This window comes from Balaenoptera borealis (assembly GCF_965194805.1).
Source record: "Balaenoptera borealis genome assembly, chromosome: 19".
NCBI classification, from domain to species: Eukaryota; Metazoa; Chordata; class Mammalia; order Artiodactyla; family Balaenopteridae; genus Balaenoptera; species Balaenoptera borealis.
This window is the reverse complement of record NC_138878.1, coordinates 57788437-57923753: the sequence shown is the minus strand read 5'-3', so window position 1 is coordinate 57923753 and position 135317 is coordinate 57788437. Positions and strand designations below refer to the sequence as shown.

The 135317-nt window shown below is 52.4% G+C and overlaps 8 protein-coding genes and 1 pseudogene across 18 annotated transcripts; 7 read left to right on the top strand and 2 right to left on the bottom strand.

Annotated features, from left to right (window-relative positions):
* The first annotated feature begins 4926 nt into the window (after positions 1-4926).
* LOC309617675 (cell adhesion molecule CEACAM1-like) lies at positions 4927-14562 on the top strand (annotated as a pseudogene). Its single transcript has 6 exons — positions 4927-4933; positions 5857-6136; positions 8514-8643; positions 9368-9420; positions 10109-10140; positions 11145-14562. The product of its transcript is annotated as a cell adhesion molecule CEACAM1-like (transcript).
* A 13505-nt stretch (positions 14563-28067) lies between these two features.
* Positions 28068-36214, top strand: CXCL17 (C-X-C motif chemokine ligand 17). The gene is made up of 4 exons (XM_082368776.1): positions 28068-28376; positions 31940-32020; positions 32656-32757; positions 35806-36214. The coding sequence occupies exons 1-4, from the start codon at positions 28298-28300 to the stop codon at positions 35901-35903; spliced, it is 360 nt and encodes a 119-aa protein (XP_082224902.1). The 5' UTR covers positions 28068-28297; the 3' UTR covers positions 35904-36214.
* Positions 36215-44183: 7969 nt separating this feature from the next.
* Positions 44184-56309, top strand: LOC309617105 (cell adhesion molecule CEACAM1-like). Its single transcript, XM_082368777.1, is given in 5 exon segments — positions 44184-45634; positions 47566-47844; positions 51199-51477; positions 52454-52543; positions 52546-56309. Coding segments are annotated over 5 exon segments (1119 nt in total). The 5' UTR covers positions 44184-45330; the 3' UTR covers positions 52713-56309.
* A 121-nt stretch (positions 56310-56430) lies between these two features.
* LYPD4 (LY6/PLAUR domain containing 4) lies at positions 56431-66286 on the bottom strand. 2 transcript variants are annotated; one of them, XM_082368770.1, is made up of 4 exons: positions 63037-66286; positions 62694-62837; positions 61903-62229; positions 56431-61645 (listed from the first exon to the last, which is right to left on the bottom strand). In XM_082368770.1, exons 1-4 carry the CDS (start codon positions 63101-63103, stop codon positions 61443-61445), a joined length of 741 nt encoding a protein of 246 aa, XP_082224896.1. In that variant the 5' UTR covers positions 63104-66286; the 3' UTR covers positions 56431-61442. The 2 variants fall into 2 exon arrangements, with proteins under 2 accessions (XP_082224896.1, XP_082224897.1); XM_082368771.1 differs by lacking the exon at positions 62694-62837 and having other exon boundaries at positions 61903-62254; positions 63023-66286.
* A 578-nt stretch (positions 66287-66864) lies between these two features.
* DMRTC2 (DMRT like family C2) lies at positions 66865-72146 on the top strand. The gene is made up of 9 exons (XM_082368769.1): positions 66865-66908; positions 67943-68170; positions 68258-68415; positions 68675-68751; positions 69015-69198; positions 69347-69473; positions 70266-70326; positions 70483-70657; positions 71591-72146. Exons 2-9 carry the CDS (start codon positions 67947-67949, stop codon positions 71635-71637), a joined length of 1053 nt encoding a protein of 350 aa, XP_082224895.1. The 5' UTR covers positions 66865-66908; positions 67943-67946; the 3' UTR covers positions 71638-72146.
* Positions 72147-75524: 3378 nt separating this feature from the next.
* RPS19 (ribosomal protein S19) lies at positions 75525-83288 on the top strand. Of its 3 annotated transcripts, none has more exons than XM_082368773.1 (7): positions 75939-76035; positions 76503-76573; positions 76847-76947; positions 81602-81785; positions 81882-82008; positions 82320-82374; positions 83218-83288. In XM_082368773.1, exons 2-7 carry the CDS (start codon positions 76503-76505, stop codon positions 83262-83264), a joined length of 585 nt encoding a protein of 194 aa, XP_082224899.1. In that variant the 5' UTR covers positions 75939-76035; the 3' UTR covers positions 83265-83288. The 3 variants fall into 3 exon arrangements, with proteins under 3 accessions (XP_082224901.1, XP_082224899.1, XP_082224900.1); XM_082368774.1 differs by lacking the exon at positions 75939-76035 and adding an exon at positions 76310-76334; XM_082368775.1 differs by lacking the exon at positions 81882-82008 and having other exon boundaries at positions 75525-76035.
* An 89-nt stretch (positions 83289-83377) lies between these two features.
* On the top strand, positions 83378-90577 carry CD79A (CD79a molecule). The gene is made up of 5 exons (XM_082368772.1): positions 83378-87312; positions 88672-88965; positions 89235-89353; positions 89911-89979; positions 90124-90577. Exons 1-5 carry the CDS (start codon positions 87237-87239, stop codon positions 90235-90237), a joined length of 672 nt encoding a protein of 223 aa, XP_082224898.1. The 5' UTR covers positions 83378-87236; the 3' UTR covers positions 90238-90577.
* Positions 90578-91126: 549 nt separating this feature from the next.
* On the top strand, positions 91127-110783 carry ARHGEF1 (Rho guanine nucleotide exchange factor 1). Of its 3 annotated transcripts, none has more exons than XM_082368751.1 (30): positions 91127-91836; positions 96381-96424; positions 96522-96605; positions 97114-97227; positions 99157-99255; positions 99563-99605; positions 99813-100059; positions 100515-100544; positions 100824-100923; positions 101073-101169; positions 101245-101280; positions 101517-101654; positions 102399-102504; positions 103790-103957; positions 104229-104374; positions 105850-105996; positions 106315-106397; positions 106629-106754; positions 106859-106973; positions 107094-107194; positions 107336-107413; positions 107628-107703; positions 107787-107954; positions 108451-108538; positions 108679-108765; positions 109132-109199; positions 109290-109376; positions 109790-109953; positions 110032-110134; positions 110454-110783. In XM_082368751.1, exons 1-29 carry the CDS (start codon positions 91524-91526, stop codon positions 110113-110115), a joined length of 3237 nt encoding a protein of 1078 aa, XP_082224877.1. In that variant the 5' UTR covers positions 91127-91523; the 3' UTR covers positions 110116-110134; positions 110454-110783. The 3 variants fall into 3 exon arrangements, with proteins under 3 accessions (XP_082224877.1, XP_082224878.1, XP_082224879.1); XM_082368752.1 differs by lacking the exon at positions 110454-110783 and adding an exon at positions 110310-110447; XM_082368753.1 differs by lacking the exon at positions 103790-103957 and having other exon boundaries at positions 91129-91836.
* Positions 110784-111100: 317 nt separating this feature from the next.
* ERFL (ETS repressor factor like) lies at positions 111101-129589 on the bottom strand. 5 transcript variants are annotated; one of them, XM_082368766.1, is made up of 7 exons: positions 129140-129157; positions 116418-116497; positions 116198-116305; positions 113287-113521; positions 112682-112877; positions 112457-112574; positions 111101-112005 (listed from the first exon to the last, which is right to left on the bottom strand). In XM_082368766.1, the coding sequence occupies exons 3-7, from the start codon at positions 116244-116246 to the stop codon at positions 111557-111559; spliced, it is 1047 nt and encodes a 348-aa protein (XP_082224892.1). In that variant the 5' UTR covers positions 116247-116305; positions 116418-116497; positions 129140-129157; the 3' UTR covers positions 111101-111556. The 5 variants fall into 5 exon arrangements, with proteins under 5 accessions (XP_082224892.1, XP_082224894.1, XP_082224891.1 ...); XM_082368768.1 differs by having other exon boundaries at positions 116198-116301; positions 129140-129152; XM_082368765.1 differs by lacking the exon at positions 116198-116305 and having other exon boundaries at positions 129140-129589.
* Positions 129590-135317: the final 5728 nt, after the last annotated feature.

Genomic DNA, 135317 nt, shown 5'->3' with positions numbered 1-135317 from the left:
TCACATGGCTGCAAGAGAGCCAACTAGCTCTTCCTTCTTCATGAAAGGGCACTGCGGTGGTTAATGTTCAACTTGACAGGTCTAAGGGATGCCCAGATAGCTGGTAAAACATTATTTCTGGGTGTTTCTGTGAGGGTGTTTCCAGAAGAGAATAGCATTTGAATTGGTGTACTGAGTGAAGATGGCCCTCGCCAAAGTGAGTGGGCTTCTTCCAATCCACTGAGGGCCTGAATAGAACAAGAAGGTAGAAGAAGGAAGAATTTGCTCTCTGCTTGAGCTGAGACACACGTCTTCTCCTGCCCTGGGACATCAGCCCTCCTTGTTTCAGGCCTTCGAACCCGGACTAGGACTTATACCATTGGCTCCCCTGGTTCTCAGGCCTGAGGTTTGAACTGGTACTGCCAGCTATCCTGGGCCTCCATGTACAGACAGCAGATCCTGGGACTTCTTAGCCTCTATAATTGCATGAACCAATTCTTCATAATAAATCTGTTTCTATGTATTCATATATACCCTACTGCTTCTGTTTCTCTGGAGAACCTTGACTAATACAGGCACTAATCCCATCATTAGAGTTCCACCCTCATGACCTAATGACCTCCCAAAGACCCCAGCTCCAAACACCTTCATACTAGGATTAGTGTTTCCAGTGCACCAGGTACCCAGACTCCACTGGGGCCCAGTAATAAGCCTAGAGCCCCTTTCCAAATGTCTGATTGCAATCTTCAGAAGAAGGCATAGATTTTCTTCAAAACATGGAGTTCTGCACCGTGATTATCCTATTGGACCTTGTAAGATGCTCCATATTGTAATATACTGGGTTTGAAACATAAACACTGTTACTGCCATTATTTTCTAAATACAATCACCCAAGAGTTATTTAGAAGAACTTTTTTATATTTCCAACTGGGAGATTTTGGTGGAAGGAAGCTAGGGTTAATTTCTAGTATAATTCTTTTGTGGTTTAAATGGTTTGTTCTTTTTTATAATTTATGGCTACTCCCTATATGGCCTATTGCTTACTATCCCTACTGTTTGATATTAAAATGTATCTGCATTTATCAACACATGATTTTACTTCTTCAGAACCAGTTGAGGATTAGCCAAGTCTGATGTCCTCTTACAGGAAGTTAAGGGTTTTGCCCAACTGTACTTGTGAAACAAGGTTACAAGCTTTTAAAAATCAATTTCCGATAAATTAATTTGCAAACTGGGTTCCGGCTTCTCCGTTCTTTGGCAATTGAATAAAGTTTGTTCTGTTCCAGTCCTCCCACCCCCCCCAAAAAAATCAATTGCAAGTCACTGATTCATTGCAAAAAAAATCAGCTGTGGGCTAAAAAAAAGTATCGGAATTTAGATTTTGCGTATTTATTTGTAGAGCCTTGAACTAGCTAATGCTCGTTTGATTTCTAAATTATTCATGTTGGGTCTAAAGTCAATTTCAGTCAAAGAACCAACTTTTAAAGCTGTTTACATTCTTCTAGTTTGAATTACAAAGATAGAGGGGAGAGAAAGGGGGGTTAAGAAAAAGAGAGAGGAGAAAGAGGAAGAGGGAGAGAGAGAAATGAAGAATAGAAGGAAAGAAAATTGGCTATAGAATGGAGAAGGAGAAAAAAAAAAGTAGAGACAGAATGAAGTTCAGATCTAAAGATCAGCCTGTCTCTTCTGGATATTGACCCCTAATCTGATCCCAGAACCAGACTGATTCTTAACTCTGACCCTATACAATCCCACATTCTGAACCTAAACATCTCATATCAGTTCCCGACCCTGAACAAGCTAAGCCCTAACCCTGACCCTAAACCCTGATTCTGTTATTTGCACTGCAGACTTGAACTTTAAAGAATCTAAAATAGTCATTCCCCAAGTGGACATTCACATCCAGAGATGGTGTTTCATGGGCTTACAGTGGGTTAGGCAGCTTGTGCCCTTTCAGCCTTCAACTTCTCCCTCTGCATCGGTTTTGTCACCCATCCCTCAGAGCCTCTAAAGACACTTACTGAAACAAAATCACTTCCTTGGTCTTCCATTCCTTTCACTGCCTCTTCCCTTCTCAGTCAAGCATCTTCAACTATCTGGACCTATTTTCTTTGCTTCTATTTTTTCACCTCCCACTCACTCCTCCATGCTCTCTTTCCATCTCCTCTTTCTCTAAAACTGCTTTTACTGGGCTTCCCTGCTGGCGTAGTGGTTAAGAATCCATCTACCAATGCAGGGGACATGGGTTCGAGCCCTGGTCTGGGAAGATTTCACATGCCGCGGAGCAACTAAGCCTGTGCACCACAACTACTGAAGCCTGCGCACCTAGAGCCCGTGCTCCGCAACAAGAGCAGCCACTAAAATGAGAAGCCCGCGCACCGCAACAAAGAGTAGCCCCCGCTCGCCGCAACTAGAGAAAAGCCCGCTCGCAGCAACGAAGACCCAATGCAGCCAAAAATAAATAAAATAAATTTATTAAAAATAAATTAACTTTTAAAAATAAAATAAATAAAATGAAATTGCTTTTACCAAGGTTGAGGTAGGAAATAGATGGGCCTCTGGGCCGTACAGCTGGTGTCTGTCAAGTGGAGTAAAATTGAAGCTTTGTTCTCACCCAGACACTCCAAGGACAAAGCTAGTGGCAGGAGCTGAGCTCTGCTGAAGTAAAGAGATAAGATGACCACTCCTGAGGTCAAGGAAAACTTCCCTGTCTGCACATGTGCAGGGAGTCAAAAAGGGAGGGGGCGCCACCCCATAATAAGTGTGGACATACCCCCACAGGCCTCTGCGGTGGGATCCATCTTAGCAAAAAGTTGTGCACTCATCTTGGGGAGGGTCCTAGAACAGGTCAGATGTGGAAAAAGAAGTTAGATAATTGGCCAAAGGTAAACAAAGACCTGGAAGGACTGTCATATATAAATGATTCAAATCACCTCTTCACTGCACTCCTCATTCAGGACACCCACACTCCTCTCTGTGTGTGTATTTCTGCCTAGTTGCTGCTTCTTCTTTCTTTCTTTTTTTTTTTTTTTATATTTATTTATTTGGCTGTGCCGGGTCTTAGTTGAGGCACATGGGATCTTCGTTGCGGCATGCGGGATCTTTAGTTGCGGCATGCGGGATCTAGTTCCCTGACCAGGGATCGAACCTGGGCCCCCTACATTGGGAGCACGAAGTCTTAACCACTGGACCACCAGGGAAGTCCTTCTGCCTAGCTTCTGACTTACTGCACTCCTCCTTATTAGAGAGGATGCCCATACCCTTTCTCTCTGGGTGTGTATTTCTGCCTAGCTTCTGTCTTAAATAAACAAACTGCTTCTCTGTGTGCTCTCCCACATGTTATGCTGTGTCTCTAATAATAAACTTTGTACCTGTTTTTACAGTTTTTGCTTCCTTGAAACATTCTTGCTTTCAATGGGGGTACAGCCAGGGGAACTTTGTCTCTAGCCTCTAGCCCCTGGTGGTCTAGCTGCTGGGATTCCTGGTTTTCATTCAGGCTACCCAGGTTCAATTCCTGGGCATGGAACTAAGATCTCTCTTCAGGACCGCTCACTGCTGTCTCTCTGAGATCAAGGTCACCAATATCCTCTTTTATTGCTAAACCTGCAAGGTGCTCCTCAGGCTAGTTTTGCAGCCTTTGACATGATACACTACTTTGTTCCTGGAATAACCCCTGAGGGTAAATACAAGTCGAAAAAGAAAGAGAAATTAATTTTTCCTAGTGCAAAAAGGAAAAGAGATTCCCCTTTCTTTCAGAGCATTTTCTTTAGAAAATGTGTCATTGTAAATTCTTTCTCTGTCCCTTTGAGATGTATGTAAATCTTTTAAAAATCTAAATAAGATTCTTGCCAGCTTTCCAACCCAGGGAGTATCTTTCCCAAGGACCTGGGAGTTATAGCTTTGAAAATGTGATCAACAGGGAAGATGGCACCTCTGTCTCCCAGATTCTGGGGGAGGGTAAGAGCCCAGTTGAGGTGGACACCGCACTCCAGGTTGCAAAACTACCTCCAGTCGTGAAGATGTAAGAAGTTTATTTTTCCTTTGGATAAAGCTAATTAACTAATACAGATGATCACCCCCAGCTACCAGATGAATTTAGGATATGTGACAAATGGTGCTGTCAAGTCCTCTTACTTGAGGACTAGTTACTGTTTATCTTAAGAACATGTATGTAGGGGGTTGTATCTGTCTGGCTATATAAGGGAGTGAGCTTTCTTTCGGTCTTTGCAATTTCTTAGCAAACTGCCTGTAGTGTACATCACATTCTGGTTTAATGCTATAATAAAACTTTTTCTTTTTTCTCTTCTACCTGTGTGGAGAGGTTTTCTGGGTTGAGACGAGCCTTTGTTTTTCTTTTCTTTTTTTTTTTTCTCTTTCAAATTGAATATATTTGACATATAACACTGTTTAAATTTAAGGTGTACAATATTTTAATTTGATACATTTATATATTGCTATATGATTGCCATTGTAGCAATATTTCACACCTATATCCCATTACATAATTATCTTTTCTTTTTAGTGGTTGGAATAATTAAGTTCTAGTCTTTTAGCAAGTTCGATGATTATAATAAAATGTTGTTGTCTATATTCATGTTAGAGCTCTATGGCTTATTTACTACTTGTTTCAAGTTTGCACCCTTAAACAACATCTCTCCTATCCCCCGCAAGCCCATCTCCTTGTTACCGACCAAGGTTCCTGGCCTCCTTAATCAATAGAAATTGATCAGAGGCCAGCCAAGAAATTCAGGCAAGGCCTTATTGGGGTCCCTGCTGCAGCAGGGGGGAATGAGAACAAGTAACAGGTTTCCTTGCTGGCTCGCTCGCTGAGGGGGCTGCGAGCTGGCTCCTCACATGGGGGGAGGGTAAGGGTATGTCCAGCGGTGGGGCTGGAGGGACGGCTTAGGTGGTTTGCCCACCCCTCAGGTGGTGGTGTGTGCAGGGGGCATGCGCAGTAACCCGATTTTGCTCCCGACCCCCTGCTTTTGCTCTCAGCTCTTCAGAAGTGGCAGTAGGGCTTTTTGGTCTCTTTGTATCTTGTTGTCCAGATTTTGCCCCAACTGTGCATGCATGCAGTTATTTTTTTTAGTCCCTTATAGTTTCTTTGTATTTTGTTGCTCAAGGAGACGTTTGTCCAGGTGCAAGCATTGCAGCACTGCAGCATAGGGTCCCACGTCCCAGCCTGTCTCATCCTGGTAACCACCATTTTTACTCTCTGTTTTTATGACTTTGGCTTTTTAAGATTCCACATATAAATGATATCATACAGTACTTGTCTTTCTTGGTCTGACTTATCTCCCTTAGCATCAGGCGCTCAAGGTCCATCCATGTTGTCATAAATACCTGTAGCAGGATGTCCTTTCTCGTGATGGAATAATATTCCATTGTGTGTGTGTGTGTGTGTGTGTGTGTATATATATATATATATATATATATATATATAGACTCACCGTCTTTATGCTTTCATCTGTTGATGGGCTTTTAGTTTGTTTCCATATCTTGGCTATTGTGAATAATGCTGCAATAAACATGGGAATGCATATATCTCTTTGAAATCCTGTTTTCATTTCCCTTGGGTCTATACCCCAGAAGTGGAATTGCTGGATTTCATTTTAGTTACATTCTCGAAACACCCCCGACCTTCTGAATTTCTAAGACATCACCTTGCTGGCCAATCCTCAGAGAGGAGGTGCAGCCCTCTCCTTACAGATCATCAATGAAGAGAGACCCACGACCTTGTTCACAGTGTCAAGGCCATCCTCTGGGTCACCTTTACAGAGCTCACTGGCCCCGGGGGTGGCTGAGACCTCTGAGGAAGGAGCGTGGCCCCAGGCCCCTGACCTATTCTCAGTCAGTCACCCCTCTGTCTCTCCACAGACCCAGTGGCACAGCCCTCCATCGAAGCCAGCAACACCACAGTCACAGAACATGAGAATACCGTGGTCCTGACCTGCCACACAAATGACACTGGGATCTCCATATGCTGGTTCTTCAATGGCCAGAGGCTACTGCTCACAGAGAGGATGAAGCTGTCCCCAGACAACAGCACCCTCACCATCAACCCCGTCAGGAGGGAGGATGCCGGGGATTATCAGTGTGAGGTCTCCAACCCGGGCAATTCCAGCAGAAGTGACCCCCCTCAGGCTGGATGTGAAATGTAAGTGACCACTCGCCCCATGCTACATCTTCCCGGGAGAATTACTCTACAAACGGTGTGCAAAATGGATAGAGGTCACAGGGGGCAGAATAGCAGTTAAGAGACCATTATAGTAAACAGATGGCAAAATCTTAATAGCGCCATCTCTGGAAAAAATACAATTAGTTTCTAATCCTGGGTCTGGCATTTACTCTGTGACCTTGTACAATATTTTTTTTTTTCTGGCGCACTTTCTTTATATGGTAAAAATAAGAAGTATGTAAGATTTACCATTTAAATAATTTTTAAGTTTATAGCTCAGTGGCATTAAGTACATTCATATTGGTTTGCAATCATTACCCATATATATCCACTACATTTTGGTTAGTATTGTCATCTGAAAATATTATCTTCCAGTCCGTGAACACAGAATGTCTTTCCATTTGTTTATGTCTTCTTTAATTTCTCTTACTATGTTTTCTCCTTTTTGAAAAATTGTTTTTCAGTTTTTCTGTGTGCAAGTCTGTCACTTACCTGGTTAAGTTAATTCCTAAATGTTTTATTCTGATTGATGCTGTTATAAATGGAATTTTTAAAATTTCCTTTTCATACTGTTCACTTTTCATGTATAGAAAATACAACTGTATTTATGTGCTGGTTTAGTATCCGGCAGCTTTGCCAAATTTGCTTATTAGTCCTAACAGTTTTTTGTGACATTTTTAGGGTTTTCTATATAAGGTCACATCATCTGCAAACAATTAATTTTGCTTCTTCATTTACAATTTCGATGTCTTTTATTTCTTCTTCTTTTTTTTTTTTTTTGCCTACTTGGTCTATTACTTTCAATACTATTTTGAATAGAAGTGGCAAAAGCAGGCATCCTTATCTTGTTCTTGATCTTAGCAGAAAAACTTTCAGGCTTTCACATTTAGAATGATGTTAGATACGGGTTTTAATATATGGCCTCAATTATGTGGAGGTAGTTTCCTTCTATTCTGAGTTAGAGTGTGATGAAAGGATTTTGAATTTTGTCTAATGCTTAAACTGATTTAATCTCCTTCTTAGTTACAGGTTGATCATATTTTCTATGTCTCTGTGATTCCACCTTGGTAGCTTTTGAGTTTCTAGGAATTTGTCTATTTCATCGAAGTTATGCAACTTGTTGGCATATAATTATTCATAATACTCTTGTAATTCTTATTATTTCTTGAGAATTGGTAGTTACGTTCCCACTTTCATTTCTGATTTTAGTAATCTGAATCTTCCCTTTTTTTCTTGATCGTTCTAGTTAAAGGTTTGTCAATTTTGTTAATCCTTTTTGAAGAACCAATTTTTGTTTTTATTGATTTTCTCTATTATCTTTCCATTCACTGTTTATCTCCACTCTGATTGTTATTATTTCCTTCCTTCTGCTAGCTCTCGGTTTGGTTTGTTCTTCTTTTGCTAGTTCCTTAAGTTGTAAAGTTCGGTTGCTGATTTGAGATCTTTTTTTTTCAATGTAAGCATTAACAATTATAAACTTCTTGCACAAGATTATTAACTACTCTGAGCCTCAGATTCCTCAACTGAAAATTGCAGTAAAAGCACCTGCTTCATGGCATTATTTCAAAGATTTAATGTACTATTAAATTAAACTCTTGGTAAAATGCCACACACAGAGGAAAACGTTCCATAACTGTTAGATGCTATTACTACTACTATTACCATTAGGCTCTATAAAATCAGGTACTCCTACTGTCAAGGACTACCTGACTCTAGATCCACCTGTTAGCTATATGACAATGGGCACGTTTTTTCACCACTGGAAGCCTCAAGTTTTTCACCTATGAAATGGAAATAATGTCGATCTGGCAGGGTTACATGAATCAAACGAGATATATGTAAAGTATATAGCCCACGCGCCTAGAGCCCATGCTCTGCAACAAGAGAAGCCACCGCAATGAGAAGCCTGTGCACCGCAACGAAGAGTAGCCCCCGCTCACTGCAGCTAGAGAAAGCCAGCATGCAGCAATGAAGACCCAGCACAGCCAAAAATAAAATAAATAAAATAAATAAATTTATTTTTAAAAATGGATAACCAACAGGGACCTACTGTAAAGCACAGGGAACTCTGCTCAATGTCATGTGGCAGGCTGGTTGGGAGGGGAGTTTGGGGGGAGAATGAATACATGTATATGTATGGCTGAGCCCCTTTGCTGTTCACCTGAAACTATCACAAATTTTTAATTGGCTATACTCCAATATAAAATAAAAAGTTAAAAAAAAATGAAAATTTATTCCTTGAAGGAACACGTAGAGACTACTTCATGTTGACAGTTGTTTCGCAGAGCACCTCCCACCTTGTCCCACCTCCCATAATGTCACCTTCATTCATTCTTCTCTGTTCTTTCCATGACAGATGATTCAACACAAGGAAGTTCTTCTGGCTTCTCAGGTGGTGCTATTGCCGGCATCGTGATTGCAGTCCTGGCTGGGGTAGCTCTGATAGCACCCCTGGTGTATTTCCTGTATGTGAGATAGACTGAAGGGTATGATGCCTTTCCTCTTGTTCTGCTTTCTCTGAGGCTAATCGTCATGCTTGGCAGAGAGAAGGAGACTTCATCTCTGTCTCTGGCCTGGATCTGCTCCTCATGCTTCCTAAAGCCCTGCTTCTTGGCACTAATTCTTAGGGGTCTCTTCTTCCCTGGTCTTCATGCTTTATGCTTCATGTCTCTTGGACATGGTTATTCCCAACCCCATCTGGTTTAGAGGGAACAGAGCCCATTATGTTCCTCTGTCCCCAGTCAGGGAAGCCAAGGTCCAAGAAGGAAAACTAATGAGGAAATGAAAGGAGAAGCAGGAGGAAGGGAGTCCTGTGCTCTGTCGACAACAGTAGCAGGAGGAGAGAGGGACAGGACAGGAAGAGAACCTAAGAAAAGCAGAAACAACCAAAGGCCTCCTGGGCAATAAATAAAGTGAGAAAAAAACAGCATCTACCTACAAAAGGGGAAAGGTGTCAGGGTAGAAATAAGCTCAGAAGCAGTTGGCATGAATGGCCCTAAATGTGAACAGCCAGTAAGCAGGAGAGGAGTAAACACTAGAAGGGATGATAGGTAGATTGAAGAAGGAGGTCCTCAGAGGAAAGAGGACCAACCAAGGTATAAATGAACATTGAGGAGCCCCAAGGAATCATGCTGACAGTGTCCTTCCTAATTCAAGCAGCAAAGACCCTGTGCCTGGGAATAGCAGTCACAGTGTCTGATATTTATTTAGGGCAAGTGACCAGCAAGACCTCTCGGAGCACAAATCCTCAGACCACAACCAGAGTAAGTAAACCTGCTCACCTCGTGAGAGCTCGTATGTTCTACTATATACCCTGCCCTAGCAGGGAATCCCGGATTTCCAAGTGAATCCCTACCTTCTGAATTATTAGAGGGGATCTCAGTTTCCCAGTCTTACAACTGGCATAGGTCCTCACACCCTTCCTGCTGCAAAAGATTCCCCTGAGACACAGCTGGGGGAGAGACACTCACCCCTCCTAGGCCAGGCAAGTCAGGCAGGCCATGAGATGGACATGTTTCCAGAAGCCTTTTCCTCATCCTACCTCCTTCCCCCTCCTGCCTCTATTATGGATGCGGGCATCTCCTTTGGTGAGGCTTTCCCTGCCTTTGGTGCTCTGGGTACTGTGGGCCTCAATGCCCCTCCTTGCCGCTGGAGCCTGCGGCTGAGACACACACCTGGGCAAAACTCGGGCCTTGTGAACTGGAAGAAATCTTCAGAAGTGCACTGAGGCCTCTCCCCACCCCTCCTTGGTCTAATGCCCTGGGGTCTGGACCACAGACTGAGGGAAGTGAATTCCTTAAGTCTTAATCATGGGCCACCTCCCCACCCCACCCTCTCACCACCTGCCACCTCCTTCAGCTAGAAGCACAACAGCTTAGGAACGCCACATTCTGAGGCCATAAGTCAGCTCTGCATTTTCATGGGTTGGTAACTCTTCTTTTGCTTCCCCAGGTCAGGGCTACTCTGACAATTCACCCAACAAGCCAGTTTCATTGGCTCTTTTTCTCATGAAAATATCTCTGTGTAGAATGGGTTATTCTTGAAGACACAAATGGGAGATCAAGTTTGGATCAAAGTTCCTCACTGCAACAACAAACAAAGAAGTATTGGTTAATCACTCCCATGGGTCTAATTCATGCAAGAATGTTGGCTTTAGAATTTTTCCCATCCTGTATTTCAATCCTGGCTGTGACCTTGAGCAAGTAACTTAACCTAGTTGATCCTCAGCTTTGTCCTCTGTAAAATGGGCATGCTGCCTACTTCAAAGGGAAGGTCAAGGAATTAAATGACAGAAATGTAAAGCCCTCATCACAATGCCCAGCTCAAGGAAGGCACTAGATCATTCTCCTTGCTCTGCCTCCAATCTGATCCTGCCCTTACTGTCAAAGGATCATTTCCATTCTAATGGGTCTGAGGCCTTAGTTCCTTTACTGTCTATTAATAAATTTTACTGAATATTCTCATATTAACCTTCAATAGAATATACACACATACTGAAAAGTGCTTAAATCATATTTGAACAATCTGAACAACCCATGTAAGCAGCACCCAAATTGATAAGTAAAACATGTCATTCCCCCCCCCCCAAAAAAGACCTCCAGTTACTTCCCTTCAAAGAGTAACCACTATCCTCACTTCCAATGCGATTATGCTCTTACATAAAGGAAAAACACAGTATGTCCTTACATGTGTCTGGCTTCTTTTCATTCAAAATTGTTTTGTAAGATTCATCCATCTCATTGTACGCCCTTGTGCTTAATTTATTCTCATTGCTGTATCATCGTATTTCATTGTAGCATTCCATAATCTATCGCTCCTAATGATCATTCAACAGGATGTTAGTAAACAGAGAAAATGGGTAATAAAAGCCCTTCTCTGAAGCTAAAAGTTTCAAAGTGGTGAAAGCATGTGGTGCTGAATCACACTGGACAAGGTGAGGGCCTGGCCTACGACACTGATTTAATTGACTGCTGTTCATTCCTTTCAGATCGACGAAGGTGCATATTCTGCCCTGAACTTCAATGCCCAGGAATCAAAGAAACCAACTTCAGCCTCCCATCCCCAACAGCCACAGAAGTGGTTTATTGAGAAGTTAAAAAAAAAAAAAAGAAGAAGTAATAATGCAAAAAAAGAAGTAGTGTTCCCTGCATTACTGACTTATTCCAAGTTTCTCATCCCATCGCTAGGAGATTCTTTCACCGTTAGGGAAAATGGGAAGTGTGTCTTCCCCCCGCACCTCCCTAATGAGGCACATCCTGGCTGCCGGGTCACAGCCCCTTCCTTCAGTGTCAGTAGATGAAAAGGTACATCCAGGAGGAGGTCTGGAGGAAACCCAAACTTCCTTGTCATTGAACTTTGGCAAAGCAGACCTTGGGAGAGAGTTGCCGGAACGTCCACCCCTCCCATTTGCTGACCTAGACCAGTTTTATCTATATATTTATCTTATATAAATTTATTTATTTATTTGTTTTTTATTTTTGACTGCGTTGGGTCTTCGTTGCTGCGCGCGGGCTTTCTCTAGTTGTGGCGAGCGGGGGCTACTCTTCTCGTTGTGGTGCGCGGGCTTCTCATTGCGGTGGCTTCTCTTGTTGTGGAGCATGGGCTCTAGGCACGCGGGCTTCAGTAGTTGTGGCTCATGGGCTCTAGAGCGCAGGCTCAGTAGTTGTGGCGCACGGGCTTAGTTGCTCTGCGTCATGTGGGATCTTCCCAGACCAGGGTTCGAACCCATGTCCCCTGCACTGGCAGGCGGATTCTTAAACACTACGCCACCAGGGAAGCCCTAGACCAGTTTTAAACTTGCGTATTCACAGCACACTCATTCCTTCCCACCTCAGTCCTGTCCTATTGGAGTCTAACTTGAATTTGCCATAACCTTGAGAGTTATGTCCTTATGCACTGAAATGCATGTGCCAGAAAAGAAGAGAAAGAAACAGGAAAAGGAAAAGCTTCTCCTAGCTCTTCAAAGTCCAGTATAAATCCACGGGAAAATACATATATAACCAATTTAGGACTGCAAATTCTACACCTTTGTCTACTGTCAGGATTGTCTACCTGGAGGATCAGGGACTAAACACCTTGCTGCTTACCTAGAATACCACCTAGGCCCTTTGGAAAACTCTTCTTCAGAGAACCTACCAGAAGAAACTAAAAAACTACTTGTCTAGGTCCATAAGTAATTCCTGATAAAAAATGCAAAAAATGCAGGTACGTTTAAATAACTTTATGGGCTTTACTCCAGGAAGTGCCCACAGAGGAAGGGGTTATTGCTTTAGGGGGCAGTTGGCTCTTAACACATACAATCTGCTGGGACTTGGGAAAGGAATCAGAAAGCTACCCTTCAGAGATGATCTAAATAATTGCTAAAGAATGCACAGTTTGTGGTACTGAGTTTTTCCCCTTCCTTCTGAGACATTCTGCAATTTAAATTGTTGTAACTCCTTTCTATGTGAAAGGGGTTGTTTACTTAATTTGCTGTGCAAGCCAATCAGACTGCCTTAGGTGAAAGAAGCTACCAAAACCCCTCAAGTCCCTCTGGCCAGGAGCTCCTCAAGCCTTTTATGTCAGGGGCTCCACATAGAAAATAAGAAGAAGCAGTTTTCTACATTCATGGCCAGAAAGGGATCTCAGTTTCTAGGCATCTCAGACCAACCATCAGCACCATTCTATTCCGTGCTTCTGCCTGTGCACGTTCCATCTGCCCCACTCACCTTCTCAGGAAACCTTGGCCTCTGCTAAGGTGTGTTTGGTTCTTGAGAAGCAGGAGCACCTGAAGGGGACACGACCACCCACGCAGTTGGCATCGTTTACAACCTAGAACGCTGCACTGGTGCGGATGCTCCTTAGGACACAAGGGGAGGATTGTAACTCAGCTCTCGGCTCCGTGAAAGCCTCTGAAACTTGTTTTCTCCCATGGGGTCTCTGAGACCCAACGTGTCAGCATAAAAAGGAAGGGCAGGAGAAGGAGAGGCACGTCTACTTCCCACCCAGCCTCCTTCTGCATGGATGGAACCTCCTTGAGGCTGTTGAGAGAAAGGCTTCATTCCATATTCATTACTTGATCTAACGCTGTGTGGAACTGGCCCCCTCAAAGAGGGTTGGTTGGGAGTTCTCTGTACTCAGGAACCTCTTTCAGGGTTTTTTAACCCTGACACAGACTGTATATACCTCCTCTCATCCACGCTATTCTGTGTAATTTAATTTTGCCTGGCTAAGGCTGCTTCTGAATTATTTGTAAAATTTGCTCTATATTTATAATAAAATTTATATATCAGGCATCAACATGCTGCCTCACAGTTGGTACTATTTTCTACAATGTTTTCTTTACAGGCAGAAGAAACAGAAATTGCTTAACAGGGAGTCAGCGTGAGCCTGTTTCTAAGTCCACATGGTATCTGATCTAGTGATCAGAGAATTCGCTAAATTCATTTGCACACCTGCTAACAAAGTGAGTCCATCTAGAGCAACAAGCCACAGCTCCAACCTGCCTGGAAGAAACTGCCTGTCTTCCTCTGGGACAGAAGATGATTTCGTGAGTAGATCTCCTGGCCTCTTTTCTAGGGACAAATCACACTTCCCACGCAGATGGCTCCTGTGAATCAGATGCAGCGATACAGCTTTCACTCCAACAGTCTCCACGGCCTCAGGGGTATAGAAATCTCTCTAGCACCCTCCCTCCTCCTTGTACCCTGTTCCTTTCTTTCTGCCCCTCAGAGGGTCAGAGCTCTTCTAACCTGGATAACCTTCATTCCTTAATTAGCCTGTTATCATTTCCTGCACTTCCAAGCAATTGAAACGTGTGCTGTCTTTCTCCTTCCTCATGCCATGGTTTCTCCTGGCCCTCTGCAGTGCTCGCTCCCTTCCCAAGACCCCTGGAAGTGGCAGATTATCAGCACCCATCTCTCGGCCAATTCAAAGGTACTTTCACTGTCCTCACACTGTTCACTTTTACAGCATCTGAGACCACACACAACTTCTTCCTTCTGGACACTCTCCTCCTACCAGCCCCCCCGTGCATTGCACCCCGACGGCAGATTTCCTACTCAGACCTGCTTGTCTCGCTCCACACCACCCTCCTTCCACAGCTTCCATGACCTCTCTGCAGGTGGCTTCTTCATCTACATCTCTAGCCGGTTCTGCTTCCCAGAACTCATGACACTCACATCCAAATACCTTCTGAAATTGCTCCCCATCTGAACTGGCTTTCCCCCACAGGTCACTCATTTTTCTCAGTGACGCCACTGCTTCCTCAGCCCTTGCTCTTTCGTTTTCTAGATTCAATACCTCGTCGAAGCCTGTTGATTCCTTGTTTAATATCTCTCAGTTGTGTCATTCTCTCCACTCCCATACACCTAAATGACCCAGGCCCTCAACACCTCTGCTGGAAGTGCTGCTTCCAGCACTGAAGTTAGCGGAGTTAGCATCGCCCCACAGCTGGGGCGCCTGCCGGCCACTGGTGGGGAACTCTGACCCCCAAGGAGACGGGAGGAACCCCAGAGTGAACCGGTAGGATGTAGGGGGACCGAGGGGGGAGGAGAAGTGAAGGCCAGACAAGATCAGCACCCCTGAGGCCGGGGAGATCAGGAGAGGCAGGTGGGAGGGACTCTCCGGGAAGAGCGGGAGAGGAGCGGAAGGCGTTTGCCCCGCCCACTTGGGCCCTGGGGAGCCTGCTGAGTTCGCAGGCGGATCCCCTGCCCTCCAAACCCCTCTCCAGGCCACGTGGGTCCTCGGGGGCATAGGAGGGAGATGGGGGACATCAGGAGAGGCAGGCAGGAGGGGCCCTCTGGGAGGAGCAGGAGACGAGCAGAGGGCGATTGCCCCGCCCACTCAAGCCCAGGAAGCCTGCTGGGTTCCCAGGTGAGGTCCCCCACCCTCTGATACCAGGGGTGGGGGGCACGCCTGGGCCCCTTCTGTTCTGTTGAGACTAAGCCCCACCCCCCCACAGCCCCCAGGGCCTTTTCCAGCCCTAAGGGTCCTAAGCATAGGCCCCGTCCACTGCCCAAACCTCACCCTTGCCTAGGTCCCGCCCTCCACAGCCAAGGCCTTTTCCCCCTTTGTTTTTTTTTTTCTTTTCCCTCCTCCTCATTTTTACTACTGTGGTACTGTTGCACCTTCTGGTTGTTGATTCATCTATATTTCTATATTTTTATTTTTATATTCTTTCTAACATATCTGTTATTTTCCTAGTCTAATTTTATTTTGTACTTTGCTATTGTTCTCTCTTTTTTTTTTTTTGCCAACCCCCCCCCCCCCACCGCTGCTTGCAGGATCTTGGTTCACAAGCTGGGTCTCCCCAAGAGTGGGAAGTGCTGTTAGAACATTAACTAACTACCCAGGAGCAGAAGGAAATGGGGCTCTCTGAAGGGCCTCTCCCTACATATTCTCCCCAAGTTACCTCTGAGAGTTGGACAATTCAAGGCTATGTCCCAGCCCTAGGATGTGATAGTTATTTTCTGTTATAAAGGTGGGGGAGGGATCACAAAGCAGAAGTGGGACACTGGAAAGGACAGACTAAAAAGAGCTGCTTAAGCATGCTTTGTTTAAAGGTCAAGGTCTTGTGAATCATGCCAAACTCCCTTCCCTGCGTGGGCTCTCTATGAGGATGAGCCTTGCCCCATACTTGGAGCCCCCTTGAACCCAGAACTCTTCTTGCTTGGGGACCAGAGCAACAAAGGAAAAAGGGAACTGGGAACAGGATGACAAATAAATACAAGCAGAGTGGCAGGACCCCTGAAATACTCAGTGAGATTATAAGGAAGTGAAACTAGTTTTCTTGTAGGGCTCAGACAGGTTTCGAGAGCAACTCTACTATTAAGTGACCAAAATATTTTCAGTAATGACAGAACTTTTGGAATAAATGCATAGGCACTAAGGACAACTACTTTTAAAGTGCCCATATTTATCTGGATATGATATACTTATAAAAGGAATCCTATAACTCCTTTGAGTCTCATAACTTTATTGTTTTAACTTACATAGAACTGTGGAACAGTTTGATATGACCAGAAGTTTGAAGAAAGAGGGAAAAGCAGGAATAAAATAGGAGTATATACGGTGGCAGAGATGTGTGAAGAAGAAAAAAGAAGATCAAAGAAAAGAGTAATACAAACAGAACAATAAATTCCTATCATACTACAGAGAAGAAAGTAGAGTGTTAATTATGGTTAAGATCAGCAAACAGGCCCACTCCCCCAACTGAAGCTCTCTCACTTCCATTTAAACCCAAGAAGGGCTTTGTTACCCTACATTGGAGTGTTAGACTTTGTGCATTTGTTGGCTAGTTCACATTAGACAGAGAAATTTGATTAATATCAATTCTTCAAAGAACCAACTAAAAACTTGCCTATCACTAAATTAACAAAGAGCAAGAGTTATTTAAAGTGCTTCATGGGTTTGTGAGCTTATTCTCTAAGGCAACTTCTCTTCTTAAGAATCCTAAGGCCTCCATATGAACCAGCAATTCCACTCCCAGGTTTATATGCAAGAGAAATGAAAACACATGTCCACATTAGAACTTGTACACAAGCTTGGAGGGAGATCAAGATAGGAGAGTAGAAGGACACAGAGCTCCCCTCCCTGTATGACACATCAGAAATATATCTACCTAGTAAGACTGGTGGAAAGACACAACGAAGGTTGTGAGAAAGATGCACACAGAATCTGGTAGGCGGAGAAGAGAAGTGATCAGGTCAGGACCTGAGTCCCTGGGAAGGGACACACGAAAAGGAGGAGGATTGCAAGGGCTGAGAGATCCTCCCTGGGGAGTGAGAGGTTCAAACCACATACTGGGCGCCACAGGCCTGGGGTCCAAAACTGGGAGGCAGAGTTTCAAAACCAGTGGGACTAACAGTGGGGCTGTTTGAAACCTATACTTGGTTGGTGAAGAACGCACACACGCTTACTTACTCCCGAAACAAGAAGGAGGAAGCGGATTGAAACTGCCCAGGACTCTGGCTGGTTTCCAGGGACTGCCCCGGCACGTGACCCAGCCCCAGCCGGTACCCGACCCAGCTCCTCCTGCTCCAGCACGGCTCCCCTCTGGGGCCAAGGTGCCAACGCTGGGAAGGGGAAGGAGACTACACACTTAGGCAATGAAGCCAACTTGGACCGACCCTCAGGGCTTCTGCTCCAGCAACTTGTGACTCACCCCCGGCCCCAATAGGGGGTGCTGTCCACTGAGCAGAGGAGAAGCCCCAGCTCACACCTGGCTCTGGCTCTAGCCCCTCCATCTCCTACCAAGCTGATAGCTGTCAGCACCCCCTGGGGGAAGATGAGACACATGCTCACATCAGATTCAGCTCTCCCACCAGCTACTGGGCACACTCATAATGTATAGGGATGCTCCATACAAGGACACAAGTTCAAGACCAGAATAGGTAACGGTTTCACCTAATTTCATACAGACAGAGAAAGTTAAGCAAAATGAGAAGACAGAAGAATTTATCTCATTTGAAAGAACAAGAGAAAACCCCTGAATACACAACTAATGAAACAGAAATAAATAATTTACCAAATGAAGAGTTCAAAGCATTGGTAACAGGAATGATAAACAAATTACAGAAAAGAATAGATGAACACAGTGAGAGTTTTAACAAGGAATTAGAAAATATATATTAAAAAAGAACAACTGAAGGATACAATAACTGAAATGAAAAACACACTATGTGGAACTTACATCAGACTAGGTGATACCGAAGAATGCATAAGTGATGTAGAAGATAGAATAATGGAAATTGCCCAATCAGAATAGCAAAAAGAAAAAAAATTTTTTTAATGAGAGTAGCTTAAGGTATCTCTAGAACAACATCAAGCATACCAACATTCACATTATAGAGGTCCCAGAAGGAGAAGTGAGAGAAAGTTGTCCAAAAAGCATTTGGTGAAATTATGGCTGAAAACTTCCCAAACCTGAAAAAGGAAACAGATATCCAGGTACAAAAAGCACAGAAGGTCCCAAACAAGACGAACCCAAAGAGACCCACACCAAGATGTATCATAATGAAAATGACAAAAGTTAGAGAGAATTCTAAAGACAGAAAGAGAAAAACAAAGAATCTCATATAAGAGAACCATCATAAGGCTATCAGCTGATTTTTCTGCAGAAACCGTGCGGGCCAGAAGGGAGTGGCAAGATTTATTGATATTTAGACTGCTGAAAGGGGAAAACCTACAACTTAGGATACTTTATCCAGCAAGATTATCATTTTGAATTGAAGGAGATAAAAAAACCTTCTCAGAGAAGCAAAAACTAAGAGTTCATCAATACTGAACTTACCCTAAAAGAAATGTTAAACGCTCTTCTGTAAGTGGAAAAGAAAAATCTACAACAAGAAGTAAGACTCTATAGGAAAGAAAAAGATCCCACTGATAAATGCTGTCTGTCAACCACTTAAGCTAGTATGAAGAAAAAAGGACAAAATATTGTAAAATCAACTATAACTACAACAGTGAAGGGATAAATATGAAGACTTTCTCATGGTAACAAAGGAAATTGGTCGCTTAGCTGACTCAGAACCAGCTCTCCTCACCCCCAGCCCAGGGCCCTGCCCCACCTCTGGATGTCCCCAAGGACCCAGTGTGTGAACATCCCCAAAACTGAACTCTATAAACTCTCAGTTGTCCTCACTCAAGGCAGGCAGTGTAACTGGATCAGCCCTCCAAACGTGTAGTGGATGGTTCATATTTCCTCCTGTTTATCTGCACTGCCCGGCTCAGGGCCCTAAGGGAGACTAACCCTCCATTTCAGAAAAGATGGGGAGCACGCAGACCTCTGTGTGGGTGACAGGATTTCCACTTCACATGCCAGGCTTCAACTCCACTATCCCCAACCCTCAGCATGTGCCCGCTCCTCGTGGGGTGAAGCAGCTGAACCTCATGGAAAGCACCACCTCCACATCGAGGGCGGCCGGGCCTGAGAGGAACCACCGTGCAACTGCTCCTGTCCCAGCACTCGTCCCCCCAGCACCAAACCACACAGATGGCGCCCCGCCCTCCCCCAGTCTGGTCCCACACAGGTGATAAGCCACCCAGGACAGGAAGAGAAGTGACACCCACCCCTGGGGGGGAGTGGGTGGGGAGGGGCTATAAGCAAGGAGAGAAGCAAATGAAGGGTGAAAGGAAAATGGGAATAAAAGCCACTGTCTCCAAATGCCTCCTCTAGCATAAACATCAGCACGATTTCACGCATTCTCAGAACGGAATGTACCCCTCCAACGGCCCAGAGAAAGAAAGAAAGCAGAGACTACAGTGTCGACCTCACAGAGGGACGAGACCCAAACTGCAGGTGGCTGGAGAAGGCAGGATTCCATTGCCTTCCAGAACCAGACATCCAGCCCCAACTCAGTTAGTCTCAAATATCAGTGTTTGAGGTTCTGCTTTTCGTTGCTGCAAGGTGAGGCCTATACATCTGAATTTATAACAAACATCCCAGGTAACTCTGATGCAGATGGTCTGAGGACCACCCCATGAGAAGTCCCGCCTCATCACTGCCCCACAGGACTGCTGAGTGGTTAGAGCACAAGTAGTAAGTCCCCCAGGCCTCTGACTTCCTCCTCAGCCCCAATTCCTGGCCCTGACTTCTTAGACCCGTAGTAGGGGCCTGGGACCTGGGGCCGAACCACAGCACCCAACACTGAGCTGTGTGGGTAGAGGGAGCAGAAAAGGTGAAAGTATTCAACTCACAGGGGACGTGACACCTGTGTACGCATCACTTGGGCAAGGAATGGATTAGTGAAGGGTTGCTATGCAGGACTCATGGCTCAGGGAGTCTTACTAAGGAGTCTACTTCCTCAGTGCTGTCCTGCTGAGAGCAAAGGTGGGTGTGGGAGGCATCAGAGCTTTCTGCCAATGTTTCTAACCCATTCTCTACCTGCCCCCACCCCACTGGGTTACATTCCTCTATCCATAGGTCACTTATTTCTGAGTTGGCTTCCAGGGGAAAAAAATCTCAGTTGAATTGCTTGAAGACTCACGCACTCAATTCAGTTCAAGTGTGTCTGTCATCTTAGTGCTGACCAGACACAAATATCTTTTACAGGCTCTGGAGGAAATTTTGACAAGAGCCTGTCACCACACACCACCTCTGTGAGGACAACTGAGCTACGAACAAGAGGAGGAAGGCGCCTCCTGTGTGCTGGGACCTTTATGTTTATACCTCATCTAAGGCTCACAACGACCCTTTAAAGTAGGTACTAATATTATCCCCATTTGGCAATGAGAAACCAAAACTCCAAGAAGATCAGTTAACTTGTCCCCGAACTTCCCTGGTGGTCCAGTGGCTAAGAGTCCATGCTCCCAATGCAGGGGCCCCGCGTTCGATCCCTGGTCAGGGAACTAGATCCCACATGCTGCAACTAAATATCCCGTGTGGTGCAACAAAGATCCCGTGTGCCTCAACTAAGACCCGGAGCAGCCAAATAAATAAATATTTAAAAACAAAAAACAAAAACTTGGCCCTTATCCAAGAACTGGTAAAAGGTAGAACTAGGATTCAGACTCACACATTTCTAAATCTAAAGCTCATATTTTCACTCCACACAGTCCTACCTACCAGAATTCAAGGAGAGGAAAGATGACTGCTTCTAACAGAAATACTCATAAAAGACTTCAATGAAGGGACAGGATCTGAAATGGGCCTTAGGATGAAAAATAATTCAGGAGGCTGAGCAGGAATGGAAGGGTATTATAGGAAGAAGGAAAAGAATTAGAATAAATGCAGACATGGGAATGTAAAATGTGGGTTCGGGTCTTACTGCATAGACCAAAGAAGCAGATGGGGAACATGCTATGGGGGCTTTCAGTGGCAACCTAGGAATTTAAACTTCATCCTACAGAAGACAGGAGTCACTGGAAAACTTTGAAAAGGTCAGATAAATGACAAAATAGCATTTTCAGGAACATTGCTCTGAAAGTGGTTCTCAACTCTGGCGTCTCAGTAATTAGCTGGAAGCTTTCTTTTCTTTTCTTTTCTTATATTTCATTTTAACTTAAGACACCACCGAAAAACTACCAGAGCTCATCAATCAACTCGGTAAAGTTTCAGGATACAAAATTAATATACAGAAATCTGTTGCATTTTATATACTAACAATGAGCTATCAGAAAGAGAAATTAGGGAAACCATCCAATTTACAGTCTCATCAAAAGGAATAAAATACCTAGGAATAAATCTACCTAAGGAGGTAAAAGACGTACTCAGAAAACTGTAAGACACTGATGAAAGAAACTGAAGAGGACACAAACAGATGGAAAGACATACCGTGTTCATAGACTGGAAGAATTAATATTGTCAAAATGACCATACCACCCAAGGCAATCTTCAGATTCAGTGCAATCCCTATCAAAATACTAAGAACATTTTTCACAGAACTGGAACAAATAATTTTAAAATGTGCATAGAAACACAAAAGACCCCAAGTAGCCAAAACAATCTTCAGAAAGAACAGACCTGGAGCTATCACAGTCCTTAACTTTGGACTATACTACAAAGTATACTACAAAGTAATCAGAACAGTGTGGTATGGCACAAAAACAGACACATAGATCAATGGAACAGAATAGAGAGCGCAGAAATAAACCAACGAACACACTTATGGTCAATTGATCTATGACAAAGGAAGCAAGAATATACAATGGAGAAAAGACAGCCTCTTCAATAAGTGGTGCGAGGAAAACTGGACAGCTACATGTGAAACAATGAAATTGGAACATTCTCTCACACCATATACAAAAATAAACTCAAAATGAGTTACAGACCTAAATGTAAGACTGGAAACCAAAACACTCCTAGAAGAAAATGGAGGCAGAACACTCTTTAACTTAAATCATAGCAATATTTTTTTTGGATTTGTCTTCTAAGGCAAAGGAAACAAAAGAAAAAAGAAAAAAACAAATGGAACCTAACTAAACTTAAAAGCTTTTGCACAGCAAAGGAAACCATCAACAAAAAAGGAAAAGACAACATACTGAATGGAAGAAAATATTTACAAATTATATGACTGATAAGGGATTAATATCCAACATATATAAACAGCTCATACAACTCAACATGAAAAAAACAAACAACCCAATCAAAAAATCAGCAGAAGGGCTTCCCTGGTGGCGCAGTGGTTGAGAATCTGCCTGCCAATGCAGGGGACACAGGTTCAAGCCCTGGTCTGGGAAGATCCCACATGCTGCGGAGCAACTGGGCCTGTGAGCCACAACTACTGAGCCTGCGCGTCTGGAGCTTGTGCTCCACAACAAGAGAGGCCGCGATAGTGAGAGGCCCGCGCACCATGATGAAGAGTGTCCCCCGCTTGCCACAACTACAGAAAGCCCTCGCACAGAAACGAAGACCCAACACAGCCATAAATAAACAAAAATAAAATGACTAATACTCTTTAAAAAAAAAAGAAATCAGCAGAAGACCTGAATAGACATTTTTCCAAAGAAGACATGTACATCACTAATCATCAGAGAAATGTAAATCAAAACCACGAGATATCACTTCACACCTGTCAGAATGGCTATCATCAAAAAGACCACAAATAAATGTTGGTGAGGATATAGAGAAAAGACAACCCTTGTATACTGTTGCTGGACATGTAAATTGGAGCAGCCTATGGAAAACAGTATGGAGTTTTCCCAAAAAAACTAAAAATAGAACTACCATCTGATCCAGCAATTCCACTCCTGGCTATAGATCTGAAGAAAATGAAAACACTAATTCAAAAAGATAGAGGCACCCCAATGTTCATAGCAGCATTATTTATGATAGCCAAGATAAGGAAGCACCCTAAGTTTCCATCAACAGCTGAATAAATAAAGAAGATGTGGTTTATATATACAATGAAATATTACTCAGACATACAAAAGAATGAAATTTTGCCATTTGCAGCAACATGGATGGACGTGGAGGGAATTATGCTTTTAGTGAAATAAGTCAGACAGAGAAAGACAAATACTATATGTTATCACTTATATGTGGAATCTAAAAAAATAAAACAAACCAATGAGTATAACAAGAAAGAAACAGACTCCCAGATATAAGAACAAACTAGTGGTTACCAGTGGGAAGAAGGAAAGAGGAGGAGAAAGATAGGATTAGGAGATTTAGAGTTACAAACTACTATGTATGAAATATATAAGCTACAGAATTACATGGCACAGCACACAGAATATAGCCAATATTTCATAACTATAAATAGACTATAATCTATAAAAATATCGAATCACTAAGTTGTACACCTGAATCTAATTTAATATTATAAATTAACTACACCTCAGTAAGACAGAGAGAAAGAAAGAAAAAGAAAGAACGAAAGAAAGAAAGGAAGAAAGGAAGGGAAGGAAAGAAAGAGAGAAGAAAAGAAAGAGAGAGAGATGGAAAGAGAAAGAGAGGGAGACTTCCCTGGCAATCCAGTTAAGACTGAACACTTCCACTGCAAGGCGCTTGGGTTTGATCCCTGGTCAATCTCTGGTCGGGGAGCTAAGATCCCACATTCCGCATGGCATGGGCAAAAATAAATAAATAAAATAGAAATTTTAAAAAGAGAGAGAAAAAAAAAAAAGGAAAAAAGGGGGAAGGAAGGAAGAAGACAGTGCACTTAAAAAACAGATTAAATGGCTGCCTTCCTGGGATGCCAGTGCCAGTACTCCTTTGATAGTAAGACTCCCTTTGCAGGCGCCAAAGCCATACTGACTCACTGTGTAACTGTTCATCTGTTTTTTTTTTGTTGTTTTTTTTGTTTTTTTTAAAGGAATTCCTTTATTTTTATTTTATTTAGTTATTTATTTATTTATTTTTGGCTGTGTTGGGTCCTCATTTCTGTGCAAGGGCTTTCTCCAGTTGCGGCAAGCGGGGGCCACTCTTCATCGCGGTGCGCGGGCCTCTCGTTGCGGAGCACAGGCTCCAGACGCGCAGGCTCAGTAGTTGTGGCGCACGGGCCTAGTTGCTCCGCGGCATGTGGGATTCTCCCAGACCAGGGCTCGAACCCGTGTCCCCTGCATCGGCAGGCAGATTCTCAACCACTGAGCCACCAGGGAAGCCCTGTTCATCTGTTTTTATTTGAAACCTTGAAGGAATGAACCCCTAACATATTTGATGGTCTTTCTTCTGACAAGATATAAAACTGTGCTGAAGGGAACGCTGCTCAATAATATTATGTAACAACCTAAATGGGAAAAGAATTTGAAAAAGAATGGATACATCTGTATGTATAACTGAATCACTTTGCTGTACACCTGAAACTAACACAACATTGTTAATCAACTATACCCCAATATGAAATAAAATTTTTAAAAAGAAAGAAAAAAGTAATTATTGATAGGGAAAAAAAAACAAAAAAAGCTGTGCTGAAAACCATGATTCTCCACAGCAGCTCCTCAGAGCTATCCAGACACTGTCTCCCAGGCTACAATCCTCACTTTGGCGCAAATAAAACTCTTTTCTATTCTTATTATAGATTGGTTATTGATTATTTCCATAAACAGGAGTAACCAAAGTGACACCTCGAGCAAAGACCAAAGGGGATGGTGGTGAAAATGGGAGTTCTGGTTCCCAAGCTACAGAGATGCCACCACAACAGTAAAGGGGGGCCACATGATATAGTAGAGCAAGAACTGGATTGAGTGAGAAACTTGGGCTGAGATGTAGAAAGCTAAGTGCTGAAGTCATGGCTACGTCAGGCAGGGCACCTTCTCTCTCTGGACTTCTACCTCTCTTCATCCATAAATCGGGGGAAGGAAGAATTAATCTAAGTGACCTCTAAGGCTTTGCTATTCAAAGTGGGGACCAATAACCAGCAGGAACGGCATCATCCAAAAGCTTATTAGAAACGCAGACTCTCAGGCTCCACCAGAAAAATCAGATTTGTATTGAACAAGATACTCAGGTGATCTGTAAGCACATTAAAGTTTGGGTCACTTCCCTAAAGTGTCTGCCACTTCTACAATGCAATGGTTTCAGACTCACCTCAACTCTGTCACTTAGCAGGGGGAAAAAAAAAAAAATTTACCTAGTCACTTCACTTGCGCCCTTTTCCTAATCCTAACCAGAGCTCTCAGACTTGCCCATATCTCAGTAGCGTTTTCAGAAACACGGATGGGGCAGCGCTGCCACCTTGTGGTCATGATGAGTAAATGCACTTGATCTTACCGTTCTCTCCTGGAAAGGAGGCGGGAGGGTTGGCAGAGGGGGTGACGTCTAAGTCACAGATTAGAGAAGAGAATCACAACCACCCACAATGACTGGAAGTAACTGTCAGATAGACCTGGGCCTACATCATAGAGTAATGTCACATTTCAAATGGCAGATTTTATATACCTAATAAAATGTGGTATGAGTGGGAATCCTGGGTTCCAGGCCAAGCTCTACCCTTGGAAACTTCAAGGAAAACAAATCACTGTGACAGTTATTTTCAGACATCCAGCCCCCACCTGAACTCCATCAGTAAACTTGTAATTTTCCAAGGAAACTTACTTTGCTCTGACAGTTCTCTCTCATCCTGAGCAAAAGCGTGTCTGATGCAGACTCGCCAAGCCTGCGGCTACTCTGTGTAGGCACAGAAATAAGCCTCATACGTTTTCACACAACAGACCTTCACATTCTTGTGAACAACCACCATACGCCCTTCCATCTTCCCTCAGCCATTTCGAAAAGGACATATTCGGAAGTTCCCTGTACTCTCCTGCCACCTTCTGAAGGGCAAGTGAAGTGGGTCAACCAGAGCGGAAACTCCGAATCCTGGGCGTGTCCCAAGCACAGCAGCAGAGCCACAGGACGACCCACATCCCCATTCTGAGCACTTCACCTGTATTTAGAAAGCCAAGTTCCACATCAGCTCATGTGAGGAGATGGGTTCTCGACTTGTGCTGCTACCCAGTCATCCCATGGCTGTGTAGGTGTACACTTTTTGTTGTTTTATTTTTGAGAAATATCCAGTAGAGCCTGCGATGCACTATGTGCTGGAGACACAAGGATGAATCAGACCTGGTCCCTCACTGAGGGCCAGGTACGGAGGGAACCCAGTCCAAAGCCGGAGCATTGCGGTCACGTGAGAAACACTTTGATAGAGGCGAACACAGACTTGGGGGCCTACCTCGTCAACCCCCTGTGAAGATTGTCCACTCTGGGTTTTCTGGGCTCCCGTTTTCCTCATTTCAAGCTCAAAGTGAAAAAGAAAGAGAACGCAAGTGTCCCCGATTTTTGCAGTCAGGGTTCAACCAGACATTTCCCTCTGGATAATCCAAGATGTTGGTGGGCTCCCACTTCATCCTGACGTCCTCTCTCTCCTGTTAGAGCTCACCACACTGGCACCTGCGGCAGCCAGGCGAACAGACATTCCAGCAAGTCAGGAAACTTGAGTTTTTCTTCCCGGGCTTTGAGGCTAACTGGCTGTGATCTTGAACAAATCACGTAACTTCCCTGAGCTTTCATTTCCGCTTCCATAAAATGGAGCACCTGGACTGACTCTCCACGGGTCTATGTGTGTAGTGAGAGCCCCTCAGAGACAGCGTCACACCTCCTTCAACTCAGGAGCCACTACCTGCAAATACCGGGCAGACATTACGGACTCAAATGCTCACTGGATGTGTGTATGAATAAATGACTCTTCTTAGAGCAACAGGAAGCATGGAATCAATCAACAAGCATTTGTGAATGTCTACTACGTATACTGTAGAGTGGGGAAACCAAATAACAGTGGGAAAATGGTTATTTCTCCCACTTTCCCCTTACCTCCTTCCTGGAGGGGGAACTTTGTAAGTCACAAAGACTGTGCTGACACAACTAAAGTTCTCAGGATGAGCTCTAATTAGTTGTCAATATTAACAAGAGAAGAGTCTGACTCTTTTCCAGGGAGGAGCCACATCAGTGGTTTACATCAGACCAAGCGCAGACCGAGCCTCCAACTCGAGGACAATCTCCACTGCCTAGCACGGTGCCCGCCGCCTGCAGACGCTTTATAAAGTTTGTAGTAGCAAAGTCTACAGTCAACTCTCCGACATGTCCATAGGCAGAAATAATCTGAAATTGAGAGGGTAAGAATGAGCAGAATCCACGCCTGGCCTCTTCCCTCCTCTTGGCTGGAACAAAAGTCACACCACCTTTACTCACTCCTGCCTGGAGGAGCCAGGGAGGACTTCCTTGTTAACCTTCCCCTCAGCCCCACAAATATCACCCAGCACTTAAGTCCAGCCTCCCCCCATCTTTGAACCCATTTCCTGAAGCCTCTGGAATGAGTCACGCTCAGTAAGTGCTGATGTTGTGTACTCTCGATGTTTGCTCCAAGTAGTATCACCTCCTTTCGCTTTGGGCTGTTTCCAAACAAGGTCTGAAACAAGAGCCCCGGCAGCCTGGGCAAACACCTTCCCCGCTGTGGCTCCTGTTTCTCAAACCCTCTTGGACCTGAAGCCTTGAGGGTCTTCCACCAACCCAGTTCCCTCTCCTTTAGGCGGGAGCCACGAGGCCACAGCCACCTGCCTGACCAACAACAAGGAGGCCTGCTTTGACCCAGTGCCCCAGGCCAGGGTTCGGGGCAAGAGAGAAGAGCCTCTCCTCCTCGATCCTCTCTGTTTCCCTCCTTATGTGGCTACAGAATTGGAGGAAATTGTAAACAGTGGGGACACAGCAACTTCCCAAACAACAACACTGCTATTGCTGATCCAAGGACGGGAGTGGGGAGGACAGAGGGGAAACACGCCGTGTGATTCTCTCTTTGCCAGCCCTTAGCACTCTCTTTCCTGACAGATACTAAGCTAGAAAATGTCACTCACATGTATAAGGAAATTCAAACAAGGAAAAAGACTTGGGGAAGAAATCATAGCACACTGGGGGGTAGGGAGGCGGGAGGGAGGAGGGGAGGGGCTGAGAACTGCTGCCAAGTTATCAGTCACCCTCTCATGTTCCGAAGAATATGCTTCACTCCTTCTCTTTGGCCAGTTTTACCTTCCATATTCCCATAAATCACATGGCCCAGTAACCTAATGAGACCAACGTCACTTGGCCGTTCTCGCCCTCTAATGGGAACACTGGCCTGGGAGTAAAGCGCAGACCCCCAAGCCACATACCACGCACGGCCTGAGCCACTCCAAGAACTCGGGACCCTCTCCCTGGGAACCTTCCACACACTCTTCAAGCAACTCACAGCAGCACCAACATTTGAAATGAAAGTTCTAATCTCTTCCCTCCTTCTGTTGCTGCCACTAATGCTGGTGTCCACAGTCCACAGCAGCTCAAATCCAGGTAAAAAAAATTTTTTTTTCTATGAAAGATAAAGAGGGGGGAGAAACATGGCAAAACAGAAAAGAACATGACCACACAGGCAGTAAAATGTAGCCCCTTTAGGTTACAGGGATTAGGGGCAAGTTAGCCTGTCTCAGTGCCCGTTTCTTCATTTACAAAAAGGAAAGAATTGTACATAAATCCAAAGAGTGTTGTGAAAGTTAAAGAGGTCCGTGTGCATGCAAGTGTCTGCAACTGTAGCTGGTGGGGGAGAAAAAAATAATGGCCCAACAAAGATTTGCTGCCTCACCTCCCCCCAATCCCTGTTCTAGAGAGTAATGAATGTCCCCAGGGCCAGGCTTGGAGGCAGTGGTGGGAGGGTGTTGAAGGCAACTGTACATCCACAGACAATAAGTCATCCTCGATTGTATTCTTTACAGTGCACCAGACGTGCCCCAACTATTTTTAATGCTATTTCACGGTATGGTGATAAACTAGAAAAATCACACCACCAGGTAGCACCCATGTTTGAAACTGTAGCCACACCAAGCCCTGTTTGAACAACTCACCTTTGGGAAGCAGACCCTGGGTTAGGGGCTCCGAATGGGCTCCACTTTTCACTACAGCTGAAGTGGGCTCGCCCTTAGCAGAACAGCTATGCAGAAGAGACCTCACCCCGACCTATGTCTCCACTCGAGGGGAACATCTCCCCAAGGGCTACTTTGAGGTGAAATAGCTTTGTTTATACTGAGCATCAACTCTGTCCTAAAATAAGGAGTTCTCCCGACTCCACCCCAATTTTCAACGTTCCCTCCCTTATAGAGAGAGCTCTCTGGAAGCTGCTGGGCCCCCCAGCCCTGGGGCCTAGACCACCATTCTGGAAGGGAAGGCTTTTCCACCGCTATGACAGACACCAAGGCTAGAGTCCTGAGCCTGGATTCCAAGCTCCAGCCACAGCTGCCTTTCCAGTCCAGCCCTCCTCGCACTAAGTGCTCTGTGCTCCGCTCAACTAGACCTCGGGCTGCTCCCGAGCTGGTCTTGTGCTTTCCCACCAGCTCAACTTTGCTCACAAAACCCACCCCAAGCCACCTCCTCCCACAGCCTCCCTTGATTCGTCCCAGGACCATATGTGAGCCCTCCCTCCTGTGAACAAGCTTAAGCCTAACTCGACTCTCTACCCTTTTCATGTTCTACCTTAAGTTGAAGTGTTGGTGTGCCTCTCCCACCTCCACCCCTGCCCTTCTACACTGTAACCTCCCCTCTGGCACAATCTGGTGTATTGTTTCCACGTCCCTCATGCTATCCCGCACGGTGCTCAGTAAATATTTGCCAAGTGAAAGAATCAATCCTCAGGTTTCTGAGTTCAAAATGTTGCCCTTAGGAGACTCGACACCCGCGTTTCATAGCAGCCCCACTGACATTAGGGCTGGATAACTCCTTGTTGTAAGGAGGGGGAGCTGCTCTGTGCTTTGTAACCTGTTTAACAACATCCGCGTGGCCTCCACCTGCTAGAAGCCAAGAGCAGCCTCTCCCCTACCACCCTCCCCCGCCCAGTTAGTACAGCCCAAAATATCTCCAGACATTGCCAAATGTCCCCTGGAGGGGGACCCACTGCCCAGTGGAGCCAGTGCTCTCTACCAATAATTCTCAAACATGGCGACACGTTTAGACTCACCTGGACCTTGACACTCAGACTTGAATTGAGGGGAATGGTGATCTAAATCCTGGCTCCATCACTTACTTTGAAACTCTGGACAAGATGCTTAACATTTTTCAGCCTCAGTTTTATCTTCTTAAAATGAATAAAATACCACTTAGCGCGTACAACTGTTGTGAAGAGTAAACTATGGATAATGTGAACCTAATAAGGGTTCAGTAAATGGACTGGTTATCACTTCATTAAAAAATTATATGCAAGAAACACACCAAAATTCCAACAGCTGATAAGGGTAAAGATTTCTTCATTTTTACTGTACAAATTTTCTCTAATATAGTTATATTGCATTAAAAACGAAAAAGAAAAACTTCTCAATGAAGGGGTTCCACTAATAATCTCCAAGTTTCCTTCTGGCTCTAATATTCTGTGGCTTTTCTCTGGAACCAGAAGTAGAGGTCAGGTGACAGTGATATAGTAGAAAAGTTTAGACAGCTGGGGTTATGCCCGTTGAAATTACTTTAACACCACTCAAAAGAGCACATGAAAACACTTGGAAACCAGCACTTGGAGAAATGATGCAACACCCTTCATCTGTGTGGCAGAAAGGGCAGAAAGAGTCTGGGAAATAGGAGAGCGGGATTGAACCGGATGCTGCTCTAAGGGCCCTCTCCGGACAACTTGTCCATCCTTTTATCAAACAAACATTTACCACGTGTCTACCATGTGTCAGGAGCCATGTAGCTGAATGACTACTGAGCCATTGGTTCAGACTCTAGTGAGGAAGAAAAATTTTTAGTTTGCTAGGACCGCCATAACAAAATACCACCGACTGGGAGGCTTAAACAACAGCAACTTATTTTCTCACAATTCTGAAGGCTAGAAAGTTCAAGATAAAGTGTCAGCAACTTTGGTTTCTTCTGAGGCCTCTCTCCTTGGCTTACAGATGGCCATCTCCTTACTGTTTCCTCACCTGGTCACTCCTCTGTGCATGTCCATGCCTGGTGTCTCTTTGTGTGCCCAAATCTCTTCTCCTTATAAGGACTCCAGTCAGATTGGATTAGAGCCCAACCATCAGGGCCTCATTTTAACTTAATCATCTCTTTAAAGGCCCTATCCTCAAATACAGTCATTCTGAGTTATTAAGGGTTAGGGCTTCAATGAATTTTAGGGGGACACAATTCAGTCCACAACACATTTCAAACAACAAACTATAACTGTGCAAGGGTAGAGCTGTATTCAAATGTGACGGGGAACCATGGGAAACCGTAATTAATTCTGGCAGGAAATATGAGCAACCCCTGTACAGAGGAAGCATCATCTGGACCCAGTTCTAGCTCAAGAATCTCTATAAAACATCATACTTGATTGTCATAAAAATATTTTAGGTATCACAAAATGCAAATAAGATAGCATCAGGTGATAAGACAGACTTGAATAGAGGCCAAAAGAGGAATGGATTTGTTCCAGAGGAACAAAGGTAAATACCATCCTCTTATAGTTGAACTGGGATTATGGATTCAAATACAACCAAACATGGAGGTCAGGTGAAGTTCCTGACTGGTTTATGGAATAATCTACTCCTTGCTCTCATTGCTTAGGTCACGAGGATTGTAATGTGTGTAGGGAGGGATCTTAATGGGGGGAGGTTGTAAGGTGTTGATTAACCCCTACCTATGGTCCTCTCTTCCATCCAGAAGCCACCTTTCTCCACCTACCTCCAGCTAAGCTTTTCTCTAGGCCAGATTTTAAACCTCAGTTCCTTATCCATTTAAAATACTCCTCTCTTGAAGCACCCTAGATCCCTGAGTAAAAAGGAAGATCAATGGAGCTGCGCTGACCTCGGTAGCACAATGATGGGGGGGGGAGACCAATTCTCTTGGCCCCTTCCCTTTCCAGTGACTGGAAGTGACCAGTTTCCTTCCTACAGGGATTGCCAGAGGCCATAGGGACCAACACCAGGCTTCTGGGAGGTGGCTCCAGGACGGAGGCCAAGAATGTGAGTGCAAAGGTCAGTAATCCAGTATCGACAACAGGGGTGCACCATCAGATCCCAACTTGCTCCCTTGAGTCCCTCTGCACCGGAGCAGATGTTATCTGAGCTGACCTCACCCTCTCCCCTCTCCACAAGCCCACCACATGCAGCACCAACACTTATTTTCTTCCTGAGTTTCATGTAAGAGCCAGACTCCTCCAAGGTCCAGGGGGGAGCTGGCTGAATCTCTGCCTCCTCTCCCTTACCCTTTTTTTCCCCAACAACCCAGGGCTGCCTTCCAAGACCTTCCTGGATGCCATTCTCAACCTTATTTTACTCACAGGTAGACTGAAATCAGAGAGGCAAAACGGCTTGCTTGAGGTAAAGCAACCACTAAAAAGTAGACACCTAGGTCTTATTCCTCATTTTTCAGTCTCCCGAATGATACCCTGATGCCTCCTCCAAACTTGCCACCAAATCCTTGCCCATACAGGTCAGGCAAACAACTTAGAGACCCTAGTGCTCATATAACTGGATATCTCCACTGTTCTGTGTTGACCCTTTCCCACACCCACTGCAGTATGAAAACGAATCGAGAGGCAAGGAAGATGGCAAGTAAAGCCCTGCCTCAAACATATTAACCCTTCTAAGCAGCAACTCCCTTATTTCAGATTGGTTCCTGAGAGCCCCTAAAAGAAAACTCATGACAGTGCCTGGGCTGCCAAAGAAGCCGTGTCCCTGTGATCATTTCAAGGGCAGGATGAAGAAAACCAGTAAGTTCCAAAAGAATGACCTTCCTTAAACCAGAGCCACTCTGTGGAATCAACTAGGGATGAAGCAGGTTGAGAAGAGACAAGAGAAATGAAATGAAGACCAGGATAAGCACACTTCTCAGCCCTTTCTACTCAGTGTCAACTTGTGGGGGAATAGGAAGAGAAAGAAAAGCAAAACGCAATTCTCCTAATACTAGAGAGGCTTAACCAAATTCCTTAATGATAGAATGCCATTGTTTATCAAAGTGGAGGCAGATGGGGCTGCTGGGGACCTGGTCATTGATCTCTTGACGATGACACGGGTATTGGTGTCAAACAAAATGTGATTCCTCCCTAGTCTAGGTATAATTAAATGTCATATAAAAAGAATATTGGCAAGAGTTAAACTGATTGATGTTATGATATTATCAAGAATGGGATGAATCTAGATCCTTATCACTGTTGACGGAGGTAAAATACAATTTGGTAGTACCTATCAAAAACTTAAATGTGTGTATGTTTTAACCAGTAATCTCACTTCAAGAAATCTCTAGTATAGAATACTAGCATGGATATTCAAAGATATATGTATAAGAATATCAATTATAGCAGTATTGTAGTGACAAATGAACATATTAAATGCTCATCATTAACAGACTTACAGTGTGATCATTTTACAATGTATACAAATATCAAATCATGGTGTTGTACACCTGAAACTAATATAATGTTAGATGTCAATTATACCTCAATAAAAAATTCATCAAGAGCAAATTGGGCAATTCTGCACTTGTCAAAAATAATTAGGTAGGTCATTATATGTTGATTGGAAAGATGTCCACAATATATTAAGTGAATAAAAGGTGCAGAGACCCCCTATTTCAAGCCCATCACAAAAATAAATTTCAGTGAATTAAAGGTCTAAATTTGAAAGACAAACTTACAAGGGAATATTGGAGACTATATTCATGACCTTGGGGTAGGAAAGGATTTCTTTTTTTTTTTTTTTTTTTTTAAAGATTGATTGATTGATTGATTGCTATGTTGGGTCTTCGTTTTCTGTGCTAGGGCTTTCTCTAGTTGTGGCAAGCGGGGGCCACTCCTCATCGCAGTGCGCGGGCCTCTCACTATTGTGGCCTCTCTTGTTGCGGAGCACAGGCTCCAGACGCGCAGGCTCAGTAGTTGTGGCTCAGGGGCCCAGTTGCTCCGCGGCATGTGGGATCTTCCCAGACCAGGGCTCGAACCCGTGTCCCCTGCATTAGCAGGCAGATTCTCAACCACTGCGCCACCAGGGAAGCCCAGGAAAGGATTTCTTAAACAAGTAACAAAACTTATAAGTCATAAAGGAAAAGATTAATAAATTTGACTTTATTGAAATTAAGAAATTTTGGTCATCAAAAGAAGAAAATGACAAGAAGAAGAAGAGTAGGGGTATGTCTGCAAATATTAATATCGATAAAGGATTAATATTCAGGCTGATAAGGAATTCCTATAGATCTATGAAAGGGAGGCAGGAAACACAACAAATAGGCAAAAGAGTTGAGTAGGCCCTTCAGAGACAAGAAATCCAAATAGCTAATAAACATGTGACGTGGCACTCAACCTTACTAGTAATTGGGAAAATATGAATTAAAACCAAACAGAGGGACTTCCCTGGTGGCGCAGTGATTAAGAATCTGCCTGCCAACGCAGGGGACATGGGTTTGAGCCCTGGTCCGGGAAGATCCCACATGCCGCGGAGCAACTAAGCCCGTGTGCCACAACTACTGAGCCTGTGCTCTAGAGCCCGTGAGCCATGGCTACTGAGCCCATGTGCCACAACTACTGAAGCCCACGCGCCTAGAGCCCGTGCTCCACAACAAGAGAAGCCACCACAATGAGAAGCCCGCGCACTGCAACGAAGACCAATGCAGCCAAAAATAAATAAATAAATTTATTTTTAAAAAACCAGATCACTCCACATCATAAGATTGGCAACAATTTTTTTTGGAATTTTTGAATTTTATTTTATTTATTTTTTTATACAGCAGGTTCTTATTAGTTATCCACTTGATACATATTAGTGTATATATGTCAATCCCGAGGATTGGCAACAATTTTAACGTCTGATAATGCCATGTATTGTCAGAGAGTAGAACAGAGAAACTATCATTTCCTGCTAAAGGGAGTGTAAATTGGTAAATCACTTTGAGAAAGTGCTGGTATAGTTATCTACTAAAGTTTAAGCTCTGTGACCAAGCAACTCCACTCTTAGCAATTCCATTCTCAAAAGGAATGCTTGCTTATGTACAGCGGAAGAAATGAACAAGGGTTTCATAGCAGCGTTGTTTATAACTATCCCAAACTGAAAATTTGTCAGTGAATAAATCAGTAGTAGTATATTTGAATATTATATATCTGTGAGAATGAACAATAATAAAGCAACATAATGTTGAGTAAAAGAGAAAAAAATAAGAGAGAATAGTTATAGCATGATTTGATATACATAAAGTTTAAAATAAGGCAAAATTAAACTAAATTATATGGGAATGTATAGGTAGGTGGTAAAGCCATAAAGAAAAAAAAATAATGCTTACTGCAAAAGTGGGGATTACCACTGTGAGGGGGAGAGGGAGGAGAGTGAACAGATGAGGAGGAGGGTTGCTGGTAGTATTCTAGTTCCAGGCCTGGGTAGTAGTTTCATGAATATTTCTTTGTAACTACTTATTGAACTGCACATTTAAGTCTTAAGGACTTCCATAGATGTGCCATAATAAAAGATTTGTTAAAGGAACATAGCAAAAACAATATGTATAGGATAAGCTCATTTTGTTTTTTAAAGTGAACTATTATGTTTATATACAAAAACATATGGAAAACTATGTAGCAAACTAGTAACAACAGTTAGCTCTACAGAATGAGGAGTAGTGGCTGGGATCGGGGCATCCTTTAACTTTTTACTGGATATACTTTTTCATTTTAATTTTTTCCAGGGGATGAGTCTTACTTTTAACATTTTAAAAGCTCTCATAAAAAATAAATTATAAAAATGTTTTTAACAGTAGTCTCTCCCTTTTCTTTTCACCCTAGGACACCAAAGACACCGCAAGAAGCCAACCAAGCCCTCCAGAGCCTGCCAGCAATTTCTCAGACGATGTCAGCTGGCAAGCTTTGCTCTGCCCTTATAGGAGCTCTGAGAGCCCACCGTCCCGATAAAGCATTCTGTCAACAAGGCAGTGAGCGCACCTAGAAGATGCTATTCTCCCACCTCAAGCTCCCCATCCCTGTTCCCACTCCCTAAATCATCCCAAAAAGCATGTTTCCCAAGATTATTGCCCCCTCTAGTGGCTTCTTTCCTTGTCAGTCTTTTCCTGGGGCCTCCCCTTACCCAGGTTTAAACTTACTTACAGGGAATTTCTGGTTGCCTAGCTGGTCCCACTGGATCTTAAATATAACCAAGCAAGTAGTAAACAAAAGTCAATAAATATATTTAAATGTAGTAGGTTAAAATAATTTTCAAATGGGGTCTGGAAACTCACATTCAATCCAGACAACCCACTTTACCCTGTTCATTCCAAACTCAATCCAGATTATACACACACCTGTATCCAACACCACCTTCAATCTCGCTCCGGTTTCCAACTTTTTATTCTTTTACTCATTCAACAAACCTTTCTGAGGTAAGAGCTAGGTGGGGCAAAGAAAGAAGTTAGATTAATGAATCAGACATTGTCTTACTAAAGATAATATAGGTTAAAAAAAAAACAAACCTGGCACCATTTCCTAGCACATAAAATGCCTTCAGTATTTATGATTATCATCATCACCATCATTAATGGTCATCTGACTCTGTAAGTTTCCAATCTACTACAGAAGACATACGTGCAGAGGCATAGTTGAAGGCTAGAGAGATGGTGTGGAAGATTTCACATGCCACTCAAAACAGCTTCAAGCTGTAAAAATGAGAAGATGTCTTTCTTTTTTTAACATGGGAGTAAAATGATCAGAACGATAATAGAAGGAAATTAAAGAGGAAACCATTTGAGAGAATGAATACAGAGGAAATGATTACAACAGGGTAGATCCTGCTTCCCTCTCTGACCCTTTCCTCAAACATCAGAAGGAGAGAACAGAAAAGGAACACTCCTCCAGAATCTGGCTTCTGTCATCCAGATGAAACAGAGGACTAAGCTGGGGTGCTGGCCTTATGAGAAGAAACATTTTAGCTGAGTGGTGAGTGGGGCCTCCTCTGGTAGGAGAGTGCTGGGCTCTCAGCCTCCCTCAGCTCCCAATCCCTCCTCCCACAGCAGGAGGCACATAAGCCCTGCATTTGGCACAGGAGTGGGGAGGCAGCTGTGGTCAGCCCACGTGCCAACTGCCTTAGGAAGAGCAGGGATGCCAGGATGAGGGCGTGGAACCCAAATGGAGGTGTCATCATGAGTAACCACTGAGGGATCTGTGACAAAGGAGGCCTGTGAGAGCCCAGAGGAATGAAGCCTGGGAGATCAATACCTCCCTTGAGAAAAAAACAACAGTGGAGCCAGGTTCTAAGTCAGTATTTAGGCCCGTCTGAGAATCAAAACCACACCAGACACCTATCACACAGCCAGAGCCTGGACCAGAAAAACACCCACAGCCCAGGCAGCATCTAAGGATCAGCAGGGACCCGATACACAGCAGGAGCCCACTTCACAGCAGAGGCCCTCACGCAGCAGGAGCCTCCTGAAGCTGAATCCCAGCAGGAACCTCCAGCACAGCAAAAATCTGCTTTGCAGCAGGAATTTCTTGCCCCACAGGAGCCTGCACCACAGCAGTCACCTCCCATCCAAAGGGTGCCCTTCAGGAAACAGGGGGAAGCTGCCTCACAGCACAGACCTGGGCCGGGAGAAGATTCTAGAACTCAACAGGAGCCAGAATTGAGAGAGGAACCTGTACCCCAGCCAGGACCGGGCCCGGTAGAGTCACCTCTAGCTCCACAAGAAGCTGGATCAACACCTCTGGCCCAGCCTAGACCCAGACCCACAAAAGGACCACCAGCCCAGACTCAACCTGCATCCCAAGAGAGACAGCGATAGTCAGACCCCGAGCCCAGCACGCAGCTCCAGCCCAGGGAGCCAAATCCCAACAAGGATCGTTGGGCCAGTGGAGATTTCTATCAAAACCAAACCAACCGTCATACAGAGACCCACTGCAGAGCAGAAGACATTTCTTGAATGGGTAGTAGATTCTGGTGCAGATTTGGATTTAGGGTTTACGTTAGAGACCAATTTGCCAGCTAAGAGGGGTGGAACAGTGGCCCAGGGAACGAAGCTGGTCTCCAAGGGGAAACCTGGTTATGAAGTGATGTCAGGATTTGGTGGGACGTCATTACCCAGTAAGAAAACCAGCAGCCAGAACCCCAGACACTACCGGAACCCAGGTAAGTTGAGCTTGGAGGAAGGCGGCCTCCCAGGGATGGTCATTCATTTGGTCAGGAAGAACTTAGACCTGCCAGAATGTCAGGTGAGCTCAGGTGACCCCGCAACAGTCCCGGCAGACACAGATCAACAGCCCCATTTGACGGAGGAGGAAGCTGAGCCCTAGAGAAGAGAGGGATCCTGCAGGAGCCTGGGCAGTTAGGGGCTGGCCAAGCCAGGATCCCCAGCTAGCCTCTGACTCCTTCCCCTGCTCCAGGCTGCCTCCCCGCGGGGATCTGGGGGAACTCGAACAGAAACTAAAAAAGGCCCTGGGCGAGGGCCCCGTACTCATCCCTTGGGCCCCCAACTCCGAGCACCGCTCTGGGGCGGGCACCAAGTGGGCCACCGCGGCACCCTGCTGAACGTGGACCCTTACCCTCGCCGAGTGTCCACGCAGGCCAGGCCGAAAACCGGGCAGGAGCGACCCTTGAGCTCTCTGGGTTGTCCAGTGGGCAGGAAGACACTCGTCCCCAGGGAGTCCCAGGCCCGCCGGGCCCATGGCCTCGTGGGTTGTGATCTCAGGAAGGGGGCGCCTGGGAGAGGCGCTGGGGCTCCGCCCAAGTCCCAGGCAAGGTCGGCGCTGACGGGAGGGAGAGCTGGGGGAGCGGTGCGGGCGGGTCGTGGGCACAAGACTCCTCTGGCGGCAGCATCCCCGCCCCTCCTCCGAAGCCGGCCATGGTGCCCCCGGGGAGCAGGCTCGGGCCCTGAGCTCCTTCTCTGCGCTCAGAAGCCCTGCCCTGCACAAGGGGGGCCCGCAAGTTCTCTCCGGGGAACGTGGGGAGACTCGGTGAAACAGCCAGAGGGGGGGAAACAAGGCGGCCCCAATCCGGAAGCTGAGGGCGCTGTGAGGACGGTTAGTCCGAAGGCTGGTAATGGGGGTCTCAGCCCAGAGGCCTGTGTCCCCCGGAAGGGCTGGGCCGCCTCTCTCAGGACTGAGGAGAAGAGGGTCATCGGTGTCTCTCAGTGCCACGGCTGCTCGTGTGATTTGGGACGGCGGGGAGGAGGGACGGGATGGTGCTTCTGGTGCTAAAGATAAACAGCGGTTTCCCTGGGCCTCCCGAACCCAGTCTCAAGGTACGCCTTCACCACAGCGCCGCCACAGACAAAGCCGCCTCTCCGGGACAGTCGGAAGGAGTTGATTTGTGCGCATGCGCGAGCCTAGAGCCTCCTCCTCCGTTTCCCGCCTTTTCCCAGACTGGAGCCACGCCCTCTAATGCCTCTCTCTCCTGCGAGGCGATGCGCAGCTCGGGGCCAGTGCGCAGGCGTTGATCACTCTTAGGTTCACCATCCACTCCCTTCCATTCTCGCCAGAAAGGAGAGGGCAGAGAAAAGAACCCTGAGAAAGAGAATAGGAGAACTAGAGGACAGAAGGCGGAGGAAAGGGCGGGGCTTCCTCCTCCAATGGCTCACAGACAGAGCTTTGCCTCAGGCACTGTCGCCCCGCCCCGATTTCCAATTGCCTGAGGACCTGGCGGGCCCCTCGCCCCTAGAAGGAGGCTCAGCAGCAGCCGTGTCTCCTGCTCCAGCGGTGGGTGGGATGCGTTCTAGATGATTCCTACGCGGGAAGTGAAGTGGGGAAACGACGCTGACAGCCAACACGTGAAAAGACCCAGGCTTCCCCGCTGGAGAGACCCCCGCGGGACTCCCTGCTAGTTCGGCCAGAAAGACGCTTTCGCCGCCTCCAGGGCTGCATTTGTTGTTGGTCCGTGGTCTCTTCAATGCGCGTGAGGGGGCGGGGCCAGGCCTCATTCCTTAGCCATGGGGGGCGGGGCCCCACAATGGAGTGAAGCCCGGATTGCTCTTGGGGAGCGACCCAGAGAGGAGCAAGTCCGCGACTGGGTGGTGTTGGGGGCCCGATAGCAAGGATTGGCCCTAGGGGCCGCGACTGGCGGCTGGATTCGGCCCTGGCCTCTGGAATTAGCCCCAGAATCGGGGACCACATAGGATTGATGGGGTAAGCTAGGGGGACGGGACCGCCTTGGCCCGCGGGGCCCCGACCGCGAAAAGGGCCCAAGAGGGGGTGATGTGAGAGCGAAATACCACACCCAGCAGAGAGACTATCGGACATCCCAGTACCATCTTGGGAGGAGAGTCCACAATGTGAGTGTCCCGGACCAGGATTCCTCTTCCGGCTCCGGACTCGCTGTGTGACCGTGGGCAACTCCTGCCCTCGGTGTTTCTAACGTGGGAAATGGTTCAAGCGCGATTTTCAGGTGTGAGCCACCTTTTTTTTTTTTGGCCACACTGGGGCATGAGGGAATCTTAGTTCCCTGACCAAGGATCGAACCTGTTCCCCCTGCAGTGGAAGCGCAGAGTCTTAACCACGGGGATGCGTTAAGAAGTCCCAGGTCTCTGACACTCTTGCCACGGTAATGAGGAAGAGGTTTAGAAGCTGTTGTCCAAAAAGGAAGTTTAAGGGTGAGTCAGGGAAAGGAAGGAGGAAGGGGTGCCCTATAGTGGGGAATGCCTGGAGGAGGGGTGCAGTACAGCTTCAGACAGCCCTGTCCCACCATCCTTCATTCAGTCCACTCATCCATTCGTTGTCAGTCCGCCTGCCTCAGCCTGGCTGCCCTAGGACCTAAATTCCTGACTCCTACTCCTAGGACTAAGGGGCCCTGGGTTGGCTTTGGACAGCCTAACCTTCACTTGGGAGAAGGAAGTGCTGTCACCTGGGTTCCCTAGGGGGTCACATTATTTACAGGTCTCAGCGGGCTGCAGAAACACTGACAGACCAACAGAGATGCTGCAAGCCTCGGGCAGAGGCACACATGAAGTCCTTGCTGGATTAGGAGTATGTGTCTGTCCAAGTGAGGACCTATGGGAATTTCCTGAGCAGGAAAGAACTGACATAGCCCCCGGGCCCAGAGACCCCCAGACTCATCATCCTCCCTGCCATAGACATCATCCTTAGCCAAGGATAGAACTGGAGTTGGCTCCAGACGCACACAGGAAAGCTCAGACAGGCTCAGAGCTCAGACTGGGGCCCAAGGCCATTCCCTGTCACACGGCAAGACACAGCCTCACAAACAGGACAGCGTGCCCAGAGGCAATACAGACCATGGTAACAATGGGCCTTGGAGACCTGGTTCCTCAGGCTATGAGGAGTGGTACACCAGACAACAGGCTCCCTCCTTCCCTGCCTCAACTTTTTGAGCTATAAAATGGGCATAATGATAGGAGTGCCTATCACTGGGCTCTTGTGATGTTTGGGTGAGTGTAGTAATGTATTTGGTGCTGTCACACAACAAGCCTTCAGGAGGGGTGGAGATTATCCTTACTGTTACCCCCAGCTAGACAGCGAGTTCCCTGAAAGCAGGGCTGTGTCTGCCTTGTTTACCCCACAATTGCAGAGCCTGGTATGCCAGGCACATAGGCACTCAAATATTCATTTAATTAATAAGTGAAGGAATGCATGAACTGTCACACGGGGATAATAATAATCATGCTGCCCTTAGGGTTGTTGTGAGGAGTTAGAATCCTCTTGGGTAGGGCCCCCTGCACAGGGCTGAACCAGTCCTACTCACAAACCCATGAGCCTACCTACTCACAAAGCTCATTCCCCCAAGCTCCTAGATTCCCTGGTCATTTCCCGAGGCCCTGCCCTGGTGCAGGCCTCTGTTGAGTGAATCAGACCCCAGCCCTGCCCCAAGGGCATCCAAGCTGGCTGGAGCACTCCTACTCAACGGTTGGATCTTGCCAGTACCAGATGACACGAGTGTCATTATGATCACCCCATTTCCCAGATGATGACACTGAGGCTCTGAGGGAGTGAGGGCACCTGGGTTTCCTTACCTGGCCAGTGAGGGCAGGGCGATGGCCACCCCCAGGGCTCTTGAGGGCAGGGAGTGTGTGAGCTCAAAACTGCTGTGTGCCCCAACCTTGATTCTGGACCCAAAAGGCTCCAGTTGCACATTTTTGTTCAGCAGACATTTAACAGACCCTTACCTGTGCCAGGCCTGGGCCCTCTATGGTGAGGACAGACTCACATCTGGGCTGGGGACACAGACATTAATAAATGATCCCACAAAACAGATATATTTGATTATCTGAGTTTTCTCATCTGCCAAACTGTGATGAATACAAGAGGGAAAATCCTGAGAGACATAAGAGGGAGGCTTCCCAAGCAGGTGACGTTGGACTCAAAGATGAGCAAGTGTTGACTGCTGGGCAAGAGGGGCACAGAGGGTGGAAAGGACAGCACGGGCAGAACCTCGAGGCCCAAAAAAGTGGCAATTCACAGCGCGGAAGGAGCTCAGCAAGGGAGGGGAGGAGGAGAGGGGCTAAGCGCCCAGAAGACCCAGATGGTACGTGGGTTGGGAGGCCGTGCCCAAGATTTGGGGCTTTATCCTGAGAACAAGGGTGGAGGTGTTGAAGGGTTGGGAGTGTGTGACTAGATTTAAGTTTTAGAAAAATCCTCTGGCTGCTATGTGGAAAAGACATGGAGGGGGCAAAAACAGAGACACAGAAAGAGTTGTTACAGTCATCTAGAGAAAGGGGCAGTGGAGGTGGGAGAAGGGCCAGGTTCCAGAGCTTTCTAGGGGAGGATGGAGAACAGGACTTCATGATGGCTTGGATGGGACTGGGAGGTGGCCATGATGATGCCCTGGGTTCCAGTTGGAGCAAATGGGAAGAGATTGGTACCATACACACACACACACACACACACACACACACACACACAAGATCTGCATCTTACAAAGACACACAGAGAGAGAAGACATGCACCTACAGCCACCCAATCTCCCAGCACCACCGTTCTCTCTTCCCAGGACACACAGAAAACCTTTCCTTTCACACCTGGGAACTGCAGCTCCTTCTGACACCCGGTCCTGGGTCTCTGTCCCTAGAAACAGACATCAGGCTGGTGACACTCATAGGTGGAGGTCAGGTCCCCTCACCAGTCGTCACTCAGCTTACCCCTTTCTCACCTCCAGAGTCATCTGTGACCTTCCTGCTGGGAGTAAATCCACCCTTCCCAGATATTGAGAACACTGGGAAGGCCCAGGGCACCCAGCTGGGTTTCTGTGTCACAGAGTGAAATTATCGCCTGGGTTTAGAGACCCCTGGGTCTCTGTGTGGTGCTGACAGACCCCAGACCAGAACACAGCAGAGGCCAACACTGGGGTGGATGGGGAGCGGTGGCCTCACCGGCTTTGCAGGGTCTCAGCCAGGCTGGGCAAGCATGTGACCTGGGCAGCTGCTGAGGCAGCATTTCTGAGGTGTCACCTGCGCAGTCACAGTCTTCATGAAGTTCCACAGGTGATTCCGATGCACAGCGTGGGTGACAACCCTGTGACAAGGGTTCCTGATGCACCCCCCCCTCCACCCCAGGCTCCTGCTCTGAAGGAAAAAGCCAGAAGGAGATGAGAGGGCTGGGGGAGGCTGAGTGTGCATCCTGACCCAGAGCAGTGGGGAGCCCTGGACCCAGACACCCCAAGGTTGTGCTTGTCCAAACAAGGGTGTGTGTGTGTGTGTGTGTGTGTGTGTGTGTGTGTGTGTAGGTGGAGAATCACTGCTAAAGAGGGCAGAGGACTCAGCAGTGTTCAGGGACTAGAAATACAGACAGAAGGGGAAGGGGGAGGAGGGCACTAGGAAGGCAGGAATGAGAGGGGAGGGAGAGGGGGGGTTCTGGGCAGAGACCCCGCCCCCAGCCCATGTGACCCAGCGAAGTGCTCCTGCCCCAGGAGGAGGCCCAGCACAGAGGGAGGAAGGACAGCAGAGCTCACACATCAGATAGCAGTGCTTGTGAGCGGTTCGGGAGCTGAAGCTCTTCTCACAGAGAGAGGGACACAGCAGACAGCAGACACCATGAAGCCCCCCTCAGCCCATGCCCGCAGAGGGTGCATCCCCTGGGACGGGCTCCTGCTGGCAGGTGAGAGGGGACAGTTTTCAGGGTGTGGGCAGAGGTGGGAGAACAGAGACTGGCTGAGGTCTCTGGGGGAGACAGGGCTCTGAGAGGGGACAGAGGGCTTCTGTTTGGACCTGAGGCGAGAGGACATGGGAGCAGGGGAGGGTGGGGGGAGGGACTGAGCAACAGGAAAATCTCAATGAACTGGAATTGGTGAGGGGCAGGAAAACCTCAATTACTGTACATTTTCCAAATTATTCATCACTAAGCAGTAATTTTTCAAAACTGTTGACAATAACAATTTATGTCAGGGTGTCAATCCAGAAAAGAACGCAACCAGGAAGCTAAACACTGTCCTTACCCACCACCCTTAGAAACTGACAAATAAACACCAGGTGGTGGAGGCCCTGGGAACACTCATTCCTTCCTCACCAGGTATTTGGAGCCTGGTCCAGGCCCTGGGTCACAACCAGGATCAGACAAGTCCCTGCCGTCCCAGAGCTCACGCTCTATGGGGAGGAAGACAGACGAGCAAAGAGATCTAGAATGTGCTGCCAGGTGCTGACAAGTGTCATGAAGGAAACGGAGCAGGGAAAGGTCAGAAAGTGAAGATGGAGGGTCTTTAGAGCAGGTGTCAGGGAGGGCAGCTCCCAACAGGCCCCTGAGTGTGAGCAAGCGTGTGAGGGCAGTGAGGGAGTGAGCCAGGCAGACATCTGGGGAAACAGAGGAAATAACAAGCTCAGAGGGGCTGAAGTAATGGGGGTCATGCTGCTGACACTGAACCAGTAGCAAACACACAGACACACAGACACACAGACACACAGACACACACACACACACACACACGCACTACAAAAACACACACCAAGGCTGAGGGATGAAGAGACCTGCTCAGGACCAGGGCCCCAACACATAGGTCCAAATATTGATTTATTTCTCTCTCGTCCCTCCTAGTCTCACTCTTAACTTTCTGGAACCTACCCACTACTGCCCACCTCACTTTTGTTCTTGTTTTTGTTTTTGTTTTTGGCTGCGTTGGGTCTTTGTTGCTGCGCGCAGGCTTTCTCTAGTTGTGGCGAGCGGGGGCTGCTCTTTGTTGCGGTGCGCGGGCTTCTCATTGCAGTGGCTTCTCTTGTTGCATAGCACGGGCTTTAGGCGCCCAGGCTTCAGTAGTTGTGGCACACGGGCTTAGTTGCTCCGTGGCATGTGGGATCTTCCCGGACCAGGGCTCGAACCCATGTCCCCTGCATTGGCAGGCGGATTCTTAACCACTGCGCCACCAGGGAAGCCCCCACCTCACTTTTTGAATCAATGCCCTTCAATGCTGCAGAAGGGACAGATGTTCTTTTACTTGTCCACAATGTGACAGGGGATCTTCTAGGCTATGCCTGGTACAGAGGAGAAAGGGTAGAGAATAACCAACTAATTGCATCATGTAGAGTGTACACTCAAGTAAATACACCAGGGCCTGCACACAGAGGTCGAGAGACAATATACCCCAATGGATCCTTGCTGATCCAGAATGTCACCCAGAACGACACAGGCTACTACACCCTGCTGGCCACAAGGAATGATTTACAGACTGAAAGACTAGCTGGACAACTCCGCGTATACCATGAGTGATTCCTCTCTGACCTCTGGGTGTTGGGTGGGGTGAATTCTATTCACACGCAGAGGACTGACAGGCCTGGACTGTGTCTCCATCCCCCTCTGTATTACATCCCAGGTTGGGGTTTGAATATTTAGTGCAGGACACACACACAGTGGAGATAAATTTTAAAGGATCAGAATTCCTTTCCCAGAATCCGGATGCTGCAGACATTCTGTGCAGAAAGAAGGACCAGTCTGATCGGAGTAACTCAGCAGAGGGAGATCAGTCTCAGTCCAACCCCCTGGGCCCCTTCTGGGCCCATGACGCCGAGGAAGACCCTGTAGGACTCAGTAGGAGCCTGGCCTGAGTGCCCTCAGGAATCCTCACTGAGAAGCTCAGCCCCGGCGAGCCCCTGCCCAGACGCTGTCCAGGGCTCCTGCCTCCAGTGACCCTGGGGAGCCTTGCCAGGTCTCCAGGCTCCTGAGCTGGTCACTCAGCCCCAAGAGTCACATCTGGGCAGGGGCAGAGCCTGGTCCTGCACCTGAGACTCAGCGTGGAGAACACAAATGTACAAGGTCCCCAGGCCATCAGCCACCTGCCCTGGGGGACTCAGCATACCCACGTGAGGAACAGAGGAGAGAAGACGCTCCTGGCAGCTCCTTGACCACCGGGGCACAGCCCAAGGAGCCCTCTCCTCTGAATGCAAATAATAGTAGATGCAGTTTATTTAGTCATCTCCTCTATGACCAGCTTTAGGTCAGTTAATTATGAATGATTTAAGGTTAAATCATAGGGAACCTGGCAAGTAGAGACCATTTACTATTTATTTTATTTTATTGAGGGGAAACTCAGGCACAGTGAGATACAGTCACTGAATCAGGGTCACACAGACCCGAGTGGCAGATGAGTCACAAGAGATATGTCTGCAGCTCCATCCTCTCCTCTACCCTGGGGGTCTTATTAGGTATCTGGGGACCCTGACACCAGACATTCTTCAGATCCTTTCTTCTCCGGCGTCCCCAGCTCAGAGGGAGAGGTTCTGGTCTGGGGAGTGAGGTCAAATGGAGAAGTAATCCGTGTTTGCTATTGCACTCAGTTACCTGAGGCAGCAATCCGAATCAGTGCCGGCAATGTCCAGGCCTCCCCCTCACCTCGCCACACTGAACGTGAAATCATTAATTTGTTTCCTGACGTGTTGGTGTCACTCCCACTGGAAGATAAAGGAAAGCACTTTGCCTTCTCAGTCCCCACTCTACACCTGCAGCCAGCACAGCGCCCATGTGCAACACGCTCAGCTGCTTTTGTGAAAGAGGGAAGGAGTGAATGGTGTGGGTGTCTCTCCCCTGGAGGGAGAGGGAAAGCATGTGGCCAGACCCCCTCGGATCCTGCACCCAGGATGCAGTCTCTGAAGAGATTATGGGTCATTCGTTCATTCACTCACCATTCCCTCCTTCCTGCCTGTCTGCTCAATCTTTTCTCTCTTTATTCGTTGGACTCTGCTCTACCATTTATGGGGTCACTGTCTCATGTCAGTCTTTATCAAACACCTGGACAGAACTGCCCCACCTCCGGGCCCTGCAGTTCATCAGTGATGAACTGATCTTTGGGCTTTCTCCTGGTCTCCCCGTGTGTCTTTCTGCTCAAACCCCCAGTTCCCAGGCCAGGCTAGTCAATGAAGAACCAAGACAGGCACCAGGTAGTCTCTGAATCCCACCCTGTTCTTTCACAGCTAAATGACCCCAGAGGAAGTCTGTGCTTCTCCCGGACATAGAGCAGGTAGCCTCACATTCTCTGAGCTCCGATCCCCATGCATTTGTCTTGTGATACACAGACCTGCCTTATTCTTTAAAGACTCTCAGGTTGGCTGAGAGGTGAGAAATGCCAACTCTGACTGAAGATGCCGTTGGAGGAATCAAGGTATAAAAGGGGCAATGTTCTCTCTGTTGTCTTCACAGCGGTGTTACCCAAACCCGTCATCACCAGCAACAACTCCAACCCCAAGGAGCTGGAGGACACTGTAGTGTTAACATGTGGCCTTGAGACTCCGAACACCTCCCACGTGTGGTGGATCAACAATCAGAGCCTCCCCAACAGCACCAGGCTGGAACTGTCTGAGGACAACAGGACTCTCACTTTATTCCATGTCACAAGGAATGACACAGGACCCTATATGTGTGAAACTCGGAACCCAGTGAGTGTCAGCCGCAGTGACCCATTCACCCTGAATGTTTTCTGTGGGTAACTTCGATTCCTATGTGGCCTGAGCTGCCCTCCCAAATCCATGCTGTTAGAGACCAGGCTACATCCATCCCTCTCAGGACCAAGTACACGGACCCTGACCCCTGGACACCCAGGCTGGCCATGACTTCCTGTCCTGGGCAAATCCAGGCAGGCCCAGCCTTGAGCCAGGACTAAGAGGGGATGGGCTGCCCTGTTTTGAGGGGCTCAGGGTCACCACAGCGTGACAGGAGAAGCAGATTAATATCTCAGACTCAGGATGAGTAAACATGAGGGGTTATGTTTGGAACTTTTAAAGACAAGGTTATGACCCAGCTCAGAGGGAACTGTGGCCCTAATACAGACCAAGAATTTCCCTTCCCTCTGACTGCACCATGTGTGGCTTTATGCTCTTTGCTCCAGATGGCCTGGACACCCTCACCATTTCCCCCTATTACCATCCAGAGGCAAACCTCAGCCTCTCCTGCCACACGACCTCTAACCCAGCCACTCAGTGTTCTTGGCTTATCAATGGGAGGCCCCAACAATCACACAGAAGCTTTATCCCCAACATCATTGCAAATGATAGTGGATCCTATAACTGCCTTGTCCATAACTTGGTCACTGACCTCAGTAAAACCACAGTCAAGACTATCACAGGGACTTCCCTGGTGGCGCAGTGGTTATGAATCCGCCTACCAATGCAGGGGACGCGGGTTCGATCCCTGGTCCGGGAAGATCCCACGTGCCGCAGAGCAACTAAGCCCGTGCACCACAACTACTGAGTCCGCACTCTAGAACCCGCGAGCCACGACTACTGAGCCCACGGGCCACAACTACTGAAGCCCGCGCACCTAGAGCCCGTGCTCCGCAACAAGAGAAGCCACCGCAATGAGAAGCCCACGCACCGCAACGAAGAGTAGCCCCCGCTTGCCGCAACTAGAGAAAGCCCACACGCAGCAACGAAGACCCAACACAGCCAAAAATAAATAAATAAAGACTATCACAGTCTCTGGTAAGTGACCCCTGGACCATCAGTACCAAGCTTTGCGGCAGAGCCAGTAGGTTTTCAGAGAAGAGTCTGAAAGAAGTTATTTCCTAACTTCCCAGAAGTTACAAGCAAATCCCAAATCTGCCCCCAAACCCTTCCACTACATCTCAGCAGAACTTTCTTCCCCTTGCTGTCTGATTTCTCCTGGCAGATCCGGAATGTTGAGAGGGGGTTCTCTCAGTCCCAGAAAGCCTCATGTATTGTGAGGGGCTTTGCAGACAGGAAAGGAAGAAGGGTCCTCAGGGTCACGTTCCTTTTGTTGTTGTTGAATTGAAGAAGTGAATACTAATCTCTTATCAAATATAATTTACAAATGTTTTCTCCCAATCTGTAGACTGCCATCACTGTCTTGACTGTGTCCTTTGATACACAGAAATTTTCTTTTGATGTAATCCAATTTACCTATTTTTTTTCTTCTGTTGTCTGTGCTTTGGGTATCATATCTTGGAAATCATTGGCAAACCCAATTTCAAGAAGTTTTCCTCTATGTTTTCTTCTAAGATTTTATAGTTTTGACTCTCACGTCAAAACTAGATTAGATTTTTTAATCTATTTTAATTGGTGCAAGGTAAGGGTCCAACTTCATTTATTTGTTCGTGGACATCCAGTTTTCCCATGACCATTTTTTGAATAGATTTTTTCTCCATTGAATGGTCTTGGCATTCTTGGTGAAATCATTTAACCATATATCCCAGGGTTTATTTCTGGGGTTTCTATTCTATTCCATTGGTCTATATGTCTGTCTTTATGCCAGACCCACATATTATTTTGAGTTACTGTAGCTTTGCAGTCACTTTTACTTTTTTTTTTTTTTTTTGGCCGCGCCGTGTGGTTTGTGGGATCTTATTTCCCTGACCAGGGATCGAACACAGGCCTTTGACAGTGAAAGAGCGGAGTCTTAACCACTGGACCACCAGGGAACTGGTGTCACTTTTAAAATTGGGAAGTATGAGTCCTCCAACTTTGTTCTTTTTAAAGATTACTTTGGCTATTTGGGGTCCCTTGAGATTATATGTGAAATTTTGGAAATTTCGATATCTGCACAATATTTCATTGGGGCTTTAATAGGGATTGCATTGAAGCTGTGGACCTCTTTCGGTAGTGTTGTCACCTTAGCAATATTATGTCTTCCCATCTATGAACACAGATGTCTTTCCATTTATCTGTGCTTCTTTAATTTTTTTCAGCAACTTTTGTAGATTTCCATATATTTCTTTTGCCTCATTAGTTAAATTTATTCCTAAGTATTTTATTCTTTTGATGGCATTGTATATGAAATTGTTTTCTTAATTTTCTTTTCATATAAGGTATTGTAAGTGTAGAGAAACAGAACTGATTTTTGTCTGTTGGTTTTGTATCCTGCAACTTTGCTAATTCGTTTATTAGTTCTAACAGTTTTTTTGTAGAATCTTTAGGGTTTTCTACATATCTGCAAACGGACGTAATTGTACCTCTTTATTTCCAATTTGGACACACTCTATTTCTTTTTCTTGCCTAATTGTTCTAGCTTGGACTTCTGTACTCAGTTGAATTGGGGTGGTGAAAGTGGCATCCTTTTCTTCCTGATCTTAGAGGAAAAGCTTTCAGTGTTTCACCATTGCCTGTGATGCTAGCTGTGGGCTTTTCATATAATAAGGTCTTTATTTAGTTTCAGGAATTTCCTTCTATTCCTAAGAGTGCCAGTATTTTGTTAAATCGGTAACCCACATCTCTAGAGATTTCCTTCACCGTGATATTCACTCTACAGTAAAAGTTCTCTTTAGAGTGAGAAATCCTTGAGATTGGAAACTCTTCGATTCCTCAGGTTACAAAGACTGGGCAGGGCCATCCATATTCCCTAATAATTTAACAAAAAGTAAATACCTTCTCTACTTTATGTAAAACCGCCCTTATACCAGAGACGGACAGAGCTGGCAAGCCTGCTTTCCCACACACACCCAGAAGTGTATATGAGGAGTGGGGCCTGACCTTTTAACGTCACAAATGTTCTAGAAAAGAGTCACACAAGAATTTATCGGAAAAATTCCACCTGACAATGAGGTTGCTGGACACGTGGGTTGAGAAGATACTACAGAGATATCTAGGGGACTGGCCAGGGGTCATCCAGGGATACCTGGGGGTCAGCGAGGCGATGCAGCCCTCTCCTCACAGATCATCAGTGAAGTGAGACCTACGACCTTGATCACAGGGTCAGGGCCATCCTCTGGGTCACCTTTACAGACCTCACTGGGCCCCGAGAGTGGCTGAGATCTCTGAGAAAGGAGCGTGGCCCCAGGCCCCTGACCTATTCTCAGTCAGTCACCCCTCTGTTTCTCCACAGACCCAGTGGCACAGCCCTCCATCCAAGTCAGCAACACCACAGTCACAGAACATAAGGACCCTGCCGTCCTGACCTGCATCACAAATGACACTGGGATCTCCGTCTCCTGGTTCTTCAGTGACCAGAGTCTACTGCTCACAGAGAAGATGACACTGTCCCCGGACAATAGCACCCTCTCCATAGACCCCGTCAGGAGGGAGGATGCCGGGGATTATTGGTGTGAGGTCTCCAACCCCAGCAGTTCCAGCATAGGTGACCCTGTCACCGTGGTGGTGCTCTGTGAGTGACCCAACCTCTCCCACTTCCTCCCTTGTATCCTTCACTGGCAGGGGTGAGGGGGTGTGAATTGGACGCAAGCCTTGAGGAGGTGGGCACCCCCTTCTAGAGCAACATAGATGAGAACTCTGGAATTAGACTGATATTTTTATGGTTCTGGTTGTGATGTGCACCAGATGTTTGACCTTGAGCAAGACAATCAACCACCTGAGCCTCAGTTTAATCATCTGCAAAACTGGAACAGAACAGCTGGATCTTTGGATGTGAGGATGTTTATTAGGAGATAATGAGATTAAAGCTCTTAGGGTCATAGGCAGAGTCAGGGCTTAATAAATGCTATCAAGTAGCACTACTATTATTATTAACATTGTTGTTATTAGCTGTAAATTCAAGCGGAACTTAGTTACAACGGTATCACTTACCAGTTCTAAGACCTTTGCTGATTTATTTAAGCACTATATGTCTCAGATCTATATATGCAAAAGGGATGATCCCCCTCCCTCATGGGGATGGAAGGATCAGAGCAGATGAATGTAAAGGATTTCCCACTGTGCCAGCCACACAGAAGGATCTGGAAACAATCGGCTAATATTATTATTACTGATCAGCGTTGAGTGGACTGCTAAGGACCTGCCCTCTAAGACCAACAATAGTGATGGAAAGAAGAAACAAAGGGAAGGGACATAATGTGAAAGGAAAAGTGACCTTAAAAGGAAAATGAACAGGACATGGAACTGTCTACAGTGAGAAACATAGAGATAGAGCAAGTCCAAGGTTTCAAATGTGAGAAAGACAAAAGGATGCAACCACCTGTAGTGGGAGAGTTGGAAGGACATTGTGATGACCAAACACATACACCACACACAGACCTCAGAGCATTTCCTTCCTCCCTAACCAGGCCCTCTCCCTGTAAGGCTTGTCGTAGTTTTCCCTCCAGTGAACTCGGGCCTTCATCTCCCCCTTTCTCTTCTCCTTTCAGGGCGAGAAAACGGCCCAGCCCTCAGTATGGAGGTCCTTACTGTCATCGCGATTGGGGTCCTGGTTAGGGTGGCACTGGTGGCCGCTCTGGGGTTTTCGTTTCCCTCACGCGGTCTAGAAGGTACAGTGGCAATTCCCAGATGCTAATCCCGTCCCCCAGGCTGACCCCAGGCCAGGAGGAAGGACACCCCATCCTCGGATTCCGGCCTGGCTCTCCTCGGCATCCCCGTTTCCCCATGGATATTCCCTCTCCTCCTTAAGCTCCTTGCTCGCCGGATGCTGACCTGGGTGTCTTCTCAGCACCTTCCTCATCTGTAAATTAGGCACAGTTAACGCCCCCTCCAGTGTTGGGCTAGTTCCCTGAGCAGACCTGCAGCTGTGCTGGCTCAGTAAGCAGCTTGTCCTGCTGTTTATTTAAATCCAACCACCCTGATGAAGGGGATTCACAGCCTCAGAATCTGAGGGTCATCCTGGCCAAGGAGACTGGAACCACCTGGACAGGCCAGGTAGGGTCAAATTCCCCCACGTGGCAGATGCGTTCACCACGGCCCGTGATGTGTGAGATGGGAGAACGTGGACCTGGCCAGGACAGCAGGTGGTAGGATGACCTTTACGCCTCTTTCCGGGCAGATGGAGATGGAGGTTGAAGCCACTGTCCTATTTCAGCATCTCCCGGCCTGAAGGGTGGGTCTGGCCACAGCAGAGCCACCGCAGTCACGAGCTCCAAGGTGCACAGTCTCCCCAGGTGTCCTGAACATGCGCTGGCACTGCTCTCCTCTGAGGAGCTGGCCCTTCCACTCAAAGCCTTTGGTCTGATTCCTTTACTGGGTCCATTGTCCCTTCTCAAGCCACGTTCTCCTGGACTGCCATCGACCTGCAGGTCCTTCCCCTCTGGGCCCAGGACAGATGTGGCTTCTTAAGGACTTTCCTCAGCCCCCCTCTCCTGGGGCCTCCCTTCCTAAACAGCATTGGTGGAGAAAGGAGGTCTCCACTCCCTGCTTGGAGAAAGGGCCCTCCTTGTTCCCTATTTTGACACCAAAGCTGTGACCTCCTCCTCCGGCAACCCTCAAAATAATCCTGACCTTTCTGAGGGCCAGTGGCCAGAATGACCTCAGAGAACACCAGCTCCCAGCAGCCAGCCACACTGGGTAAGTGTCTGCTCAGCCTAGGAGCAGCTGAGAGACCCTGGTCCTGCCCCCCCAGTGTCTGCTCCTGCCATCCACCCCAAGGGTCTCTGACCCTTTCCCTGGGGCTTCAGCATGGGGATCCCCACTGGCTGGTCTGCCGGATGTATGGGTTCAGAGTCATGGGTCACCCCCTCGCCCTCACTGGACCCTAAAATGCCCAGAGGGTCTCTCTCTGGGTGATACTCTTTAAACCCTGGTTCTCTGGGAGCTGGAGACCCAACCTCTCCCGGCTGGATGGGCCTAAGCTTCCTCACACCCCTGGTGCTATCTCCTGTCTCTGCTCCCAGGACATGGTCCCTCTGGCAGCTGTGTCTCCCCGGTAAGCACGTCCCTTCCCTGTCCCTTCACCCCCGGGGTCCCAGCTGTGCAGACTCAGTGCAGGGGGACTGTCCAACCCTGCAGCACAGCACAGACTTCCCTCCCCCCTAGAGTAGCCAGGAAATATGAACCCCACCCTGGCCAGGAGTGGGACCCACTTCAGGGGCAGGACACCCTCACACCCTGTCCTAAGCCTGCCTGGTCCCTTCAGAGAAGAACGCTGGAACCCAGCCAGGAGCAGAGTGGGCACTGGGGGCATCAGGCAGGGGTCCTAGGCTACCAAGGGTGGGGGATGCAGCATGGATGGGGACAGAGGTCGGGGCTTCAGGCTTGGACACAGCTGCTGGGCAGGCAGAGCTGGTCACTCCTGAGGAGAAATAACTCTCCTTCCCTGTCCCCTGACGCCCACTTTCTTCCCCGCCCAGGCCTCCCTACCCAGCCCCAGGCCAGCTGTTCCCATCTATGAGGTGAGTGTTGGGGATGAATGTTCTGATCCCACACTCCTAAGGGTACTTCCTTGGGGTCCAGGAAACAGCAGCGAAAATGGGAAAAGGGATGAAGAGGAGGGATGGGTCTGGAGCCAGAAAACCTGCGGCACAGCCAGGAGCCCCTGTAGAGCAGCCCTGGGAGTCCAGGGCCGGGAAGATCCTGGGACAAGTTCTGAGAAGGTTACAGAGGCTCAAAGGCCTCGTCTCTCTTTTACAGGAATTACTACACCCCGACACAGATATTTACTGCCAGATCAACCACAAAGCAGATGTGGTTTCTTAGTTTCCTCCAGGAACTGCCCCTTAAGGCTGTGGGGAAGAGCCCACCTGAGACCCCAGAGTCTATGTGGGGTCAGGAGCCTGAACCAGAGAAACAGCTCTGACCCTTGAATATATTTGGGAACCTGGGCCCAGGATTGGAGTCCCTCCTGGCCTTCTGGAAACCCTGACAGGCTGCTCTGAGCCCTGGATGGATGAGGACAAAGGCTTCCATCCCCCAAGGAACTGAGGGCTTCAAGGAAAGTGACTGTGCCTGTGACCCACCGTGAACCACCTGAAAGGTCTGAATAAAGAGGATTTTCCCCTCGTTTGCTCTTTTTGTGCTCATGGGCTCCTCCCACCTAAAACTCACCCAGGTTCCATGGCAAAGGGCCAAACTGTCTCCACCTAATGTGGCCCATGGACCTCCTCCCACCCGTGCCTCACCTGCAGCCCTCTCCACACACCTGGCCAGCAGCTCTCAGTCCTTCCTTGAAGAACCTTACTGAAAAATATTAAATAAATGGAGAGACGTCATATGTTCATGGATAGAAAGGCTCAACTTCATAAATATATAAACTCTCCCCTAAATCAGCTATTATTCAATGAAATTCCAATCAACATCCCAACAAGGATCTCTTGGAACTTGACAGGCTGATCCCAAACTTACATGGAAGTGCAAAAGCCCAATAGCCAAGGTTCTCCTGAAGATGAAGAACAAGTGGGGAGGGGGAATGACTTGCCTTATCAGGTATAAAGATTTATTATAAAGCTATAAAAATTAAGACAGTGTACTGTTGGCACACGAGTGGATAAATTGATCAATGGAAAAAATAGGGATTTCAGAAACAGACCCACACAAATATGGAACTTTGAAATACAACCAAGATGCCATTGCAGATAAATGGGGAAAGAAGGAATTATTCAATAAAGGGGGCTGGACAATTAATTATCTATATGAAAAAATGAAAATAGACTCCTATCTCAGACACACAAAAAAATCAATTCTAAATAAATTAAGAACTTAAATGTGAAAAGCCAAACTTACTTTTTTGGAGGAAACAAAAGAGAGCATTTTTTGGATTCTGGGATAGAGAAGGATCTCTCTCTTTTTTTTAAAATAATATTTCATAACAAGATAGCTAGTAAGCCATCAGTGTGTCAAAGGAGTTACTGCGGAAGACTCAGTCTGGAAACATGGGTAGGATCAGACAGTCGAGGACCTTACTGTCATGTTAACGATGCAGCGTGTTTTCTTGTTTTGTTCTGTGGCTGCACTGCACATCTTGCAGGATCTTAGTTCCCTGACCAGGGACTGAACCCGGGCCCCGGCAGTGAAAGCACCAAGTACTAACCACTGGACTGCTGGGGAATTGCCGAGAAGGATCTCTTAAGCAAAGCACAAGAAGAATCAATCATAAAACTGGAAGATTGATGGGCTTCCCTGGTGGCGCAGTGGTTGAGAGTCTGCCTGCCAATGCAGGGGACATGGGTTCGAGCCCTGGTCTGGGAGGATCCCACATGCCACGGAGCAACTGGGCCCGTGAGCCACACCTACTGAGCCTGCGCGTCTGGAGCCTGTGCTCCGCAACAAGAGAGGCCGTGATAGTGAGAGGCCCGTGCACCGCGATGAAGAGTGGTCCCCGCTTGCCGCAACTAGAGAAAGCCCTTGCACAGAAACGAAGACCCAACACAGTCAAAAATAAATATATAAAAATAAATAAATAAAAAATAAAAGATTAAAAAAAAAAAAAAAAAAAGGGGGCTTCCCTGGTGGCGCAGTGGTTGAGAGTCTGCCTGCTAGTGCAGGGGACACGGGTTCGAGCCCTGGTCCGGGAAGATCCCACATGCCGCGGAGCAGCTGGGCCCGTGAGCCACAGCTGCTGAGCCTGCGCGTCTGGAGCCTGTGCCCCGCAGCGGGAGGGGCCGCGATGGTGAGAGGCCCGCGCACCGCGATGAAGAGCGGCCTCCGCACCGCGATGAAGAGTGGCCCCCGCTTGCCGCAACTAGAGAAAGCCCTCACACGAAAACTAAGAGACCCAACACAGCCATAAATAAATAAATAAATAAATAAATAAATTAAAAAAAAAAACAAAAACAAAAAAAAAACTGGAAGATTGATAAGTTCAACACTAAAATCCTGTTCTTCAAAAGAGAACATAAGAAATGAAGACAAATCATCTAACTGGCAAAGAATTAGTACATAAGGAAATCCTACATATCAATAAGAAAAAGATAAACAATCCTACAGAAAAAGAAACCAAAAAAATAAAATAAGACAAATAGACATTTTACAAAAGAAGCACAGCCAATACACCTATGGATAGACACTCAACCTACTTAGCAATCAGGGGATACTTACACAGACCACAGTGAGACGCCATTTTACATTCACCAGATTGGCAAAAATTTTTAAGTTTGAAAAATTGGAGGGGGACTTCCCTGGTGGCTCAGTGGTTAAGAATCCGCCTGCCTATGCAGGGGACACGGGTTCAATCCCTGGTCCGGGAAGATCCCACATGCCATGGAGTAACTAAGCCGGTGCACCACAACTACTGAGCCTGCACTCTAGGGCCCACATGTCGCAACTACTCAGTCCGCGTGCTGCAACTACTGAAGCCTGCACGCCTAGAGCTCATGCTCCGCAACAAGAGAAGCCACCATAATACTAAGCCCAAGCACGGCAATGAAGAGTAGCCCCTGCTCACTGCAACTAGAGAAAGTCAGCACACAGCAACAAAGATCCAACGCAGCCAAAAATAAATAAAATTAAAAAAAAAAAAAAGTTGGAGGTCATGTGGATGAACAAGAATTCTTTACTCTCTCACCAGTAATGTATAACTGCTACAACCACTTTGGAAAACAATTTGGCATTATTTCCCAAAGCTGAACAAACCTACAGCCCAGCAATTCCATTCCTGGGTGTATACCCTGGAGAAACTCTTACACTTAAGCACAAGGAGACACGTACAAGAATATTCATAGCAGCAATAAGTGTCCAAAAACTGGGAGGGTGGGGAGACGGGAAATCCAAGCATAACTGACAAGGATTGTATTGTGATACAATAACACAACAGGAGACAATACATCAGTGAAAATGCAAGAACAAAACCACACACTGGAACATGGATGAATATTAGAAATTTGATGATGAGTTTTTAAAAAGCAAGTTCCAGAAAACTACATATATAATAAACCATTTTACAAAAGGAAGCAAATATAAACATTTATTGTTTAAACATATGCATATGTGATCAAAGTACATAAAAATCCAAGCTAAGTAAAATGTAGGGTGGTGGTTACTTCATGAAAGGAGGCAAGGAGATGTGATAGGAAGAAACATATAGGTAAGATGCAAGTTTCTCCTGATAGCCTATTTGTTAGGTTGAGTGGTATGTTTGTGGGGTTCATTAAATCACACGCCATATCCAATATTTTTGTTACATATAATCTTCTGTACATAGTAAATATGTTCTGTCTCTAGTATCATGATGGAACATCTGGGCCTTCCATCTGGGACACCTTAGGACACCATCCCTTTGACTCTCCAGTTCCCTTTGAAGGTTATTGATGTTCTCGATCCCCTTGGCTAGTGGGATTAAGAGAATCTATGGACATATGCATTGGCCCACCCAGGCCCCGGCTCAGCCCTCTAAAATGATCTACTAGGGACTTCTCTGGTGGTGCAGTGGTTAAGAATCTGCCTGCCAATGCAGGGGACACGGGTTCAAGCCCTGGTCCAGGAAGATCCCACGTGCCACGGAGCAACTAAGCCCGTGCACCACAACTAATGAACCTGTGCTCTAGAGTCTGTGAGCCACAACTACTCAAGCCCACGTGCCTAGAGCCCATGCTCCGCAACAAGAGAAGCCACCGCAGTGAGAAGCCTGCTCGCTGCAACGACGAGTAGCCCCCGCTCGCAACTAGAGAAAGCCCGCGCACAGCAACGAAGACCCAGTGCAGCCATAAATAAATAAATAAATAAATAAATTTATTAAAAATTAAAAATAAAATGATCTACTAGCTCAACTGGTCAGAAGTACAGAGTAGGTGAAACCCAGGGATAAAACTCACCCACAAAACTTTCCTTCTGGGACCTGACAGCCTCTTGCTACAGGCTCTCTGGTCTCCACTGAGACCTAATCCACTTACCGTGCCCTCGTTTGGCTTCCCAACCACCCTTCCAAAACCTGTCCATAGTCATTGAGGTCTTCATGCCGGTTCCACTTCCGAGGACAACTGCAGGCATTTCAGATCCCACTTGTCCAAGCCATTAACAAAGGTGGGCTCTGGGGCCTCAGGTAGTTAAACATGTTTCTTCACCTGTAAAATGGAAATACAGAAGTGACAATATCTATTTTATAAGGTTGTACTAAGAATGAATGAGGTAATGCACAGAAAATGCTTAACCAACAGTAAAAGTTCCCTAGGTGTCTGCCTCCCCACCTCATAACACAGTGGAGAGAGTTAAATTGGGATCACACAGGTAAATAGCCTAGCGCAGAGTCTCTCCCTTCACTCTTCCCCACCTACACAACCCTAACTTGAAGGCCTGAAGTTGCAGGGTAGGGTGTATCTGACTCCTCATTATGGCCAGAAAGGGGAATTACACTCTCCTCTCCTAGGAGCCTGCAACCTGAACCTTCCGTGAAAACTAACCACCCCCAGCATTGCACCTTCCTCTTTCCTCCTATTTGCCAACTTGCACAAAGAAACAACTAGTTGGCAGAGGAAATCATCTCAGGTCTCCTAATGTCTCAATAAAATTCCCACAGTAGAGACAGAGATCTGCACAAGAGGCAAGAGGGAATCTACTGGGGGCAGGTCATTTAACCTTCTAGAGCCAGTTTCTTCTTTGCAAAATAGGGATAAAACCTATCTCACTGGGATCTTGTGAGGGTTGAATGAGATCCTGTACTTAAAACCCTAGCCTCAGACAAAACTATAATTCAAAAAGATACATGCACCCCTGTGTTTATAGCAGCACGATTCACAATAGCCAAGACATGGAAACAACCTAAATGTCCATCAATAGATAAATGGATAAAGAAGATGTGGTACATATATATAATAGAATACTACTCAGCCATAAAAAAAGAATGAAATAATGCCATTTGCAGTGGATGCAACTAGAGATTAGCATACTAAATGAAGTAAGTCAGAAAGAGAAACACAAATACCATATGATATCATTTATATGTGGAATCTAAAATATGACACAAATGAACCTATCTATGAAACAGAAACAGAATCACAGACATAGAGAACAGACTGGTGGTTGCCAAGGGGGAGGGGCTTGGGGGAGCCACGGAGTGGGAGGGTGGGGTTAGCAGATGTAAGCTTTTATATATAGAATGGATAAACAACAAGATCCTACTGTATAGAATAGAGAACTATGTTCAATATCCTATGATACGCCATAATGGAAAAGAATATTTTAAAAAAGAATGTATATAAAATGGAATCACTTTGCTGTACAGCAGTAATTAACACAACATTGTAAATCAACTACACTTCAGTAAAAATAAGGGGAAAAAAGGCAAAAAAAATACTGCATGATATCACTTGTGAAATCCTAAAAAAAAAAAAAAATTGAACTCATAGAAACAGAGATTCAAAAAATGGTTGCCAGGGGCTAGGGTTGGGGGAAATAGGGAAAAGTTGGTAAAAGAGTACAAACTTTCAGTTATAAGATGAATAGGGTCTGAGGATCTAATGTATAACATGTTGACTATAGTTGATAATACTGTATTGTATAACTGCAATTTGCTAAGAGAATAGAACTTGTGTTCTCACCAGAAGAAAGAAAAGGGTACATATGTGAGGTGATCAACGTGTTAGTTAACTCAGTGGTAGGAATCCTTTTACGATGTATACATATAGCAAATCATCATGTTGTACACTTTAACTATACTGCAATTTTGTCAATTATACCTCAGTAAAGCTGGAAAAAAAGTGACCTTCCAACCTTGAGTCTGGCTGGCTCAAAACATGTCTCACTCACGTACCACACGCCCTTTGTATCCACGTCCATTTTCATTTAATAAATTTTTTGCACCAAAAACAAAACACAACAAAACAAACAAAAAAACCCTAGCCAGATACTACCACAGTATCTGACACATACCAATGAGCCACACTTCTAATTCATAAGGCCTTCATTTTATTTTTTTTAATGGAAACAAGTCTTCATTAAGTAACTTTTAATATCAGAAAAATAAAACTCTTATAATTCTCTTTACAGCAAATATATCAGTGTCAGTGCTTTGGCCATCTTAAGTTAAAGGCGCTTTATCATAAAATATATGGTTTTAAACTTTACTCAAATTGAATTTATAATCCCTATGACTTCCCTACAAGGCCTTCATTTTAAAGGGGAGGAAATGGAAGCCCAAAAAAGGGAGAAGATTTGGCCAGGATCTCCAAGTCAATGGCTGAACCCAGGCTAGAACTCAGGTCCCCAGGAGGAGGAGGAGAAGGGGAGTGTTTAGGTTTCTCCTGCTTGCTGGGCATGATTCTGTCACTTTGCCAATGATCTCCTCCCCAAGACCCCTGCTCACTTCACAGCAAGCACTGCCCATTACCTGCCCCTCCCCTCCGCCTCCCTGGACACGTCTGGCCCTCCTCAGACCTTTCATGCCTCCACAACCCTCATGGACCACAGGACAAAGCAGAAAGGCAACTCTGTAACTTTATTTCGCTATGTGAAGGGGTAGGGGTGTTTGGTCCAGCTAGATCGTCAGTCCCTGAAGGCAAACAGGAGGCCTAAGAGGATGCCCCGAGCAGGTCTCCCACTAGAGGGCTCTGCACCAGCAAACTGGGCCTTCTCCAAGATGTTGATGACCTCAGTCACTCTGATGCTGCCAATATGGTGAAAGTGGGCTAAAATATCGGTGTATTCACGAGCACAGCCCATGAGGAGGAAGGTGGTATTGAGAGCCCCTGTAAGGAAGAGAGCAAGGGGAGTCAGAGACACTTTCAAGACTCAAACATCCTACCCCTCCTTCCAGACACCCCTCACAAACCAGGACACCTGCTCTCCCACCAAACACTCAGGTACCAGGCACCTTCTCCCCTCCTCCTTGGAATTATGTGCCACAACCCCCATCCCCTCTCCGATTCCCACCCACCTCCCTCAGAGATGGGAAGGCAGCAGGCCTAGAGCAGGCATCTGAGAAAGAAAGTTTCTCTTCTCTCACCTGCCTGAAATTTTAAGGTGGAACTGTAACACTCAGTGGCATTGTCGGGGCAAGCCTCGGTGGTGACAAAACTTGGGAGGCAGTCCTTAGAGTGCTCGCCCACACAGGTTGGGCAACTATGGGAAGAAGATGCTACAGTCTTAGGAGCCTTGGCCTTGAGTTTCACAAAATGATCCATGTTGGTGAGGTTATTGCAGAGGTATGTCCGGCAGACGCGGCTATAGGAGGCAATGGACAATCCGGGCGGTGAAACGAGGTAGGAGACTTGCGGGGGGTAAGATGAAGCTGGGCTGCAGCCTTTAAAACCCACAATTCCCCTTTTGGTCCCTGCGGAGCAGAAGATTGGAGAGCGCTGATCAGTGTCGTTGGCCACGCCCAGTTCCACCTCCCACCCCACCCCCTGCTCTTCCTGCTCACTCCGCCCCATCACCAACTTTGCCCCTCCCCCACTGTCCACTCGCTGCTCAGATTTCCCAGGTCTCATCTGCCTCTCCTCACTCCTCTCCCCACAGGAGCCCATCTGCGCCTCTCTCCCTTGTATCCCAAACTCGTCTTCTCTCCCAGAGTCCCCCTCCCCTCCTGGGATCTGTCCACCTCCATTCTGCCCTCTTATCCAGCCCACACCACAACCAGCTGGGTCCTGCCCCTCTCCTGCCGATGTCTTGATGCTGTTCCCAAACATATAATGGGGTAAATATCTGGAACTCCAGTCCAGAGTCCCTGGGTGCTAGGAATGGAGGTGGGGTCAGAAGAGCAAGCAAAAGAAATGTAGCAAAGTCACCCCCGTTCACCTGTCTCGATGAACACCAGCGTCTCCTCACAGCCCTCATTCAGTTTACACACCATGCTCCTCATCAGAAGCCATTGCCAGTTATGGAGACCAACAGCTCTGAAGAGTGAAGATGTTGCTTCATAACACAAAAGAGCTCCAGCCCCTAAAGAGAGAATGTTCTTCCAGTCATCTGCCCCTCACACTGCCTTCTCAGCCCCGAGCCGCCAATCAAGAGCTCAGCCTCCACAGACCCTGTCTCCCGAGGGACCCAGATACGCAGCTTTCTTTCCCCCAGTGACATGAAGCCAGCCCTCCCATCCCAGCCAAGAGGGTCCCTAAGCGTCCAGCCCCACAGGACATACGAGGCAGAGTAGAAATGGCCCCTAGGAGACAGAGCAGCTGCACAGGGCTCAAATGCTGAGGTCCCATGGTCCTGTGTCTGGGTCCTGGATGCTGGACCTCAGTCTGGAACCAATTTCAATCTAGGTCTCAAGCTCAGTTCTTGTCAGCCTCTGGGTCACTGTTTCTGGAGCAGAAAGTTGATTATCATTTTCATTGACATAGGCTCCCTGAGACCTTCAGGGACACAGGTCTTCCCATCTCCATAGTCTCTCTTCCAAACTAACCCAAACACACATTAACTTCTCAAATCCTGACTCTTCACTCTACTGCTTAGGTTCTGCCGTTGGACGTGGTGCTGAGCAGAGGACGCTGGCTTATTCAAAGGATCACTATTATACAGGCTACTCTCCATCCAGAGACAATGAGATCAGAACAACAAATTGTGTAGAAGTTAACCAACATATTACTAAATAACCCTTGACTCGAAAAAGAAATTAAAAAGTATTTAGAACTGAATAATAGCAAACATACTACATGTCACACACACACACACACACACACACACACACGTGCATGTAAAATCTGGTGAAAACTGAATAAGGCCTGTTAGTTAAGAGTAATGTACCAGTGTCAATTTCCTGCTCGTATACTACAGTTATACAGAATGTCCCTATGGGGAACCGGAGGAAGGGTTTAAGGGACTCTATATAAAATTTTTGCAACTTCTTGTAAGCCAATAATCATTTCAACATCAAAAGTTTTTTTAAATACACATCAAAATTTGGGACTCTGATTTTTAAATCAATATTTAGAAGTAAATTTATAATTTAAATACATTTATCAGGAAACAAGAAGAATTACAAAATGTTTATGAATTAACTCAAGAAGTTATATAAGGGGCAACAAGGCATCCCCGAAAAAGGAATAGAAATAAAGATGATGACAGAAATCAATGAAATAGAAAACAACAAAAAAGTATTACAAAAGACTAATATTCATTCTTTGACAATATTACTAAGATAATTCTCCAGCAACTCTAATCAAGAAAAAAAGATGCAAATAAAATACAGAATGAAAAATAAAAATTAACAGACATCACATGTTCTAAGAACAATAAAATTGTCCTTAACAACTCTACATTTATAAATTTGAAAACCCAGATGAAGTGGATAAGTTTCTAAAATAATACGAAGTGCCAAAATTGGCATAAGAAGAGCGTATGCCAAGTCCGAAACTGATGAGAATGGTCAAGGATCTCAGGCAAATTGACAAGAAAAAGAGAGCAACCCCAGTAGGGGAATGGACCAAGCATATGAAGAAGCAATCTCAAAAAAAACAAACCAGAAAGGCTAACAAGCATATGAAGAAACACCCCAGCTCAACAATAATCAGAGAAATACAATGTATCCAAATGTGCATCTATCAGACTGGCGAGGGATCAGAAAGCTGGAAAAATATGAGCATTGGTAGGACTGTGGGGCTACAGAGACCCTTGTGTACTGCTGCTCATGGGGTAGTTGGGGGGTAGATAGGGTCCTCTTCTGCACCCTGAGGAAGGGAGGAGTTCTGATCAGTGTCTCAGACCCAAAGTATCATTCATTGTAGGGAGGAGTCTGGCAATACTTAGTCAAATTAGGTTTACAAAGAGCCATCTCTGGTATATCCTAGGTACACATAACAGAGGTTTCCACCTTCAACTACAAAGGAACACATATGAGGATGTAGCATTATTGTGGTGACAGGGAGCTGAAGGCGACACGCAGGGGATGCACACCATGGAATATCGTGCAGCGGTTAGATGTATGCATCACATGCACATGGATGGATCATAAAAACAGTGATTATTTTAAATAGTAAATAATGTCATTCGCATAAATTAAAGCATCATGCACATAAAACACTGCACATCTTGCAAGAACACACGCAAACTAAAAGATATGCATTAGCCACCTGAAATGAGTGCCTATGCAACAGTTAGAGAATAAAAGTGGGGAACTGGGGATTACTGGAAATAACTAAATCACTGTAGGTTGTACAAAGTTGATAGACTTTGGACTCAAAGACAGACCAACGTTGGAATCTTTACCTCTCCACTGTCTAGCTGTGTGATCTTGTGCATCTTATTGAACTCATATATAAAATATATTAGTAATATATCTCATAGAGTCATTGTTGAAAATTAATAAGATTATTAGTATAAAGTGCCAGGCAAGAGCTAAGCTCTCCAAAAATGTTGGTCCCCCTATCTCTCTCTCCACTACCTAAAGGTTCAATGTCAATTGCTTTAGCTGGCATTAAAGCATCCCACACACCCTCACCCTTCCTCCCCCAGACTGGCCCCAAACAACCTTTCCAACTTTGTCTAGTACTGCCCCCCTGCACAGCAGTCCAGCTAGACGTCACTTCTGCCACACTTTTCTGTCCAGAATACCTGACACAGGATCCGTAACCCAGAAATCTGCGGCAAACTAAGAGGCCAAGACCAGCAGAAAAGATGGGACAAAGGAAGGGGAAATGAAGGCTGACAAAGGATCAAACAAAGGAGTTGGACCAAGCAGAGAAGATGGCACACACCTGCCTGGGAACGCAAAACAACGGGACCCAGCAATCTGAGAACAAGCACGGACACAACCAGAAAAGAGTGGAATGAAACCCTCAAGGAAAAAGGGATGGAGTAGTGGTCAGAGGCGATGCTATCCCTACAAAAGAGAAACCACACAGAGAAGGAGGAGCAAACTGTTGGAATGGAACTTTGCAGGGAGCAGAGAGAGAGAGCACGATCCGGAACGGCAGAAAAATGAGGAGTGGGGCACAAGGACCGGGTTCTCAGGGGAGAGAGGAGACAATCTCAGAGGCTCAAAGACAGAAAAGGAGACAGGGCGGAATGCATAGAGAAAAGGAGACACCACAGAGAATGGGGAGGGAAACCGTGAGATGGGTCTAGTAGAGATGCACAGAGCAGGCTACCATTAGAGAGTGGAGCCCCGAGAATGGGGTGAAATCCGGGAGGAAGATGAACACAGAGGGTGGAAAGGGCTAAAAAGACAGAAAAACCACAGAAGCGTCTCGGGAATCGAAGAGGGGGATGGGAGGGGCAGGGGTCCAGGCTATGAGGGAATAAGGCACGTGGAGAAAGGGGTTCTGAAAATCAGCAGGATGAACAGGCAGAGAGAGAGGCTCTCAGAGACGGAAAAAGTCAGAATTAGGAAAATCAGCACCAGCACGGACGATTAGAGACACAAGGAATGGGGCTCAGCGTGAGAAGGTGGGGCTCAGCGTGAGAAGTTGGGACCCAGGAAGGAAACAGGGATATCGCAGCGTGGGGAACATAAAAGGAGAAAGGTAGATCGGGAGTTGGGGCAGCGGGAGAGAAGTGAGAAAACACGGGCGTCCACACAGCAAAGAGTAGTGGCCCGCGCAGAGTCGAGGACAAACGCTCAAGAGGCGCCGACGGGGGAGGGCAGGCCGGAGGACGAGACTGCGCGTGCGCGGGAGGGCGGGCCGGGCAGCCGTTCCTGGGGGGCAGGGCCAGCTTAGTCCTGGAATCGGTACTCGACGCCCCATTGGCCACCTCCCCAAAAAGGGAAGGAACAGTCTGGGAAGGCAAATCACACGAGGAGAGAGAAGTGGCACGAGACTCAACTCGACGCGCTATTGGCTGGCCTGATAGTCTGGCGCGAGGAGAAGCGGGCCGGAGGTAAAGGGGCGGGCTGTCAGTGAAGGATCTTGAAACGCACTGGTCGCTCGCCTCGGCGGCAGAAGGCGCCGCTTGAAGCTCATTGGTCCTTGTAAGAAGGGGCGGGAAAAGTGGCGCGAGCGAGGCTATTACTCAGGCCACTGCGTCACCACCTTCTTTCGCCTCATCCTGAGTCTGACAACGCTCGAGGCTGTGGTAACCGCGGGCTGACGAAGCGAACGCGACCCCGCCCCTCCCGTCTCTTCCCCTCCCTGTCTTGCGCTGGACTCACCGCCCCAGGCATCCCCTGGCCTCCCCTCTAGCGCTCCTCGCGACCCCTTCGCCCTTCCCCCACCGCGGCCCTTGGGCGCGCTCCCCGAGCCCCGGCCCCTCCCTGGGACCCTGGAGCGGGGCGAGGCCGCGGGCCCAGCATTTGGGGGGACAGCGGCAGAAGGGGGTGCACGCGAGGAACAGATGCACGGGGAGGTGTGGCGGGCGCGGCTCGAGGCTGCTTGTTGGGAATGGGCGAAGGCGCGTAAAGGCCGGGCGCAGCGACGGCGCGGGTTTGCCTTAGTTTGGAAGGCGTGTGGGTGCAAGAGAGGAATTTGGGCCGTGGGGAGGGGGCTTTGGGCCTAGATCAGGGCCTGGCACATGGAAGGGGCTCAGTAAACCTTTGCTGAAGGAATGAAAATAATTCTTGAAAGTGAGGCAAGGGATCCATGAGAATGATGTAGTTACTGAGGTGCAAGGGAGTGGTCTGATTAAAAGGGCTGCGGGGGGGAAATTGAATTGCAGGGCATACGTGAGGCTAAGAATGGAAAGGGGTGCATAAACGTTATGTGTGGGAATTGGATACGTGCAGGAGGGAAGGATGATAATTGTTGAAGAGGCTGCCAGGGAAACTGTGGGAATGGGCTGTTGGTGGAAGGCGGGTGTAAGAACTGCTGCAGGGGGCGTGAGAGTGCGCGAGTATGCCCAAAACTGGGATTTCTGCCTGGAAGGGAACAGGTGAGCGGAGAATAATGTTTGGATGGAAAGATACGTAAGAAAGGAAAGAGGAGAGAGGTTCTTGGGAAGGACGATGCCTGAGGAAAGTGAAGAAGGAGAAAGCCAGGGGAGACTCAAGGGTGACGGCTGAGTCCAGGAGTGGGCGAAATGGAAAGATCCTTCAGGCGTGGCCTCCCAGAGGCGAGAGGGCTGGTCGGGAGAGGGCCCACGTGGCCACCCTGACCCCCCACTTCTGCCCCTAGATACATGGAACCCAGTGAAATGCCTGCTGTCCACCACTGCCCCTCAGACTCTGCCACGGGGGGTGAGACTAGAGCCCCCCAGGGCATGGAGCTCATCCCCAGGAGAGCTGTCAGTCGCTCTCCAACCTGCGCCCGCTGCCGCGGTCACGGTATCACTGCCCACCTCAAGGGCCACAAGCGCCTCTGCCTCTTTCAGGCTTGCGAGTGTCACAAATGTGTCCTCATCTTGTGAGTACGGGACGCAGGGAAGGGAGAGGATGGGCCTCATCTAAAAGGCGGCTGACTTGACTTCCGGCTCGCCACCCCCCTCTTTAGGGAGCGCCGAAGAGTCATGGCTGCCCAGGTGGCCTTGCGTAGGCAGGAGGAGGCGCAGCTAAAGCGGCACCTGGCTGAGGGACTGATGAGGAGAGGGGCGGCTCCTCCCAACGCTCCCAGCCGTGTCAAGAAGGGAGTCACTCGACCAGGGGTCCACCGTGAGTGTCTCTGGCCAGGGCTAGGGCAGGAGTGTGGGCAGGGAAAGCCTAAGTAGGAAAAAGAATCCCAGTCCTGGGGCAAGGTGTTTCTATCCTCTGGGCCTCATCCTCCCCAACTGTAAAATGTGATTGAGTGTTGGGAGGATGCAGTGAGGTCTGTGGGCAGAAATGGGACAGAGGGAGATAATTCAGTTTGGGGTTGGAGTGGGATGGCCCTCAGAAGAAAGAGCTCACCAAAGCTCTTCCTGGTCCCTCACAGCTGGAAAGGAGAACATAGCACCCCAGCCTGAGACTCCCCACAGGGCAGTCCCACTGGCACTGACACCCCCTGAGAAGGTAAGGAAAAACTGGGCCCTGAGGGGACTCCTGTCTTAGCCCCTGCCCAGGTCCCTTCCTCTATGCCCTCCGCACCTGGGTTCTAGGTCCAGCCCTGAATTGCTGTGTCATCTTGGGCAAATCACTTCTATTCCATGGACAAAATGAGGGGGTGGGATTTTATGGCCCTTCAGGCTCTGAAGTTTTGGGGTCCTACCTACATCCTGGAACATACCCATTCCTTCTCCAGCCTTGTACCTGACTCCAACCTATGCCTCCTGCAGGAGAACTCCCAGGGGCCCCTGCTGCTCAGCTGTCGCCCAGAAGCCTTGCCTTTGCCCTGGACTCCAGTGCCTCCAGGCCCTTGGGCCGCTGGCTGCTGGCTGCCTCCAGGCCTTTCCGTGCCAACCCCAGTGGTGTGCCGCTTGCTACGCCGAGAACCTGCTGTCCCTCTGCATCCTTTCCCTGGTAAGATGAATTCAACATTAATTCAAGAGATATGTGAATGACTAGGTACCACTGTATCAGAAAGAGAAGAGGAAAAAGATACAGGGTAGGAAGAGGGAAGACAAGCCATGACCTCTGCATATGCTCTGCATTCTCCTACCCTCATTAGGCTTTGACCCTGGCACTGCCGTCTGGCTGCCCACTCATGGGCCCCTCCCAGCCTGCACAGGATCCCGCGCAATACTGATGGCTCCTCTTTCTGGAGAATCCCAAGGGCCCTCTACCCTGCCCCACACGTGAGTAGGGAGAAAAAGATATGTGTTTATGATGTGCCTAACCCTGTGCTGGATACCATAGTAGATGATAAAGAAGAAGAAAAGGTCTCAGACTAATGGGTGAGGCAGAGCTCTCTGAGCTCTGTCATTGCCTAGCTGTGAACCTTTGTACAAGTATCTTTACCTCTCTGAGCCTGTTTTTCTGTCAATAAATCGGAGACACTACTACTTCTTGGTAATAATGAGAATTAGCAATAATATATGGAATACACCTAGCACAAGCCCTGGCCTTAAACAAATAGTGGCTACTAAATCCACTTAAACAGATAAGATAAGGTTGAACTGCCTGCTGAAGTGAGGCGGGGCAGGGGAACAACATGATGCTAAGAGCCTCAGAGGCCTAGGAGAGAGGCCAGAGGCCATTAGAGAAAGCTTCCTAAAGGTGGGCCAAGCTGCTCCTCAAGTTCCATGGCGATTGGGGAACTAGGAGGGAAGGAAACCAGACTCTGGTAGGGCAGGAACAGTCACCTCAATCCCTTTAGATGTTTTGTCAGTTTTTTTTTTTTAACTGACACCAGTTATTTCCCATAATCCTCACAGTAGCCCTGGTAGGAAGAAGCTGACATATTTTCATTTTACAGAAAACAAAGCAGGCCATGACAGAGAAAGGGACTTGCCCAAGGCCACAAAGCCTAATGACCCAGCAGGCACTCAGATTCCCAGATCAGAACATAGCAAAATCCTGCCCCTGTTTCCACGTGTACCTGTCTGTCCATGTTTAATCCCCCTGGCATCTTTTCTCCTTATTTCCAGATGCTCGACTCTGATACTTCAGCCCTGTGACACCCCAGACCCCCTTCTGCTGCAGCCACAGGTCCTGGGGAAGAAGTGGGATCCAGGACCCTGGGAGGAAGTTGAGCTTGGGGAAGGGAAGAGTAGGGGATAATGAAGTAACCAGGGGCAGAGGGAGCACCTGGAGGGTGGGCAGAAGTGGGGATTCCCAGTCTGCTTCTCTCCCTTTCCTTTGCAGGCCCCCGGAGCCTCTCACCTGGCCCGGACCTCTGACCCCTCAGAGTGGCAGCTGCAGTGGGAGGCAGCCGAGGCTCTTGTGGGACTGAAAGATTCATTTCAGGCTCCCCGCCCAACCCCTTCTGGTCCTTCCAGCCGTGCCTGGATTTCCGTGCTCCACACCTGTGGCCCACCAGGTAACCTGTTCCTTAAAAGGAGAGGATGGGATAGGCGTGACTGAGAAATGGAGGTACTGGAGTAAGCAGGGACTAACCAAGTAGATCAGGAAGTCACAAGTTCAAGATCCCAGGCCCAGGCCCCAAGCTTTTCAACCTAGCCCCTGAGATTACAGTTGAGAGTTATTCAGTGAATCTGTTTTATCCTTTTTGTACTCAAAAGCAAATGTCCAGTGCCCTGATGTCAAGGAAAGTGAGGCCCTGAGAGAGGTAGGGACTTGCCTGAGGGCATATAGCAAGACAGTGGCAAAGCCTGTTCTCCTGACTCCAGCCCAAGGCTTTTTCTCTGGACCCAAGCTGCCTGCTGAAGTCTGGAGAGGGGCTGAAGAGGTAACAAGGGTCTGGCCTGGAAGGAGATTTGATAACTGCCTTCAAGGAGCTTCCATTCTATTTGGGAAACCTGGATGCCTTCAGAAAGCTCAGTGACAAACCTGGAGAGAACTAGAGGAATCTTGAGGCATGAGAAACTCCTGTGGGGACAGAGAGGGGAGGCTGAGATTTCTCCTGTCCAAAATGGTGGATTGGACATGCTGTGTGGGACTGGGGGGACTGCCGGAACAGAAGCAGATGAGTATGAAGGGGCTTCTGATCATGCAGGCCTGGCATGCCAGGCTTGGGCATCTAGACAAGCACCTGTACATGAAGGGGAGCGAGGGAATGTTTCTGAGTAAGGGACATATTCTGAGACCCTGAGCTTTAGCAAGACAAGTGTGGTGGCTGTGATGGAGGGATTGGATGAGGCAAGACTGGAAGTGGGAAAATCAGTGAGGAGGAAGTGTTTGCTATAATCCAGGTGAACAAAGATGGGCCTGGATTAGATGGGGTAAAAAGAGAGGGTTTGCTGGGGGGGAAATAGATGTGACCTGGTCCTGCCCCCTTCCTTCCTGTCTGTAGCTCCTGCTGAAGAAAGAGGATTCCAGCCTGTTGTCCCCTCTCTCTGACCCAGTCCAGCCCCCTCTATGGCTCTGCATATTGGGCATCTGGGGTCCATCTCCCTCCTGAGCTAGAAGCCCAGAGGTGGAGGCCTCACTGGGGTAGGGGGGCAACAGCCTGCAGGCATTGCATATTTGTTATTTTACTTACAGATTTATGCATGGAATTTCATGTAGTACAAGCTTCAGGCTTTTTTAAAGCTTTCAGGTGCTTTGTTAGCTTTTGGCTCCTTTTGTAGCATGGCCATTTCCTTGGCTGAAGGTGGATATTCTTTTACCTTCCTTGGATCCTGGGACCTTTTAAAATCCCCAACGAAGAGAAAGTTGTGCAATTTAAGTTAACCAGTATCTAAATAGATTTTTGCATGAGTTCATGTTCCAGGGTATTTATGTGACGTGTGATTCTGTATATACCTGTGCACTCATGTCTGTCTCCATGCATGTGAAAACAGGAGAGAATTTTCATTTTGTATTTAGGTTTGTGTGAGTAAGCAAAAAATAAACTTGTATTGTTTTAAGCCACTGAGATGCGGGGATTGTTTGCTACTGCAGCCTAACCTAGTCTATCCTGACTGACAGAAAGGACTTGTTCAATTCACTTCTCAAAGTGAAAATCAGTTATTCAGTAACTACCACAAATAACTACAAACTTGGATTTCTTTTTATGGCCAGATAAGAAAGAGTAGTAGGCAGACACAGTAGGTGATTCACTGACTCAGTAATTAAGTGACTGCTCTGTGCCAAGCATGGACAGTTTTCAGCTGCCCAGAGGGGCACAAGTGGAAATACCTACAGGGCCAAGCAGATCATATAAATGAGTGAAGAAGGCCAGAGGAGCCCTAGAAAACTGAGAATGCATGCCCTACCTAAGGAGGCAGCTTCCTTGTGGCCCTAGTGGATTGTTGCCAGGCAGGAATGTGGGTTCGGGATTGCCATATCTTCTGATTTTTCAAGAGAAGCTGGAAAACTAGATTTCTTTTTAAAACATCTTAATTTTCAAATGTTGGCTCAGTTTTCTTCTTTAAATCCTATGTAGGTTAAACAAGACATATCTTCAGGCCAGCTTTGGTCAATGGAATGTCAACTTAATGCTAATCTAACGTAACATTTTTCAAACGGGGAGACTGAGACCAATCAGGACAGGAAGAATCAAGTTAGTCTTTATCAAGGGTTTTTCCTGAACTAGAGAGGTTCATGTATCTAAGTTTTGAAGGACCTATAAAAGGTTAGTGACAGTTATTATCATTTATTGAGTACACACTGTATGCAATTCACATATAGCCTCACAGCAACTCTGTAAGCTATGCATGATTACTCCAATTTTACAAATAAAGGAACACCTTAGATAAAGTGACTTGCCCAAGTATTTTAGGGAAAATTTGTAGGCACATATTGGAGAAAGGTTCCTTCCTTGCCAGGCCCCAAATCAATTAATAGGTAATTTTTATAATACAGTGAAAACTTCAGGACTCCAGGAGACAGACACAAGTCGCAAGGGTTTTTCTAAAAGACTTTATTTTTCTACTCAAGATAGCAGTAAGTAATAATGTCTTACTCACGTTTGTTTCTTAGTCCTCGCTTTTAAGTCCTTCTCCTTGAACTGTTCCAAGCACGTGAAGACCTGGTGAGCTATTCCAAAGATATGAAGACTCGGAGACCCCCATCCCCATTCCTACTCTTAGAAGGGCAAAACAGAAAGTTCAAGGGATGTGCCTGATCACTGATTCTTTTTCCTAATGTTACCTACACCTCTTTTTATTCAAGATAATTGATGGTGATGGCATCCAATTACAACTTGCTCTTTTCTAGTTTGGGGCCTTGAGAAGGTGAGCTGCTTCTAATTCTAACAGATTACAGAGCAACAAATCTCCAACACTTCCCAGGACTCAGTGCAAGATAACCAAAGACCAAAGTCTGCTTCACACCTTCCTTCCCTGGCCTTGTTTTAACTTAGATGTGTGATTGCCCCTTAATAGACCTGCCTAAACCTTGCTGTGCCATGCTCTCCCAGTGACAGAAAACCAAGCCCACATAGTCAAGGGGGGAGGGAAGCGTTGAAACATGCAACATGGCTGAGACCCCGCTACGCGGGCCTGACCAAAGGTCCCCAGTACACCAAGCTCACACAGCTGGGAAGAGTAAAAGAGAAAGTATAATTTGAGGTTAAAGGATGACATGAGAAAAGGGAGGGGAAAAAAAAGTGATGGAGACTGGAGGAAGGAGCATTTCTCTGCAGCGCATCTCCCCTTGTCAGACCCGGTAGGGCTTTTTACACTACTGGCTAGGCCTACTGTGTCTATCAGATTGTCAGGGCTTCCCCATTGGTGCCTGAGGGAGAAGGGTGGAGGCTCTGCAGAGGTCAGCTGTGGGGAAAGGGCACATTTACGAATTGCTCTCGCTCCTCTGTGGCTGCAGCATCCTTCACCTGTGGTTGTGGGGAGCCAGCGGGCCCTTGGCCTCTGACCAGCCTTTGGAGATTAAAGCCAATAGACTGTGAGCACTGTTTCATATGTCACTCCCTTTCCCATTCATTACCCACTGCCAGATGAGGAAAGGTGTTGCCCAGGTCCAATAGGGTATTGAGTAAATCATCCCTCTTCTAAGCTTCCTTCATGTACCATCCTGATGTTCTGCAGAAATAACCAATGAGGTTCCAAATGTGAAGCACCATCCTGCTTCTCTCTCCAAACATGTCTCCTCCCCCACAGACACCCATGTTTCACTTCAGGAGCTCATTTTACATTCTGCCTTTTGGGAATCCATGCTTCCTTTCATGTCAGCCCTATGTGAACATGTTCCACTCCAGACCACACTCCTTGAGCAATGTAGACTCAACATCATACCACCCATCCCCATCCAGTTTCTCTACTCAGACCCTCATTGCCTGGGCCATGTAGACCTCATTCTGTATCCCTGTCCCATTGTGTAGCTGGCTCTGCAGCCACCAATATAGACACATAGACAGTCCTATAACCCATACCCTGCATAGACCCTCCTTTTCATCTGACTTAATGTCTCTGATAAGCCCCTTAGGTAGATTTTCTTACATTCCTTGGGGGCCCTTGGCCCGCAGTTTTCAGGCCTGATCACCCTGAGCTGTGCCTATCTCTGTCCAACTATGTCTTCCCCTCCAAGAATAAGTACTCTCAGAGGGCAGGGCCTGCGTGCAACTCCTCTCTGGGTTCTCAGAATACTGATGACTAAACTACGCTGTTTTGATTCCTTAGGAATTTTTTTTTCCTACAGAGTTAATGTACTCTAATGTGGCCTCTCCCCTCATCACAACATAAACAACTTCCTACCCTCGAACCACTTTTTAAGAGGTGGGTTTTTTTTTCTTTTGAGGAGTTTTTAAGTTCACAGCAAAATTGAGCAGAAAGTAAGAGTTCCCATAGTCCCCCCGCCCTCCCACAGTCTCCCCCACTACCAGCATCCCACACCAGAGTGGTTCATTTGTTACACTGGCTGAATCTACACTGACACAGTATCGTTTACATTAGGATTCACATTTAAATGTTTTCTCCTTGCAGCAAGTTAGCAACTTTATCAAACCACAGGTGTGTTCTTTGTGTTCTTGGGTGTTGGACCTTAGAAGGATTAAACTAGATAATGCATGTAATACTACATAATGTTTACCTGTGCCTTGCACAGAGTAGTCACACAAAAAGTATTTGTTGATAGAATTAATATGTGTGCACTACCTGCGAAGAGACTCGGGCGCTAGGAGGCAGAGCTGAGCTTCTCGGAAGGTCCCGCCTCTGCCCCTTTGCCCCTGCCCTTATCTGCTCCCCGCCTCCAGTGCCTCATTCCCACTCCGCTTTCCTGGGCCGTGGTGAAGCAATTTCCGCCCTAAGAAGGGTGCGGCTTCTGTCCCCTTCCGCTCTCGCGAGTACTGCTGGTCGAGGAAGGGCAGGTGGTGGCCACATTTCTTCGCTGCCCTTCCCCTGCGCTCCCGGTCACAGTTCCGCCCTTACTAGCCCCACTTCCGGCCAGAAAAGACACTTCCACCCGGAAAAGGGGTCGTCCCACTGGTGGCGCCAGAAGTAGCCAGGTCTCTTTATTTCCTGCCCACCCATAACTTCCGCCAGGAGATACAGTCTCCGCCGCTGTTTGTTCCATCCACGATCAACGCAAACGAAGCTAGATTCCCTCCAACTCAAGACGAGAGCTCCTCTCTCACGCTGCAGGAGAAGGAAGGGCGGGGAGGAAACAAGCCTCCGCTCTCACGCCACACCCTCCCACGTTCGCGGAGGGGAAGCCACATTTGCCCTGAGAGAGGCGCGGCCGCTTTTTTCTAGCCCCGCTCTCGCGAGTTCTCGGGACTCTCGCGATAACCAACGCCCGACTTGTGCGCCCGGGAAACCCCGTTGCTCCCTTTTCCGTGGCTGGCAGCTTGGAGGCCGCACGGTAAGGAGAGTGCTCCGGTCCGAACCGGGTGCGGGGTGTCGGGGCCCGATTCCCGAGCCCGGAGCGTGTGCCTGGGAGCTCCGGGGTACCTGCGCGGGGCCGCCCCGCCTCCTGGAGTCGCGGCCACGTGCGAGCTGCAGGCCCGGGCATGTCTGGTCCGCGCGCTCCGGGAACCGAGGCTGGGCCTGGTGGGCAGCGGGGAGTGCGAGGGACCCCAGAATCAGGGGTTGGGGTCATAGAGCGTCTTCACAAACGGGGGCAGGCAGTGTTCGTGCGACCCGGAGGGACCGTGGGCGTCGGTGAGTTCTCTAGGACCCACAGGCGCAGGGGCCTTTAAAGCCGGGAATTGAAGTAGGGCTTTCGGAAGTAAGGAGAGTGCGGCGGTTTAGATCGCGCTGGGGCTGGCCCCCGACCCTTGTTAGTCGTCTTCATCAATCCTGTGTTCACATGCTCGACCTTTCCCGCAGATGCCTGGAGTTACTGTAAAGGACGTGAACCAGCAGGAGTTCGTCAGAGCTTTGGCAGCCTTCCTCAAAAAGTGAGTGTGGGGCCTGGGGTCCGAGTGGGTGGAGGCTGTCGCCTTTGCCTGATCCCTCAGCGCCCGCAGGCTTTCAGTCTGGGGAGGCTTGTTGGAGGTCTCTGTGGGGTCCATCCTTTCTACATGAGCCCTGAATTGTGTTTGAGTTTTAGTCTCTTTGTATTTTGGGACACATTGGGCTCTTCTTGATCTGCAGTTGTGTTGAGGGGAGGGAACTGGAATGGAGTTTGTGGAGACTCCTGAATTGTGTCTTTCTCACTGTCTTGGTCCCAGGTCCGGGAAGCTGAAAGTCCCTGAATGGGTGGACACTGTCAAGCTGGCCAAGCATAAAGAGCTCGCTCCCTACGATGAGAATTGGTTCTACACACGAGCTGGTGAGGAACTGGGGCCTTTGGCTGGGGCGTGGGGGGCCGGGTGTCCCCTTTGTGAGCTCTTACTTGCCCCCAGAAATAACGAGAGAAATCTTTGACTCTGTCACTGCATGTTTTGTGTGACATTCAATAATTTTGTATTCTGAATCTGTTTCTTTATTTGTAAGAGATTCATGTGAGGACCTGTGCTTTCCTCTGGGCCTTGTGGGAGACCCAGGGACAAATGAGTAGCATGTTCACGTTTTGCCTGGAGACGGTTTGTTTTAGAGAGAGGCATTGTCCTTCGAATGTCTGTGGGTCTGTTTTGTTGTTCAGATCATCACACTAGACTGCCATGTTAAATGAGTTGTTGGTAACTAAGGAGTTGGGGATCTGACCAGGTCACTCATTGCTCTAAATCTTCTTGGCAAGCCTCAAGTGCCCTGGAGAAAACCTTATGGTCACCCTGTACCGGTCCCTTTTCTTATCTTCTTATTAATCCTTTAGTAATGGCTTTGAAGGACTGATTTTAAGTGTAGCTCCTGACTGCATAGTGCTACTGCTAGTTTTGCCTCGTCTGTCTTTAATGTTTCAAGTTTCTCCAGTCACCCCCATGGAGGCTTACCTTGGGAGTAGGGGATGGGGTTCAAGGCTGGATTGTGCCAAGGTGGCCGCCTCTGCACAGGGCCTTCACTAAAGGCTCTCCGTCTCTCCCGTCTTCATCCGTCCTCTGTGAAGTGGGGGCTCTGTCCTGACCAGAGCTTGTCTGTAGGTGGGAAGCAGAGTTTGGACAAAACTCCAGAATGACCTTGAGAAGAGTTGGCCTTGGTATAAGGTGCCCAGCACCTCAGAGCAGAAGTATTTTGTAGGTTGGTGGGCCAATCTTCCAGGCCCTAGACTGGGCATAGGGGCCCGCATGCTCAGACACAGCCTCTGACCCCTGAGGACTAAGAGATCAAATCTGTGAGATGAGTGGGGTGGGTAGCATAGCTGTCTACTCACTTGTATGTTTTTATAAAGAAAAATGGGTCTGGTGAAGGGGAGCTGACTTGACCTCCCTGGGCACACAGTCAGTGGTGACGGGGCCTGGACGAGACCACCACTACCTCTGCCATCCACCTATCTTGGAAAGCAAGGCATGTCTGGTCCTGACTGCTCTTTGGTGATGCCCCAAGAGCCGATAGGTCAAGCAAGGCAACTTTGGATCTAAGATGAGGAGAAAGAATCTAATAGCTTTTCCCATTTGATCAGGTGAATATGCATATTTTATATAACCTGTACCTAACAAAAACTTCCCAAGTAGGACTGGTGGTTGCCGATTTGCAGTTGATGTCAGGGAGGTTAGCATGCTTGGGGTCTGCCAGCTCCTGATGCCACAGTCTACCCGACTCTTGTCATCGCTTGGAGGTGGGGGCAGCTCTGTCCCCTTGGCAGCATTTTGTACTTTATTTTTCTAGGTGGGGAGAGATTAAGGGGAAATGGGGAAAGGACTCTGGGGAACGCACACCGAGTTGAGCCTGCTGGTCATCTTGACAGTTGCCGTGGCCCCTTTCTGCCCACTGCAGCTTCCCCAACACATCACGCTGGGCGTGCGTCCTCTGCCTGCCCTGCCGCTCTCCCTTTGGATTTCCAACGCTCGCTTTTGACTTCAGTTCCCCAGCTGCCCTAGTGGCACAGGGTAAGGGTCCTAGACCAGGGTGTGTTGTGTGTGCGTTGTTGGGGCACAGCCCTGACCGTTTGTTTAAAATCATGACAGGCAAGAGTTGCAGTTGCCACCGGCTACATGGTCTACTGTCTGACCCTTTACAGGAAAAGTCTGCCAACCTCTATTGGAGTCTAGAGAGCTCCCACTTAGATTGGTCAGTCCATACTCTGGACAAGTGGAGTCATAGGAGATAGTCATTTACCCAGGAGGAAAATGAGATACAGACCGGTGAAGACCCTGGGAGGGTGTGGCAGGCTGGCTCCAAAACCGCAGTCTGCCATATTTGCTTTTCTTCCTCTGGATCGTGGGAGCTTGGCCTGTTTTGCCCCCTCAGGGGTTTGGGTCTAAAGCACAGTGGGATAGCGACCTGTCCTGGGAGGCTGAGCTCTGGCAGTGAAGGCAACAGGGCAGTGGGTGTCAAATTCTGGGGACATGTAAGAGCACGGTGTGGACAGCTATTGACCTCAGGTATAGGGGATACAGAGAACAGGGGTAGATGGCAGGGCCTTCCTGAGGGTGGTCCGCAAGAGGTGCAGATCTGTAGGGGTGGGCACTCACCAGGCGGTGGTGTAGGGGGCAGTGTCTGTGAGGGGTGAGGTGTAGAGCTAGAAAGAGCCTGTTTCACGAGAGTGGGGGGAGTGCTCTAAGGGGAGGGGCAGTGTCAAGGGGAGACCACTAAAGGGCTTTGAAAGGGAGTGGTGCAGTGTGGCCCTGGACAGCCTTCTTGACCTCAGTTCTCAGAAGGGCCTGCTTGGTGGGGAGGTAAGAATAAGAATACAGTGTGTGTCTCGGTAGGTGCTCGGCGGTGGGTGAGCAGCTGTTGGATTGGGGCACCTGAGCGCTTGTGTGTGTGTGTGTGCGCGTGTGCCATGCTGCTCAGCTTGCAAGATCTTAGTTCCCCAACCAGGGATTGAACCTGGGCCCCTGCAGTGAGAGGGTAGAGTCCTAACCACTGGACCACCGGGGAATTCTCCTGGATCAGATAATTTTATGCGTCATTAAGAAAGATGTGAAACTCCCCCTGGGAGAAACTAAGGTTGAGCTTTATTGGAGTTTGTTCTTTGCCAGTCACTGCTCAGGGTTGAAGTACGTTGTCCCCCTTAGTACCGTGGCGCAGACCACTTGAAGGGGGTGGACTCTGTCACAGCTGACAGGGAGCAATGTTGGGGTTCAAACCCCATCTACCAGACAGCTCGCCCCTTTCCGTGCTGAGATTGGGCTGAGCGCTAGTCCTGGTTCAGCAAGGTTCATTTCTAGTGTGCGGCCTCTTCTGGGTGTTCGTGAAATTAGGAGTGTTCATCTTTCCCCCTTCGTGAGGCTCTTACGCCTTCCACAGCCCAAGTGGGAGAGCAGATCTCCACCTAGAGCCAGGGCATGACCAGACAGGTGCAGGAGGGATGGCGGTAGCCATTGGGCATTTGCACTGGTCTTAAAGGCGAGTTTTCCATGAGGTCACTCCTGGCAGAACGATTGGGGGGGGGTGGCTTGTAACAGTTGACTCTCTTGATCCTGGCAGTGGGTGGGCTGCTTGGTGCCTGGAAGAGGGTCAGAGCCCCGATCTAGGGGGTGGGGTGAGGACAAAAAGAACCAAGGAGAGTGGTTTTAAAGTGAGCAGAGGCCAAAGGCAGTGGTATCAGGGAGGGGCTGCTCAGCGGTTTGTGCTGCGCTGTTGGCCCCTGAAGCCTGTGGCTGTATCCGGAGATGGTCTTAGAGGGCAGGAGAGAGGCTGAGAACCAGTTGTGTGCAGGAACTGCTCTGGGAGGGGCAGCTGCAGGGAAGGAGGAGCCTACCTCACCTGGTCAGTTCCACCTGCCCCTCCCCCCCAGCTCATGACACTGGAGGGTCATGGAGATGGCCCAGTGCCCCGTGACTCTTGGCAGCAAGTCACTGTTGAAGGAATGAATCCTTGACTCCCCCGTTCATCTTCAGGACTACGGGGAATCTAACGTGCTGGTCTCTGGGGTGACCTGGAATCCCTACCTTTGAGCTTTCAGCCAGGCAGGGCTGTGTGATGGCCAGCATCTGGGCCCCAGTTCTTCAAACCTCAGTGGCCCCCTGAGGTAGAAAAGCAGAACCGTCTGGAGGGGCTGTCCCTACAGAGCTATGGGGCATGGGAGTCCTCCAGGAGTCCTCTCTGGAGCTTAACCTTTTCCATGAAGGAAAGTAGCACCCGATGCATTCATGGAGTCTTCACAGTAGCGCTCAGTGAGGTACTGTTCGTCCTGGTTCTCAGGTGAGGGTAGGTGACTTGCCAAGGCCACAGTATCGGGCGGGCTCCTAAGGCCATGTTACTGCCTCATAGGAGAGAGTGTGAAAAGCAGATGGCATAGGGCCTGGCAGGCAAGTGTTCCAGTTGAACAGAAGAGGATTTCCAAGGAGGCTGGCCGGGGTGGGTGAGGGACCTGCCCAAGCCAGTCGAGGGACCAGAATCCCAGTCCGCAGAGCTGGGTGACGCACCTTCCAGGTTGGGAACGTCCACTGCATAGGATGTCAGCCCTGCTACCACTGTTACCCAAGCGCTCCAGGGCTGGGTGTGGGGGGATCAGTAGGTCTCTTCTCCAGCTCTGCTGCCCTTCAGAGCTCCCAGGCAGATGGAGGGGGACAGTCACGGCTTAAACATTTGCTAGGCTCTCCCCCAGAACCTCAGGTCCACTTCGCAGCACAGCTGGGCACTAACCGCTAAGCAAGTCCCGGGGCGCGGGTTGCCTGCCTGGTCACGTGGCCACGGCGGTCCCTCCACTGCCTGTGCACGCCAGTCTCCCGCACTGGTTGGGGGAGGGGGGGTCAGCTACTGGGCTTGGTGTCTCACGTTCTCAGTTTTCCCGACTGTAAAATCGTGGGGTGAGAATCTGCTGCCGCACACAGTTACACTTGTGACCTTGAGCAAGGCCCTTTCCTAAGGCTGCCTCAGCTGTGGAGAAGCGTCTTCTCTGCCTGAGAAGGGTTCTCAAGTCTCCCTTGCCTCCCACCCAGCTTCCACAGCACGGCACCTGTACCTCCGGGGCGGCGCTGGGGTTGGTTCCATGACCAAGATCTATGGGGGGCGTCAGAGAAATGGTGTCATGCCCAGCCACTTCAGCAGAGGCTCCAAGAGCGTGGCCCGTCGGGTTCTCCAAGCCCTGGAGGGGCTGAAAATGGTGGAAAAGGACCAAGATGGGTAAGCAGGGGAGGGGAAGCTGGGGGTGTGGAGGAGCCTTGGGGCCAGATCCCCTATAATGAAGTTATCAAGGACTGTCCCCCTCCGCCCACGCAGTGAGGTGCCAGGTCTGTCCTGCACAGTCTGCACCTGCCCCCCAGGCAGGCAGGGGATTCTTCAGAAAAGCGAACAGCGCGGGGCCTCGCCCCGACCCCTCTGGCTAACTACTGCAGGCTCCAGGAAGGTAATTTAGCGACTGTCCGCTTTCATTAGCCTGCTCGTTAGCTTTTCCCAATTGATTTTTCGGGGCTTTTGATCTAATGCTTGCACCAACGACACCCCGTCAGCTCCCGGGGGAGCTCCCACCCCAGCCTCCAGCTTGTTGGAATGCAGCCGACTGGGGACCTCAGTGGGACTTGGCTGGTGCCATGTGGCCCTGTGGCCAGGTGCCTTCTTGGAAAGCCTGGCTCATGTCCAGGGGAGGCCTGGCAGGGATCGGGGACGCTGGTGGGAGCCTGCACTCACCTGGGGCTACATGACCCTTCTCTCCCACAGGGGCCGCAAACTAACACCTCAGGGACAGAGAGATCTGGACAGAATCGCTGGACAGGTGAGGGCTGGGTACCTCAGTCACCGCCTGGGTGTTTCTGGAGCCTGGGTTTTGTCAGCTCGGAGTTTCCTCCCCTGGAGGGCACAGCCCAGGGGAGGAGGGTGCAGGAGAAAGAGCGTTTCTGACAGACTTCCTGTGGGGGCTGGTTGAAAACGCAGGTGCCTGGGTGCAGCTCGCTGGGCTGGCTTCTCCTGCAGGGCACGCGACTCCCTCTTCCCGGGTCAGCCTTCTGATTCTGACTGTAGTGTTTCTTCTTAGTCTTCATGCTTACTGAGTATTAGGGTGCCTCAGAACACAGGTCTCCGTCCAGATGCTGACCGACTATAGGCACCCTGGGCCAGAGTCCCTGTCTGTAGAGAGATCTGCTTTTGCCTACCTCGGAGGGTGGTGGTGAGGATTCAGTGAGCTACAGCAACAGAAGCCCCCAGGGCCTGGCATGAACCCATTGTTGTTTTTCCTATTGACTCAGGCCTCCTAGGAGTCTTAGACTGTCGAGTCACTTAAGTGTCAGAAGAGAATGGAGGTGTCAGCCCTCTGGGGATTGGGGGTGGCCTGGAATGAGTAGGTGGCTCTTCCAGGGCAGAGCAGGGCCTGGCACACAGTGTGGAGTGACGGGCAGATGTTGGAAACACACGACAACGCTCTCTGTCCTTGAGAGTCCCAGTTTTATCCTTCTGTAAAATGGGGAGGCACCCAAGATTGTGAGCATCGGATGAGATGAGGACATGTAAGCCACAAATCAGGGTGCCTGGCGTCCGCCCCGTGGCTACTGGGGAGCTACTGTGAAGTGCTTGAGCACAGACCCCACAACTGATCTTAACTATTGTCTGTCTTTTCCCACAGGTGGCAGCTGCCAACAAGAAGCATTAGAACAAATGATGCTGGGTTAATAAATTGCCTCATTCGTAATCCTGCTCTGGGTCTCTTGATTGGAGGGCGGCCGGGCAAGAGGAAGGAGCACTGCACTGCACTTGCCTTCCATTGCGAAGGAGAGGGGCCGGGGCCTTCCTGCATGGCTGTGGTGCTCAGCAGCCTCGGAAACCTGAGGCCTGGCCTTGCACGCTCACACGGTTCTGCCCCAAGTGGGCGAGATGCTGGTGCAAGACCCGGGGGCCCTCGCTCCTCTCCCACACCTTGGCTTTGCGGTTCTCAGAAAAAGAAACTGAAAGTTCAAGCAGTGGCCCCACGTGGAGCCTTGGACCCTGCTGGAACAAAACAGGAGGGCCCTGGGGCTCAGGTGCTGCTTCTCTGGAAGAAAGTGGACAAGGACAGCCGTCACTCGGGGTGGTCCTTTGTGTGCCTCCAGCCCAAGGTGACCTGCCTAGTATGCACGCCCTTTTCCTGGCCTACACGGGAGCCTTCGCTTTGGGGATCTCTGGCCTGGGCCCTGCTGTAAGATGGAGCTAGCTGTACCTGCCCCAAGACATGGGATGCAGTGCTGAAGCTGCAGTAGGGACCCGGCTGGCAGGGGGCTGCTACTTCCCTCCCAGAGGGAGGGGCATGGCCCCTGCATAGAGACCAAGTTCCCAGGGCCCGGGTGGTTTCGCCCCCCCCCCCCCAGCACAGTTCTGCATGGTGATTGGCTCTTTGCACTAATGGGACGGGGGCTCCACCTGTGATGGTCTTCTGGTCCAGGTGGGAGATACAAAAGGCTTCCAGTAGGCAGGTGCTAAGCCTTGGAAGGGTCCCCTTACCACCCCATGAGACCTGGCCCACCTCCCAGTTGGGGAAAACTAAGATGCTGAGCCTGAGCTGGCTAGGCCAAGACCCCTGAGGTTCCCCCATCCCAAGTTACTCCTCAGATCAAACCCATTTCCTTCCAGTGCCAAGCCTGGCTTCGAACTCCAAATGACGGGTTCAAATTCCAACGCTGCCCAAAATTCTGTGCGACCTTGAGCAACGTACCCTCAGCTTTATGCTCCTGCCTGTAAAGCTGCTTACTCCTACCTGAGGGATTCGGGGAGATGCCGTGTCTTGCTCAAAGCAGCACACCTGAGGGACCAAGATGTTCAAAATGGAAAGAATATCAAACCAAAGAGTCCCCTACACCCAGTGGGGAATGAAGGTGTCATTTCCCGCCAGCCTGGAAGTTGTCAGGGCTGGAAGATCAGATCTGAATAAACACTGGAGTACAGCCTACCACGTGCAAGGTGCTTTATAAATATATCACTTAATACTCTGTGAAGTAGGTGCCAAAAAGCGCAGTTTGGAGATGGGGAAGATAAGTCACAGGTTGGGTAATTTGCCTGATGTCCCACAGCCAGGAGGTGGCAAAGCCAGCATTTGGACCTGGGCTCTAGCCACTACAGCGCACTGTCCCTTAGAAGTGGGGAAAATGAGGCCCAAAGGGTTACACTCCTGGGCATGACCTTGAGCCAGTCACTCCTTGTTTGGGGGCCTAAGTTTCCTCTTTTGCTGATTGAGGATGAAGATGTTTCCCAGAATCGTCCTGGGAATGCAATGCCAAGCGTCCGGTTTGCTCACACAGTGCCAGATACCAGGGTGCTGGGTAAGCGGGAGGTGGAGGTGCCCAGACAGGCCAGCGAGCCTGAGAGGGCCTGCAATGCGGCGGCTGCGCCCCTCCAGCCACTGGGGGTCAGCCGAGGGCCTGGAAACTGGCTCAGCCAGGAAGGATGCTGAAGGAGGTGAATTCCTAAGGGCTGCAGCGTCTGGATCCAGACTTCTTCCTACATGGGGGTTATAGGAAGAACTTTAGTACAGAGGGGCTAATGACCTGCTGTACAGAGAGGTACCCAACAGAACACCTGGGTCCCTGGAGGGAAGGCCCGAGGGCCAGAGAAGAGGAACTGTGTCCTAGGAACTGTCCTAAGCACACTGTGATATTCTTACAGCCTCACAGGTAGGGAGGTTATGCCCAGATCACAGGAGGAGAAACTAAGGCTCAGATGACCAGAGCTGAGATTCAAACCCAGGAGGTGTGAACTCTTGAGGCCCATGTTCTTCTGTGTGGGTGACAGTTGCACCTTTTTTTTAAATTACAAAATACTTCAAGCATGCAAAACAGTATATATACATAATAGTGTAAAAAAGACCCATGGGACTTCCCTGACGGCGCAGTGGTTAAGAATCCACCTGCCAATGCAGGGGACATGGGTTCGAGCCCTGGTCCGGGAAGATCCCACGTGCCGCGGAGCAACTAAGCCCATGCACCACAACTACTGAGCCTGCGCTCTAGAGCCCGCAAGCCACAACTACTGAAGCCCGCGTGCCTAGAGCCCGTGCTCCGCAACAAGAGAAGCCACCGCAATGAGAAGCCCGTGCGCCGCAACGAAGAGTAGCCCCTGCTCGCCGCAACTAGAGAAAGCCCGTGCGCAGCAACGAAGACCCTGTGCAGCCAAAAATAAATAAATAAATAAATAAATAAATAAATAAATAAGACCCATGAACCCACCACCCAGCTTAAAAAGTAAAACGAGATAAAACTAAGACAGACAAAGCCCTCTGCGTATCCTTCCCAGTTGCAACCTCCTTGCTTCCCCAAGAGGTAAGCCCTCTCAGGAGTGGGGTATCACTCCCCTGCGTGCGTTTACACCTTTACTGTAGACACATGTGTCCCTAACAGCACATGCTGTTGTTTTGCCTTTTGAAAACAAGTCAGCCGGATCCTGTCATAGTACATTTCTTCTCATTTTCTTGTTGTTTCTGAGATGCAGCCATGTTGACAAGCAAAGCTCGGCCTCTTCTCCTGCTGTGTGCTACTCCATTGACTGACTATACCTCAATTTATGCATCCCTTCTCCTGTAAATGGACTTTTCGTCTGTTTCCCAGTTTTTGCTACCAAAAATCTCCCTGCCATGAATTTTTTCATGGTGTCTCGTGTGTGTGTGTGTGTGTGTGCGCGCGCGCATGTATGAGATGGTCCCCTAACTGCTCACAAACATCTAAACAACCTCATGTCATTCCCCTCCCCCACCCCTCAGGCCTCATTTTCCTCCCACTTGACCTACAATAATGCTCAAAGGAAGCCGGTCACACATAAGTGACTTGGAATCCCTGCTCCACCACCAGACTGTATAAACTGGGCAAGTAACAGTGATGGTGTTCCCTCTCTGTGATGGCCTCAGTTTCCTCCCCTGCAAAATGGGGGGTGGCCTACCTTGCCCACTTGTGGAGAGGCTGAAATGAAAGAACACCAGGAAAGAGCCCTTCGTGGCCCTTTGGGTGTCGGGAACATCAACTTATGTCACAACATCAGGGAGATATTTTTATCCTCATCTCTTGAATTAAAAATGCCAAATCTTGGAAAGGGAAGCCACCACCTAGTCACAGAGCTGGTGGGCCTGCCTCATTTATTCCCCATGAGCATTAATAGTAACTAACATTTACTGAGCACCTACTACGTGCCAGGCCCTGTGTTCAGTGCTGTGCATGCACAACCTCTTTAAATCCTCTTTTCCAACCCCAAGAAGGGAGGACACGGAGGCTCAGAGAGGGGACAAGTTTTGCCCAAGGCCAGTGAGAGGCAAAGACCAGGCTCGGAACCACCCCCGTCCCCTGACCACCTGTGCGCAGCAGGCACCCCAAACTCCGGCTCCCTCGGGCTTCCTTTCCAGTGACGAACCAGGCCTTAAACCAACCTCTTCCCCCTACCCAAGCAGCCTCCTCTCGGGGGAGTTGTGGCGGCCACAGGTGCAGGGAGCAGTTCCTCTCCACTCATGGCTTGAAGCCTCCCGGCAGGGGCTGCCCCCAGCCTGACAACCAAAGGACCCAGCAGTGGGGCCAGTGGAGCCCATCTCCGCAGGGCTGGGCAGGAAGTGGGGCGGGGTTTGGGGCTCGGCCGAGGTGGGATCTGGTATCCCAGGGCTGCTGCAACCCATACAAAACAACCCACTGGGAGAAGATGCCTGGGGGTCCCCGAGCCCTCCGAACCCCGCGTGCCTCCACCTTTCTCCTCTTGATCTTCGCTGCTGGCCTGGGTACGTGGTCAACAGGCAGGTGCTGGGGGGAGGTGGGGGGGGGGACTGGGAGACTGTTGAGAGGGCCCAGGCAGTGGGGACGGGAGAGGAGCTGGCAGGAGGGGGGCTAGAAAAGACCCCGTAGAAACTGCATCTGCTTGACTGTCCCAAGCAGGCCAACGGGAGGCTGGAGGGGGGCTCAGCGAAGTTGAAGGAGCATCCCCCGGTGGGGGGAGGCAGGGCACCCCCTCATCCCCCCAGATCAAAATAAGGAACTAAGGTTGCCCTTGACTGAGCTCCAGAGCTGGGGTCAGGGAGGGGACTGTGGGTAGTAATCAGCTTCAGGGGAGAAAAAACTTTCTCCTTCTCTGCCTGGAATCCCGGTCACCATCCCCTGCATAGGGAAGCCCTTCTCAGTGCTGGGGGGGGCCGGTGACCTTCCCCCTTCCCCTCCCACGCAATGCCAGCTGGCAGGGCTGTGAACCACCCCGTTTGAGCGAGGAGTTGAGAGAGGTGGCCAGTCACCCCAAATTTCCACTGGGAGCTGAGTTTGGAGTCCGTGACCCTCAGGTTGCTGCCTCTTCCGCCACCTCTCTCCTCCTCCCGCCACAGACAGCCATGTGGACTGGCCCAGGGGCAGCGTGGGGGGGGCGCGGGGGGGATAGTGGCACAAGAACTGGGGCTTCCCCAGCCTGGGCCACCCAGCCCCCTCCCGCCAACCACGTAGCTGAGGCCCTCCCCTAACACCCAGCCCAGCCCAAACGCTGAACTCACCCCGGCCCCCAGCTTGACACACACAAAGTTACGCAAACGGAGAACGAGGGGCGGGCCCAGGGTCACAGGGCAGGACAGGCTCACAAACTGGCAGGAAGGGGCCCAGGGCCAGGAGGCCAGGGTTCGAACCCCTGAGCCACTCCTGCTGCCCTGGGCCTCAGCTGTCACACTTGTAAAATGGGATAATGAGAGAACCAACTTCTAAGGGTTCTGGGACAGTTATACACAATATATAAAGCGCCAGGTATGGGGCCAGGCTGGGGCTGGGGTGAGAAAGTAATCTAGGAAGGCCTGCAGGAGGAGGTGATGCCCAAACTGATTCTAGAAGGAGCTGCCTGGCCAGGGGCCCTGCTAGCACGAGGGACCCAACTATCCAAGTGCCAGTGAGCTCCGTGGGGCCAAAGCTCGGAGCAGGTATGGAGAGGGTAGCAGGAGGTGGCTCTGGAGAGGCGAGTGGGGACCCCCAGCAGTGTGTCACTCACACTCTTCTGCACACACCCCCGCCACACACACATGCACACACACAGCCAGGAGCGCTGGAGCGGCAGGGGCCGGGCTGGGCCTGTGTCTCCATTCACGGTCCCTCACGCATTCGCCTCTCCGCAGGCCCGAGGTGCCAGGCCCTGTGGGTGGACTGGGGCCCACCATCGGTGACGGTGAGCATTGGGGACGAGGTCCGCCTCCTGTGCAGGCACAATGGCAGCAACCCCAACGTCACGTGGTGGCGCATCCTCCAAGGCAACTCCACGTGGCCCCCTATGATGGAGCTCTCAAGCCCGGGCCCCAAGGGCGAGCTGTTCATCCAGCAGGTGAACAAGAGCCACAGGGGCATGTACCGGTGCCAAGTCAAGGAAGGCCAGAAGATCCAGCGCTCCTGTGGGACGTACCTCCGCGTGCGTGGTGAGTGCACATCACTCCACAGCTGGGGCCACTGGCTTCCTCACCTGTAACGGGGTGGGGGGTGGGGTGGGCGGGGGGGGGGATGGAGCCAGTGCCTGCAGCTCCTGCATCTCGGGCATCCTCACTCCCCGGCTCACGGCACAGCGGCTGATTGATTTTCTCACCTGCAAGGTGGGGCTTCAGTGGTCTTGGGCCTCGATGGGGGCGTGGCCAGGAGGCGAGGGGAGGACTTGAGGGGCTGGGCTCTGAGCAGCGCTCCCTCCTCGCAGAGCCACTCCCCAGGCCCTTCCTGGACATGGGGGAGGGCACCAAGAACAACATCATCACAGCCGAGGGCATCATCCTGCTGATCTGCGCCGTGGTGCCTGGGACGCTGCTGCTCTTCAGGGTGAGCCACGCCGGGGACCAGCGGCCCCTGAGTCCGAGGGTCCCGCCTAAAACTTGACAGAATGGCAGCACCCACCTCACAGGGGCTGTGAGGGGGTCAGGAATTTAATATAATGAAAGCATTTTACATGGCGCTGGGCCCGGAGGGGCGTCCTGGCTCAGTCTCCCCTCAGGGCTGTCCTCACGTTCCCCGCCCCCCCACAGAGATGTCCAACTCTCCCCCTCTACCCAGGAGTGCCGCAGCCTCCAGATGTAGCCAAGGCCAGGGAAGATGGGGGCTGGTGTCCTCCCAGAGTCTCTGGCCAGCACCAGTCTCTCTTTAGGCCGCGGGGCAACTACAGCCATTTACTATTATTGCTGTTGTTATTCGTGGAGAAGAGCAGGCAGTGGCGACAGCCAAAAGGACACTGGCTTGGACCCAGAGAGACCTGCCACTTACAGGATATGTGGCTCTGGGCATGTCCCTTACCCTTTCTGGTAAAGCACCTCCTGGCCTCCGTGAGGGTCTGAAAACACATTCTCTCCCCCCATTCACGGAGGCTCCCAATCCCCCAACAGAAACGGTGGCAGAACATGAAATTCGGGGCAGATGTCCAGGATGACTATGAAGATGAAAATCTTTATGAGGTCAGTGGAAGGCGGGGGCAGGTGCGGGGCAGGTGCGTGTCTGTGGGGTGGGCGGGGCTCTTACGGGGCCCCTCCCTGAGGTTGGCTGGGAGCAGGGACCCAGGCATCAGGGCCCTGAGGCTCACCACCCCGTTTCCACCCCAGGGCCTGAACCTCGATGACTGCTCCATGTACGAGGACATCTCCCGGGGCCTCCAGGGCACCTACCAGGATGTGGGCAGCCTCCACATCGGAGACGTTCAGCTGGAGAAGCCGTGACCCATTCGGGCTGCCCCACCGGCTGTGCACCCAAACCGTGTCTCACCCCACTTCCTTGGAACCCGCTCTCTTTTCACAATCTTTCCTGGGAGTATCCTGACTCAACTTCCCCTTTGGGAGTGTCTACTCTTCTTCCCTCTAGACCGTCCTCATCCCCTCCCCACACCCTAACTCAATCCTCCCCTTACTGCCTTTCCCAGGCTCCCCTCCCATCCAGCGGGTAATGAGCCCTTAGTCGCTGCTTCTAGGGGAGCTGATTGTAGCAGCCTCATTAGTGTCACCTCCCCCCCTCCCTGCTCTGTCATGGCCACTTAGTGATAATAAATCCTTCCCAACTGCAGACCTTCGCAGGAGTCACAGATCTCATGGGGACCACTCCCCCTCCTCCTCTGGGACCCAGAAGTCCAGGACCTCAGCCCCCTCCTCCCCCAGCTCCTGACCACTCCCCACACCTGGGACCAGGTAGCCAGTCTTGGCTGTCCCCTGAAAGAACCAGGAAGTGTCTTGGGAAGGGCCCCAACCCAGGCCATGTGCCTGAGCACAGGGGGACACAGAGGGGACCCAGATAACCATATTCACTTATGCATATTTAAGTCCCAAAGACACAGTAGACTGTCTGGTGAGACTGGTACCAAATTCTGACCATGGCCACACCTGTTCTCTGGGAGTGGCCTTGTAGAAGTGGGATTTGGAGAGTCTGTGGCCCTAAACTGGGGATGGTGGGGAAATCCAGAGGCGGTTGACAGAGAGGGACAGAGATACAGAGTTTCTGAGCTAGAGAGGGGAGGGAAATCGAGACAAAGATAATGATGGAGAGACAGAGCAAGTGAATTGAAAGACACTGAGGAGAAAGGGTATCAGAGAGAGACAGAGAGACAGCAGGAAGAGATAGGAAGGAAAGAAGGGTCCATAGAAAAATGGACATCGAGAGGCTGACCCCTAAGACTCTAGGGAAAGCAACAGTTGGGGAAATGACTGATGGCGATGCAGAAAGATCCAGACCCAGAGATGGGGAGAGAAGGCTCTGGGGGAGAAAGTGACAAAGAGTTGAAAAGACAACGGGGAGAAGCAGGGGCCCGTTAGCGGGAGGGAAAGACCTCAACGGAAAAAGAGAGACAGACACAAAGAGAGGAACACGGACAGAAACACACAGAGGCAAAAAAAAAAAAAAAAAGAGAGGAAGACCAAGAGACACACAGAGACGGAAAGCAGGGGCGACTGCTGCGCAGACTGGGGCGGACGCAGGGCCCCCAGCCTCGCCAGGGAGGTGATGGCCGACGCCAGACATGTATGAGAAAGGTGGAACCCGCGCCCTGCGGACGGGCAGACGGACGAAGCCGGCAGCTGCCGGGCGGGTCCCGGGCGGAGCGGGGAAAAGAGGGGCGGGGCTGGCGGCGAGAAGGGGAAGGAGGCGGAGGTGCCGGGCGGGCCCGGGGCGCGGGCAGGAAGCGGGGAGGGGCGGCGGGGCGGGGGCCTCCGGAAAAACGCCCCAACTTCCTGCCCCGCCAGAGCCAGGAAGCGGGAGCCGGGACACCGGGCCCGGGATCGCCGAGCCCGACCTCGGGCGCCCCGCCGGTCACCTCCCCGCGCGGACACCAGGTACACCATCCCTGGCCCCGCCCGGCCTCTCTTCCCTCGGTTGCTAGGGGAAGTGGGGAGGAGGAGGGAGGGGGCTGGGCGCTGCCGGCAGTGGAGCGGCCTCCTCCCGGCCCCGCTGAGCCAGCAGGCGCCCCTCCCTGGGCCTCAGTTTTTCCATCTGTCAAAGGGGACAAAGAGAGGAGAACTAATACTTGCTCAGTGCCCAGTAGGTGAGATGAGGGCTGCGAGCCGGGGGTCAAGGCTTCCCAACTGTCTGGCGGAGGACGGATGATCACTCCCATTGCACAGGTGGGGAAACTGAGGCCCAGGGAGTAAAACCGGCTCGTCCCAGGTCACATACATCGTGAGACCGAGTGGAGTTGGGATTTGAACTCGCAGGTGCTTTCAGCTAAGCGCCGTCCTCCAATCCCGCATGCTTTAGAGCCACCCAAAACGAAAAACGACAATAACAGGGTCATAGGCCGCTGTGAAGCTGAAAGTTGCAGAACGCGTTTGAAAGCATTTTTTGGAAAGGTCTTTTTCTGGGTCATGAGTTATACCCTGGGAGATGGGTTGCAGGGGAACAGAACTGGAGATCTTTTCCCATTGTACAGATGGGAAGACTGAGGCCCAGGGAGAGTTAATTACTTTTTCCAGGTTCCACTGCATGTCAGATGGGAAGGTATGCTCAAACCCAGGATTTTTGCTTTGCGGCCCCAGCGGGAAGTGTGAGGCGGGGTGGGAGGCAGTGCAGGGAGAATTAATGTACGAGCGTTGGGAATTCAAACGGTCCCAAGTTAGGGCGGAAAAATAGGGTGAGGATCCCAGTCTGGGGGCTAAGGGCCGGGGCGACTCGGTGTTCTCGGATTGAGCACTGGTCTGGGGGCTGGAACCATCCCCAACTCTGGCCTGGGGGCGGGGGGCAGGGGGCAGGGGGCGGGGCCCAGGAGAGTGACGGGGGCAGTCGAGATACGGAAACGCCAGCCCTCCAAGGTAGGCCAGAGCGGCCCTATCTGGCCAGCGTGGCTCAGTGGAGAGCTAGAGCGGCCGGCAGGAGGAGTAGAGTCTCTTGGGCTGGAGCCTGACAGGAGCGGGCTAGAGCGGCTGGCGGGAGGAGTGGAGCTGGACGCAAAGGTGGACTCTGGGGTGGCTAGAGCGACTCGGAGGCGGGGGTGGGGGAGCCCGGAGCCGGCGCGCGGAGGCTTCGGTTCTGGCAGCTGCGGTGCTTCTCCTCCGACCCGGAGCAGGTGAGGGACGCGGCCCCCGGCGGGCGTCACACCCTGACTCCACACGTCCTCCCCAGCATCCCTGACCATGCACACTGCCACGTTCCCTGTAGGATTTGGGGCGGTGTACACCCGCCACGTCCTGCATATGATTTGGGGCTCGTGTAGACCCGCCACCCTCCATGTAAATTACAAGGTCCTACAGACCCTCCAGGTTCCTGCTACCCCCCCACCCCATGGAGGTCCGGCTCCTTACAGATGTGGGGTTTCCATAGATCAATAGCATCCGCTAGAATCCGGGGCCCTGTAGATCCTGGGTCTCGGGGACCACCACACTCCCCTATAGAATTCTGGTCCCCTTTTAAGTCTCCAGAGATCCCGTAAACTGGCTTCTTTCCCTTAAGGACTTATGATCCTGTGTTATCCAAGGATCATTGTAGACCCACCATATGTCAGATAGAATCTGGGTCCTTATGCATTCCAAGGGCTCACCTTGACTACTCTGTATTTTAGGTTCTTTAAGGCTCCTAGAGGTTCTTGGAGACCAGGCTCATCCACTCAATATCTTATAGACTCTGAGCCCTGCATAGAACCCAGGCACCCATGTAGTCCTCACACATGCCCGCTTTGCTCTAGGACCCCCACCCATAAAGATCTTCTGAACCTGCCCTCATCTCCACAGCCCCATGCACATAGCACCCCCTCTGCTGGACCCCAGGGCTTGTCAGCTGCCTTTAGATCCATCTGACCGCTTCAACCCATCATTCTCTAGCCTTTGTGGGACGACGCCCCACCTTCTAAGCAACCACCCCCCTCCCCAATCCTCTCTGAGCCCCAGGCCTCTGTGGGGCAGCTGAGTCCAATCTGCACTCCTGCCCAGGCCACAGTGCCCACATACCCCTGACTCCCAGACACCATAGGGAAACCTGATGTGTCTCAGCTTTGGTTCAGATTTCAGTTTCCTAAGGTCGGGGTGGGGATTCCCCATGCTCCAAAGCCGTACATTCTGGGAGTTAAATGCATAAATTCTGGAGCCAGACTGCCTGGGTCGGAATCCTGGCTCTGCCTCTTATGAGCTGTGCTGCACTTTCCTCCTCTGTAAAATGGGGATAATAAGAAGAAGACTGATTTCACAGGGTCACTGAGAGGACTGAGCTAATATCTATCAAGCAGTAATACTGTTCCTGGCACGTATTTAATGGCATTTAGTGTACATTAAGTGTTAACTATTATTTCCTATCATTGTGATGAGGAATAAAAGAGATAATACACATCAAGTACATGTTCCAGGGCCTGCCTGGCATGTAAACATTTGCTCAGATAATGTGTGTGTCCTCACCTTTGCCCTTTTGGAATCTTCCCTGCCTCTGTCAAACTTTTCCACCCCTGAGTGGGATGAGCAGGGACCCTCCATGTCCATGGTCATGCTTTCCAGCCCAGAAGTTGCAGCTGATGGCCCGGTGAAGGTTTTCTTTTTCTTTCTTTCTTTCTTTCTTTCTTTTTTTTTTAATATTTATTTATTTGGCTGTGCCAGGTCTTAGTTGCGGCATGCGGGATCTAGTTCCCTGACCAGGGATCGAACCCAGGCCCCCTGCATTGGGAGCACGGAGTCTTAACCGCTGGACCACCAGGGAAGTCCCCGGTGAAGGTTTTCTATCTCGGATGGGAGTAATAATAGATGGGGTGCTTGTGGTTTTGAGGGTTCAGTGATTTACTCTGTGAGAAGCACTTAGAGCAGTGCCTAGCACACTGTAAGTGTGGTGTAAGTTCAGCTCTCATAATAAATTACTATTATTTTTCTGTCTTGTTTTGCAAATTTATTTATGTGAACATTTAACAATGCTCAGATCTTAAGTCACCCAAGCTTGGATGTTGAACAAATACACTTTATGGAAAAGAATAAAAATGAGGCCTGCTTGGGTGAACCCATAGGATGGCATTTGGACACTCCAGAAAGCATCATTGCTTAATTATCATAATCAAAATCCAGGCTGCCATTTATTGAGTGCTAGGGAGGAGGCCTGTGGAAGAGGGAGAAGGGTGGGTCTCCAGCGACTAGGGTTATAAATAGCTTTGGGCTGTGGGGAGAACCTCCCCGCACGGGTTCACCCCACCCCTGTTTCCACAGCGCCTTCCCACCTGACACGGGCTCGAGTGGCATTAGTCAGACTAATTAAGGACACAGAAGATGTCAGTGGGAAGACGCGGGGAGAAGTGGAGATTCTAAGGGAGACAAGATGGGAGAGACAGCGAGAGATGGGAGAGAGAGAGACGAGAGACAGCACATGAGACAGTGACGCAGACAGGTGCGGGGACAGTGGCTGCAGGAACCAGATGTGGGGAGACAGGCAGAGACTGAGGGGGAAGACGGAGCAAGAGAAGCAGGGGTGGGACCTAGCGGAGGGGAGGCGGGGACAGTGGGAAAATGAGACAGGTCTGAAGGAAAGGCGAGAGAAAATGAAGAAACGGGGAGAGGAGAGTCAAAGGCATGAGGCCGATTCAATGAGAGGCGGCTGGGGAGAGGCGAGCCGGCAGACAGACAGACAGACCGGACAGGTGGACATAGGGTGAGAGAGATAGACACCCCTTGGGATGGGCTCTCTGAGGACCATCCCTTGTTTTCTGGGATGGAAGCCGGAAAGATGCCAGGTCCCTGAGGGGAAGAAGTGGGGCCGAGGATAGACACCCCTTGGGATGGGCTCTCTGAGGACCATCCCTTGTTTTCTGGGATGGAAGCCGGAAAGATGCCAGGTCCCTGAGGGGAAGAAGTGGGGCCGAGGACTCTTGGTCCTGAGGGAGGAGGGTTCAGAGTTTGGTTTTCTCGTGTGGAGAGAGTTGGGGGTTGGGGGATTTGCCATTGTGATTTCCTGTCACAGGAAGCAGGGCTGGTGGGTTCAGAGACAGCATCCTGCCCCAAGCCTGTCACAGGTCAGAGCAGAGCCCCCGTGCCCCAGTTATCTCCCTCCCGGCTCCCCTTTAGCCTTTCCACCTCTGCTGGCCCACAGGCCCTGCCTCCTTAGGACCCAGCCCCAGCCCCTCCTCCATCGGGGACCCGAAGTCGCAGGCTCTCCCGGCCACAGCTCTCTCACGGACCCGGGCTCCTGGCCTCCAGCTTCCCCCCCGCCCCGACCCCACAAGGCTCCCTGTCCTTGGGCTCCCTGCCCTGGCTGGCCTCTGAAGGGCTCTTTGTCGCCACACAGAGGCCCCATTGAGCTGTGGAGGCCGGGATGGGGGCGGAGGCTGTTTACTCACCTTGGCACCTGGGCCAGGAATCTGTGAGTAACCGCCCTGGGCCGCCCCCTCCCACCCCTCTAACCGCGGCCCCTCCTCTTCCCCCAGCCCTGCAAGAGCCCATGGAGGCCGAAGACGTCGCCCGAGGGGCGGTGAGTGGAGAGAGCGGAGAGAGCCGAGGGGTGAGGGGACTGGGGGGCTGTGAGGTGGGGAGCTCTGTGGGCTGAAGCCATCCCTCCCCTTCCACAGGCCCCAGGGCCCCCCCGGCCCGGCCTGGTGCCCATCAGCATCATCGGGGCTGAGGACGAGGATTTTGAGAATGAGCTGAAGACGGTGAGAGGGAGGTGGGGTGGGAGAGCTTCTGTCCCAGGCCCCCTGGGGCCCCAGCTCTCAAGTCCCGTCCTCAGTGTCCCCTCTCCCACCTTAGGTCCTGTTCTCTGTCTTCAGGTGCTGTCACTCGGCCTCCTCTCACTGCCCATCTCTCTTTCTTTAATCTTCCTGGTACCTCCTTCCTCATCCCCTCACCCCATCCTCAGTGCCCCCCCCATTACAGCACAGACTCACACCCTGTTTAACCCCAGTTTTTATCGCTGCCCCCGCCCCCTAATTACAGCACAGATCCTCATTCCATCTCTCCTGATTTCTGTCCTCTTCACCCACCACTGTAACATTAAATCTCATACATTCTCCCCAACCCCTGACTTGCCACCATCACAGCAGAGACACCATCAGCACCCCACCTGCCAGCTTGGATCCATCAGGAAGTGCCAGGGAAGAGGGAGGGTCAAGCCCCAAGCCCCTCCTCTGCTCCCCACTGTCTCACTCCCATCCCCGCCCCCAGAACCCCGAGGAGCAAAACAACCAGTTCCAGAGCCTGGATCAGGTGAAGCGGCGCCCTGCCCACCTCATGGCCCTCCTGCAGCACGTGGCCATGCAGTTCGAGCCAGGACCCCTGGTGAGGGCGGGGCTGGGTAGGCGAGGGGCGGGGCGGGGCGGGGCGGGGCGGGGCTGGGACCAGCCACAGTGCTCAGTGCGTTAGACCAGCGAGGATGAGCCAGGCGGGATCCAGAGCGCACAGCTTGAGAGCCAGGAAGCCCACCACGGGATGCAGACAAGGTTGCAGGTGCCCCGCGTAAATTTCTGAGCAGTGGGCGCAGCCCGGGAGAGCAGGCGCGGCCGAGCCTCGCAGAGCAGCGGAGAATCCAGCAGCCTGGCGGAAACCATGCCCCCGGCCCCGTTCCGTGCCCATGGCAGCGTCACCCATCAGTGACAGCGCCTTTTCCCAGACTCTGGAAATCAAATTCTCTGCCTGTGCCACCAATCAGTCCTTCAGAGCTGGTGGTTGGGAGAAAACCGTTAGCCTCCTCGGGTCTAGGCGGCACAGTAGGCTCTGGTCCAGAAACAAGGAAACTGCTAAAAGCAGCCCACGAGGCAGAGAGAATGTAACGGATGACCCGGAAAACTTGTTATCGGGCAGAAAATACCCGGGAGGTGTGCATGCAGAGCCACGCCATCTGGGAGACACCTGCAGAGTCTAGAGAACCCAGCAGGTGACTTAGGGAGGAAGAAGCCACAACACTGGCTGGAGGGGGCTCTGTGGACCAGGGTCCTGTCCCAAGAAGACCCCGTGCAGCCCAGCGCAGGCTGGGAGCTGGGCTTAGCCTAGGGCACTGCTCTGTACTGGAAATGCGTGGTAGATCCCTCCAGAAAACAAGGAGACTGATGGAAGTGGCAGGGAGGGAGGCCTGGGGGGTGCAGAGAGAAGAGTGTATCGACTGACACCAAAGCTTCAAAAACTGGCAGGCAATCAGGAAATTGCCAGAAAAGTGGCTACCCCCTCCCCTGGTGCATGGAGGCTCTGGCCCTCTGGGCAAGGGAGGCCCCCTGCTGAGCCTGAGGGTTTCTAGAACTTGAACTCCTGGAATTTAGCCCAGGGATTGTGCTGACTGCCGTGTCCCTTTACAGATGTGGAAACTGAGGCCTGGCCAGGGGTTCGGCTGAGGTGACCCAGATGGCCTTCGGCATTTTGAGATTTGTCCTCATGCTGTTTCCTCACCTCCTTGGCTGGGGGAGTGGCCAGGAGATAGTCGTGGTCCCTTGGGCTGCTTCCTGTTGGCCTCTGATGGAGTTTTGCTTTATGGGGGCGTGGGGAGGGGGCAGGCATAGATTACTGGGGCGAGTCCTTAGCACACTGAGACCATGTCCCTTACCTGATGAGAGTCCCCCAGGAGCCAGGACAAGTTGGAGGCCCCACAGCATTGCCAGTGAAGGGCTGGCACACCCAGCATAGGGCTGCCACGTAGGTGACCTCAAGGAGTGCTTGATGAGTGAGTGAGTGAGTGCCACTTGTCCTCCTGTTTATGTGCCCAGTGCCGCCGTGTACTAGGCCCTGTCTGGGACACAGATGAATCAGAACGTCCCCCCTGCCACACACACACACACACACATGCCCTCAAGTAACTCACGGTATTGCTAGGCAATGGGGAGCAGTAGAGACAGGCTGCCTGAGATCCAGTCCCAACTTTGTCACTTACTAGCTGTTTTCTCATCTGTAAAATGGGATAACGATCATCCTCCCCATGACTGAACAGGGTAATGCGGCTAAAGAGTTTGCACAGCGTCAGGTACACACCGAGCCCGCTTACTGTAGCTGGGGGTGGCGGTACTAGCAGCAGCAGCAGAGAGAAGACAGACCAAAGAACCACTTCACAGGAGAGAAAATTAACGAAAGCCGTGGTGGCCTGGGGAGGCAGGCGGGGGCCTGGTACGGGGATGGGGGACATCAGGGAGCACTTCACAGAGGGTTTGCGCCCTGAGCCGTTCCAAGGGGCAGTGCGGTTTGGGTGGGGTGGGAGGAGGATGGGTCACACTTTGTCTCCCCCAGCTCTGCTGCCTGCACGCGGACATGCTGGGCTCACTGGGCCCCAAGGAGGCCAAGAAGGCCTTCGGCGACTTCTGCCACAGCTTCCTGGATAAGTGTGCGGTGAGAGACACCTTCGAGGGGGCCCATCCCCCGTCCCCTTCACCCTGGACAGCCAGCCTGCTCCTCCCAACCTCCAACCTGCTGAGGGCAACGTGAAGGGCGGCCTGGTCTGGGGAGACCCTTTGCCAGCCTGGCCCTCCCTCCACTGCTCCCTCCCCTCAGAGCATCTTACCCACTGGTACTTGGGCTGCCATCCCATTGATCCCAACACTGCCCCCTTCACTGCCGAGTCCTCCCCTCCGTCCCGTCGCTCACTGCCCCTTCACTGCTGAGTCCTCCCCTTCACTCCATTCTCTCCCCTGAGCAGATTCTGCGGGTGTCGGTCCCTCCCACCGTGGCCTTTGAACTTGGTAAGGAGAGGAGAGGGGATTTGGGGATGAGGAAGAGTTCTCTAGCAGGGACCAGGTGCCCCCCGGGAGGGAGGCCGCACTCTCATGCTCCCAGGACGGGATTGTTCTTCCTTCTTCATGGCCACCACAGCCCAAGGAAGCATAGCTGTCAGAGTCGAAGGGTGGGAGGGGAGTCACAGCCCAGGGAACTGGCCCCTGTCCCTGCAGACCGCACGCGGCCCGATCTCCTCTCCGAGGATGTCCAGCGGCAGTTCATGCAGGAGGTGGTGCAGACCCAGCAGGCAGCCGTCAGCCGGCAGCTGGAGGACTTCCGCTCCAAGAAGCTCATGGGCATGACGCCCTGGGAGCAGGAGCTGATCCAGCTGGGGGCCTGGGTTGGGCGGGACCGCGCCAGCTATGAGGCCCGGGAGCGGCACCTGGCCGAGCGGCAGCTGACCCACCTGGAGGAGATGCAGTGAGTGGGACCAGCCCCTCCGCAGCCCAGAGGGCGCCCTCTGCTGCCCCGTTCCTTCCGTTCCCAGGCTCCCTCTGCAGCTTCAGCGTTTATTTCCCAGCGTTTGGGTTCCTCCCCTGACTTCTGGGGCCCAGCCCTGGCATTTTAGTCCATCTGGTTTTGCATCTTCCCTTCCCAGCTTTGGGGTCCCTTCTAGTTTCCGGGTCTTGTCCACGGTCTTGCATTCAGGCCTGGGCTTTGGGTCCTGTCCTTGCAACTCTCACGACCCCGGGTGAGAGTCTGTCCTTCAGTGATTGTCCTTCCCAGATGCGTCAGCAGCAGCACCCCACCCCCGTCTGCCCCTCCTCTCTCCCTGTCCCAGCTTTGAAGGGGACAGCAACCTGGACAGTTGTGCTGGGTGGTCAGGGACCCCAGGCTTAGCAAATTTGTCACAAACTTCGTTCTTCTTCTTACAGACACACCATCTCTAACGATGAGGAAAAGAGGTGATGGAAGCAGAGAGGCCGGCGGGGAGTTTGGTTTCCTGGGCCCGAGGGAGGAGGGCCTGCCTGCCTAGGGGCCTGGGCGTTGAGCAACATCTCTGGCTCCATCCTCTAAAACCCTCTCTCTCCCCCCTTTGCTCAGATACTCAGCAGGAAGTGGTCATGGGGCTGGTGTGGGAAGCGAGCGGAGGGGAAGCTGTGAGGGTAGCAGGGCACCTGCGTCCGTGGGAGTGCGCGTGGCAGTGCGTGTGTCTGTGCGCCCTCACAGTCCCCTCCCCGCAGTGCTGCCGTGGTCAGCGCCATCACCCTGTACATGCGCCACCTCGGGGTGCGGACCAAGAGTGGGGACAAGAAGTCGGGGAGGAATTTCTTCCGGAAAAAGGTGCTTCCCTGAGCGCCCAAACCCGGCCCTTACCTCCCCAGAGACCCCCCCCGGGGGGCCTCGAGACTCTGCACCGCTGGGGTCTGATCCCTCTTTGTCGGCATCGGCACAGAAATGCCCAGCCCCCTCCTCCCCCCCACCTTCCATAGGTGATGGGGAACCGGCGGTCAGAAGAGCCGACCAAGACCAAGAAAGGACTGAGCAGCTTCCTGGATGCCGCCCGCTGGAACCGGGGAGAGCCCCAGGGTGAGGTGCCCAGCCTCGGCCCCGCCCCAACTTCCCCGTGCTGCCCCCACCTCATGGTCCCATCTCTCGTTTCAGCCCCAGACTTTCGACACCTCAAAGCTGAGGCTGATGGTAATAGTCCTGAAGCTAGAGCATCCATCCTGGGGACCTGAGAGAGGAGGGCAGGGGACCTACTAGGTCTGAGGGAGGAGGGGCGAGGGGCTGGGACTCCTGGCTCTGAGGGTGGAGGAGGGGTCTCCTGGGTGATGGGGAGGATGGGGCAGAGCCAGCATCTTGGATCCCCAGGCCTTTGTGGATTAGAGTTGCTGGACTCTCATATTCCCCTTTGTCCTTCAATGCCTCCCCAGGTGAGAAGCCAGGCCTTACAGAACGTAAGGGAGGTCTGGGGGTGCCCTCCCGGGACCGGAATGTCGGACCCCCTGGGCAGGACACCCCCGGAGTTCCTCTGCACCCTCTGTCTGGGGACAGCCCTGACCGGGAACCAGGTGAGAGTTTCCCGGGCCCCGCAGCAAAACGGCCCCTTGGTTCTCTGCCCTCCCTGCTCCTGGTCACCAGGGTTATTGGTAACCAACCCCTTCCCTCGGTTTACCCTTTCCACGGCTTTCTTCACAAGCTCGTACCTCTATTCTGGTGACAGGTTGCCCCACCTCCCTGGACTACGTTTCCCATCAGCCCCCACGGCTTCATTTCCCAGAACCCTCTCTGAGTACATTACCAATCAGCCCCCCCTTAGATGGTGAGCCCGGCTGCTCCATGAACTTAAGGTCTCACACTCCTTGGGTGGCCCTCAGCCCTCTGGATCTCAGACTAATACTTGGCCAGGCCTGGGTTCAGATCCTGGCTGTGTGCTTGACTTGTGTTAGATCTTGGAAGTCACTCCCCGCTCTGAATCTCAGTCCCCTCACCTCTAAACGGGCACCTTCTCTTCCCACAAGTCCCAGTTGAGCGTCGGGAGAATGCATGGATGTGGAGGCATCCAGTCTCCTCCCCGAGTGCGAGGCTGGCACCCTAGTTTTGCAGCATCTTCACCCACTGAGCCCCACCTGCCCATGGCCCTGTTCTCAGAGGTCTTTCCATCTGTCCGTCTCCCACTGAAGTATAGAGCAGCCACTTGGTGTCGGCCAGGCACTGGATGGCTTTAGAGGCACGGAGGCCCCCAGGGTGTGGGTCTCACCGTGGCAGGGACCTTCCAGCCAGCCTTGCTTTCCCCACCCCCATTATCCCCACAGGTGTTGATGCCCTCCCCGAGCTGGGGGACCCGCCCCCGCAGGGCCCGGCCAGCCTGGAGCCTGCAGCGCCCCTGGAGAGCACAGAGGAGGGTGCTGACACGGAGAGGTGCCCAGGGCCGGGTGCAGGGGAGGTGCCGGGCGCAGGACCGGGCTTATCCAGTGCAGGGAGGGTGTGTGTTGGGGGTCGCACTGCCACTTGCACCTGCCTGTCCCTGAGCCAAGCCGTCTCCACTCTGCCCTGCTCCTCCCTCTTTCTGTCTTCTCCCTTTTTCTTCCGCTCTCTTTCCTCATCTCCCCTTTCCTTCCTTCTTCCTCCCTTTTTCCCTCTCTTCTTCCTCTCCTTCCTTTTTCACTGATTTTCTCTCTCCCCCTCCTCCCTCTCTTTCTCTCCTTTCCTCCCCCTTCCTCTTCCTCTGCTTTCCCTCCCCTCAGCTCCTCCTGGCCCCTCTCCCTCTGCCCCCACCCTCTGCCCTGCACTTTTCCATCTCTTCCCCCTTCTCTTTTAAGTCTCCAGCCCAGCCGCCTTGCTCCTGCCTCCCAGTGCCCCTTCCCTCCATCCCCCAGCCCTCTGTGCTCTGTGCCTGGGGGCCCTGTCCCCCTCACAGTTGGGGGGCAGGCTCTGCCCCCTGCCTGTCCTTGTGCCGCTGCTTTGGGGACCCTTTGGCGGGTGGGGGAGGTGAGTTGGGTTCCATCTGTGTCCACCTCTGACCCTGTGCCCCTCTCTCCCCAGAAGGTGGAAGAGGTGGGTGCCTGGGCCCTGGGTGGGGGGAGGGCTAGCCCCTCCCCCATTTCTCCCAGCCCCTCCCCTCTCCCCATGGGCCACCCCCTCCCCTTCACCCCTGTGAGGGGTGGGTGGGCACGCCACCCTCAAGCCGAAGAGCTAAGTATTGAAATCTCCCTTCCCTCCCTCAACTCCTGCCTCTGTCCCCATCCCCCTGCCTCAGGGAAGGGAGGGGTCAGTTTTGTGCTCCATACTGGGTTCCCCTCCCCTCCTCCACCAATTTCAGTATCCCTTCTGGCCACCCCCCTCACTGCCCCAGCACCCCAAAGTCACACTGGTCCTTCTGACTCTCTCCTCTCTTCTGTTGCATGTTTGATCTCTGTCCTGGTCTCTCCCTGTCTCTCCCTGTCCTGGTCTCTCCCTGTCTCTCCCTGTCCTGGTCTCTCCCCATCTCTGTCCCTGTCTTGGTCTCTCCCCGTCTCTGTCCTGGTCTCTCCCCATCTGTCCCTGTCTATCTCTGTCCTGGTCTCTCCCCGTCTCTGTCCTGGTCTCTCCCCATCTGTCCCTGTCTATCTCTGTCCTGGTGTCTCCCCGTCTCTGTCCCTATCTTGGTCTCTCCTTATCTCTGTCCTGGCCTCTGCCTGACTCTGTCCTTGGCCTCGGGGTCCAGGCTGTCGGGGCGTCTGGGGCGCTCGGAGAGCCTGCGGGTGAGTGACCGCCGCCGGCCTTCCCGGGGCAGCCTCGGGGCTAAGGGCCGGGGTGGGGGCCGCTCCCGGAGCGACGTGGACATGGACCCCAGCTCCGCCACGGCCGTGCTTGGCCCTGCCCGACGAGCCACGTACGTCACTCCTCCCCCCCATCCACTGAGGCAGCCTGGAGAGTCAGGGAGGCCGGGGTGGGGGGTCTTTGCCAGAATCACCAAGAACTGGGTATCAGATGCTGAGGTCACTGAGGGCCTCCAGTGGTCACAGGAGAGGGGTAAGAGGCTTCTTTCCAGATCTGGGGGCTGGTCTGCAGCCCTAGGGGAGGGGGTTGGACACTATAAAGGGTTGAAGGCTGCTCTCTGGGATGCCCTGCGCTGGGGCCCTAATGAGGCCTCTGTCCCACAGCCCCGAGCCTGGAGATGAGGGGGAGCCGGGCCGATCGGGACTAGAGCTGGAGCCAGAAGAGCCCCCCGGCTGGCGGGAGCTCGTCCCCCCGGGCACCCTGCACAGCCTTCCCAAGAGCCAGGTGAAGCGGCAGGAGGTCATCAACGGTGAGTGCCGCCCCCTCCAACCCACTGCGGCCGAGGACACAACCCAGCTCCAGCAGAGTCAGACAGGCGCAGGGAGATGACCATCTCGGTGTTACTTACACCGGGCAGAGCTTGAAGGCAGCCCGCTTCTGACAGAGCACCGTTTGTTAAGTAAATTGTGGAATATTCCATGGAACGGGAATGCGGCCATTGTTGAAGTGACATTTCCAAAGAATTTTTTGTAGTGCAGGACAGTGTTGATGTTAGGAGCCAGAAACGGTCTATAAAATTGTATTTCTAGCGTAAGCCTTTGTTTCCTTATTTGGGAAATGTGGGCAGTGATAGTTCCTACCTCAAAAGACTGTCACGAAGATGAAGATGAGATGATTAGTGTGAAATGTTCAGCAGTGGTGGGCCCAGGGTAAGAACATTCGGATGCAACTGCTGTTATGACTGTGATCTTCAGCGCTCAGGGGAGAAAAAGATTCCCACCCAGAAAAGTTTGGGAAGATAATCAATACATTAGCAGTGCTTACTTCTGAGCAGATGATGGGAGTATCGTTTTTGTCTCGATTCTGTGCTGTGATTTCAACTCATTTGTGTGTTGAGGGGAGTTTGGCAAACGTACAGTACTTTTGGAAGCTCATTTGGAAGTTAATTTACAGATTACTTAATAGTAAGAAGGGTTCTCATTCAGAATTTTTAGGGCAGTAGATAAATGCTTTTTGGGTCACAGATCCTTCTGAGGGTCTGATCAAAACATCAGCAGTGCTATCCGATAGAACTTTCTGGAATGATGGTAACATGCAATACCTGTGCTTTCCAACATGGTAACCACCCGCCATATAATGGCTGTTGAGTGCCTAAAGTGTGGTGAGTACAACTAAGAACTGAATTTTGCATTGCATTTCATTTTAATCAAGCAATATTGGAAGAGCTGTGTGTGGCTCGTGGCTACCACGTCGGACAGCATAGCGGTTTCTCTCACCAGAAAAATATACATACGTAACACACAAAATGGTACATTTAGTCTCCGGGGACTTTTGGGGCCCCTGGAACTCGGGCCATCAACCTGTGCAGAGAGGGGGGTCATTGTGCCAGAAACTGAGCCTGAGAAAACTTGCTGGACGGTTAGACATAAAACACAGCTGCAGGCTGTGTTAGACATAAAACACAGCTGCAGGCAGTGAGGAGACCAACTTGTCTCGGTTTGCCTAGGACTGTCCCAGTTTTAGCACTGAAAATCCCATGTGCCGGGAAAACCATGGTGCGGGGCAAACTGGGACCATTGGTCACCTTGGCTGGCTGCCCCAGCCAAAACAGAAAGGCAGTGGGGCTGAGGAATTCTCAGTGGCTATTTCAGGGGCAAGTGACTCCACCCCGAGAGAATCATCCCTGTCCCGTCCCCTCCTCCTCATTCCCCAGCCTGCCTCTGAGAGTGCCCCCCCATAGTTTGCACGCTCCCCAACCATGCCTCCTGCCCGGTGGCCCTGCAGAGCTGCTGGTGACAGAGGCGGCCCACGTGCGCATGCTCCGGGTGCTATATGACCTCTTCTACCAGCCCATGGCGGATGGGGGCTTCTTCTCCCTGGAGGAGCTACAGAACATCTTCCCCAGCCTGGACGAGCTCATCGAGGTGCATTGTGAGTGCAGGGCTGTGGCCCTACGTCCCACTGCCAGCTCCCTCCTTCGTTGCCCTGACGACAAACCCTGGAGCCTGGTCTCACGGGCAGCCTCTGTTGCAGCTCTGGGGACGACCCCACCCCAGAACCCCAGAGCTCACATTCTAGGGACACATCATCAACAAGCACGTGGTGGGGAGTGAGGGAGGGACAGGCCCACCGGCCCCATGGATCAGACACACCCACCTGCAGCCTGACCCCCCCCACCAGCTCCCGACCAGCTCTGCATCCAGTCTCACGGGCCCTGACAGCACCCCCTTTCCTCTCTGCTCCCCGCAGCCCTGTTCCTTGATCGCCTGATGAAGCGGAGGCAGGACAGTGGCTACCTCATTGAGGAGATCGGAGATGTGCTGCTGGCCCAGGTGAGGGTGCCCAGCCTAGGGCCACCCCCTTCCCCTCACCCCGCCCCCGGCTCCTGGCTGGGGACCTGAAATCCAGGCCCCAGGAGACCAGGTCTCAAGCTTTCAACCCCTTCAAGACCCAGGGGTCTGGGCCCCTAACCTGTCCTCCTGTCTAGGCTGCCATCCCCACGTGAGGCCCCGCTCCCCCCAATCCCACCTGAGACACCCTCCCTGGCCTGAATCTTGCTGTAGTTTGATGGTACCGAGGGCTCCTGGTTCCAGAAAATCTCCTCCCGCTTCTGCAGCCGCCAGTCGTTTGCCTTAGAGCAGCTCAAAGCCAAACAGCGTAAGGAGCCTCGGTTCTGTGCCTTTGTGCAGGTGAGGCAGGGGTCTGGGCCCCAGGGTCCCAGGGGAGGGGGGCCGGCGTCCCGGTCCCCAAGGCCCGCCGCAACAGAGCCGCCTCAGCACTGCCGCCCCCGCAGGAGGCCGAGAGCCGTCCCCGGTGCCGCCGCCTGCAGTTGAAGGACATGATCCCCACGGAGATGCAGCGTCTGACCAAGTACCCGCTGCTCCTGCAGAGCATCGGGCAGAACACAGGTAGCCGCAGGCCCTGCCCCATGCTGCTGGGCCTCCGCTCTCTTGTCTCTAACCTTGGCCTAGGGACTGGGAGCTTCCAGAGTTGGGGTTCACCGGGGCTGGTCTCCCCCTTGCCTGCAGAAGAGCCTGCGGAACGGGAGAAAGTGGAGCTGGCGGCTGAGTGCTGCAGGGAAATTCTGCACCACGTCAACCAAGCCGTGCGCGACATGGAGGACCTGCTGGTGAGCCTGGGCGGGGCCCCGGGCCAGGGCAGTGGGGCGCGCGTGTGCGGGAGCCCCGGCTTGTCCCCCTCGGGGTCGCTGTGGGTCGGCCCCAACTCTTGGCTTGTCACGGTGACACTTCCCTTCCCTTCCCTGCCCCAGCGGCTCAAGGATTATCAGCGGCGCCTGGATTTGTCCCACCTGCGGCAGAGCAGCGACCCCATGCTGAGCGAGTTCAAGGTGGCCCCGCCCCCGGCCCACCTGCCCTCCCCTCTCCTCCCCTCCGCCCCGCCCTGGGGATTCTCTGATAACACACCCAGGAAGCCAGAGGGGCCCCTCAACCCTGACCCCGTGCTCATTCCCAGCGGGGCAGCCCCTCCGGACCCCATGGTCATCCACGCCTTCCCCTGCCCCGCCCGCGCCTTCACTGACCATCACTCCCTCCTGCCTCCAGAACCTGGACATCACCAAGAAGAGGCTGGTCCACGAGGGCCCGCTGACGTGGCGGGTGACGAGGGACAAGGCTGTGGGTGAGCGCCAGGGCTGCGGGCGGGGGGCCGCGGGACGGGGCTGCCAAGCGAGGGTGCTGAGCACGGGCCTCGCCCCCCTGCAGAGGTCCACGTCCTGCTGCTGGACGACCTCCTGCTGCTGCTTCAGCGCCAGGATGAGCGGCTGCTGCTCAAGTCGCACAGCCGGACGCTGACGCCCACGCCCGACGGCAAGACCATGCTGCGGCCGGTGCTGCGGCTCACCTCCGCCATGACCCGGGAGGTGGCCACTGGTGAGGCCCCGGGCGCGGCTGTCCCCGAGGCAGGGGAGGAGCCCTCCACAGAGCCTGGCCCGCGCGTTCTGCCCAAGGCCGAGGCTGTGAGAGGGGGGCCCTGGGCTGGGCACGGCCAGGGCCCCAGGCCGGTTGTGGATTTTACTGAGCGAGATGGGGAACTGCCCCAGGTTTTTGCACAGATGAGCAGCCAGTTCTAACTGGTAGTTTGAAAAGACGCCCTGGCTGCCTCTTGGGGGTTGTAGGCAGCAGGGGTGGGAGCTGGGAGCCCAGTGAGGGGCCATGGTGGGGGGAGTGGTTCCAGGGGTCTCATAGGTAGAGCCAGACTGGGGGCTTGTTTCCTGTTTAGGTGAGGGAGGACTCCGGAGGGAGGCACGGGGGCGGGGGCGGTGAGTTGAGTCGTGGGAGCCACAAGGTGCCACCATGATGGGGGCCTTCCCCAGGAGCATGTTGGGATGGCCCTGGCTTTGAGCCTCACCTCTCCCTCTCCCTGCAGATCACAAAGCCTTCTATGTCATTTTTACCTGGGACCAGGAGGCCCAGATATACGAGCTGGTGGCCCAGACCGTGTCGGAGCGGAAGAAGTGAGCAGCTCTGGGTTCCAAGAGTGGGTGGAGGAGGAGGAGGCCCAGGGCCCAGGTTCTCTGGGGACAGGGGGTGGGTGGGAGGTCCTGGCACAGGGTCTGGGGGCTCTGACTGCCCAGGGGCTGCCCTGTCTCCCCAGCTGGTGTGCCCTCATCACTGAGACTGCCGGATCCCTGAAGGTCCCTGCCCGTACCTCCCGACCCAAACACCGGCCCAGCCCCAGCAGGTGAGGGGGCCAGGGAGGCAAGTGGAGGGCAGGGGGCAGCTTCCCTGTGTGTCCCCAGAACCTGAGCTCCAGCCCAGTCTCCACGTGCATGTGTGTGTCCGTGTGTGTGTGTGTGTGTGGGTGTGCACGCGCGTGCCTGTGAAGGTGTGTACACGCGTGCGCCGACCCTACCACGGCCCATCTGTCTCCTATCCAGGCCTCTCTGTCTTCCACCAGCCGGGCCTCTCTGTCTCCCTGTCTCCCAGCCTTGACCTCTGTCTCTGTCTCCGGACCTCCCTGCCTCCCCACCTCTAGTTCTCTGTCCCCCTGCCCCTGCTGCCCACCAGGGCCGGGGCAGCGGGGTCACCCAGCACTTGCTCCCCCCAGCACCCGTGAACCCCTGCTCAGCAGCTCTGAGAACGGCAACGGTGGCCGAGAGATGCCCCCGGCTGACGGTGAGCCTAGATAGAGGGGTGCCAAGTGGGGGTGGGGTGTCCACAGGAAGCCCAGCAGGATCTGAGTCCCCTGCCTGCTCCCCGACCCAGGCCGGATGGAGAGAATCTTCAGCGCCCTCCTGCCCTTCTGCAGACCAGGCCCTGAGGGCCAGCTCGCCGCCAAGGCCCTTCAGAAAGGTAGCTCAGCCCCACCCCCGCAGGGCTGCCGCCAGCCGGAACAGTGCTTTCCAACCTGCTGTATGGCCAGCCGCCAGAAACAAATGCACCAAATCCACCTCCTGCACGGCCCGACCCTGCACCACTGTCCTTGGTGGCCCCAAGCCCCTCTTTTGCAGCCCCGCCCCTTCCTTAACCTTCAGTTTAGCCTCTCCCTGGACCCATCTCCGTCCTCGGTGCCCTCCCGCCCCGCCCCCACCCTAGCCCCAGCCTCACCTCTGCACCCCCTTTTGCAGCCCCCAGCCCCTTCTGTGGGTCTGGCCAACCGGAAGCTCACTCCTACCCGCAGGCCCCTGGCCTCTGTCCCACCCCTCCCCTCCCACCCATCCCAGCCCGAGCCCTGCCTCTGACTTTGTCCCCTTGCCCCTGTCCAGTGCTGTCCCTGAAGCAGCTCCTGCTCCCCTCGGAGGAAGACAGCGGGGTGGGGCCGCCGCTCGAAGGCGATGGAGTCCCAGGGGGCGGCCCCCCAAGCCCAGCACAGCCCCAGGAAATTCGGGAGGAACTGCTCAGCCTGGAGGAGACCATTAAACAGCTGGAGGTGGTGGCCTTGGGGTGGGTGGGGAGGCGGGGGCTGACTCAGTGGAGGGACCCTTCTCATTGACGATCCCCCAACCAGGAGGTGGAGGAGGAGTTTTGCCGCCTGAGACTCCTCCTGTCTCCGCTCGGGGAGAACACTGTCCCCCAGTCTGGCTGTACCTGAGGCCCCCTGCCCCAGGCAGGTGAGTGGGGGACTGGGGGAGCCAGGCACTGCCTGGGGAGGAGGGACCAGAGTGGCTCCCTCAGGCATTCGCCGCTCCACAGCCCCATCCCTCTCTCTCCCTCTGTCTTTGACTTTTGCATCTCCCCACTCTGCCTCCCGCCTCCCGCCTCCCTCCATCTGTCCGTCTCTGTCAGTTTCTGTTTCTCTGGCTCTTTTGTGCTCCTTCCCCACCCTCCCTTTCTCCCTGTCTGTTTCTCTCTCCATCTCTCTCCTCTTTCTCTCCATCTCTCTTCCCATCTCCATCTCCCTTCTTCTCCTGCATCTCCCCCTCCCCCCAGGCCTTTCCACAAGAAGGAGAGGGCCACCCGCCACTGCACAGCGCAGCATCTCCAACCCCAAGGGCCTGAGGAGAGGGAGCCGGGCTGCCAGGGCCACGCCTAGGGGGGCCCAGCCGGGATCACTGCCCCCCGAACCTCCCACTGGCCTCGGCCTTCTCTCCCTCCTGCTTGGGGGACTCAGGGCTTCATTCCATGGGGGCACCATCTGGCCCCCATTCCTGGGCCATCTCAGTATTGCCCGGGGGGGGCCAGCCCCCACCCCCAAGTGCCTTTGCTCTGTTTTTATACCCTGAATTGGAGGTTTATTTTTTAATATATATTATCTAAGGAGAGGTCTGTGTTTGTGAGGGCGGGCAAGGGCCCGGGCGCGGTGTCTGGAACCCTCCACAACTGTCTGGCATCACTTCCTGCGTCTGTCCTACCCCGTCGCCTCTGCGCCTTCTGCCTTTCTCCAGTTGTTCATTCATTCGTCCCTGTGTCTTGACAGTGACTCACCAGGCCCCTCCCAACACCCCTCCCAGCTCCCACCCCCGAGCCCCCTGGTCACCCACGACGACGCTGGGCGCCCTGCATCTCACACTTCTTTCTGTTCTTTTATTTTTGTAGTAAACTCTCTGGAGGTCGCTGGTGGGGGTCATGGGGTGGGGGGCCCTCCTGGGTGGGGGCTGGGGGCGGGGTTATTGCTCTGAGCTCCCTGTCCCCAGGGGGCCTGTGATGGAGGCGGGGGCATCAGGACTGGGGCCGGCACAGGGGGAGACACGGCCGCACGAACACTCAGGTCACAGCACAGGGGCAGGTGGGCAGGGAAGGCTGGGCGCCGTATTGCACTTTGGGAGTGGGCCAGGCGGGGACCCCCTCAAACTGGAGCCTGGGGAGGAGGCTGGAGGCCATCGTGTCCCCTCCCCTCTCTGGAGGGGGAGGTGAGACCCCCAGTCTGGGGCTGGGGAAGAAGACTGGGGCTGCCGTGAGCCTGGGCCTGGGAGGGGCCGAAGGCCGGTCCCCGGCCTCAGGCAGGACATCGAGAGCAGACCAGACAACGGAAGAGGCTGTGCGAGTGGCCACCCTGGTCCCCGCCCTGGCAGAATCCATCACCCCGCACCGGCTCAGCTGCCGACCCCCCCTTTGCCCGCCTTGGCCTTGGGGGGCACGGGGAGGCCCTCATCGCCCTCGCTGTCAGAGCTGCAGCCGCTGACGTCGGTAATCTCCAGCTCCGAGTCGCTGTCTTCCTTCCCCCCCAGCGCGGCCTCTGGGCCCCCAGCCCTCGGCAGTGCCAGGCGAGGGGCTGCTGCCAGGCCCGAGGGGCGCTCGGGGCCCAGGCCCTCCGCGGTGGCAGCCAGCAGGGGCGCAGCGGTGGGGCTTCCCCCTGCCCCTGCTGAGGGCAGGTGGCCCAGGGAACTGGCCAGAGGGTTGGGGTAGAAGTGGGGGGGGTAGAGAGGCGGGGGCAGCTTGGGGAAGGGGCCGGTGAGGTACGGGCTAAAGTTCCAGGGGTGCTCTGGGAAGGCGCGGCCGAAGGGACCCAGCAGGCCGGGGGGCTTGGAATAGCCAGTGGCACCTGGTGGGTGGGGGAACGGGGGTGGCGTTCAGGCTGGGCCACTCTGCCCCACTATCGGGGCTGGCTGCCGGGGCCTTAGTAAAGGGTGCCACCTCCCTGCCGTATTCCACCCGAGTCTCCCACTGTCCTCGCACGTGGGATCTCCCCACCCTCACGTGGCTTCCCCCCATCTCTACCTCCCCACCTGTCTCCCATTCATTTAGCGACCCCAGAAAACCCTTCTCTCGGCCTGTCCCCCTCTCCAGCTTCCCTCCTCCCTGCCTCACCTCGCATCCTCTGACTTTTAAACACACGCGCGCGCGCGCGCGCGCGCGCACACACACACACACACACACACACACACACACACACAGCCTCGCCCTGGAGCCTCCTTCCTGCATGCTGTCTCCTCCCCCATCTTTGCCCTCACGCAGCCCTCCCCGGCACGGCGCGCCTGGACCCCAGGCCCTACCAGAGCCCAGCGATGGGAAAGGGCTGTCCAGACGCAGTTTGTCTGTCTCGGGGGTGAACAGGGGCGCCCGGGCCCCCGGCTCTCCCAGGCGTGGGGCAGAGAACAGGGTCTGCAGGGTCTGGAGAGGGAGGGGAGGGAGTGGGTGCCACTCAGACTGGTTGCCCCCTCCCCAGGGGGTTCATGGCACTAAGCACCTCGCTCTGGGATCCCAGGATCCTGACTCACCTCGGGGGTGAGGGGAGGAGCATCTGGCCCAGGGGCTCCCCCGAAGGGACCAGGGGTCAGCAAGAGCGGAGCGCCCGTGGTGGCTGCTGCCACGTCCAACAGTGGGTAATTGACAAGCACGACTTTGCTGAAGTTGAACTTGTAGGTGAACCTCTTCCCTTTGGTCTTGTGGAGAATGCGCTTGTTGTAGTAGTAGCTGTGGACGCAAGGAGGATGCTGATGCTGGGGGCGGGACCCAGGGAGGTGAAGGCAGGGCCCCTAACACGTGCTCTGTGCCCGGCACAGAGCACAACGACTTGGGGAAACTGAGGCTCGCAGAAATCCTTTGGCCAAGGTCACAGGGCAAGGAAGGGGTGAGGCAGGGGCTGGGATCCTGGCCTGTGTGGCTCCAAAGCCCAGGGCTCCGGTCCTCCCTTCGTGCCTTCCTTTCACGCACAAGTAGGTACTTACAGTAGCTACACGTGCAGAGCCCTGTGTGCTGGGATCCGACAGGATTCTGCCCCAGGAAGTTGAGGGAAAGCCCCCAGGGGGCAGGGGCCCAGAGGGACAGTGAGGGGAGAGGGGCGAGGTGGGAGTGGGAGTCCCAGCCCCCAGCCCCTCCTCACCGCAGGGCCCGGCTCAGCTTGTCATAATTCATGTGGGGCTTGCACTTTCGGATGCCCCAGAGCCGAGCCACCTCGTCGGGGTCCTTGATGACGAATTCCCCGTAGTCCCCCTGCCAGGCGATGACACCCTGGTACTCCTCCTTCTGCAGCAGCTCCAGGATAAAGTGCCACAGCTGGATCTGCCTCGAGCCGGGGGACGACTCCGGCTTGTAGGCCCAATCCGGGAAGGCAAACCCTGGGGACAGGAGGCAGGGGTGCGGCCCCGGGTCAGGGCGCCAAGTCCGGGGCTCTGGGTCCTCCTTGGATTCAGGAGCCAGAAGGCATCCAGCCCTCCCCTGACTCCTGGTCTCTGATGAGCAGTCAGCCAGCCTCAGGCATGTTTAGGGACCCGATTCCCGCTCTTCACGCCCCAATTGGTGTCTAGTCCCCAAACTGTCCAAAGAGAGGGAGAGAACTCGTCCAGGGACACTGGGTTGGCAGTTCCAGCCTGATCCCCTACCTTTGCACAAGTTGGGCAGAGGGTGGGAGGGAGGGACCAGTTTCCTGCCTTCTTGACTGTGGGGATGAACTGGGAGGGGCTTGCAGGGAAGGGCACGCCCTCCACAGCATTCTCCCCGCAGCCCCCCCAGGCTGGCCCTGCCCCCGGAGGGCTCTGGTCTGAGAGACCCTGATTCCTGCTGTCCCCCCTCCCTGTCTCCTGTCCATGTCTCCCTGAACTTCCCTCCCCCCACCGCCCCAGCTGACCTCACCCTGGCACGTCCAGGCTGGGCCTGTGTACATGTGTGTCTCTGCACCTGTCCATGAATTTACGCCTTTCACGCCCCTGTGTCCCCTCCTTGCATCCATGCTACATTGGTCTGAGAGCAGCGAGTGTCTGCAGATGCCCACAGCACACAGCCTATCTCACAGACGTCCACTCACCCTTGAGGGACCCCCGGCTGCACCACGGGACACAGATGCACCAGAGTGCCACACTCCTGCTGGGGCATGACACACCACCCACCATGTGCCGCCAAGGCGGACACTCCGGATACGGAGCATTGCACACCCATCCCAGCACACGCAACAGCACGTCTCGGGCCCCTCAGCACTGCGATCCGCTAACAGCACGACTGTGATGAGAGACACGCAGGACCCCAAAGGGCCAAATGAAACACTGTGGTGGAGACAGTGAGTGCAGCATCAAGACGCATGTGTCAACCTGACAGGCACAGCCTGGGTGACACCATGACAGTAGAAGGGCCTCCCAACCCCCAGCCCCACAGGCACCCAAGTCTTAACACCCACAGCTCAGCGCTGTGTGTCTCACGCTCAGGTGGGCGTCCTGCGCCCCGTGTCCAGACACCCAGATGCTAGGTGGAGACAGGAGGGGCTTGCCCACCCCTAAATCTCACCTCCCATCCACAAGGCCTCAGGCCCTTCGTCCTGCTTCTCCTATGCCATATCCTCTGTCCCCTTCCCCCTCCTCAGAGACCCCAGAACCAGGCATGAAAACAGGAGGCAGAATTAGCCTATAAGAAGCTGAGAACCGTGCAAGAAAGGGAAGGAGGTTGGTGAGGGAGGGCACTCTGAGCTGGCAGACCATTTGTATCCACTTGCTGTGTGGCCCTGGGCAGTTCCTTGCCCTCTCTGGCTTATTAGAATTTCAGGGATGGGAGGCAAGGAGGAGGAGGGTCGCATCAAGGCTGCCTGGTATCTAAAAATGGGAAATACGGCCTCCCTGCCTGAGGCTGGAGAAGGCCAGGCAGTTTCCTCCCTGAAGGGAGGATTTTTCTCTCAACTCCATCTGGGGTCTTTCTCACCTAAGAAGACAGGGCTCAATCAACACGCGACCTCTGGCCCATTCCACACCCAGAACACGTCCCCGGGGGGGAAGCGGCTGTATCACAGACACACCCACACGACCCCAAAGATGACAACGCACAACTGGCCACACACATGTAGACACACAGCGCAGCCCGGAAACGCCACCTGTCCATCGCGCGTCCTCAGATGTGCTGTACGCGCTGACACGCACACACAACGAGAGGGAGGACCCGCAACCTCGGCACACAGACACACACACGTCAAGACACACACACGTCAAGACACGCAGCCCCCGATATCCAGCTACACTCAGGGACACACAGGTGCAAGAACCACCTCCACACACCCCAAACACAGACACAGCCCCCGGCACAGAGGCCTGGGGAGCACCCACCCCCGCAGCCCGAAACGCACCAAGCTCAGCCGTCCATTCGGTTCGGAATGCCACACACCGCGAAAGGAGCAGCCAGAGGCTCTTCAGCCACCGAGGCAGGGACACACATGGCGGCGAGCTGGCAGACACCCCCAACCCTGAAATGCAGCCACTCAAAGTCCCAAAGACACACAACACGCCCAGTCCAGAGACACTCGGGTAGCCTTGGACGTACAAAGACAAGCAGGCACACCAGCTCAACAAAGAGGCGAACGCACACTTTTCCATTGTGACCCCTTCTTCCGGAAACACTGAAGGGTGACACAGAGACACACTCCAAGACCCCAAATAACCAGGCACCAAGTCTCGTCTCTTCCCCTCTCTCTCTCTCTCTCTCTCTCTCTCTCTCTCTCATTGTGGGGCGCGCCCACATCCCACATCCCCGCTCTGGTCATCCACTTGCAAGCAAGCCGTCCTCTTTCCCAGGCTCCGGCTGGTTTGGCCACGTCTCCACGTCCCCCTGCCTGGGTCATCCAGTCTGTCCACTTGCCCACCAGCGCCTAGCCTAGTGCCCCCTCTCGCCCCCGTCCCTGCCCCGTCAGTGCCCGTCTCTCTCCAGTCTCCCTGCTTCTCTTTGACCGCAGGTCCTGGGTGGGAGCAGACTGCAGCCAGCCGAGACCCCAGGTCCTCAGGCCCCAGGTTCCTTGTCCCTCTCCAACCTCCACACCTCACCTGCCCTCCAAAAGACACTCACGTCCCAGCAGGCATGTGGCAGGGACATCTAGCTGTGAAGTTTTTAGCCAAGTTTTTCATGAAGGGGTTGGATTCAGGCGACTCTGACTAAGACCCGGGGAGGTGGAAGGAAGACAGTGAGAGATGCAGAAAGGCGGGGCCGGCTTGCTGGGAAGGCCCGAGGGCTAGGGAAGGGGTGGGGGAGGTCCAGGCCAGTTACCAGGGGTCCAGAGAGCCGGCAGGGCAGGCGGGGCGAAGAGAAGGTCGGAGACGCAGCTGCAGTCCATGGTGGAGCTGGCCCTGCAGAGAGGCCAGACAGACAGACGCATGAGGACGGGATGGAGCAGGCGGGAGAGACAGACACTGCCCCTCCACCCAGGTCCCAGCCAGCCTGGTGCCCGCTGCCCTCGCCCCCTACATCCCGCCCCGCCTGCCTGCCTCCTCCAGCGGGCACCCCTCTGCCTGCTGGGCCCCCAGGTTCCCGGTCCCTCTCCCGGCCCTGTGCCCTGTCCTTCCCTCCCAGCCGGTCCTCCCAACCAGTCCTCCCGGCAGCCTCCCCTTCCTCTGCGCCCCATCACTAAGCAGGGGCTCCCAGCCTCCCTCCTCGCTCCTCACCACTCACTCACTCACTCACTCACTCACTCACTCACTCACACTCGCTGGCTCTCGCCGCCCGCCCGCCCCGCACCGTCTCAGCCGCGGTCTCTCCATCCCTCGCCTCTGGCCTGACCTCTCAGGGTCCGTCTCTGCGTCTCTGGGTCTCCCTCTGTCTCTCCCTGTGGCTGCCCCAAGTCTATCCCACTGCCAACCTCCTCGCCCCACCCCGCCCCTCCCGGCTGACCCCCCCGGCTGCCTCATCCAGCTCCCGCGCTGCCGGGAGCTCTCATCTGTCGGCCCAGAGCCGGCCAGCACCGGCGGCCGTCCCGACGACAGGCTGGGAGGGGTCAGGCCCGGCCCCTGCCAGCCCTGCCCTCTGCCACACCCACCCCGCAGAGCGGGCCCCCAGTGCCCGCATAAGTGCTCCTGCAGATGCCCCTCCTTAAACCTGCAGCTCCCCTCAGACCCCGACCACTTGGGCCTGCTTCCCCCCCCAGACACCCCTTCCCCTTAGACCTGCCTCCCCCCTCAGACACCCCTTCCCCTTAGACCTGCCTCCCCCCTCAGCCACCCCTTCCCCTTAGACCTGCCTCCCCCCACAGACACCCCTTCCCCTTAGACCTGCCTCCCCCCCAGACACCCCTTCCCCTTAGACCTGCCTCCCCCCTCAGATACCTCTTCCCCCTTAGATCTGCCTCCCCCTCCAGACAGCCCCCCTCAGACACCCCTTGGATCTGGCTCCCCCCCACCGCAACAGGTCCCCCCTTTCAGATCCCCACTCCCTCGGACACCCCTCTCCTCAGGTACCTAATTCTCCTGAGATACCCCATCCCCTGCCCATGCCTGTCTCTCAGACCCTTTCCCCTTTCTGTCAGCCCTCTGCCTCAGATACCCCACCACCCAGACCCCACCCTCGGTCACCCACACCCTCAGACATCTGCTCCTGTCAGAGGCCCATCCCAGACACCCCAACCCCCAGGTCCTTCTGCCTCTCACCACTCCACCCCGCCAGACCCCACCTCTCAGAGGGCACGCTTTCCTCAGCCTCCCTCCTTTAGACACAAGCCCCTCAGATACCCACCCACCCCTCCCTGTCACACACTCTTAAACACACCATCCCTCTCCCACACCCGGCTGCTCAGAAGATCCCACACACCTCAGAAACCCACACACACTGTTCCCCCGTAAACCCCACCCGACCGCTTGGACACCAGAGGAGACTTGTCAGCCCACTTGCCCTCAGACTTGTCCAGTCTCCCACGGCCGCCCTCACCCCAGCCCCGTGTCTACTGAGGCTTCTCCCCCTCGCTCCCTCCAGCACTCAGACCCCTCCCGGGGGCAGACCCTCCCCCCTCTGCTCCCACACCCCCATCTCACCCCAGCTCCCCAACTTTCTCTGTTTATCTCCCTCCCTGTCTCTCTCTCCCTCTTTGTCTCTCTTTTCCCTTCTCTGTCTCCTCCCACTATCTTTTTTCCATTCTTCTGTCTCTCTCCTCCCTCTTTCCTTGTCTCCCCTCAACCTGGGGTGTCTCTCCCCATCTTTCCCCACTCAGCTCTCTCCCCCTGTCTGTCTCTCTCTGTCTCTCTCCATCATTCAGTCTTCTCCTACTTCTCTGTCTTCCACGTCTGCTCCCCCATCTCTTTCCAGGTCTGTCCCTCCCTGTCCCCCATCCCTTCTCTTGTCTCTTTCCCCGCCCCCCCCCCCCCCCCCCGTCTCCCCAGGTCCTGCATCTCTCGCTCCATCTGTCTCTTTTCCTCCCTTCTCTCCCCTCTCTAACTCTCTCCGTCTCTCTGCCCCCACCTCTCTCCCCATCTCCCTCTATCCCCCAACTCCCCGCACCTGGCCCCGTCCACCTCTCTCCCACCTCCCTAGCTCTCCCTGCCTCTCCGGGCCCCCCTCCCTCCTGCCTCCGCACCCCCCCCCGCCCCCACCCCCTATTGGCCCCTCTCATTTCCGTGTTGGTTTTGATTTCTCTTCCCGACGCTTTCAACTCCCCGCCGCCTCCTCCGGACACGTTATAACGAGGAGCCGTGGGATCGGCGCTCCGGGCCCTGCTCCCACGCTCCCCCTTCGTCTCTCTCTCGCTCGTATCTCTGCCATCTCGAGGTCTCTGCCTGCCTCTTCTCCCGTCTCTGTCCCCCGCCCGTGTCCTGTCAGGCCCACGGGGACCGGCCCCCACCCCCTCTGGTTCTGTCCCCTTCCCTGCATGTCTGCCCTGATTGTCCGGGGTGCAGCACCGCATCTCTGGGTCCCCATGTCTCTCCGTCCCTGGGTCCTCACATCTCTGCGTCTCCACACCACCCTGTTTTTATGTCTCTGGGTCTCCACATCTCTCCTCCCAACATCCCTGTCTCCATGTCTCTCTGTCTCTGTCTCCCCATCTCCGCATCTCTGTTTCTGTCCCAGCAACCGTCTCTTGGGGCCCCTTTGATCTCACCCTGCCCCTGGCGCCCCCCTGGCCCCATTGATCGCAGATCGACCGATGGGGGGAGCAGGGCCTGCAGGGCCGGGGCTGCGGCCCTGGCAGGGGCCTGGCAGGATGGCCGGACAGACAGACAGACAGACACACAGCCCCAGTGGCTGCAGAGGGGGAGCTGCCACAACCCCGCCCCTCCCAGCCAGTCCACGCGGGCGGATGGGGACTCCGGGCAAGCTTTAATTTTTAATTTTATTTTGCTTCCTCCATACCCCCCGCCCCCCATCTCCACCGCCCGCAGCCATGGCACCGAATATGTGTGTGTGTGCGTGTGCGTGTGCGCGCAGCAGTGTGGAGAGGGGCTGGGCGGGCGAGAGCTGCCTTCCTCCTCTCCCTGCCAAGCAGCTACACAGACCCACACGCCAACCCAGGCACATGCACCACACTGCCACAGCTCAACAAAGTGACACACACCACACTGGCACACACAACACACAGCACGAAGATGTGTGATGCACACGTCCACAAACTCATACACATCAAGACTGTCACAACTGACGCACATCACATAGACCCACACAGCAACCCAGGCACACATACCACCGTGTTACACACAACAGACAGACATGCGTGTCAAAATAGTCACACACACATCATCATGGTCATAGACATCAACCCAGAGACACACAATTATACACAGATATGCACAAGACACACAGCAATTCAGTCCCATACAGAAACAAAGACATACAATCATAAATCATAGACAGACACACACTAACATAGACACACTATCATACACCAAGGCTCACAATCAAATACAGACACAGAGACCTACAATCACACACTGACACAGCGTCACACAGACAAGCACCCTGCGTGCACACATGCTCCATCATGCAAGGAGACAGAGGCGCACACACCACACCAACACAGCCAGCCACCGCAAGGCCACAAACACACGCGGCCTCACACACACACACACACACACACAGACCCACAGCCCAACTGGGTGAGGTGGGCACTCAGAGATAAACCCACCCTGGGGTCCCGCTGCTCCTGCCATCATCTGTCCAGCTGTCTGCCCATCCACCCATCTGTGGATGTCCCAAGCCAGCCCCTGCCCCTGCGTGTGCACATGTGTGAGGCGTGCACTGGCCCAGGCCTGCCTCTGCTGCTGTCTCACTAGAGACAGATCCCAGCCTCTCTCAGGCCTGCTGGGTGTCAGTGTCTCGTCTCTCTGTCTCTCTCTCTCTCTCAGGGTCTTTGTGGCCCCATCTCTCTGTCTGCCTCTATCTCCAAATATCTCCATCTCTGAGTGTCTCTGTTTCTTGTCTCTGTCTCTGGGTGTCTCTGTCTCTCCCTGTCTCTGTCCCTCTCTGTCTCTCCCCATCTCTCTTTGCCTCTGTCTCCTCACCCCCCCATCACCCTGGCCCCCTGGGCTGGGGTTTAACCAGTTGTTTTGATTTCTCTAAGCTGCTCTGGCTGCCTCGGGAGCCGCCTCGGGCCTCACACCCTCACCCCAGCCCCTTCATCCCTCACCCAGCACCACCCCCCCCCGCCTCCCCTTAACACAATCTGCACAAGTGGAATGAAAATTGATTTTTTTTTTAAATTTCATATCTTCTCTGGGGCTCTGTCTAAAGAGGAGAGAGACGCGGCCCAAGACCCTTCTCCCTCGGCCCCCTGCACGCACACGCGCACACACCCCGACAGGCACACACATCACACCCGGACACACACACACACACACCAACACTCCATCTGCACCCACCCTGGGGACACACACCTCCCTACACCACACACCCGTGTAGGACACACCTGTGCGCACAGTAGAGACACACAGCAGACCCTGGTGCATGCACCCACTCTCTCTGGACACACACCACACACACCATGTCCCACCTGGGTGCACACAGCCGGATGCCTGCCGTCACACACTATATTAGCACGTGCTCACTGCACACCTGTCCGTACAGATTATGCCACGTCCATGCGTACACAAAACTAGGCTCAAGGACCTCCCATCGCTGTCACCAATGAGACCCCCGTGGCTGTCCTGGGGAGGACGGGGTCAGGAGGGTGACAGGGGCTCTCCTGCCCGGACTTGCCCCACACTCCCCAGGTCACCCGCTCCTACCCCGGCCCACACCCACCAAATGCTCCGGCCTGACCCTGGGCAGGGGTGTCTCTGTGCGTACACACGCACACACACACACACACACCTCTCACTACTTCTCTCAAGGCCACACAGTGTCATCCCCACAACAGGCTGGCTCATCCCCACACAAAACACAGGCAGGGAAACACACAGGCACGCGTGACACACACACAGTGGTACCACACACAGGCCGATGTTCACACGACACCAGGGGCTCAGCCCCACACAGTGCCGGGCATCGGTTCACACAGTAGTACACACACATACCATCCAACAGTCACACGTGACTACACAACCACACACACACAGCCTTCGACACCCTTCATGGCTGGTCACACATAGTATGTCACTTAATTGTCATGCACTGGTACTCCTTACCCAGCTCGTTACATCCAGCCTCCCAAAATGACTGCGAGCACACACACACACACCCCGTACGTGTCTGATCCCAGACTCAGACACAAGCCCACAGGCTCAGACACACAACAGCACCCCCTTAACAAAAAGGCATTGCCGCACACACTCACACAGCCAATCTTTGACGCAGAGATTTGCGGGGATTTTTGTGACCACGTCCACAGCTATTCCTTTGCCGTGTTCCTCACACGCACACTCACCAGCCTGGCTGCTGGGGTCCCACCTGGGTGGCACTCTCGGTCCTTCCACCCCGTCTCCCTTGGGCTATTAAGCCGTCTCATCTCCTGGCCCTCAGAGATGTGGGCTGTCCTGTCCTGGTCACTCAGACACACCGCGTGGCCACCTGACTCGGAAACTCCACACACGGCAACAGCCCCAAAGTTCTGGGGCAGTCACACACCAGAGAGCTGAGCATCACACCCAAGTCACACACACGCTCACAAACACGACACGCGTGGCTTAATTCAATCCCAAGTTCTCAAGCACGCACAGTCACTGTGCCCAGGAGCACACACATGTCCACACGTCACACTTACACGTGCTGCAACACAATCACACAGTCCCACAAAGAGACAGCCAAGCCCCCCCCACCACACTGTCACACACCACAAATACACACAGTCCAGACAGCTTGCACACATGCACAATGTGCACACGCACACATGCGCACGCGCACACACACACACACACACACACACACACACACAAGGGAACCTCTGCCCAGGCTGACTGTGCAAGACAGACAGAGGGGTAGTTTGTCAGACAGATGGGGCACCGGCTTCCAGCCTGGAGAAGGTGTGTCTGTGGCACCGGGTTCGGGTACGGGGTGCTTGGGAGGCACGAAGCCAGGGAGGGATGGAGACCTCACACCCACCCTCGCCCTGTCTCTCCCTCTAGCTGGTGTCTCTGTCTGGGGCGGTGTGTGTCTCTGTGGGTCTCTGTCTCTCTCCCTGAGCCCCAGCCTCTGCATGGATGTCCCTGGGGCTGTGGCCAGCGCGCGGAACGGTGTCATTGGGGGGGGCTGGCGAGGGAGCGTCCCCGGGGAGGTGGGAGCCGCAGTGCCACGCACCCCGCCTACCAAACAGCACTGGGGGAAGGGAGAGGGAGGGAGGCGCAGCAACCGCAAAGGGACCCGGAGCCCAGGCCGCTCCCCCACCCCTGCCCCTCCCCTTGGAGACCCAGAGAGACGCAGGCAGTGCAGGGGTGGGGGGAGACAGAGAGCCAGAGAGACACCCACAGAGGGAGAGAGACAGAGTGATGGGGAGAGGGAGACAGAGAAGAGGGAAGCAGCACAGAGCAGGAAATAGATGGGAACAGAGATGGGAGAGGCCCAGAGAAAAGATGGGAGGCCAGAGAGAGTCCCACAAAGACAGAGAGGGAGCGAGAAGCAAAGAGAGAGACAGAGAGACAGGGACAGGGCGGGAGATCGAGTTAGGGAAACCCAGGAAAGGGGAGTGAGTCAGAGAGGCTTCACAAAGTGAATTAGAGCTGGAGGTCACGGGGAGAGAGCTGCTGGGAGGAGAGACCCCGGGTCAGGGAGGAAGGAGAGGAGGGGGCAGAGATGCGGAAAATTGAGGGATTAGGGCAGAGGCAAAGGAGAGGATGAGGGGGAGCTGCGGGGAGCTGCAGGGCAGAGGCCGGAGCCACAGGAAAGTGAATCCGTCAGCTGGCCCAGGCAGATCCCAAGTGCGGGTTCACGGCCACCTTGACACCCACCCTGGCCCTTCTGCGGTCCTGCGGGGGGAGTCAGTGTCCCCGCGGGGCCTGACCTAGCTCCTGGCTGCCACCCCAACTCCAAAACCCACCCCTCCCCCTCCTCCTCCTCACCTCCACCTGCCCCAGCCCCAACCCCAGCTCCAACCCCTGCCTCATCCTGAACCCCACCCTCTTCCCAACACCAAGTTGATTCTCAACTGCAGCTGTCTCCCTGTCCCATCCTCACACCCTAGGCCCTGCCCCACTGCCTGGGCTGGACCTTTTGGCCCCTTGCCCTCTACCAGCGACAGTGACAGACGTGTAGGGGCAATGACCTCGATTTGGTGGTGCTGGGGAGGGGGGTGGAGGAACAGGAAACCGAAGGCAAGTGTGATCAGCCAGTCCCAGGAGCCAAGAGACCACGAGAGCCCCTCTGGACTGTACTGGCCAAGGGGCAGGGATGCTGTGTGTCCTGGTCATGGGGCTGGGCACCAAGTATGTGCTCAGGAAATACTGTTAAAATGGAACTCAGGCTAAAGGGAGGAAGGCAGGGAAACAGAGACAGAGAGATGGTGAGTCAAGGGACAGAAAGGCAGAGACCCAGGGACTGAGATGGAGGTGGGGAGGCAAGACCTGGGGCGAGGGGGCAGAGAGGTGGGGGACGGAGGGCAGGACGGAGGGCAGGACCCCCGTGCCTGGAGCCAGGTGTGGGGCCTGGGCTGGCTGGAACTGGGTGCCTGGGCTTCAGGGATCCCACAAGGGCCAGAGAAGGGCCAGAGAAGGGCCAGGGTCCGGCTGGGCTGGGGGAGGCTCGGGGCTCCAGGGGCATCGCGCGGTGCTAATTCAGCGCCATCGATCAGACGGGATGAGAGCAATAAATTATTGTGACAAGATGCAATCCTGGCCCGCGCACTGCCGCCGAGGCGGATCGATCTCTGTCCCCAGCCCCACACCGGGTCCCATGCCCAGGCCTCAGCCAGCCAGGATGTCTCTGCCCACGTCTCTCTCCATTCCCCCCACCACACACGCTTCCACTGACGGCCGGGTGGGGCTGCAGCCCTGGGAAAGAGACAAGAACAGAGAGGGACCCACGGAGGGAAGGTTGGCCCCTATCTGCCCCGAGTCCTCTCACTTCCCTCCGCATCCCATCCTCACTACAACCTGGGAGGTAGCAACTGTCATGATGCCCATTTCACAGATGTGGAAACTGAGGCTCTGACAGGGAAAGTAACTTGGCCAAAGTCCCACAGGGGTGAGTGGTGATGCCTGGACTCAAATGCGGGTCAGTATAACTTCAAGCCCCCCAAGAATTCCACTGTCAGAGGGGAGGGCAAGGGACAGAGACAGAAGAGGAGGGAGGTGACAGAGAGAGAATGAGACAGAGACAGAGAGTGCAGGACACAGAGAAACAGAGAGTCGGGGTGCTATAAAGAGATAGGGAGAGATACAGAGACACTGAGAGAGACAGAAATGGAGAAATACAGAGAAAAAAAACGGGGAGGGAGAAAAAGAGACAGGACACAGAGAGACAGAGAGATTCAGATTCAGGGATAGGCAGATGGGAGGAGATGGGCAGACGGAGCAGGGATGGAGTAGAGAGAGGGGATAAAAGACAAGTGAGCAGATAGGAAACAGGAGCTGGGAAAGAGGTTCGAGATGAGTAGTTCCGGAGACCAAGGTGTATCTGGGGAGACAGGTGTGTGTTAGCAGGAGGCTGCTGGTTCCATGCAGCTTGGGGGGCAGGTGGGAGCCAGGATGAGGATGACAAGCTCGGCCCGGGGGAGTCAGTGTCAGAGAGAGACAGGTGTGCCAGCAGGGAGGTGGGGCATGTCCGAGGGCAGGAGTGGAGGGAGGATGTGAGGCTGGGGTGTAGGAAAGCTGGCAGGTGATTGGGAAGCAAATGATGCCAAAGTGACAAGGTGGACAGTGTCTATGGAAGAAGGCGGTCACCTGATAGGCAGGTACTGGGGGCAAGGACACCTGGATGCCTGAAGTCAGATGGCCTCAGATGGATGCAAATCTCCAACATCTACCAGCTTCTGAGCCCAGAAATGACTCCATTTCTCTGGGTTCAGTTTCCTTCTCTGCAAAATGGGAATAAGGGTTAAGTGCCTGCCTCATAAGGGTCTTGTGAGGATGGAATGAGAGAATGGATATGAAGAACCGAGGACACCGCCTGTCCCAGAGATGGGTTTAATCAGCAGTAGCCGGGGACATGTTAGGAGCAGGTGCTGCTCGTGAGTGGTCCGTGACCCAGCAGCAGCAGCACCTGGAGCTTGTTAGAAATGCAGAGATTCAGGATCCTCATCAGACCTGCTGCACCAGGATCTCTGTGGTGAGACCCGGGCCTCTGTGGTCCACAAGCGCTCCAGATCTTTCCGATGCCGGCTGCAGTCTGAGAACCTCTGACTTAAGGGCTTCTGCGCGCTGCAGCGGGCAGGTGTGTGGTCGGCTGGGAACAGGTGTTTTATGTGTTTAACAAATGCTACAGGTGTTACTTATGCTCACTGAGAAAGGTGTTCCCTGAGGAGGTAGATGGCTGGTGACAGGTTCTATGAAAAGGGACAGGTCTTACTAGAGGGGAGCGGGCTGGAGACAGGTGTAGGGGATCTGGAGGTTAGGCTCTAAAGGGGTGGGGGTGACAGGTTGTGTGGGCAGTGGTTGAGAGGGGAGGGGTGGGTGCACAGCATCTGAAAAAGCTATGAAGGAATGAGGGCTACGTGGATGTGGGGGGAGGAGAAGGCTAGAGGGGGACCCAGTATTGGGTGTCAGGTGCACGTCTGTGGGGCAGGAGTAGGAGTTCCTTTGGGGACAGGCTGGAGAGGCCAGGGGTATGGCAGAGACCCAGATGAAGACATAAAGCAGAGAGAGATTAAGGAGGTGGCATGTGGAGGGCTCAGTACTTGTTTGCTGAAGAAATGACTGAACGTGGTACCGGAGCAGGTGATGCCTGAGGTAGACAGGTGAGCAACGGGCAGATGTGTGGAGATGTTGGTGTGACCTTGTGAGGCAAGGAAAAAGGAAGTGAGAAACATGGGAAATTAGGTATGTGGGAAGAGAAGAGAGTGGGTAGGTAGTACCTGAAGGACAGGTATACAGGTGAAGCAGGTACCTGTGGCCAAGGACAGATTCCCTGCCCAAACATGTATAAGTGTGAAGTTGTGCATTGGGAGACACAGAGAGGCAGAGACAGAAAGACAGGGAGAAGGAGTCGGACGCAAGGCCAGCAGCAAGTGTGCAGGTGGGGTTGGTGGGGCTTTCAGAGCACAAGGGCTTGTAGGAGACATCATGGCAGGGGAGGGACCCAAGGAAGAAGGATACATATGATACCTGGGGGCTATTGCATGTGTGAGCCATCAGGTGCGGAGCAGGGTTGGGGGGGTGGGTTAGGAGACACGTGGGGTTGGCGCATGTATTGTCTGGGATGAGTTACCTGAAATGACAGGTATGGGGGAAGCCTTTGGAAGTAGGTGTACTTATGTTAAATGATGGGAGATGGCGTGTGAGGGAGTTAGGTGCAGGCAGAGAGAGTGCCATGAAGCAGGTGTGTTCTCAAGTGACACGTGCGTGGGATGCTCTTCTGGAAGGACCGGTGTGATGGCAGACAAGGCCAGCATCGTAAGGGAGAGATATGGGTGAGAGCCAGGAGGGTGGGAGGGAGCAGGCATTACCTGAGGACAGAGAAGGAGGATGCGCATGTGAGTGCCTACGTGCAAAGGAAAGGGTGTGTGTGTGTGAGAGAGAGAGTGAACAAGTACTGCCTGAGGGGAGACAGAGATGAAGAAATATAGATGTGTGAGAAACAAGTGTGTTTAGAGCTTTAGGGGGCAGGTGGGGTGGTGCACGTGCAGGTAGGAAGGGGATAATGGGGTATGAAATGAGACAGATGCAGGCATTCAGGTGGAAAGGGCAAATTTTGGAGAACAGGTGTTACCTGGAGGTGCAGGTAAGCTATATCATGGGCATCTTTGAGGCAGGTTTCAAGGGACAAGTATTACCTGGGGGGGGGGCAGGTGAAAGGAAACAGGTGATACCTATAGGGGCTGATGAAGGGAACAGGTGTGGAGGAGAGGGGTTACCTACAGGGCACAGGTATAAGGAGACGAATGTTACCTGGAGGTCCAAATGTGGGGAACTAAAGGGGGAACATCGATGTGACAGGTGCGTTGATAGACAGGTGTGGGTGAAAGGTGTTACCTGAGGCCACAGGTGTGTGCAGCATGACTCTTTGGGGTGGTGTGCTGCCTCCGTTTCACTCCTTACCCCCTCCACCCCTCCCCAGGGGCCAGCTGTGCTCTCCCACCCCTCCCAGGGCTCTGGCCCGCGGCAGGGCACGCAGTTAGCTCTGGGCTTGGCCTGCCCAGCAGCCGAGGCTCCTGAGGCTGCTTGGCGATGCGGAGCGCGTCTGGGCCTCGGCGGGCTGGCAGGGCGGGGGGAGCAGAAGGGGGGGCCGTTTAGCCGTGATAGATCCGCGCGCCGCTTGTCTCTTAATCTCCGGAGCGACCGATCGATTCGCTATTTCCCTTTGTTGCCAGAAAATTCGATCCTAGGCCTGGAATTAGGTCCCCGGCTTAATCTGAGCGGAAACCAGCGAGGGGGAGACAGAGATAGAGACACTGGGAGAGACAGAGACAGAGAGATATTGAGAGACAGAGAGAGGCAGAGACAGAGAGACAGAGAGATGCTGAGAAAGATAGGGGAAGGCAGAGATAGGCACAGAGATTCTGAGAGACAGTCTAAGGAGTTGGACCCAAAGAGGTAGAGACAGATGCTGCGAGAGACAGAGTCACAGAGACAGAGGGATAGATTCTGGGAGAGCTGGAGGTGGACACAGAGATCCTGGAAAAGACAGGGACAGAGAGTCAGTGAGGAGAGACCCAGCCAGGAAAGAGATGTCAGAGGTGGCCCAGCGTGGTCCTGGGACAGTTGTGAAATGACTGGGACAGAAAAGGTGTGTGGCACTAGGCCACCTGTCCCCAGAAGGACACGCCCCCCCCAAAGGTCACGGCCAGGCCTGCACTCCCAGCCCGGAAGTGTGCAGACCCCAGAATTGGCCCAAATGTCCTTCCCACAGCCCCTGGAACCCCTCACACCAAACATCCCGACCCCAAATATCCAGAGCCAAATTTGCAGATCCTCAGCTCTGAACTCCAGCTCCAAATCCAGACCTCCCAGCCCCCCGAATCCAACCTCCCATGCTGACCCCAGCCCCAAATATCCACACCCCTAGTCCTGACCCCCAGCCCCAAACAGTCAGCCCTCAATCCCAAATATCCAGTCTCTTGGCTCTGAGCCCCCAGGTCCCAAATTTCAAGCCCTCAGCCCTGCTCTCTAAACCCAAGACTCTCGCCCGAAAAGTCCAGACCCACCCTCAGGTCGGTCCGCCAGCCCGCGCTCTCACCGCCGCATCTCCCGCGCTCTCAACACACTCTCCAGCGCCCTGGTCCTGGACCCCTGCCCCGAGGGCGCACCTCCAGCCCTCTCTCCCTCCCTCCTCCCGGGAGTCGGACGCAGCCCACCCGCCTCCCCGCCTCCGGCTCCCGGAGCCCAGCTCCGGAGGTCTCTCGGGAGCGCCTCCGGCGGCCCGGCCCCCGCCCCGGGAAGGAATCCCCGCCCCCCATCCCCGCCCCTGCGCCGGCCGCGGCGCTCACTCACTTTCCGGGGCTTGCGCATCCGCACCGGTCCGGGGAGAAGTGTTTAAAGTTCGGATCCCGCAGCCATGGCCCCCGCGGCGTCCTGGGGAGTGGGCACCGGGGCGGGGGACGGGGTGGGGGGAGATGGCCGAAGCCCCGGGCGGGGGGACGGAGCCAGAGGGGGCGCGAGCAGGGAGCGAGAGTCACTGAGAGACCGGGACACCGAGAGACGGCCAGAGACACAGAGACGGGGGCGGAGCAGAGACAGGGAGATGGAGAGACCCCGAAACAGAGACGCGGAAAGAGAGAGACGCGGGAAGCTGGGGACGGAGCTCCGGGCGGGCGGCAGCGCCACGAGCGAGGCGCGGGGCAGCAGGGCCGGGGCGGGGGCCGCGTGGGCGACCGGCCTCCTGCGCCTCCTCCCGCTCTTCCGCCTCCTCCTCCCGCTGCTCCTCGGCGCGCGCCGCGCGCCTCCCGCCCTCGCGGCCGCCCGGCCCGGCTCCGCGCGCAGATATATGGAGGCGGCGGCGGCGGCGGCGGGCGGTGCGGGGGAGGGGCGGGAGCGCGATCGATGGAATATAATTTTCCTCAAACTCGGAAAATAAAGTTCAGAGCTGATCAAATTTGAAAACAGATGTCGAATCGCGACTCTAAATAAGGTTCGATCCCGGGACTGAGGGAGCGGGGGCTGCGGGCGGGGGTGGGTGGAGAGGTGGAGACCCCCCTCCTCTCCCTTTCCCTCCCCTCCGCGTCCCGCCCCTCCTGAGGAGGACGCGCGGACAAACCGACGGGCATGAGGTGGAGGTGGCAACTACGTGACCAGGACCCCTGCTGGACACGCAGAACTGGACCTGGACACGACTCGCGCGCACACAGTCTGGGTAGCAGACACACAGACACGGACATAGGGACACACGAATACACTAACACAGACAGTGCAAACACACACACAGGACACAGCCTATGGGCACATGGATACACAGCCGTAGCAGACACACACACACACACATATGCACCAACAGATGGACACACAGCCTGCACACACAGACCTACCCTGACTCACAGCCACTCCCTGATCCACGGACCCACAGACTGGACACATGGACACACACAGATCCATGGTGACATACAGCTACACTCCACCCCTGACACACAAACCCTCTGACACACGAGCCCAGGGCATGGGGACAGACACACAGACAATCACAGAAAGAACCGAGGGCAGGCACACTGACACTCCCCTTCACATGCCCACGCGGTCACAGGAGCACATACCCACAACTGCAGTGACAGGGAAGGGCCCCATCCCAGCATCCGCTCCCATTGAAATAACAAGGAAATAGCCACTGGCCTCAGGGCCCTGAGAGCAGCCCCCAGCCCAGAATTCAGCTCCCACTCAGATGCCCTAGCCCAGCCTGACCCTGGTCCTCACTAGCCACTCTTCTTTTCCCTCTCTCGCACCTACCTCACCCCTTCTCCTTCTCCCCCTTGCTGCTTCCCTCCCCCACTTTTCTCTCCCATCCCAAGGTCAGGCTCCACCCCCAAGCCTCAATGCCACCTCCTCAGGGGATCGCCCCTGGAGTCACCTGCCTCCAGAGGGGAAAGTGTCTGGGGCAAGACAATAGTGGCCAGGACAGCTCTGTGAGATCTCCCTAACCCCACTGACCCCGAGGTACCAATACCCAGGTGCTGAAGGGATGAAGAAGGCTTCAGACAGGCCCCAGCTCCAGCCCTATTCACCACTCCTCACCTGGGCAAGTCACTAAACATCCCCCAGTCTCAGTTTTCTCATCTGCAAAATGGGGCAATAATGTCAATTACATGCTAGGGTTAAACAGGGACATGGGAGAGCACTTGGCACCATGCCAAGCTCCAAATAAACACCCCTGCTCTGAGAATTACTACTTCAAAATAATCATATTGAAAATACTAAACATTCGGCTGGAAAATGAGAACTTCACTTCTCTCTACTTGTCTCTTCACTTGTTTCTACACTTGTTTCTCTTTCAAGTAGGCAGCAGGAAGCCCCTGCCCCGGGTGTCTCTATCCCGTCATTAAGCAGAACTTGAGACACCCTCAGGAAAGCCAGCATCCTCTGGGTATCTAGAACAACCCGGACTGTACACAGCATCCTTGAAGATAGCTCACCAGCTGGACCTGTACCCCTGGGGTGTCTGTGACACCCACCAGACTGTGGAGAACATCCTCCTGGCACCTTCACAGTGGGTGGCTCTGAATGTTCTGGAACACCCTCTGTAGGGTAGGACGCTTCATCTGCACGTGGCGCCCTTTGGGAGAGAGACAACACCCTTCAGGAAAGCTAGAACACTGTCAGGGCATCAAAAACACCAACTGGGATGTATTTTATGACCATTAAATGTGCAAAAGGGCACCTGAGAAAAGAGAAAAAACACCTTCTAGGCAGAAAGAACTCAACTGACTGTATGTTATCCCCTTCAGTAAAACAGCACACCCTCTGAGAAGATAGCATTTATTACGGTGTACCCAGCACCCATCCTCGGAATGTTAGTGGCACCCATAAGACAGCAGAAAGCATCAGCCAAGATAGCTTTCACACCGTATCTTTAAGCCCCACCTCCAGGAGAGATGAAGGCATCTCAGGGTGTCAGAAACACCCCTAGAGTGTAGGTAATACCCGTGAGTGGCTTACAATGCCCAATCAGAGGGTATGGAGGACCCCAAGGAGAGCTCTGATGCCCTCAGTGGCCAGGACCAGATAGGCTGTACAACATCCATCTGACTGCTCAGAACCCCCTTCCAGAGAAGATGGCTTCCTGATTTCTGGGCTGTGCATCTTTGGATGATCTATGTTCCCTCTCTGAGCCCCAGGTGGTTGAGAGGATTCCTGAGATGGACATCAGTGTGCCCTGCCCTGTGAGCAAACAGTAGCTGCTCAATAAAAGCCAGAGTTCTTGTTGTAAGACATTTCCGAGGAGGGCTGTAACACCCACCAGGGCTGTGTATTCACTCTTTAGCAGTATCACCAACACCTACTTGACTTGAAGGAAGCATCTCACAGGAGGGGGACCATTAAGCTGTAGTTAACATCCCCAGGGAGGCTGCAAGAGCAGACGACTGTAGTTAACACCCCGCTGAGAGAGAACGCCCTCAGGGTGTTTAATGCCCCCTGGAAATGAGAGAGAGAGAGAGAGAGGACACCCTCACCAGCCTGAAGCACCCAGTGGACTGAATTTATTACCCATGAAGGAGAGAAAACACCTCTGGGGTCTGTAACATCCATTAGACTCTTTTCAAACCCCTAGGGAGTACAAGGACCCCCCCCCCCACCCCCACCCCGTGAGGGCTAATGCGTCCCTTTAGATTGAGGGTAACACCCCTGAAAGGGTCTCCAGGTGCCTGAACACTACTAAAGGTGACTGAGGGTGAAACCAGGAAGGGTATATGCTGACCCACCCCCCTCCTGCCGCAAGAATCCATCCCCCTAACCCACTTCCAGGCGGGCAAGGTCCTCCCTGAACCACAGGAGCACAAGAGGCAAGGATGGCAGTTGGGGAGCGGGGCGTGGAGGGTGGATTTGGGCTGAATAGGGTCTGTGCACAGTTACAGTAGCCATGACAATTGTCACTTCAATGGTATTTGCTCTGAGCAGGCCCTGGCCCAAACTCTATACATAGATTAACTAATTCTCTCAACAACAACCCTACAAGATAGGTGCTGTTATTAGCATCATTCCCATTTTACAGATGATGAAACTGAGGCACAGAAGCCACTTGCCCCCTGTTACACAGCTAGTTAGTGTTGGAAGTGGGACCTGAGCCAAGGCAGCTGGCAGGGTGGGGGTGGGTTGGGGGGTGGCAGTCTCTGCTCCCAAGCAGCAGGGTATACTACCCTGCTGTATACACTCCCACGTTAGACGCTGATCTTCAGCTCTGACACCCCGCAAGCAGAGTCCACCGCACCCCCCCAGGCTCTCTGCACTTCCTCTGGCAGTCTGACACCCCCCCACTCCGGCCTACCCCCCTACCCAGCCTGGCTCAAGGCTCCCCGAGGGCAGGGCCTGTGTCGGATTCATCTCTGGGTCCCCACTGAAGGCAGAGTCTGGCACAGGGAGGGTCAGGAAGGGAGTGAGAGGAGGGAGGGGGAGGATGTTAAAGAGAGCAGGGAGGGGAGGAGGGGGGAGGCGGTAAAGAGGGGTTCAGGGAGGAGGGCAGGCAGCCCTGGGTTCCTAGGGAGGTGGCTGAAGGAGGGCCGGGGGAGCGGGGCTGCAACGAGGCCAGGCCTGGCCGAGGGTGTGGGGAGCGCTGAGGAAATCCAGAGCCGCGGGAGTCAAGTCTGCTGGGGGACGGGGAGCAGACAGCACCCCCCTCCCCCACCCCTCCCCCACCCCCACCGCCTGGAACGTGGCGAAGGATTCAGGCAGGGCATGACACAGAGGACAGACAGACAGCCACATGGACCATCGGGAAGCCGGGGAGGGCAGCCAGCCAGGGCAAATGCGTGTGTGGGGGTGGGGTGGGAGTCAGACAGACGGACAAAGGCGGGTGTTGAGAAGACTGGTGGACAGATGGGGGGAGGGGTCCCAGGAAAGGGACGGACAGGCTTAGGGCTTGGGGTTGGGGCGGAGAGGACAGACAGACAGCAGGGGAGAGTGGCCCCGTGCGAGGGGAGGACAGACAGAGGACATGCAGGGAATTGGCGGACAGATGGACGCCGGAGGGATGGCGGTGCAGGCGCGGCCCGCGAGGCCGGGGCCAGGCCGAGGGCGCGCGCGGTGGCGGCCAGAGCGGGGAGGCGGAGGCCGGGTGAGCGGCGGTGTTTGTGGAGCTGTCGGCTGCGGTGGAATTATGAAAAATAGCAGGCATCGGAGCCGGCCTTCAGCTTCGATTAGGGGAGATGGGACATGACAGGTGCGATCAATACGCAGCCGTTCTATAAAGTGTCAAGTAATGAATCAATTTCGACTAAATTTTCCATTTTTCAGAGGCCGTTCTCCGAGAGAAGAATATCCTCTTTTGTAAAGATATTATTATCGATTTCGGCGGCAATTTGACATCAGGGGTAGTTAATTCCACTCAGAATAAAATTGAAAACACTTGAGAGAGAAAAGAGAGGCGAAGAGTGAGACAGAGAGGGAGAGAGGGGGAGGTAGGGAGGGGCTGGGAGAAGAGAGAGATGGATGGACAGAGAGACAGAGAAGGAGAGACAGAGAAGGAGACAGACAGTGAGAGAGAAGCTCAGAGAGATGGGCGGGGGGAGACAGAGATATGCAGAGACACGGAGACACAGAGAGAGAAACATAGAGATGGCAAAGCCTGAAGTCATAGAGAGGGAGACAGAAACCGAGAGAGACTCAGAGATAGAGAGACGGGGGTGGGCACTAAGAAATCGAGAGAGTTTGAGAGACAAACTGAGAGAGTCTCAGAGAGAAACCCACGTGTTAGAGACTTGCCACAGAGGTGCAAAGAAATGGACAAAGACAAATTCAGAGAAAAAGATGGAGAAAGAGGCAGGAGAAACAGACAGACAGAGAGACGGAAGAGACACTAAAAGTGAGAGATGAGGAGAAACTTAAGGATCTGGGGAGAGAGACTGAGGGAGTGTTGAGCACAGAGAGGAGAGAAAATGGAAAGGAGAGAGAAGGGGTGGGGGGGCAGAGGGGAGGAGAGGGGAGAGAGGCTGCTGAGAGGGAGGGGGAGGGGCGGGCAAGGTCACCCAGGAGGGGGCAGAGGCTGAGGGGTCCCGGGGGCTGAGGGTGCACACAGAGATGGGAGTCTGGGGAGAGCCTCCTGCCCTGCCTGTGTTGTCCCCCAAAGTCACTCTGAATGGAGGGGAGGTTGTGTGTGTGTGTGTGTGTGTGTGTGTGTGTGTGTTCGGATGGCACAGTCCAAACTGCAGGGCTGGTTGAGGCAGAGTGTGAGTGTGTGTCTTGTGTGTCTGTGAGCTTCTCTGGGGGCGAGGGGTCTGATCCAGGGTTCCCGGGTGTGACTGGGGTAGGGGGTCTGTGTGTGCCCTTGCATGTTATGACGGAATCCTATTACTTGTGTGTTTCCTGGAATCCATCTGTGTGTGTCCCTGTTCCCGTGCCTGCACATGCTGTGGGGCCCTGGCCTTGCAGCCCCATGGGTCTCAGCAGCAGGCAGTGGTGACAACATTTCTGGTTAGTGCCTGTCAGTCCCCCAGCTGAAATCTCCATTTAGCCCTGAGCAGGTCACAGCCTG

Coding starts and splice junctions, on each gene's coding strand:
- CXCL17 (XM_082368776.1), top strand. CDS start 28,298: ATGAAAGTTCTAATCTCTTCCCTCCTTCTGTTGCTGCCACTAATGCTG. Junction 28,377..31,939: donor CCACAGCAGCTCAAATCCAG/GTAAAAAAAATT, acceptor TCCTTCCTACAG/GGATTGCCAGAGGCCATAGG. Junction 32,021..32,655: donor CCAAGAATGTGAGTGCAAAG/GTCAGTAATCCA, acceptor CCCTTATTTCAG/ATTGGTTCCTGAGAGCCCCT.
- LYPD4 (XM_082368770.1), bottom strand. CDS start 63,103: ATGGGACCTCAGCATTTGAGCCCTGTGCAGCTGCTCTGTCTCCTAGGG. Junction 62,230..62,693: donor GCTGGTGTTCATCGAGACAG/GTGAACGGGGGT, acceptor TCTGCTCCGCAG/GGACCAAAAGGGGAATTGTG. Junction 61,646..61,902: donor CACCTTAAAATTTCAGGCAG/GTGAGAGAAGAG, acceptor TCTTCCTTACAG/GGGCTCTCAATACCACCTTC.
- DMRTC2 (XM_082368769.1), top strand. CDS start 67,947: ATGGAACCCAGTGAAATGCCTGCTGTCCACCACTGCCCCTCAGACTCT. Junction 70,327..70,482: donor CCCTTCTGCTGCAGCCACAG/GTCCTGGGGAAG, acceptor TTTCCTTTGCAG/GCCCCCGGAGCCTCTCACCT. Junction 70,658..71,590: donor CCACACCTGTGGCCCACCAG/GTAACCTGTTCC, acceptor TCCTGTCTGTAG/CTCCTGCTGAAGAAAGAGGA.
- RPS19 (XM_082368773.1), top strand. CDS start 76,503: ATGCCTGGAGTTACTGTAAAGGACGTGAACCAGCAGGAGTTCGTCAGA. Junction 76,574..76,846: donor TTGGCAGCCTTCCTCAAAAA/GTGAGTGTGGGG, acceptor TCTTGGTCCCAG/GTCCGGGAAGCTGAAAGTCC. Junction 81,786..81,881: donor GTGGAAAAGGACCAAGATGG/GTAAGCAGGGGA, acceptor CCGCCCACGCAG/TGAGGTGCCAGGTCTGTCCT.
- CD79A (XM_082368772.1), top strand. CDS start 87,237: ATGCCTGGGGGTCCCCGAGCCCTCCGAACCCCGCGTGCCTCCACCTTT. Junction 87,313..88,671: donor GATCTTCGCTGCTGGCCTGG/GTACGTGGTCAA, acceptor GCCTCTCCGCAG/GCCCGAGGTGCCAGGCCCTG. Junction 89,980..90,123: donor AAGATGAAAATCTTTATGAG/GTCAGTGGAAGG, acceptor TTTCCACCCCAG/GGCCTGAACCTCGATGACTG.
- ARHGEF1 (XM_082368751.1), top strand. CDS start 91,524: ATGTATGAGAAAGGTGGAACCCGCGCCCTGCGGACGGGCAGACGGACG. Junction 105,997..106,314: donor CGAGCTCATCGAGGTGCATT/GTGAGTGCAGGG, acceptor TGCTCCCCGCAG/CCCTGTTCCTTGATCGCCTG. Junction 108,539..108,678: donor ACCGTGTCGGAGCGGAAGAA/GTGAGCAGCTCT, acceptor CTGTCTCCCCAG/CTGGTGTGCCCTCATCACTG.
- ERFL (XM_082368764.1), bottom strand. CDS start 116,526: ATGCGTCTGTCTGTCTGGCCTCTCTGCAGGGCCAGCTCCACCATGGAC. Junction 113,522..116,417: donor GCCGGCTCTCTGGACCCCTG/GTAACTGGCCTG, acceptor TCCTGTCCCCAG/GGTTTGCCTTCCCGGATTGG. Junction 112,006..112,456: donor TTTCCCATCGCTGGGCTCTG/GTAGGGCCTGGG, acceptor CCCACCCACCAG/GTGCCACTGGCTATTCCAAG.